This window comes from Hoplias malabaricus, chromosome 4 (genome assembly GCF_029633855.1).
Source record: "Hoplias malabaricus isolate fHopMal1 chromosome 4, fHopMal1.hap1, whole genome shotgun sequence".
In the NCBI taxonomy this organism is placed as follows: Eukaryota; Metazoa; Chordata; class Actinopteri; order Characiformes; family Erythrinidae; genus Hoplias; species Hoplias malabaricus.
The window spans coordinates 10,003,554-10,147,732 of record NC_089803.1 but is presented as its reverse complement, the minus strand read 5'-3'; the positions used below and the strand labels follow the sequence as shown (position 1 = coordinate 10,147,732).

Genomic DNA, 144,179 nt, shown 5'->3' with positions numbered 1-144,179 from the left:
AGTGTATTCTGTTCTTAGTGCTGCACTGACCCAGTGTTACTGTGTAATGAAGTATATTCTGTCACCACGATGCCCTGATCAGACTGCACGATACTTTTGCCTTTCATGACGATCACTATGTCAAATTAGCGCTATAAATTTGTGCCGTGTGGTCAAGAAACAGTCAATCAGTTATTATCAATTGTGCTGTGGGTAAAGAAACTGTCAATCACAGATGTTCTGTGTGTGCTGCTGGTGGTTTTTTGTTAAAAAAAAGAAGAAAAAGAAGAAGACGCGATTGTGGACCCATTCCTGTGTGTTTCAAGGAGGAGTCTCTGCAAATAGAAATTGTGGTAATATGTTAACATGTCAAGAGCATTCCCTCAGTTTCGTTTTCCATTGGTCATTCTCTAGTCCTTCATCAGTGACACAGGACGCTGTCGGCTGGGTGTTTTTGGACGGTGGACTATTCTTAGTTCAACTGTGACTCTGAGGGGTTTAAAAACTCCAGCAGCACTGCTGTGTCTGATCCACTTGCACCAGCACAACACACACTAACACACCACCACCACGTCAGTGTCACTGCAGTGCTGAGAATGGTACACCTGTGCAAGGGTCCTGTGGAGGTCCTGTGGGGGTCCTGACCATTGAAAAACAAGGTAAAAAAAAAGTCTGTAACTGTAGAACTATACAGTGCTCCTGTGTGGTGACTAGAGCTGAGAGAATGGACTTTAAGTGCAGACACATAGAGGTAGTCATAATGTTGTAGTTGATTTTATATTCAAACCGGATTCCAAAAAAGTTGGGACACTAAACAAATTGTGAATAAAAACTGAATGCAATGATGTGGAGACGGCAATTGTCAGTGTTCTTGGTATGGAAAAAGAATGGTGACCTGTGAATTTGCACATATTTGATGGATGGATGCCGGTACCATAAAGAATGGCCATTGGTTTCACCACCAAGGGATGTTCTTGCAGCACTTGGGGGTAACATTTTTCAGCAGCATGGATATCACAACATGCCCCTACATGAATGAAATATACAGTTCCAATTGGTCTTAATAATTACAAATGTTGACCCTTCACTAGCTAAATAACTACAAGTTTGTGTGACCGCGGTCACGCCCTATGCACATTGTGAAAACGCAGTCACACCATCTGCACTAGGACTTCCTGTGCACGTCTACATCTCGGTTTACAGTGGAAAGTGTGAGAGGGAGTGGGGGAACTGCAGACATTGAAAATCCATTAGAGATGGAATTTAAAGCATAATTCCACATAATTCGCTACAGTTAATATTAAAAGAAGGGCCTGATCGGCTAAAAGTCCAGAAAGGTCCATAAAATAGAGTTCAGTTTCCCTGAGATTAATATTAAAAATCAAACTGTTACCAGAAAATTCCACTGTTGTATTGAAAACATGTCCTCAGGTTCATAGGGTATAATATTTATGTTTATTTACTGTGGGAGTTAGGAGTAATAAAGATGAAAAAGCTCAGATATTAAATCCCATACAAGGGTTAAATTAAACTGTTACCAGCCCACTCCACTGCAGCCTTGAAGAACATGTTCTGAGGTACTCAGGGTATAATTTTCATACATTTTAACTACAAACCAGATTCCAAAAAAGTTGGGACACTAAACAAATTGTGAATAAAAACTGAATGCAATGATGTGGAGATGGCAAATGTCAATATTTTATTCGTAATAGAACATAGATGATAGATCAAAAGTTTAATCTGAGTAAATGTAACACTTTAAAGGAAAAATTTGTTGATTCAAAATTTCACAGTGTCAATAAATCCCCAAAAAAGTTGGGACAAGTAGCAATAAGTGGCTGGAAAAAGAAAACTGAGCATATAACGAACAGCTGCAAGACCAATTAACACTAATTAGTTCAATTGACAACATGATTGGGTACAAAAAGAGCTTCTCAGAGTGTCAGTGTCTCTCAAAGCCAAGATGGTAAGAGGATCACCAATTTCACCATTGTTGGGCAGAAAGATAGTGCAGCGATACCAGAATGGTGTTACCCAGCATAAAATAGCAAAGACTTTTAAGTTATCATCATCAGCCGTGCATAACATCATCAAAAGATTCAGAGAATCTGGAACGCTGTGCGTAAGGGTCAAGGCCGTAAAACTCTACTGGATGCTCGTGATCTCCGGGCCCTTAAACATCACTGCACCTCAAACAGGAATGCCACTGTCAAGGAAATATCAGAATGGGCTCAGGAATACTTCCAGAAATCATTGTCAGTGAACACAATCCACCGTGCCATCTGCTGTTGCCAGCTGAAACTCTACAGTACAAGGAGGAAGCCATTTCTAAGCAAACTCCACAAGCTCAGACATTTGCACTGGGCCAGGGGTCTTTTAAAATGGAGTGTGGCAAAATGGAAGACTGTTCTGTGGTCAGATGAGTCACGATTTGAAGTTCTTTATGGAACACTGGGACGCCATGTCATCCGGACCAGAGAGGACAAGGATAACCCAAGTTGTTATCAACGCTCCGTTCAGAAGCCTGCATCACTGATGGTATGGGGTTGCATGAGTGCTTGTGGCATGGGCAGCTTGCATGTCTGGAAAGGCACCATTAATGTAGAGAACTATGTTCAGGTTCTAGAACAACATATGCTCCCATCTAGACGTCATCTCTTTCAGGGAAGACCCTGCATTTTTCAACAAGATAATTCCAGACCACATTCTGCAGCAATCACAACATCATGGCTACGTAGGAGAAGGATCCGGGGACTGAAATGACCAGCCTGCAGTCCAGATCTTTCACCTGTAGAGAACATTTGGCACATCATAAAGAGGAAGGTGCGACAAACGGTGTTCATCTTGAAATATATCTCCAGTATTTCCTCTGGTTTTACTCCATTACTCTGTCCATGGAGATTTTTTGAAGGATACTGAGTTTTTAGGTCCAATTTACTGTACAAAGCTGCACACAGACAGTAAACCCAGTCCCTGTTGAACACCATTTTTCACACATTAATGCACCTCAGAAAGACTAACTTTCTGGAGACACTTCACTACAGTAACATTCACCTGGAGCTGAACCACAACTTTCCAGCTTCTACCAACACCTACCACAGTAACACACCAGAGGGAGTGTTATACTGTGAGAGATGAGTACTGTCACTCGTAGAGTAACTCTGAGCCAATCACATTACAGGGCAGAAATAACATGTAATATACCACACAGTCACTTTACTCTCAGATACAGTACTGTTTATTCTTTTATTTTTCAGACAATGGAGTCTGTAACAGAGTCATTTACAGAGTCAGTAATGGAGTCAGGAACAGAGTCCGTAATGGAGTCAGTAACGGAGACAGTAACCCCACTGTAAATGGTCCTGAGGTAGTCCAGCTGCTGCCCCCTGGTGAAGGTAAAGTGTGTGTCCTACATTTGAGAAAAGGTCAGTGACACTCAGACGTGCAGTTTGTGGGTTTGTTTGTTCCAGTGGTGGTTTAATCAGGAAGAAAACTCTCATCTCTGAGACACTCTTCTATCAGGACAATGCTGTAACATTGGGAACAGTCTTTAGGGAGCAGTGAGGCCCTGGACAAGTTTATGACCAACTTCAGAAACAACAGAGTTCTGTGTTTTTACCCAATTCCTGCAGTTCCTCATTGATCTGGAAATCAGTGTGTGTTTGTTCTGCTGTTTTCCAGGTGACTGTCTGTGAGGAGTGTGGTGTGTTCTCCCTGTGTCTGTGTGTGTTTCCTCTGGGTGACTGTCTGTGAGTGAATGTGTGAGTGTGTGTTGCCCTGTGAAGGACTGGTGCCCCATCCAGTGTGTGTTCCCGCCTTGCGCCCAGTGATTCAGGCCCCGGACCCACTGGTGCCCTGAAGTGGGTAAGGGTTACAGACAATGACTGAGAGAATGAATTGATAAAAATGAAGAGACATTAGTGCTGTGGGGTGCAGTGTCACTTGTCTTTTCTACTCTTTACCCCAGTTTATCTTGAGGGAGATTTGTTTCCTTTAGAAGGTTTCTAGTTTTGAAAATTGTTTGCCTTTTATTTTTGGCCATAAACTGAAATGTGACTGTTTTGTTTGTCAGAATTACAGAAAAGAAACCTAAAAGCTAATTTACAATATGACATTCATTTCCATTAATATTACACTGTTTTCAAGGCCCTATACCTAGGCTTTTATGAAGATATTTATGAAGGATTATAATCACAGAAAGACTTATGCTAATGAGGTCTTTTAACTACATGCAAAGTATTATTACATCTGCACATTAATCAGAGACATGTTCGAACACAATGAAGATGAAGAGGAGCTCTATCAGCTCCAACACAGGTGTGGACCCTCACTGACCAGTGCACTGATCTCTCTTCAGTGTTTTACTGACAGGAGTCTGGACTCTGTTGGAGTTTTCATCCACTCGTCCTCCTGGAGGGTCAGGGTGCTGCTCCAGCTGTACATCCCAGTGTTCTTCTGCAGAAGAACAGAACTCTGACTGAACCCCAAGGTCAGAGGGTTTACACCCACCTTCCAGATCAGCTTCCAGTCTGAGGGGAAACCCTTGTTGGCCAAACACACCAGTGTGGTCTTCCCTTGAGACATCCACAGTTTCATTTCCCTTATTTCTAACACAGCACAGATGACTTCAGTGATGCATTTCACTTGGCGTTCCCAAACAAACATATGTGGATAACTGTTTTTCTAACAGAGCAGAACTGAGTTCAGTGAAGCATTAAAATAACGCTCTAATTATAACCTTAAACCTAACCGCTTCAAATATGAACACATGAAGTTAACAAATGTACTTTGCAATGTGTGAGCTATATTATTATCAGCAGCTTGGGTGAAGGCAGTTCCTTTCTTGATGAGAGATTCAGTGTTGAGCAGAAACACTGGGCTGATTTAGTAACTATACTGTACGTGAAGTGTGCACTGTGGAACAGTATTATCTAGGAAAACATAATATAAGGTTGGGACTCTATGGGCAGATACTCAATATTAAAACACTCAGATCAGGATCAGGACAAAAACACTTGACTGGGACATCACTAATTTCATTTTACACCCTGTCAATGCCACAGGAGTTTTTGGCCTGCTTTTAGTTTTTCTCTAGTTCTTCAGCTGGAATTGGGAAGTCCAATGGTTTGGTGGTGTTTCCAAGATTTGTAGTTTTTCAGACATTTCTAATTGTTATATATTTATCAATGGATTAGTGTAGAATTTGTCCAGTTACAGAATTAATTTAAGTTAACTGACTTCTCCCAGTCATATTTGAATCTTGTATATGTTTGTAATGTGTGTTTATATCCTTTTAGTTTTATAGAGTACTTTGGGCCCAGCTCCTGATTATGTGAGTCTCTATGTTTTTCATTGGATACATTTAGAAGCCCATTTCTCATGTCATCACCGCTGAGAGCTGGTGGTTGGAGGTGGAGGACGCCGCTGAGAGCTGGTGGTTGGAGGTGGAGGACGCTGCGGAGAGCTGGTGGTTGGAGGTGGAGGACGCCGCTGAGAGCTGGTGGTTGGAGTTGGAGGACTCCGCTGAGAGCTGGTGGTTGGAGTTGGAGGACGCCGCTGAGAGCTGGTGGTTGGAGGTGGAGGACGCTGTTGAGAGCTGGTGGTTGGAGATGGAGGGCACTGCTGAGAGCTGGTGGTTGAAGGTGGAGGACGCCGCTGAGAGCTGGTGGTTGGAGGTGGAGGACTCCGCTGAGAGCTGGTGGTTGGAGGTGGAGGACGCCGCTGAGAGCTGGTGGTTGGAGGTGGAGGACGCCGCTGAGAGCTGGTGGTTGGAGGTGGAGGACGCCGCTGAGAGCTGGTGGTTGGAGTTGGAGGACTCCGCTGAGAGCTGGTGGTTGGAGGTGGAGGACGCCGCTGAGAGCTGGTGGTTGGAGTTGGAGGACAATGCTGAGAGCTGGTGGTTGGAGTTGGAAGACACTGCTGCGTGCTGGTTGGGGTTGAAGGTGAGGACTAAAGCTGGAGGGAGTTCTTTCAGCTCTCTGTTGTTAAAGGACTCTGGTGTTAATTAAAGGAGTGTATCTGACCTCTCAGACTCTGTACTGTCTCTGTGTCTCAGCTCCTCTCTCAGTGCAGACATCTCCTTTTGTAGTTGTCTCTGTCCTTCTCCCTGTTCTTCTGTAATTCTCTCACCTGCTCTCAGTGTGGTCAGCTCTTTTTGATAACGCTCCTCGTCCTGTCAGAGAAAGCTGCCTCTGTCCCAAGGACTCACTAACGCTGCTGTTGACCCTACTGATGCACAGGATTATGGGTATTTTAAGGCAGCAAAGGACAAACAAACATCAGCAGGCGGTGGACGGCATTCCACTCGTTTCAGACACAACCTCAGTGTCTTTGGCTGAGTGTATATTAAAGCTGTAACTTGTCCTATGGCCCCACCTTGTGTCCTGAATAAGGAAGAAGCCTCAGTGAAAAGGTAAAGTGTAAAATGATGACATTATCTTTGACTGGGGCTCTAGAAAGTCCAAGTTCACCCGTGTGTAGTAGAGACAGATCTAATATGACTTCAACCCCCTTCATCTCCTTCCACCAGACCCAGACCCACCTCATGTCCTGTCTCCTCTCTAAAACAAGAATATGTTTTTCAAAAAGCACAGACGAGTCCAACCAGACCATGTGTTAAATGTGTTAAAGGGAGTATTCACCTCCTGTGAGTTTGAGCTTCAGAGAAAAAGGTAAAAATAATAAACAATCACTGTCATAAACTCTTTACTGTTCTCTGTTGGTAAAAATGACCTGTTGCTGCTTTAAATCAGTCTGAGTGTCAGCTCTGTCTCCCCCTGGTGGCGGGGGGAGGGCGAGCCGCTCGGCCCCTTACAGTAAGGATGGGTTTGTACAGATTTAGATGTTGTAAACTCTCAGCAGCTGCACTGGTCTCAGATCAGTCAGTCCTACAGTGAAGACAGCAGCTCACTGAGCGTTCACACTGATCCCACAGTCAGAGAAGAGTGTGGTTTGGACGCTGTAGAAAACACCACACACTCTCCCCCCTTCAACTGTATATGATCTGACTGTGGAACCTAGGTCATTATCATCAGGTTACTGTCTCCGTTCTGGTCTCTGTTACCACCTCCATTATGGTTATGTTCCCTTGTCCATCTTCTGAAAAATAAAAGAATAAACAGAGTAAAGTGTCTGAGAGTAAAGTCACTGTGTGGTATTTTACATGTTATTTCTCTGTAATGTGATTGGCTGAGAGTTACTCTACGAGTGACAGTACTCGTCTCTCACAGTATAACACTCCCTCTGGTGTGTTACTGTGGTACGTGTTGGTAGAAGCTGAAAAGGTGTGGTTCAGATCTCCAGATCTACAAAACTAACTCACCTGTAGGAACTGGAGAATATCCCTCAGGGTCATTTCTGATTGGATCTGATCCTCCATCACGTCTCCAGTCTGTTAAACACACACAAGATTAAAGTAAAACACAAGCTCACACTCTGGGTTTCTCTGTTCACTCTGTTACCACCACAACCCTGAAATAAACTAAGAGGAAGAAAGAGGAGACACACTGACCCTGAGAAGAGTTAAAGTGAGACGTCAGATTAATATTCCCCTGATAAAACAGTGCCCTACACAGAGCCAGTGTAAAGTCCTGTAGATTTACAGTGTTTCTCTCAGACCTGTGTTTACACTCATTTATTACAGAGGAGAAACCAGGTCTGACACAATGTAAAAGAGAAATAATATCTACTGAATAATGAATATGAACTGTTAACACTGAACAGAACTCAGTAGAGTTTCCATGGTGATGAAACAGTACTGAGGTGGTTTGATTTCAGCTGAACTTTACACTGTTTAAAATGACACGCTGGATAAATTAAAAACATTATCCATTCAGGCGTCTGTAAGTGAGTAGATTTACATTAAAGTGCTTTAACTCGCCCTGTCCTTATTTCTAAAACTCCTCTCCTACAGCTCCTACATCATACTGTGGCAGTGCTGAGTGTGGGAGGGGCTGTGGGGCTCACAGGGATCTCCCAGCATGCTCGGGGCCTCTGTGATGTTAGTCGAGGGGTGTTTAAGAGGTTGATTTATTGAGTTATTGGTTTTATTGAGTCAGAGAAGGGGCTCTGAGCTGACTTTCTCTACGATTCACAGCCGTTTACGTGAAAACTGCATGTTTTAGTAGATTTTCAGTGTTTACTGTGTGTCTTTGAGCAGAGTCTGTGGATGTGGTCTGTACTCACCAGTCCTCCCTCTTCTCCTAAAAAGAATAAAGACGACTAAACCCAGTAAAACCAGTGAGATCACTCCCACAATCACTCCTCCTCTCTCTCCTGGACTCAGACTATTCCTGCAGTTGGAGCATCTTCCGTCTGTAAACAGAGCAGTGGTGAGAATCAGTCCCATCCCAGCACTAAATGTTTCCTGCACTATGAGTCTGTCTACAGGAGCTGACGACTCTTACTGAGTCACTGACTGACTGACCCCTGATCAGTGTTTAAATGAGCTGGAGTGAGAACATCATGGATCTTACAATAACGTCCTAATAAAGGCTCCAATAACTCAGTGTAGAGAAAATGGATCTGAGCTCAGACTCTAGAACTTCAGTGGTGTTCTTCTTCCTCTCACTCTATAAACAGCCTGGTTTACCTGTTTTTATTGTTCCAGGTGAGGATACAGTCGCCAAGCACAAGAACAACACTGAGACCTGCACCAGAATTAAACTGGAAAACTGCTTCAAGAGTTCATCAAGTGAACATTAACTAGATCTGAACCCATCAGCACGAGTCCTAACAGCCAGGATCAGCTGATTTTACTGCACTATTAACAGCCTTGACTTCAGAAGAGACACTGAAAGGAGTCTAAAACCTTTTGTACACAGTGGAACTGGAACTGTATCAGACAGAACACATGTGTAATGTGGCGTTTTACCAATAATTATAGAAGTTAATACTGATTAAAGTGGAGAAACACAGTGAAGTTTTGATCTCGTCACCCGTTTCCTACAGGAATGAAGGTTATTGTTAGTGTGGTGTGGACACATCTGCCGTTGTGGCAGGGTTTACAGTTACAAACACAGATATATTTACCCCATGGTGTAATTACTGCTTCACTGAAGGAGACGTGAGAAACATAACAGTCGTATCCTGCTGCATCTTCCTCCTGGACGTCCACACTCTTCCTCAGCTGGTAGGTTCCATCACCATTGTGTCTGACTCCTGAGGATGTTAGTAGATGATCAGGGAGTGAAGTGGTGAATATCCTCAGTCTCATCTTCAGGTCTTTGGGGTAGAAGCCCGTGGCCAGGCAGGTCAGGGTCAGTCTGCTGGACTCAGTCTGAGATTTCTTCACAAACACATACACATCTGGAACAGCTGCAGAGAGGAAAAGTGTAGATACACACTTTAACACTCAGACAGAATTCATTTTTAAATCTCATCTTCAGAAAGAAATGTGTTCACTGTTTCAGTGTGTATTTATCTCCTAGTGATACTTTTGTAAAGAGCTGTGTTTTCTAATTTCTAAACAAAAGTGGTTTGTTTGGTGGAAAATGAAATCACAGACTCTGATTACGACAAGTTTCCAGATACTCACTGGGTGTGTGTTGAGGACTGTACTGTAAATAAATCTCCATCCAATTCACACAGTCCTGACAACTCAGAGCAGGATCTGGACCACTTCCAGAATTAAACTTCTCCACCGTCTCCTGGGCCTCCTTCACTGAGACTGACCACTGTCTCGAGGTCCAGTTATAAGACATTAAATCTTCTCCATCGTAGCCGTATTCATTAATGCAGTTTAAAGTTGACACTGAGCCGTCAGGAAGCTTTTCCCCCTCACAGCCGTTTCTCCACTGAAGAACATGACGCTCTGAAACAGGAGAAGACCTGGAATCATCACCACACCCTCAACACTGTACAATCAGCTGCACACAGACACTAAACCCAGGCCCTGTTGAACACCGCACTCATTACCCATTCTTCACACATTAATGCACTCAGGCCTAAGGTAGACTCTGTTATGGTGAGGTTCAGGACCTTCACCATTTCTTTCTCAATTACAGCTTCTTTAAAAAGTAGGATTTACAAACTCTTCTCTTCATGAAGATTATGAAATCATAAATTAAGAGATACATTAATATTCTCACCTGACGCATTGTGTCTGAAGGCCTCCAACTGTAACTGAAGAACCTTGTTCATCTCCTGTCCTTCATACTTCATCTTCTCAGTTCCTGTTCTCCACACACTCTCCTCTATCTCCTTCACCCAGCTCTGTTTAGGAGTCCTGATATCGTCCCGACTGCTGTAGGAGTCCGTCTGTGTGTCGTCCAGCAGAGTCTCTTCACTGAACTGGTAGATGTTGTGTGAGGAGTCTTTAGACTGGACGGTGAAGAGGTAAAACAGAGTGTGTTTATCTGTGGGGAACAGAAAATTAATAGATCATATAATTAATCATTTAAAAATGCTGATTAAATTACCTTCATTTTGTAGAATGTAAAGGAAAACTGTAATTACAGAGATCTACATTGTAAAAAATGTCTGTGAATTTTACAGTGGAAAACTGTAAAATCATGACAGTAAATGACTGTAAACTCTAAAAGGTTGAAAACAGTTTCTGTAACAGTGAAATACCGTAAATACTTTTATCAGCCAAAATTTTTTACAATATTTTTACATCTCTTTACTGTAAAATATACATTATTTCACTGTTAAACACACAAACTCTTAGTGGCGGTTCAAGTGTCCAAGGACTGGGAGGAGCCGAGACTCATTAGGGAGATCCCAGCATGCTTTGCTTCTCCATATTTTCTTTGATTTTCAGAGTTTCTTTGTTTTTTCTGTCTTTGAGACTTACTGATTTTGGGTTGCATCGGGGTGATCACTGTGTGTGTGTTTGTGTTTCTGTGCATATTATGTCAAAACGTGTGTTGGTCAGGAAAGTTTACCATCAGCCTGTGTTCCGCGTGTGGCACCCAGACACCGAATATTTCTTTAGTCCTTTCAGCAATATGTCCTTTTAAGGGCTGAATACAGGATGCAGTTTGGCTTTATCTAAATATGACTATATCTCAGTCTCCTTTCTCTAATTTGTCACACAATTTACACCTTAATTTTATAGCAAAACAATGTTTCTTTGTTATTTTCATGTAAATAAGATGTTTTTTTAAAGTGTATATATGTTTTTTTAACAGAAATGTACTGTAAACAAAACAGTCCTTAAATGTAAAATTTATGAATGCCAAAAACGTGACCGTATATTTTACGGTGAAATTCTGGCAACCACAGCTGCCAGTATTTTACCGTAATTTTTATGGATTTTTTTTTACAGTGTACAATGTAATTCTGAACAGTAAAAGTCCAAGTCACAGATCCATAATGAAATTACAATTAGTAAAATGCTAATTAAATATCTCTCTAATTAAGTTTTGACTAGTAATAATATGAATACAGGACAGGTGCAGTTTCAGAGCTCTGAAATATGTTTACATTTCTACAATTCAGCTTTGTCTAGAAAGACTAATATTACTGATAAATAAGACTAGAGTCGTTACTAATCAGAATTAAATGTTAGAGAGAATATCGAATGATTTCTGAAGAAAACAAACAGACAACAAAAACTCTGACCCAGTGTGTGATGGTGTATCTACTGAGTAATTTACAAACACCACGGATGATTCTTATATTGAAATGTAGACTAATGAATAGAGGCTTGTTAAATGAACACATGTCGTTGTTCTATATTTGTGTTCATAAACAACTTAAAAAGGGCTAAAATCATCAGGATATTGCAAAAAGACCTGAGGGACCATACGTTAAATTCTTTTGACTTCCCACACAAACCATAACGAGGTAGTGTCAGATATGTGCCCAGGGACTCCCCTCCACGCCTCCAGAGGTCACTCTCGCTCCAGTTCTAATTGCTTGTTGTTCTCCTGGCAGCCATTTTTGCCTTTGTCTAGGGCGCTATACAAGGAGCTGTTTGTCTTATGCTCTCTGCTAAGTCTGGTACGTGTTATTCCTGCTACAGTTCTAAACCCTGTATTTGTAGATTGTGAATTCCTCTGAGTCCCAAGTTCAGTACGTGTTTTGACAAGAGTTGAGCTGTAATGAGTAGTGAGAGTTCCAGTCTGACTGGTCATTATTATATAATTAATACATTTAATTTCGTATCTGTGAATGAACTAGAAAAATCTATTAGGCCCTTGATTTCTCATCTCAAAGCCCATTACTACTGATCTGTAAGAGTCCGGATTCAGAGAGTGTGGACTACAGAAACACAATTAGGGACTCACTCAGAGTAAGTGATATATTAAATACTGTGACGTTTTCTGAGAAATGCAGTGTCTTTTGATAAATATAAATAAAGTGAAGAGAAATGTCCAGGATGATTCAGTGGTGGACCACAGTGAGTTCTGTTCATAACCCGACTACACACCTGTTTTATCTGAGCAGACCAAAATATATAATCCAGGTTTGGAGAAGATGCACCTCCCAAAGATTTAGGTTTTAAGAGTGTGGAAAATCTTTACTGAGCTTTTCTATTGTCCCCAAATGTTTCTATTAAATTATTAAATAAACATTTTGTGTGACGTGACATGGAAGATTTAGATGAAATAAATCAGTCCGGTCAGAACACTGATCCTGATCACATTAATCCTACAACAAAAGAGTGAAGGGTAAACCGGATCACTCTCAGATTTATTGACTTGTTTCCAACAGAGGGAAATAGTCGGTCCTATATAAATATCTCAGCTCAGCGGTGAGTGTTGTTCCCAAATATCTCAGACCTGTACTGGTCACGGGAAATGGACTATGTACCTTCATGTGAAATAAACCTTTACCTGGAAGAATTAAGCCTTAAATCAAACAGATACAATTATAACATTTATAAGAGAATTAAAAAGTAGTGCATTTCAGCAGCTCCTCTTTATTAATAACAATAACACTTCATATCTAACTAATGTTGTGTAATTGACCATTTATAACCATTCATAACATAGCAGATGTGTCTGGAGATAATTAAATACAAGTAATTCAATAATGACTAGCACATCTGTCTGAGAGGATCAACATCTTCTAATAAAATGTTCCTACTAGTTAATAATAATCCTAATAATTATTAATAATGCATATATTACATACATGCAATTACTTACATTTGTAATTATTAATAATAATTGAAGATATTTATCCTATTTTTAATAATAATGATTAGCCATTGTACATTCATCTGAAGTTCTGGAATAAAAAGCTACGTCTTTATTTCTCTTTAAGTGTCCGTCAGGAAGGTGAATGTTCTTCACCCAGTGGTTTATGAGAAAAGTTGTCCGTTTTTCAGACTGGACCCAACATTAATAGATTTTAACACTCACACTGTGTTTTATCGGTGAATAGTTAATATAACGCTCGATTCTATAAACAATAATAATTCTCTATCAACAATAAAACTGCAGTTTCATCATCGACACTGCGTCACTTTAATCAGCGCTAGCTGTGATACTGAGAGTCGTTAACACTGTGTAACGTTCACCTCCACAACACCTCGTTATTTACACTGTATTTTATACAAAGTAGATTAGTAAAGTGACACCAGGCCTTCACCTCGAGTCTCACAGACTCTTACAGAACTGAGACTCACCTCCACAACACTTCATTATTTACACTGTATTTTATACACAGTAGATTAGTAAAGTGACACCAGGCCTTCACCTCGAGTCTCACAGACTCTTACAGAACTGAGACTCACCTCCACAACACTACATTATTTACACTGTATTTTATACACAGTAGATTAGTAAAGAGACACCAGGCCTTCACCTCGAGTCTCACAGACTCTTACAGAACTGAGACTCACCTCCACAACACTGCATTATTTACACTGTATTTTATACACAGTAGATTAGTAAAGAGACACCAGGCCTTCACCTCGAGTCTCACAGACTCTTACAGAACTGAGACTCACCTCCACAACACTACATTATTTACACTGTATTTTATACACAGTAGATTAGTAAAGTGACACCAGGCCTTCACCTCGAGTCTCACAGACTCTTACAGAACTGAGACTCACCTCCATGAACGACAAGGTTACAGAGAAGCAGCAGGAATAAAACTAACGCTTTACTGAAAACCATCTTCACTGTGTCAGATTGTGGATGAAAATCAAGTAATATTCCCCTTTGACAAGAAAAACCAACCCGTATTTCCTGAACGTTCAGCCGTTCTTTACACAACAAAAGGACGGCTATCTTAGCTAATGTTAGCAATACTTCCGTTAGTTTCTGGAGCTGAAATTCTAGAATGTGTTCATGACATGGCCCCACCTATCGATACGGATATTGATGTGGACATGAAAAACATGGATGACAGTCTTTTGTGTTGTAATAAATATTAATATTTGGTGGAAAAAATGCAAATGTGCAATTGTTTGTTATTGAACAATGTACAACAAAGCGTTTCTGCATTTAACCCACAGTGAACACACACACACACACACACACACACACACTAGTGTGTGTGTGTGTGTGTGTGTGTGTTCACTGTGGGTTAAATGTAGTTTACTAGGGGGCAGTGAACACACACAGAGTGACATGCAGACATCCCCAGCGTCTGTAAATCATGGCCCCGGCTGCTCGGTAAAATTAGTTGGAGATCAGCGGCTCACGAAGCGGCACAGCTTTTCAAATCAAACACTGTACATCGTGTGAATGGTTTAAAATTTGTCAATGAAATCTTTATTAAATTAACAATATGATGTAACTCCTGGCAGTTAAAAATGCCTTTATTGTGTTTTCAGTAAAAATATTGCCCTGAAGAAGACTGTGGAGGAGGGAGATATGGACTGTGTCCCAAATGACTCCCTATTCACTAATCGCTATGTAGTGCACTATTATAATGAACTGAATTCAGGAGGGGAGTGAATGATGTTAGACACTACAGCTCTGTCTGAAACAGAAGGCAGTGCCTCAGTGCCTTTCTGTCTTCTGTCTCACAAGTCAGTGCCTTTTCAAGGCAGTATTTAGAAATTACAGTGTTTGTAACATTAGAGATTAGACATAGAGACGCATTAGAGACAGACTTTAAAAGCAGAAAAAATTCAGCCCGTTACCAGGACTCTGGTTCACCTTTAGTGAGCACCAAAATAATTACAACTTTGAAGATACTGGACAGAAACAAACAGCAGCTATATAATCATTTATTTCAGACAGGTCTCAGTGCCTTCCTCCCTCAGAATACTGCCTTAGTAGACAGCATCCCGCTCATTTCAGACACAGCCTACGTCAGGGTTTTTACCAAACCGCACTGTGCATTATGGGTATCCATTATCTGCTAACGTCAGCTACTTGTAGTGGTGCATTGTGGGATTGTTCGAGTGCACTCAAAATTGTCCACTATGTTTTCATACACTACTATAAAATGGTGGAACCCCAGAACAGTGGCCTTTAGTGAATAGGGAACAGTTACACACCCGCAGACAGAATGGAGAAAGTTGTCTGTGCCCAAGGTTCAGTTCCACCTTATATGGGTCCGTTTGAGGCTAATGTTGGTGTTAATCACCAGCTTCTCACTCTCTGTTGCACTAGCTTTTGAAACACAGCCCTTATTTTATAGCTCTTATGAAACGCCTTGCTCTCACCTGTTCAGGAGAAAATTATCCATCCCTAGATCCGTCCTGTCGTCCTGCTGCTAAACGGTGTTCATCTTGAAATATATCAGTATTTCCTCTGGTTTTACTCCATTACTCTGTTCATGGAGATTTTTGGAAGAATGCTGAGGTCCAGTGGAGTATAGGTCTGAGCTGTGTGAACTGTACTGTGTTTGAACAGTGGGGGGGATCACAGACCCAAACACCAATAGAGTTCCTCTCCAGAACTGACTTGTGATCACTTTCTTTCAGTGCCAGTCACTAAATAAATTTGTTCAGCAGGATGCATGTGTGTTGCCACACCTTGTGGCCCCCTCCTCCCCTTGCATTAGAATGCAGCTCTATTCAGGACGTCTACAACCACGCCGTCTGCTCCACGACTCTACTCCTGCTGTTATTAATGATAGTGAAATCCCAGACTCTGATTATGTCAAATTTCTAGATACTCACTGGGTGTGTGTTGAGGACTGTACTGTAAATAAATCTCCATTCACCTCCGACAGTCCTGACAACTCAGAGCAGGATCTGGACCTTCTTCAGATTTCAACTCCTCCTCATGTTTGAAGACCTCCAACTGTAACTGAAGAACCTCGTTCACCCACTGTCTTTCATACTTCAGTTTCTCAGTTCCTGTTCTCCACTCACTCTCTTTTATCTCCTTCATCCAGCTCTGTTTAGGAGTCCTGATACCGTCCCGACTGCTGTAGGAGTCCATCTGTGTGTCGTCCAGTAGAGTCTCTACACTGAACTGGTAGATGTTGTGTGAGGAGTCTTCAGACTGGACGGTGAAGAGGTAAAACAGAGAGTGGATACCTGTGGGGAACAGAGAATAAAGGGATTAGATAAAGATGGATTTAATAAATATATTTTACACACTTTACAGTATTTTACACTCAAACCTGAGCCATGTTTCAGCTCCAGACGCTCAAACAGAGATGAACTGATCAAGGTCTGATTTCCTTTCATTCTGATCCTTGTTCTTTAATACTGAGTATCTGCTGAATCAAGCTCTGTTTGTGTTCTCACAGAAAAGTCACATAGTGCACAGTTCAGTATCAGTATCAGTGAGATTATTAACACTGTCACTGATCAAAATCACTACAAAATCCCCCGAGGGTCAGCGCTGAAACACTGGACCCCACTCGGTCACAGTGTGTGATAAATATGCCGTACATGAACAACCTGTCTTGCCAATTGGAGTTAGCCCCGCCCACTGACGGAGGATGGGTGATGTTGACAAATTTAAATATTTCATGGTTCAAGGCACAAGAAATATATATATATATAAACAGTTAATTAATTAATTTAATTTTTTAAATAATAAAATGTATATATTTTAAATGACCATTTAAATTACGATTCAACAAAACACATACAATTATTTAAGCTTTTACATAATTGTAATTTTTTAATGAAACATTGAATTAATTAATTCATTCATTCACTCATTATCTGTAGCCCTTATCCAGTTCAGGGTCACGGTGGGTCCAGAATCTGGAATCATTGGGTGCAAGGCAGGTATACACCCTGGAGGGGGCGCCAGTCCTTCACAGGGCAACACAGGCACACACAGACACACATTCACTCACAGCTACGGACACTTTTGAGACACATTCATTCTCATTTTAATTAATTATTTCTTAATTAATTTTTATATTTTTCATCAGTTTTATATGGAAATTAGACACAGGGTTGTGATGTCATCAAACTGAGTTTAACTTGGTCTAACTACAACGTTAAAGAGTGTGCGTTAAATAACGCCACCACAAACACAACCCCACCTATATATAACACTGGGTGGATATCAGGGGCGGACTGGCAATCTGTGCGTTCTGGAAAAGTCAAATCTCATCTGTTCATACATTTGCAACAGCTTCTAGGATCCTTGTCATGTACACCAACTGTCAGGTTTACCATTTGGTTACTATTACATCATGCCTCATTGCCCAAAGCCCAGACACTCCCAATACTGGCAAATTAAGCCATACATCTTTCTGTTATGAACTGCCCTCTTACTTCTCCCATTGTCAGCATAATATCTTGCAAATAGCTAGGTCAAGTCACCCTTTTGCTCTCAGAGTGTAGTTCAATATATCTATTAAATGTCCCTAAATACATCTAGAGATACTACTTCTCCAATCTAACTGAGTTCATCTCCTTATGCACAGCAAGTTCATTTCTGCATAACTTACTGCAGCACAGGAATTGAAGCTGGAGGAAAAGGAACCACAGACACTGGTGCAACACTTCACAAGGAACCAAAAGTTTGAGGAGGGAGAAATGTTTTCCATTTGAGCACTATTTTCCTTAGTCCTCTCTTTTGTATTTGCGTGGGGGACTATGTGGAACATAGTGTACATGCAAACTTCAGGGTTGTTTGAAGGTTGATTATTATAAAGGTTGATTGGCATCATAATTAATCACATCAAGTCCCACAAGTCCCTCCAGCGGATCGTGAGGACAGCTGAGAAGATTATCGGTGTGTCTCTTCCCTCCATCACAGACATCGCCACCACTCGCAAAGCACTCAGCATTGTGGGAGATCACACACACTCTTCAACCTACTGCCGTCTGGAAAAAGGTATCGAAGCATTCGAGCCCTCACATCCAGACTCCGTAACAGCTTCTTCCCACATGCTATCAGACTCCTTGAGACCACACACACACACACACACACGTCTGTTGGAATGAAAATGAGTGTACTGTTTACACATATCTTGTTTACATCATGGTTACACCCAGTTACAGTTTACAGCACAAATACACTTTGAACTGCAGTGTCTCTCTCCCTCACCAACCCCCCAACCATTGTTAGCAGGTTTTTTAAAAATATAATTTTAAAGTTTAAAAACAGGTTTAAAATCTGGCAATCCAAAAGGAATAACAATAATAGAAAAGGTAATATGTTTTAAAATTTAATGTTTATCAAGCATAGCATTAATGTTCAACTTCATCTTTTCATTTATTTGTTAATTCAGGTTGAAGATAGCAGCAGATGAGTGAAATGTCCACGACCGTTACTCAGTGACTTTAAGGACAGTTGAAATAAACAGATCTCTAACAGCACAAGTCACTCAATATGAAATCATGAAATCATTTCAATATGAAAACTTTAATCTAACTGACTTTCAGCTTTGTATCAATCACATCACCTCAGTGTTTAAAGAAATGTGGAAAAATGTGTACAATCAGTGATAAAGAGCAGCTAGTCAGTGTTGTTCTTCACTTTAACAGCTATAAGACACCAAACAGATCAGATCAGACTCACACAGCAGTTAGACACACGGTGCTCAATGAGAGTAGTTATTTGTGACTGAATAAATACAGCTCCTAATTTGGAACGATTTTAATAACAAACCAAGCAGTACCAATAAAACAAACAACTATTTCCTGTGGTGATAATTACCTTAAAAAATCTTTAAACTCTTAAACAGAACGGAGAAGACGTCTGAACTTACCACATCCTCTCAGCTTCAAACCTGGAGTGAACTGAACTTTAGGAGGCTGCTTTAATAAACATGTAATACTCCTCTGTGACCAGCAGGTGACTGTACAACCACAGGCAATTGTATTCTCTTCTTAACTACTTTTGGTGAATTCTACTAAAATAGATTTGTTCCGTTCTCTTAGTGCAGTACTGTGCACTGCTGCAGTCCTCTGTGTTACACTGTGGTTATTAACTGCTGTCACTCATCTTTTACCTTTCACTGTGTCTCTCTGATGCTCTTCACACTCAGTATATATTTCATCTGTAATATGTGGTGAACTGTTCTGTGTCTGTGTGCTGTACGTATACAGTAGGATATTATTTTGGATTTGTTCTGTGTTTATAGTGTAACTGGCAACAGACTAAAAGTTATAAATGGTCACAAAACTGCTGATAAATTACTGTTCACACAGCATCACAGGCACAGGATGTTTGTTTTACTAAATTTCAGCACAATGTAAAAAGATTAACAGTGAACCAGGGGGGTTTTAATGTAAAAGAGTTCAGAGAGAAAAACTTACAAACAAAAGGAATTCATGGAAAAAATAAAAAAAATATTTAGTTTCAAGCCAGAAATCATGCGTTGTTTTGCTCCCCGTTTTACATTAGACATGGGATAGTTTGTGAGTGTGTACTTTCCTGATTTACAGTCCTTTTTTAGTCTACAATCCTGATTTACACACAAAGAGTGTGTGTTAAATAATGCCACCACAAATATAACACCACCTTACACTGGGAGGAAGTTATGTGTTTGATGACCTCAGTGGGTTTTACAGGATGTTACAGCAGTTTTACACTCGTATCATGTTCTAATTCAGGGTCGCGGTGGGTCCAGAGCCTACCTGGGATCATTGGGCGCAAGGCGGGAATACACCCTGGAGGGGGCGCAAGTCCTTCACAGGGCAACACAGACAGACACACACATTCACTCACACGGACACTTTTGAATCGCCAATCCACCTACCAATGTGTGTTTTTGGACTGTGGGAGGAAACCGGAGCACCCAGAGGAAACCCACGCAGACACAGGGAGAACACACCAACTCCTCACAGACAGTCACCCGGAGTGGGAATCGAACCGACAATCTCCAGGTCCCTAGAGCTGTGTGACTGCGACACTAACCTGCTGCGCCACCGTGCCGCCCTCTACCTAGGACTAATATTTAAAAATAAAAAAAACTAAGGTCTTCACACATAACACTGACTTTCTTTAGTGTATTACAGTTTACTGCACATTGTTGTCATTTTCTTTCAAGTAATATTTCATTCCCTAAAATATTTGCACAGTAGTGTGTGTGTGTGTGTGTGTGTGTGTGTGTATAGTGGTGTGAATAAGTGTTCCCCCTATCATGATTTCTTATTTTTTAGCATGTATGTATCAGTATGTATTTAATATCAGTCAAATACAACACAAGTAAACACTAAATGTAGTTTTGCTTTTGCTGTAACTTACAATGAGTCTTTCACATCGCTGTGGAGGTATTTTGACCCATTGTTGTAATTCAGCCACATTGGAGTGTTTTCGAGCATGAACTACATGCCACAGCATCTCAATAGGATTCAGGTCAGGATTTTCACTAGGCCGCTCCAAAGTCCTCACTTTGTTTTTCTTCAGTCGTTCAGTGGTGGACTTGCTGGTGTGTTTTGGATCATTGCATGATGTTCTTTTTCTGAAATGCGGTGTTACTTAACTGAGGCAAGTGAGGCCTGCAGTTTTTTGGATGTTGTTGTTGGGTCTTTTGTGACTCTTAGATGAGTCGTTGCTGCCCTCTTGGGGTAATTTTGGTCGACCCGCTGCTCCTGGCTGCTCGACAGTTCACCACTGTTCCACGCTTTCTCCATTTGTGGATTATGGCTCTCACTGTGGTTCGCTGGAGTCCCAAATCTTTAGAAATGGCTTTATAACCTTTTCCAGACTGATAGATCCCAATTACTTTCTTTCTCATTTGTTCCTTAATTTATTTGGCTCTTGGCCTGATGTCTAGCTTTTGAGGATCTTTTGGTCGACTTGTCTTTGTCAGGCAGGTGATTTAAGTGATTTCTTGATTGAGAACAGGTGTGGCAGACATCAGGCCTGGGTGGGGTTAGAGGAATTGAACTCAGATGATAAGCCACAGTTAAGTACACTTTTTCACAAAGGGCCATGTAGGTTTGGATTTTTTTCTCCTTAATAATAAAAACCTTAATTTAAAAAAAACTGCATTTTGCGTTTACTTGTGTTGTCTTTGACTAATATTAACATTTGTTTGATGATCTGAAACATTTAAGAGTGACAAACATGCACACTTATTCACACCACTATATATATGACCACCTACTACACTCAACATTGTCCATTGTCTCAGCTCCTCTGACCACACAGGAGCACTTTGTAGTTCTACACTTAAAGACTATCATCCATCTGTTGCTCTGTGTACTTTCTTTTCCCCTCTCACATTGTTTTTTTATGTTCAGGACCACCACAGAGCAGGTGTGATGTGGTGGTGGATCATTCTCAGTCCTGCAGTGACACTGACGTGGTGGGGGTGTGTTAGTGTGTGTCCACTTACTGTCCACTCTGTGAGACACTCCTCCCTCATTGGTCCACCTTGTAGATGTAAATTCAGAGACAGTAGCTCATCTGTCGCTGCACAGTGTGTGTCGGTTGTCCTCTAGTCCTTCATCAGTGACACAGGACGATGTCGGCTGGATGTTTTTGGTCGGTGGACTGTTCTCAGTCCAGACACTGACGGGGTCAAAAACTCCAGCAACACTGCTGTGCCTGATCCACTCGCACCAGCACAACACACACTAACACACTCCCACCACATCATATCTGCTCTGTGGGGACCGTGACCTCACTCCAGAAACTCAGCCCTGTGCAATAGACTGTGTGTTTACATCAATATAAAAATGGTGTAAGAACTCTGTGCTTGTTTCTTGTTACTGCTCATGGCTTGTGGAATTTGAGAGTGTTAGGTGTAGGCCGTTTTCCTTCCATGGGAAGTCACTAAAGACCTCATTATCTGAGTATACATTCTACCAGGAGTTAATGGAAAGCTGGCTATCTGGTCTGTACGAGGAGATAAGTGAACTGCAAAATCCACACCCAGTCTTTAGTGTCACTGGAGATTTCAATGACTCACATCTCACTAAATCCCACCAATAGTCAGTTATAATCAACAAATTAAAAGAAATAAACACTTGAAATATATCAGTCTGTGTGTAATGAATGAATATAACATACAAGTTTCACTTTTTGAATGGAATTACTGAAATAAATCAACTTTTTCATGGTATTCTAATTTTATGACCAGCACCAAGAGGGGTGACCGACCTGGACAATGTTTACACAAATGTTCCTGGAGCATACTGTGCGAAGTCCCATCTCCACCTCTGATACTCAGCTCATATCTCTTTTATGCTACTAACACAAAGACCGCTCTTTTTACATCACTGACCTGTCCAGAAACAGGTGAGAACCTCGCCAGCAGGAGCCTTCTCTTCTCTTCAGGACTGTTCTGAGTGGTGACAGTTTAGAGAAGCTGCAACCTACAGTGACAACACCAACTTGGAGGAATACAGGTCATCAGTCACCAGCTACATCAGCAACTGCACAGATGACATCACTCGCTCCAAGTGTGACAGAAAAGGAATTATTACAAGAATCAATGCCTAACAATAAAAACTGAGCTAATCAGCAGGTGCTACCACTGGCCCTCGTTCATCTCCATCCATCCATCCATTATCTGTAACCGCTTATCCAATTTAGGGTCGCGGGGGGTCCAGAGCCTACCTGGAATCATCGGGCGCAAGGCGGGAATACACCCTGGAGGGGACGCCAGTCCTTCACAGGGCAACACACACACACACATTCACACCTACGGACACTTTCGAGTCGCCAATCCACCTGCAACGTGTGTTTTTGGACTGTGGGAGGAAACCGGAGCATCCGGAGGAAACCCACGCGGACACGGGGAGAACACACCAACTCCTCACAGACAGTCACCCGGAGCTGGAATCAAACCCACAACCTCCAGGCCCCTGGAGCTGTGTGCTTGTTCATCTCAGTAACTCAAAAATCTGATTATAACACTGTCATCAACAAAGCTTATCACTAACTAACACCGCAACAAGTTTTCTTTAAGCCAACAAAGATGAAAAATATCATCTACTTTCTCCAGTATTGTGTCCTTAACAAGTAGTTCTGACATGAAAGACACTTATCAATAGTTAAGCACCTGCAAAACTTGCTTTACATTTTACTATTTACCACAGGTAACAAAAAAAACACTTGATCTCCTGGCTCACATTTGTGCAGCTCAGTCTTAAAGTCAAAACGCTGTTTCACCTTCATCTTGTTTAGTCTTTCCTGCTTTCCTTTGAGCTACTGCCTGGGTTTGATACAGTGTATTACAAAGCCCACTAACATAATCCACCACATATTGTGGAGAAAAAAAAGAGTTTCAGTTATCAACTACCACTGCAATGATCCTCAAACTGTACAAGTAAACTACAGCTCATTCAGACTAAACCCAGTGCTTTCCTACTCCTCTGTTTATAGCACAGGAAACACACAAAGAAAACTCGCTGGTCCTGGTCCTGACTGTGAAAATCAAAATATACATGTTGAACCATAGGGGCAACAGATTAATACCACATTTAAAATCTAGCTAGTTTTCTTAAATTTAAAGTAACTTTAGACACTCGAAATTGGTCTTCAAGTTAGAAGACAAATAAAAATGGTGAAGACGCACTTCCCACAAACCCTCAGATCTACTACTCCCATCAGCACTTGCATTTCTGCAAAGTTTCCTCTAAGAGAGGTAACACACCTTCCATAATGAAACACTGCACAAGACCTGTATCTTTAAGAATACACCCCAGCTCCCTGATTCCCCAGCAGACAAGGCTGCCTTTCCCTGGGTAAAAAACTGTGTAAACACAAGGTTGGAATAATTCCAGATCAGCATGGAGACACTTTTCAAAGTTTTTATCAGATAGATATTGCCTTGAAATCGTAAAGGTTAGACCATAGAATCATTAATTATTAATTAATTAATTTTCTGTAATTGATTCATTCAGTTCAGAGTCGTGGCGGGTCAGGAGCCTACCCGGAATCACTGGGTGCAGCAGATAGAGGTGTCACATAGTTCCTGGAGGTTGTGGGTTCTAGTCCCACTCCGAGTGACTGTGAGGAGTTTGGTGTGTTCTCCCTGTGCTTACGTGGGTTCCTACCACGGTCTAAAAACACAAGTTGGATTTGGATTAACAACTCAAAAATGTCCATAAGAGTCCAAAAGTGCGTGAGTGAACGTGAGTGTGTGTTGCTCTGTGAAGGATTGGTGCTCCCCTCCATGGCACCCAATGATTCTTGGTATGCTCTGGACCCACAGCAACCCTAAACTGAATAAGCTGTTACAGAAGGAAAGCATACTCCTTGATGCTGCAGGGTTGATTAAGCTGTTACACTCATGTCACACTAGGAACCTGTCCTAATGTTACATGCCAGAAAGGCTGTCTGTTTTTTTTCTCTCTACACCCCTTTTTCCTTGCTCTCTTAATCCTGTCCTATTACAGATGATCAACAGCAACCCCTGTATCTGGCCAATGAAAAGAGCTGTTTTCTGGAGTGAAGGTGAGGCTTCTGGTTTAAAGGTGGCCCATGCTGGAAGAAAGGAGATAGAGCTGGGGAGAGGAGGCCATGTTGTTTTGCTTAGGGCTAACTTGCTTGTTTGGGGCTAACTTGCTTGTTTGGGGCTAACTTGCTAACTGCAGACACAGAAGAACCTGAGTAAGTGCATGCTTGTGCATTCTGTATTTATTTACCAACTCAACTGATCTTGTGGACTTCCTGTGCTGTGGCTCCAGTCACCTGACTGCAAGTATCAACTGAAACCCATTCTAAAGGTGTTAAGTAACACTAATGATTCAATTAGGGAAACAATCAGCTCGAGGGAGTTTCAGCTGTGACCACTCCCTCAGGCCTTTTGTTCTTTACCAAACTGTCAGTGGGTGGTCTCAGCTAGGACAATCAATCACCAACACAGGACAGCTGTGTGAGATCTCCATTACAAAAAAGAATGATCCCTCTGAAGCGTCAGCGAAGCATCAGCCTTTGTGTTCAGCCTTTCTGGGGTGAAGACATAACGCGTCTCCCAATCGTGTCCCCCAAGCGAGGCCACCAAACAAACAAACTAAGCCTAATTTTCCTCTTTCCACAATGTGTCCCTACCCCATCTCTCCTCTCTCTGGAACTCGCAGGCGCTTCTACTTCCACAGACGGAAACGAAACCTTGATAACCTTCGCTCTCTATATCACACATCCACACCCATAACCAATTCCTTCTCAATAGGTCTATGGAACTGTCAGTCTGCAGTAAACAAAGCAGACTTCATCTCTGCCTATGCAAACCATCTTTCACTAGACATCCTAGCCCTCACTGAGACTTGGATCAAACCAGAAAACAGCGCTACCCCCACTGCTCTCTCCATCAACTACAAATTCTCCCATACGCCACGGCCTGGTAAACGAGGTGGTGGTACGGGGCTGTTAATTTCCAACACATGGAAATATACCCAGTTCGAATCATCAGTCTCATACAGCTCCTTCGAATTCCATGCCATCCTGATGACTGCACCAGTAAAAATGTATGTAGTGATTGTATACCGTCCCCCAGGGCAACTGGGTGATTTCCTAGAAGAACTAGACACCCTGCTTTCATCCATCCCTGAACATGACTGTCCCATGCTCATTCTCGGTGACATGAACATCCACCTTGACACTCCGGCTGCTGCTGACTTCTCTCTGACCCACTCCTTTGAGCTAAAGCAGGTATGCACCCCCTCAACTCACAAAGCAGGTAATGCACTTGATCTCATTCTCACCAAACACTGCCTAATTAACTCTGTAAATGTTACTCCTCTACATCTCTCTGACCATTACTTTATTCAGCTCAATGCTTGTCTCCCTCAGCAACCCACTGTGTCCGCTGCTGAACAAGTCTCTGCTGAACCTTCCACCTCCACCCCCTGCAACCAACCTCACCGCTGATGCATTTGCTGATGCATTTGACTTCTTCACCAGCAGCCGGTTTTCTGACCCTTATACACAGCCCCTGGCTCCCCCTTCGAATCCTCCTAAACCTACTGCTTCCTTCCCTTCTTTCACTCCTCTCACAGAAGACGAGGTATCAAATCATCTTAGAGGTGGCCGTCCCACATCCTGTCCACTGGATCCCATTCCTACCACCCTACTACAAACCATAGCCCCGTCCATTGTGTCCGCAGCCACTCATGTAATCAATTCTTCACTAACCTCTGAAACATTTCCAAACACCTTCAAGCAAGCTCAAGTAAGACCTCTACTCAAACCTTCTCTTGCTCCTTCTATAGTAGAGAACTACCGACCAGTCTCTCTCCTCCCCTTCCTGTCTAAAATCATTGAAAGAGCTGTCTTTAAACAGGCAACAAAATTCCTCTCCCAACATAACCTTGACTCGAACCAATCCGGACTCAAGATCGGCCACTCAACGGAAACTGCACTTCTGTCAGTAATGGAAGCTCTTAAAGATGCCAAAGCAAAGGTCAGTCCTCAGTTCTCATTCTGCTCGACCTATCAGCAGCATTTGATACGGTCAACCACCACATCTTACTAAACAAACTCACTGACATGGGCTTCAAGAACAATGCACTCTCCTGGTTTGAGTCTTATCTCATTGGACGATCCTTCAGTGTGTCATGGCTTGGACAAACATCAGCGCGACACCACCTCACCACAGGTGTGCCCCAAGGCTCAGTGCTGGGACCCCTCCTCTTTGCCTTGTACCCCACCTCTCTAGGCCCAATCATACATTTGCACGGCTTCTCCTATCACTGCTATGCAGATGACACACAGCTCTATTTATCCTTTCCTCCAGGAGACACTTCAGTGGCAACTCGAATCTCTGACTGTCTCTCTGACATATCTACATGGATGAAGGAACATCACCTCCAATTGAATTTATCCAAAACTGAACTACTGGTCCTCCCAGCCAAGCAAGCTATTCTCCACAACATCAGCATCAAGCTAGAGTCCCTATCAGTGGCTCCCACCAAGGTTGTAAGAAACCTAGGCGTCATGGTTGATGACCAGCTGACCTTCGCAGATCATGTTACCACTGTAGCTCGATCGTGCCGCTTCTCCCTATTCAACATAAGGAAGATTAGGCCATACCTAACTCAACATATAACGCAGCTCCTCGTTCAGACGTTAGTAATCTCCCGTCTAGACTATTGCAATGCCCTCCTGACAGGTCTTCCGGCCTGTGCTGTGAGACCGCTACAGATGATCCAGAATGCTGCAGCACGCCTGGTCATCAACCAACCAAAAAGAGCACATGTCACGCCCCTATTAGTTGAGCTGCATTGGCTACCCTTAGCTGCTCGCATCAAATTAAAATCACTAATGATGGCCTTCAGAGTATTCACTGGTTCTGCTCCCATCTACCTCAATAGACTCTTAAAACCATACGTTAGCACCTGCCCTCTCCGTTCCTCAAAGGAGCGCCAACTAACACGACCAAGTACAGGTCAGTTGAGGCTATTCTCATCTCTGGTACTACGCTGGTGGAATGAGCTTTCAAGCACTATCAGAGCAACAGAAACCCTCTCTGCATTCAAGAAATCATTGAAAATCCAGCTCTTCCGAGAGTATCTTTTGCATGGAATGTCTTTCTTTTAATGCACTTATTACTTCCTGGCATGTTGCACTTAATGTAAGGTATTTTGTATAATTTCTGCTGTAGTTCGAATGTTAGATCCTCTTTTGTAAGTCGCTTTGGATAAAAGCGTCTGCCAAATGCATAAATGTAAATGTTTGGGGCTAACTTGCTTGTTTTCCTTGTGGAGTTAAAGTTGGTATCTAAGTAAATGTGAATATGTGCTAACCTTTAGTTGTTCAATACCTCAGCATGGACAGGCTAGTAAAAACACCCAACCGAATTGATAGTAAATTATTGTATACACTAGGTAAGGGGCGAGTGCCACTCATGTATTTTTTTCTTAGGGAAGTTAGTAGGTTAGGCAGGCAAGTGTTTTTTTTGTTTTGTTTTGTTTTTTGGCACTGTCCATAATTTACCTAAAATACCTGATTTTTACACATCTCATGTTATGTCCTCTCTTACCCCTGGTCATTAAAGCAAGCATAGAGAGAGGACGGTAACATTTGGGGGCTCGTCCGGGATACAAATTTTGAATCTCTTGCTGATATTGAGATGTGTGTGAAATCTGTTGTACAGTGCTGACAGTTTGGCAGTTTGGTTTGTATTGAGCAGCAGTAGAGATGGCTTCCTCTGTTTTCAATTTGGAGGATTTCCTTGCTAGGCCCAGTTGGGATGCATTTATGAGCTGTAGGAAAGAAGATTTATTTACTTTAGCTAGTCACTTTAAGGTCTCGATATCAAGATCTATGCTAAAGGTAGAGGTCCGCAGACTTTTGATGGAGAGGCTAGTGGAGTTGGGTGTGTTAACTGTGCAACCGGTGGTGGATACCACATGTGAAGTGGTGGCTTTGCCTACTATGGAACCAGTACCTGCTCAGGGAGCAGTTGTAACCGGGATATCAGAGGAGAAGGGGGCCAGAGGAGATATGGGCTGTTTTAGTGCAGTGCAAGTTGGTGGGGAAGGCACAAGAGGTTTGTTCTGCCTTATCACTTATTGATAGCTCACAGTACAAGGTTGTAAAGGCTACTATATTGCGAGCATATGAATGTGTGCCAGAGGCATATAGGCAACATTTTAGAGGTCACCGTAAGTCACCTACTCAGACTTATGTAGAATTTCAGAGGGAAATGTCTATCATGTTTGATAAGTGGTGCAGTGCTAGTAAAGCTAATTATTTTGAATCTATCAGAGAACTTATGTTGCTTGAGGAGTTAAAAAACTGTCTTCCTGAGCGTGTCGCTGTATATTTAAATGAGCGAGCGGTTAGTACTGCCTCACAAGCAGCAGTTTGGGCAGATGAGTTTGTTCTCACTCATAAGCAGGTTTTTAGGTCAAATGTAGAGCCTGTGTCTGAAGGCAGGTCTAAATTACAGCATAACCACTCACCTCCACAGTCTCAAGAGGAAAAGGAGTGTTACTATTGTCATCAGCCTGGGCACATTGTAGTGAATTGTTTGGTGCTTAAGAAAAAGCTAGAAAGGCAGACTAATCAAGGTGTAATCTCTAATAAGACACCTTCTAAAGGAGTAGCTCTGGTAGGATCATTGCATTCTGATATGTCCCCAAGAGAGACCAATCTAGACCCGTCGTACCAGCCTTTTGTGTTGGATGGTTTTTTTCGCTTGTCAGATGCTGATGAATTTATATCTGTTAAAATGTTAAGGGATACTGGGGCAGCACAGTCTTTAATTTTAGTGGATGTATTGCCATTTTCGGATAAGTCATATTGTGGTTCACATGCCATCTGTCAGGGGCTTGAAATGGGATACATTAAAGCACCTTTACATCTCATTCAGTTGACCAGTGAATTGCTCTCAGGTGAATTTAAAGTTGCTATTTGTGACAAACTACCGGTCAGTGGGATTCATCTTATTCTGGGTAATGATATTGCAGGTGGAAAGGTGTTGCCTATTTTAGAGGTTTTAGATACCCCTCTTGCTATTGCTGTACCAGATGAGAGTAAAGAGGAACAGTCAGACATTTATCCTACTTGTGTGCTTACACGGGCCCAGTCACAAAAACTGAAAGACGTGATAGATATATCTGATTCCTTCTTATGTGTTGACTCAGACAGGAAGTTGGGGTCTACCACTATTAACATGAGGAAGCAGAGTAAGCTTGATGGAGTTGGGGCCTTGCAATTTGACAGTATAGTGGGACGTGATCAGCTTATAGCAGCACAAAAAGCAGACAGTAGTTTACTTAAGTATTTTTCTATATTAAATGGTAATGGTGCTGTAGCTGATAAACAGGTAACATATTTCCTTGAAGCTGGGGTTTTGATGCGCAAGTGGAGTCCGTTTGTTAATCCAGAGCTGAATACTGCCTATCAAATTGTAGTACCTGCAGCATATCGGCAGCATGTCTTAAGTCTTGCTCATGACAGTCCTTGGTCAGGTCATTTTAGGAGTTACTAAAACCTATCGTCATATTTTAAATCACTTCTTTTGGCCTGCTATGAAGAAAGATATTGCTAATTGTTGTACTTGTCATGTTTGTCAGAGAGCTGGTAAGCCCAACCAGATTGTTCCTCCAGCTCCATTATGTCCTATCCCAGTGACTGGAGAACCTTTTGAGCGAGTGCTGGTGGACTGTATTGGACCACTTCCAAAATCAATGTCAGGGAACCAGTTCTTGCTAACTATTATGTGTGCAGCCACACGATTTCCTGAGGCAATACCTTTACGCAGGATAACAACCCCAAATATAACTCGGGCGTTAGTGAAGTTTTTTCCACATTTGGTTTGCCAAAAGTGATACAAACTGACCAAGGTAGACATTTTTTGTCCAAACTCTTTGCCCAGGTTTTGGAGGGTCTGAACATTAAACATATAGTTTCTAGCCCATATCACCCAGAATCCCAAGGAGCTTTGGAACGTTTCCATCAGTCTTTAAAATCAATGCTTCATAAATTTTGCCTTGAAACAGGGAAAGATTGGGATGAGGGAGTACCTCTTGTTTTGTTCGCGGCCCGAGAAGCTGTTCAGGAATCGTTCTCTTTCAGCCCAGCGGAACTGGTGTTTGGTCATTCAGTACGGGGACCTTTAAAGCTTTTAAAAGAGTCCTTTATGTGCACTAATACTGCACAGAAACGTCAACATATTTTAGACTATGTCAATGCATTTCGTGAGCGATTACACAAGGCATGGGAAATTGCTAGAGAAACTCTAAAGTCAGCACAGACAAATATGAAGGAGATTTTTGATAAGAAGGCAGTGTCTCGTAGATTTACTCCTGGAGATCAGGTTTTAGCTTTATTGCCTGTGCCTGGTTCATCTTTAGCAGCTTGTTTTTCTGGACCTTATGTTGTTGAGAAAAAGCTAAGTGACACTGAATATGTCATCAGAACTCCTGAGCGTAGGAAAAGTTCAGTGTCTGTTATATTAACATGTTAAAACTTTATAATTCCAGGGATGACCCTGTGTTAAGTTCAGTTCCTGTGGGAGTGGTTACAGTTTTACCTGACACACAAAGGTCAGAGGAGGACATGGACGGTTTAAAATTCTGTAGTCAGTCCCTTTCAAATGCCAGACTTCCAAATTCTGAAGCGTTGTTAAATTTATCTTCTCAGCTTAGTCATTTAACGACAAAGCATGAAAAGGATATCATTGACTTGGTTGATAACTTTCGTACACTATTTGGTGATGTTCCCTCTCAGACTAATGTGTTACAGCATGATATTAAAGTTGTGGCTAGTAGTCCAATTAAGCAGCATCCTTATCGCGTTAATGCCACAAAAAGAGGTTTTATGAAACAAGAAGTTATTTACTTGGTGGAACATGGCTTTGCAAAGCCTAGTAAAAGTCCATGGAGTCCCTGCTTGCTAGTTCCCAAACCTGATGATACTTTTAGATTCTGTACTGATTACAGAAAAATTGATACAGTTACTGTTTCTGACTCCTATCCATTGCCATGTCTAGATGATTTTGTAGATAATATTGGTGCAGCTCATTTTGTAAGCAAATTTGATTTATTAAAGGGTATTGATAATGTGGTTGCTGAGCACTATACCGTTCCCATTAAGGATAGAAGTTTTAGCTCCGTAAAATTTAAGGATGTGGGTTATAAATCGCAAAAGAATGTTTGCTCTCTTTTGGACAGGCGTGTTACATGCCAGAAAGGCTGTCTGTTTTTTTTCTCTCTACACCCCTTTTTCCTTGCTCTCTTAATCCTGTCCTATTACAGGTGATCAACAGCAACCCCTGTATCTGGCCAATGAAAAGAGCTGTTTCTGGAGTGAAGGCGGGGCTTCTGGTTTAAAGGTGGCCCATGCTGGAAGAAAAGAGAGAGAGCTGGGGAGAGGAGGCCATGTTGTTTTGTTTGGGGCTAACTTGCTTGTTTGGGGCTAACTTGCTTGTTTGGGGCTAACTTGCTTGTTTGGGGCTAACTTGCTTGTTTGGGGCTAAGCTACTTGTTTTCCTTGTGGAGTTAGTTGGTATCTAAGTAAATGTGAATATGTGCTAACCTTTAGTTGTTCAATACCTCAGTGTGGACAGAGTAGTAAAACACCCAACAGTATTGATAGTAAATTATTGTATACACTAGGTAAGGGGCGAGTGCCACTCATGTATTTTTTTTCTTAGGGAAGTAAGTAGGTTAGGCAGGCAAGTTGTTTTGTTCTTTTCTTTTCTTTGGTACTGTCCATAGTCCACCTGAGTGTGTTGCCTATGTGAATAACTCACCTTTGTATTCTTTTTTGAGAACTCTAAATGTAGTTTCATTTGTTGAGTTATTGTGCTCTCTTTCTTTTTCCATGTTGGTTTTTCTTTGTATTGTTACAGAAGTTAAAATTAAATCTAATTAAGAGCAGCAGTTGTGTGGGTTGTCTTAAACTGTCATCAATAGTACCTGATTTTCACACATCTCATTTTATGTCCTCTCTTACCCCTGGTCATTAAAACAAGCATAGAGAGAGGACGGTAACACCTAATAAAAAAGAGAAAGTAGAAATGTTATGTGCTTGAGTATTTATCTCTTCCATGGCCATTTTAATTATGGAGCTAAATGTCAACTTTGACAAATTTGACTTTGGGCAAAGATCATTCAGTCACATGAGTCCCATGTCCATGGGGTAGTCATCACAAGTGGCTCTGTTTCTCTCTTTCACCTCTACTATGGAACCATAAGACTTCAGTTACTCTTACATTAGTAAAGTCTTGTGGTCTAGTGCAAAAATGAAAACAATCTGTAACAATGCAATCAGTAGCTGGAAGGATAAGGGTTTATTTTGCTCTGCTGCTGCAGGAATAGATTACAGCCTTACTTGACTTCCTTTGATTGTTCTGAGTTCTTTTTTGCTCCGCGTCTCTGTCTCTCTCACTTTCTCTCTCTCTCTCTCTCTCTCTCTCTCTCTCTCTCTCGCCCACACGAGTTTCACCTCAGTGAGTCCCTTCATACATCTCTCCTCTGAAGCGGCCTCCTCTTCTTATTCCCTCACCAGCACTCCTTTCTTTCTCTTTCTGAGATCATCTGAGCAACAGCAAAAATAACAAAGCAGATGTTTAAAACTAGTTGTGAGTCTTGTGGTAGAAGTGTGACCACAAGGTCATAGGTCCAAATCCTTCAACGGCAGACTGTAGCATATCTGATGCTTTGCATACATTATCAACTTTTTACCCTGATCTTCGGCTCTCAGGACCCCCACAGAGCAGGTCTGATGTTGGGGGTGATACGTTCTCAGTGCTGCAGTGACACTGATGTGGTGGTGGTATGTTAGTGTGTATTGTGCTGGTGTGAGTGATACTGTAGATCTACAAGGTGGACCAATGATGTAGGAGTGTCTAACAGAGTGGATACAGGGTTTAAAAACTCCAGCAGCTACTGCTGGGTACACGCGTACTGCGCAACACACCCTAACACACTGACAGTCTGCACTGAGTGAGTGAGTTGTGTAAACCACATCCTGATCCATCTCAAAGTGTCTTTCATTATCTGGAAACGTTATACATGCTTTCATAGCATCCCAGTTAAATTACTGTAACTCACTTCTTAGTTCTTAGTCCTCTCTGAGACATCTACAGCTTGTTCAAAACACAGCTGCTGGAAATCTGACTGGCGCCACAAAAGAGGAAACACATCACCCAAGTCTTAGCCTCCCTCCACTGGCCCCTGTACAGCTCCGGGTTCATTTCAGGGTTTTACTGTTTGTATTTACTCTCTTTCCATTCCAATACAAGAACTCTCAGACCCACACATCAGTTACGTTTAGATGTTCCACATTCACAACTAAAGTAGCTGCGCTAAAACAGTAGAACCATCTAGGTCCACATCCTCCAGGTCAGCTTTTAAATACCAACTTTAAGCCTACTCCTTTTGTTTGAAGGGTCTAAAAGGAACCCTATATTGTAATTTTACATCTTAAAAAAGCTTAAAATTACATCTTTAAAATGACTGTGATGATCCTCAGTCCTTGCAAGAACTTTGTATAGCTCACGAGTGTTTGCCTCACTACAAGAAGGCTCTAGCTTGGTTTTCCCTTGGTATTGACATATTGACATTATGGCAGAGGTGTGAGAGAGAGAGAGAGACAGATGTTTTACAAGGGTTAATGCTGAACACTCAGAGAACACCCAGAGAGCTACAAAAAAGGTACAGTAGAGGTACAGTGTCGGTCACTAAAGGTACAGAAAGTGTAAATGTACTTTTAAAGGTACAACAATGTTTAAAAGTCTAGGTTGAAATGGGGCGTGTGGAATCAACACAATTTTGTCTACAATTATAATACAATAAGGTACAATTATGTTCCCTAATTAAAGGTACAAATCTGTTCCCTTGAGGGTATCACCACAGAGACAGCAAAAGGTACCACCACAGTGACAAAATTTCAGACTTTGTCGGAGAGACACAAGGACACAACACAGATGCCTTCTCCTTGTTGAACCAGTCAGTAATAACATTTTTGCGCGTCATTGATGTGTTGCTGTGTTAGTTATTGATAGGTTTTGTAGTGAAGTTTAATATGGTTTATTCATTTCTAGTAGGAAATGTGACTTTTTCAGACTTAATATGCCGAAAGTTATCTTCTTATGCCGAAAGGCCTCTCTTCACTCTCACTCACTCTTCTTCACACAGCCCAGATCAGAATTTGAGATAATCAAGCAGAGACATTCATAGGGAACTGCAGAATCCAAAGTCCAAAGGTATCCCTGAGTCCCCTTTCCCAGCATCAACACCCCCTAAACCAGCTCCACCACTGGAGGATAACAGAGTCCTCCCAAACACAGGACAGAATTGCACACCACGTAACGCGCTTCTAGCCAAAGCCAGATGGCTCAAACCAAATCTATTCATAGGTTCCCCAGAGCCACGGTAGATGACAGAATCTACCTGATCAGAATGACATCCAGCAGGGAAGTCAGCAGTTTCACTGAACGGCAACCTAACTATGTCAGGAAACAATATGATGTGCTCTGTGATGCTTTGGAGAAGGAGTTTTCCAATCAGCTGTTACAGACAGGACTGGTAAAAGCACTACAAGTTATCCTCCCAGTCACCCAGTTCTGTTGGAGTCCAGAAGGGTAGGAGCTATTCTTGCAGGAAAGAGAAACAAACTCCCTATTTACTCCCTGCATTTTAGAAGACATTCTGACCTCAGACACTTGTCTGTGTGTTGTATGAACAGAAATGTGTGTGCAGTGTAAACAAAGACATCATATGTTTCTCCATAAATTATATTATCATGTACCTAGATGTTTGAGAGTCAGACATGAGCTGTGTCTTCAGCGCTGTGTTCACAGTGGGAGGAGCTTAGAGGATACACTGTATTGTGTAAGTTTAGATGATGATATGAGAAAGTGATTAGTGATATTATGAGTGATATTATGTAACTGAATTGTAAATGTGATTCACTGGTTAATGAGTCATGGGCGGCACGGTGGCGCAGCAGGTAGTGTCGCAGTCACACAGCTCCAGGGACCTGGAGGCTGTGGGTTCAATTCCCGCTCTGCGTGACTGTCTGTGTGGAGTTGGGTGTGTTCTCCCCATGTTCCGGGTGCTCCGGTTTCCTCCCACAGTCCAAAAACACACGTTGGTAGGTGGATTGGCAAGTAAAAAGTGACCGTAGGTGTGTGTGTGTGTGTGTGTTGCCCTGTGAAGGACTGGTGCCCCCTCCAGGGTGTATTCCCGCCTTGCACTCAATGATTCCAGGTAGGCTCTGTACCCACCGTGACCCTGAACTGGATAAGCAGTTACAGATACTGGATAGAGGGATGGATGGTTGACCTCATTACCAAGGTGACTGATGTAATTTTCCTGTGGATTAGCCAAGCATCAAAACACATTTCTAGCCCCTCTCAACAAGATACATTCTGGCTCCCGCTGCTTATGCCAGGAAGCTGGACAGGAAGCTGCTTCAGTCTTGTCTTGACTGTAGACAGCTGCTTGTACTGTAAGTCGTTTGTTTTGATTCATGAATTTAATATGGTTCTGAGTGACTTTAAATTATGTGAGAACCACAGGCTTTATGAGACCATCTGAAAGAGCTTCCTGTCTATAAAATCACTGTCTGCCCTAAATCTGCATCAATTAACCCTCCAGTTTTATGTGAACAAATTAACAGCTCTGCTAGAAAACATGTTTACACTCAATGTAGGAAGTCAAACCTTTGTCCAGTGGGTCAGTGCAGCATTCTTTAGCGTCCACAGATAAGGGGACATATAAACCAGCAGATAATCTTCACTAATGTTTTAATGATCTGTCTGGGGAACATCACAGAACGCTGCTGCTGCTGCTGTTTCTCAGCTGGGTGGCCTTTGGCTGTAGTTCTGTGCAGCAGTCACTCCAACTGCCCGGTCATATTAATAGTCAATCCTATGTGCATTTAATGCGCTGCCTTTTTAAAGTAAGCTACCATGTCAGTTTCACACACTGCTGCTGACTATTGTTCGCTTATTTATTATGATGATTAATGATTGACTATTCTGGATGCGGTCACAGAGCCCAAAAGATATTTTCTTTACTTAACATACCCTGACCTGGAAAGACTTCCTTTACAGGCCCCTAAGATGTATATTTTAATCTACATTAGTCTGCTACATTTAATCTACATTAGTCTCGTGAGCGTCCGGCCCTGTATCGTTGGGATGGGCTTCATCCGAGCCGTCTAGGATCCGTAGTTCTCTTTGAGAACATTGAGGTGGTTCTGCACCAGAACTGACTGGTCATTCCCAGTCACATCAGTCAGGTAGGTGGAATGGATAGCGAGCAGGTAAGTAATATTAAAATTCCTAATGTTCCTCCTGACCATCTCTCTACTGCTAGTATGATGAGTAGCATGTCCATATCACCCACTCTGATTAACGCTAATACATTTTTCAGCATTGAGACTGTGACTGTTCCCCGCAAAGCTTGTTATCACAAACGCCCAAAACGCACAACCTAATTAGAATTAACACCAAGGCACTGCAGCGAACGCACTTCCAGCATTAAATTAGGGCTTTTAAATTTACGATCTCTAACATCCAAAGCACTCACTGTCTGTGATATTATTACTGATAACAAACTCTATGCATTATGTCTCTGCGAAACATGGGCTAAATCCAATGAATACATTGCCCTAAATGAGTCCACTACTAGTCCAGGCTTCAGCTATTACAGTTGCCCACGAACATCTGGTCTTGGTGGTGGTGTAGCCACAATTTATGACCCTACCATTGACACAACACAAAAATCTAGTTATGATACTAAATCCTTTGAAGTACTTACTCTTAAAGTCACTGCATCAAAAAGGAAGCACTCTTTTATGCTCATCACAATCTATCGTCCTCCTGGCCCTTATACAGAATTTCTTTGTGAATTTGCTGATTTTCTCTCAAGTGTAGTTATCGTTTCAGAAAAGGCCTTAATTGTTGGTGATTTCAATATTCACTTTGAGAAGGACCATGATCCACTTAAAATTGCATTTGAATCAATTTTGGATGCGCTAGGGTTCACTCAATGTTACTGGGCCCACTCATCAATGCAAACACACATTGGACCTAGTGTTAACACGGGGCATTGAGATAAAGAATCTATCCAATCTCTCGCTACATGAGACCATCTCTGATCACCATCTAATCACATATGAAATTACGTTAAACTTTGATATTTGTCTACAGCGACGCTTTATTAGAAAGTGCACTATAACATCCTCAACAGTTAGTGATTTTATCAACAACCTTCCAGAACTTACCACCATTTCTTTTCCAACTCACCCAAATGACTTTGAGCTCATTACAAACAACCTACAACATTTATTGTGTACAAACCTAGATAGTGTTGCACCAGTCAAGACCAAACAATTTAGAGAGAAAAGGTTTGCTCCGTGGTACAGTGACAGCACGCGTGCCTTAAAACTGGATGCTAGTAACCCTGAACGTAAATGGAGACACACAAAACTAGAATGTTTCCGAATTGCATGGCAGCACAGCCTCACCGACTACAAACATACCTTATCTAAAGCCAAATCACAGTACATCTCTTCCCTTATAGAAAACAACAAAGACAACCCTAGATTCTTTTTTTAGCACTGTATCAAATCTAATTGGCAACAAAAAGGAAATCAACCCCATTGTCCCAAGTTTTTTTAATGATAAAATTGATTGCATTCGCCTCAAAATCCAAAATCAGTTCAAAGTCACATCGGCTTTTGTTGATGAACCCCCTGCCAGCTCTGAGGTGCACTTAGACTACTTGAATTCTGTCGATGAAAATGACTTGCTTAGTTTACTTAGCTCATCTAAATCAACTTCATGCTTACTGGATCCTGTACCAACACAATTATTTAAACAAATTTTACCTAAAGTCATTAGACCATTGCTCACAATAATAAACTCATCCCTCAACATTGGATACGTACCAAAACCTCTGAAACTAGCGGTAATCAAACCAATTATTAAAAAACCCAATCTTGACCCTCTTGTACTCGCAAACTACAGGCCAATATCAAACCTCCCTTTTATTGCCAAGATTCTAGAAAAAGTCGTGTCACAGTAGTTGTGCTCTTATCTACAAAACAATGACATTCATGACATTTTTCAGTCTGGATTTAGACCAAATCACAGCACAGAAACGGCTCTAACAAGAGTAATTAATGACTTACTCCTTTCACATGATAAGGGCTATATCTCTATTCTGGTGCTGCTTGACCTTAGTGCAGCGTTTGATACCATAGATCATGTGATGCTTCTTGATAAGCTGGAAAATCTGGTAGGAATAAAAGGATCTGCCCTCTCTTGGTTCAGATCTTATTTATCTGATCGTTATCAATTTGTTTATCTGAATAATAAATCCTCTAATCATACTTTAGTTAAATATGGTGTCCCACAAGGATCAGTGCTTGGCCCTGTATTGTTCACACTCTACATACTGCCACTGGGCAGACTAATCCGTAAGCATGGGATTCAATTCCACTGTTATGCTGATGACACACAACTGTATATATCAGCCAAACATAATGATGTTGCTTGTCTACGTAAAATAACAGAATGTCTAACTGAAATTAAAGACTGGATGATGCAAAATTCTCATAAAACTGAAGTCTTTTTACTAGGTACAGATACTCAGATACATTCACTCAGAAATGCTGCTATTATTCTTGATAATTCAATAGTAAAACACAATGCCATCATTAAAAACTTAGGGGTAGCCTTTGATTCGAATCTCACATTTGATACCCACATATCCAATACAGTCAAAACCGCCATCTTCCACTTACGCAATATTGCCAAAATTCGGCATATTTTATCATTAAAAGATGCAGAGAAACTAGTGCATGCTTTTATAACTTCACCTCTAGACTACTGCAATGCGCTCCTGGCAGGGAGCTCGTGCAAAGCATTACACAAGCTTCAGTTAGTTCAAAATGCAGCAGCCAGGGTGCTCACTAGAGCTAGAAAATTCGAACATATCACCCCAGTTCTCTCGTCCCTACACTGGCTACCTGTAAAATTTTGCATTGACTATAAAATACTCCTCTTAGCTTATAAATCTCTAAATGGTTTAGGCCCGCAGTATCTTACTGAACTTCGTTTACAGGATGCCCATCTACTCTTTGTTCCTCGCTTTAAGAAAAACACTGCAGGAGGAAGAGCCTTTTCTCACAGAGGTCCTCAACTCTGGAATAGCGTTCCGTTGGGGGCTCAGACACACTCTCAATTTTTAAATCTAGATTAAAAACCTACCTTTTCAAACAAGCTTTTGGTTAATCACTCACTTTCAGGTTACTCCTTCTCTATTAGTGTTTGAGCTGGTTTTCATATTATCACTGTTCTGTATTAACCCTGTCATATCACCATAGCTACAGCATTTTTAGTTAGCTTTCTAGTAACCGCCAACACACTATCTGTAACTGGGTTCTCTTGCCTGACCCGTGGAAGCTTTTTTCACAGGACAAATTTGCCCATTCTTTACCATGACCCTACTAACCTCTGTATTTTTATTTGTTCCCTTTGTCTGGTTTTCTTTCTCCCATCTCTCTCATGCTTTGAGATGTCCTGCTACTCTCCAGGTGTTGCCCTGATCCAGCCCCTGTGTATCCTGTACAATATCCTGTCCTTGTCTCATCTACACTATCATGCTTGGCCATGCTGTTTTATCTCGGATTAACTCTGCACCTAATTTTAACTCACACAGAATCCCTGATCACCTTCTCCTTCATCAGACTCATACATCACTAATATACTACATTTATATTACTATAACCCCTTCATCTGTCATCATTTCACTTTTAATTTTGTTCTCTGTTGTGTCTCTGGTGTCGACCCGAGGAGGATGGGTTCCCCATATGAGTCTTGGTTCCTTCCAAGGTTTCTTCCTCATGTGCTGAGATAGTTTTTCCTTGGCACTGTTGCCCCTGGCTTGCTCATAGGAGGCTTGGACCCGGATCTCTGTAAAGCTGCTTTGTGACGACTTTTTGTTGTGAAAAGCGCTATATAAATAAAATTTGATTGATTGATTGATTGATTGATTGATTGATTGACTTTCCAAAAGCCTATTTTCACAGGTGCTGATATACAGTGAAAAAACACAGTGAACATTAATGAAGTGTTCTTTAGAGCTCTGAACTCTGGAGACATGGGTGTTATCTACAAACTGGTGTTTAAAGCTTTCTGAGGTTTCATTTAGTTTTTTCTTCCATATTTCTATTAATCTAATCTAACACTGTATTTCTCTATACCTTCCTTCGGTAGAATATACTCATGAACAAGTGTAATGGCGCCGAATGTGCTGCAGAAAAACGAGTCAGATATATTTCACTTACTCATCACAAAATGAAGCTGTTCCTCCTCGGGCAGCTGAAATGCTGACCGTGCCGTTTTGGAGCAGCCCACTTGGTGTGAAAACACAGCCATGTGCATTTATATGACTAAAATGAGCATTTTCACACATCGTAATCCTCCAAAAAGAGCGGCTGGAATATCACGCTATTATCATATGAATGGATGGGCCATCAATATGGAGTCAAAAAAGGGTCAAAAAGATTTTGAGTTTGGAAAACAGTACTCACAAATGTAACAGAATTTGAGCAACTATAAACCCGTAAAATTAAAATCTATGTATTAGAATGTACAAATTAAAAACAACAACAACAATAATATTGTAAAAAAATATTTGTAATGTATAGAATTAAGTTTTAAATGTGTAGAAAAGATTTGCATTTGTAAATCAAATGTCATGAATATGTGAATCAAACGGCTTAAAATGTGCCCAAGCAAACACTTCTGAGGTTCCAAATGTGACCGTGGGAGTTTTTAAACGAGGAGGAAACAATGCATACATTCACCTTCTCTGCTGCTTGTGTGAATCTCTTTGCAGTTGTAGATTTTTGACCCTGTTTTGACAGAAAATTGATGACCAATAGGAACGTTTTAGTTACATTTGTGAGTATTGTTTTACAAACTCAAAATCTTTTTGACCCATTTATGACTCCATACATCAAGGGCCATGGTCTGAGTCTCAGAGAGAGATGTTACTTCAATTCAATTCTAGTTGCATCAAACAATGGACTCAAAAATAATGTCATTATTCTGAACACCGCTGTGAGTGGACAAACGAAGGTGGACATTGAATACACACTATGCAGCACATCACAGACAATGTTCTCTCTTGATGTGCAAAGGGGAAAGACGTGATGACTCCAGCCTTGAAAAGAATCCACACGTATGTTATCACGTGCCATATCCATTGACTGGAAAAGGTTTTCCCAAGGTGTAGGGGGTCACAATATGCCATGACAGTGCCTACTGACACATCACATATTCAAATCACGTATTCTTGGACCACAGTGAAACTCACACTATTCCAAATGACAATGTACACAGGATCCCCCTGCTCAAGTCCAAGAAAAACATTTATTATTATCCACCTCTAACTGCATGTGTATATATATGTATCTGAACGATATTATAACACAGGAAGTGTTGATAATTTACCAAAAATCAAACCTACATGAATTTATAAAGTACATACTGCAACATGAGCTGCACAAACTATTGATTATGTATTTCTTTTAAATTTACTTTGGTTTGATAATGAGTTTGATAAGTTTCAATGTACCTTTAGAGTCACTGAAGTATAGATTAACTTTTAAATACAAAATCATGATAAAAAGTGTACAAATATTATTACACGGATCTGAATAATCACGATACGTTGGATGTGATCTTTATGAAGAAGTGTAAACACAACCTGAAGCCTGATGTGTTTTGGGATCATGCTTGAATACATTTTATTGTGATATTGTCGAACTACCACATTACAGTCTTGCATTTATGCCGTCCATTCTGCTTTTCACTTACTGCCCTCCATCTGGATTTCACACGTCATCAGAATCACACGACTGCAAACCACCTATTACAATTCTTAACATAAGGAGCGGTGTTCTCCCTGTGTTCATGTGGGTTTCCTCCAACAGTTCAAAAAACACACGTTGGTAGGTGGATTGGTGACTCAAACATGTCTGTAGGTGTGAGTGTGTGTCGCCCTGTGAAGGACTGGCGCCCCCTCCAGGGTGTGTTCCTACCTTACGCCCAGTGATTCTGGGTAGGCTCCGTACCCACCATGAACTGGATGAGGGTTACAGACAATGAATAAATTAATGAACATAAGAAGTGGCAGCTGAGAGGTTTTTAAGTACATTTTTAATTACATGTCTCACAGAGTGGATAACAACCAAACTACAGAGACGTACGTGACAGCAGGGAAAGGCACAGCCAATCACACTAGTCATGTGTGTTACAGGGAGGTAGGACTCGAGTAGAGAACATGATTTAACCCTTTCTGTACTTCTAGGTTAAAAAGACCAGATTGGGTATTTTTATTTATTTTTTTATTTTGGAGGGGATCAATGTATTGGTGGGAATAATTCAATAATCACTGGAAATTGGTCGGGACACTGTGATCAGTGGAGCAGAGAGTGAAGAAACAAGGAGGTGGTACATAATGATCTAGTTGATCAGTGTATACACACAGACACGTACACACACACACACTCAGACACAAGATCAAATAACCAAGTGTACATAGCCCACAGGCTGAGAAGCATTTTTGGTTTAATTTTCCTTGCAGTATTCTTTCCTGTTTTTGCCATTTTCTTTTTCCTTGTTTTAAATTAGAAAAGTAATAACGAGTCATTTCCTGTTTAACAGTCTCCCAAATTCAAAGTGAAAATTAAATTATCAAAAAGGTTCATGTCTCCAACTACAGCCTTTATCCACAGGTTTATAGAGAAGTTAGACGTAGGGAAGTGATGTCACCAAACTGAGTTTAACTGGGTCTAACTACAACGTTAAAGAGTGTGTGTTAAATAACGCCACCACAAACACACCACCACCTTACACTGGGAGGAAGTTGTGTGTTTGGTGAGAAATGTCCCCCTCAGTGGGTTTTACAGGACGTTACAGTAGTTTTACACTCGTATCATGTTCTAACAGTGAATATCTGAACAACAATTAATAATCTGTCCTGTACTTTTACACACACTCAACTCACTACAGAATAAATGTATGTTTCCCCAGAAATCTCCGACTGACCCTGACCTGCCTGGACACTGACTTCTACCCCAAAGACCTGAAGATGAGTCTGAAGAGAGTCACACAGGATTAAAACAGACAACACACTAAACACAATAAAGACAGTTCAGTTCAAGTCACATTTATTTACACAGTCATCAAATAAGCTTTTACAGAAACACAAAATTAAAACAGAAACAAAATAATAGCTCCACTGTAAACACCCAAAGAACACACAGAGGACTCTCACTTTGGGGAAAGTACAGAATTATTAAACACTAAATCTTAAATTAATAAAATTAACCTTTTAAGATCAAAGGGCATAAGGGCAATCAAACACACACCAGACTTTTACACATAAATATTTAATGCTCATGTTTCAAATCAAGAACAGAATAAATACCTTTCCATACCTCAGTAGTGTTTATGGTTCAGAGTTTATATCGCTCTGAGAGTCTATGGTGTTGATACTGATCCTAAAACTGATTCAAGTTTATTTAGTACAATTATATTTCCTTTAAGCTTTAGATTTGAACAGGGATCTTATTCATAAATGTCTTTATAAATGTGGAGGCAGTGTGTACACACTCTGAACCTTCAACACCTGCTAAAGAAGTCAAATGATTATATTTCTGCACCCTGACACATGTAAACACTTCTGCTGTTCTCCAAAGCATCACGTTGTGAAAGGGCTTTGACCTACACTTCATTTAAAGGAGCAGTCAGTAACTTTGTGAAAATAGAGTCTAGGATGGAGCTACCTTCTGTTTGTGTGAGTTGGCTTGTGGCAGCCTTGACCTGGAGGTTAGAGAAGTGAGGTTGAGGTTAAGGTTAGAGAAGTGAGGTTGAGGTTAGAGAAGTGAGGTTGAGGTGAGAGAAGTGAGGTTGAGGCCGGTGGGTGATTGGTTCAGTTTCCAGGCCAACAACAACAGAGCTGAGTATTTAAATAAAGTGTAAGTTAAAGCCCTTTTATAAAGTGAGGCTCCTTTGGAGAACAGCAGAAATCTTTACGTGGGGTGTGGCGTTGAAATCTACTTTGACTTCTTTAGCAGGAGCTGAGACTAAAGGTGTGAACACACTTCATACAGATTTTTACCTGAAAACCTACAGGATTCTGCTCAAGCGTTTCATAGATTCTGCTCCATGCTGTTTCAGCCTTAAAATATTTACAGTTCACTTTCAGTTTCATTCAGTTGCAGGAGTACCCTGTGACACACTGCTGAACCCCTTCCTTTACTCCACTCTTCTCCTGTTGTAGTTTACGTTGTACTGGTCTGAAATGACTGCTGTTCCTGTTGCTGACTCCACCTGAAAAACAACACAGTTCCTGTTAGATTTGTTTTAAAAGAAATGTAATTTCAAATTAAAATCAGACAAATGTAAAGGTCTCTGCTGAAATCCATTCCTCTGATTCCTCTGATGTTCCACTGCAGACAATAAAGCTGTAAAATGCAGTGGTCTGCAGAAGTCTCACCCTTCGACCCGGTCCAATGACCTGCTGATGTTCAGTGAGAAACTCGCCCTCTACAGGGAACAATGTTTTAAAGAGACCTGCAGCTTTAGATTTGTAATAATTACAAAGTTTAAAACCAGCGGTGTAAGTGTAGTGGACGTTTATTGGCTACGTAATGGTCATGTGACTACTACACAGAGCAGGTAGAGTTTCTGCAGGGGGCGCTGTATTCAGTGTGCAGAGTTAAGACAGAACAGAGCAGATGTGCTGAGGTTGTCCACTCTCCTTGGTTCCAGCCTCTTCAATATACAGAAGTGTTACCGGAGTATTGCAGCTGAACTCAAAAAGAGAGTGAAGTTCAGGTCACTTTTCTACTGGAACTCAAGGACCAATCATATCAAAGAGAAGCAGCTCAGAGGACTTCAGCTGACTTTGGTCAAACCCCCCACTGCAAAGACTCTGCAAGACTACTCTCTCTCAGCAAGGAATGGCGGATGGTGTTTGACCTTGGAAGGCAGCTACATTTTCCCAGTGAGAGCACTGAAACATTCCTCGACCAGACCTCGTAATGTGGTCCTCCTGGTTGAGCTGATAATCCTGTAGGAGGAGGGCTAGGAAGCTGCAAATGAGTGGAAGCAAACCAAGTACTCCAACCTGGCAGCCGAGTGCAGGGAGGCAGGCTGGAAAGCTCTAGTACGTCCAGTGGAAGTGGGGTGTCGGGACTTTGTTGGTTCCTTAATGGAGGAAGCACAAGATCTGGGGGCCAAAAAACACCTAGGGCACCAAGAGGGGGTGGCAGGGCAACACCAGGATATGTACGGGGGTTACAGGAGCGAAACAATCAATGACTGGTGGTCCCCAGCTAACGACCCGACTAGACCCCCATAGGTGTGCACAATGGATCCCCCTGGGTATCCCTCCAGGGAACACACCTGAAGTAAAGGCACTGTTGGAGGTGAGTCAGGCAGCAATGCCCTGCAGGTTTCCACCATCCTGTACAATGTCTTGTATCATGGATCACACAGAAACAAGACTGTTGTTATTCAGAACAAGGGACACTGCATCTGTAACACTGGGTAAAGCAGCAGGCCAAGAGATAAACCTTATAATGTGCACTGAACACAGCGGGATTGCTCCTGTCTTGGCTGGTGACTGGTCCGAATCTCTCACTAGCCAAAAATGAAACCGAAAATATAATGCACCAGGTTAGTCCATTCAGCCCAAATTCCAGTGCAGCAACTCAGAATGGTACTTAGTAGTTTGAATGGCCTCTATGTGCTTGTATATATGACTGATAATGTCGGGGCATGCTCCTAACAAAACAATCAATGGTGTCCTGGGGGATCTCCTCCCAGATCTGGACCAGGGCAGCACTGGAGCAACCTGGTGGTGTCCGAGAGAAAGAAACAATGTCCCAGAGGTGTTTTCCTGGATGTAAGTCAGTCGAGCAAATGAAGAACAAAACTTGTTTGTAAATTTTAAACATGATACTCTGTTGTCTTTACAGAAATATAGCAGATGTTAAACCAAACTTAAAAAAATCATTCATGTAAAATAATAATTAATAGACTATAATCACTAACTCGTTCACATTTTGAATGGTGTTTTATGGCTGAAGAGCTTATGAGTGAAGCCTGAGAAATTCCCTTTTCTTTGTAATTTAGCTGTATTTCTGCTCCAGTGACATGTTCATTTATTTGTGTTTAACTTTTTATTTTAAAAGTAAACAGAATATTTCTCCAGAAACTGCATGTTTTAGTAGATTTCCAGTGTTTGTTGTGTGTCTTGTGGGCGGCACGGTGGAGCAGCAGGTTAGTGTCGCAGTCACACAGCTCCAGGAGGTTGTGGGTTCAAGTCCCGCTCTGGGCGACTGTGAGGTGTTTGGTGTGTTCTTCCCGTGTCCGCGTGGGTTTCCCCCCGTGGTCCAAAAACACACGTTGGTAGTTGGACTGGTGACTAAAAATGTGTCCGTAGATGTGTGTGTTGCCCTGTTGTGACAGGTAGGACCAGTCGACCCCTGTCTGGTTTCCCGTCTGATTCTTTTTATGGTGGCACCAGTGAGGTAGAGAGTGAAGTGCTCACCTCTAAGGTGACATAATTGATTTGGTCTTGTGTAGTATAGCGGTGGTGGTGTAACGCACTGATTGGTTGGGTAATCATATTTAACCGGTCTTGCGCACTGGTGTTTGTTTGGTATTGTGGACACCAGTTGCATAAGTCGGGCAGCGCGTTGGGATTTCCGTAGTACTCAAGGCAGTGCCTGAGAGCTTCAGAAGTACAGCGTGTGGTTGGTGTGGTGTTGCAGCAAGAGGTATTGTGTGCTGAGGAGCCAAAATAGTGACGTGAGGCTTTCAAGACCGGATTCAGGGATTTTGCATGGGCAGAAGCAGACCAGCCCCACTGAAAACTTTGTAGGTTCACCTCTGAGTGGTTACCTTGTTACCAGTCGCTGTTTTGTTTTACTATTGTTTTGCTATTCTGATCCTCTATGCTTCTCGGTGAGGACAGGTACACGGGAGAAGTGCCTGTCTCCTTGTGTCACTGTAATAACCTTGGATGGTTTTCTTTTTATTATTCCATGTGTTACTGAAAGAGGGCAGAGTAGTGTTTTAAATAGAATAAATAATGGCACGTTTTATATTTTGTGCTTGTTTATATAAATATTGTATTTTTCTGTCCAGGCTGCCGTTGGTAGGAAGCTGTCCAGTGGAGAAGCTGATTGAATTTTGTAGTGTTTGTAGTGGTATTAAATTTCACTGTATTGCCATGGGTCTAGTGAGCTGAAGGTAGTGTGGTGTGAGAGATTTTCATATTGTATAACTTTTTTTATTAGCTCCCACTGGAACCGCGTGACTACCATGGTAACTTGGACCTTTATTATTTTTGTATTTTTTTTTGTTTTGAGCAATTGTGTCCATTGTGATATTTCCTTTATTGTTTCTAATAAATTTTGAGATTTTGCCCTCTACTTCATTGCTGTCTCTGCTCATTTAGTTGAGGCCCCTGTGAGTGGGGAAGGGTACCCAACAAAGTAATTGTGTACAGGTGTGGGGGGGGAGGGGGGTGTTTTCTGTATCACTTAGTGTTTGGGGTAATAGTTTCCGGGCAAACTGACTTACTCTTACCTGTTACACTGTGAAGGACTGGCGCCTCCCCCAGGGTGTGTTCCTGCCTACTGCCCAATGATTCCAGGTAGGCTCTGGACCCACTTCGACCCTGAACTGGATAAGGGTTACAGAAAATGAATGAGTGAACTGTGTGTCTTTGAGTAGAGTCTGTGGGTGTGGTCTGTACTCACCAGTCTTATATTTTTTCCAAAGAAAAATAAAGACGACTGCACCCAGTAAAACCAGTAAGATCACAACTACAATCGCTACAGTCACTCTTCTGTCCCTGCAGTGGGAGCAGCTTCCGTCTGTAAATAGAGCAGTGGTGTGAATCAGTCCCATCCCAGCACTAAATGTTTCCTGCACTATGAGTCTGTCTACAGGAGCTGACGACTCTTACTGAGTCACTGACTGACTGACCCCTGATCAGTGTTTAAATGAGCTGGAGTGAGAACATCATGGATCTTACAATAACATCCTAATAAAGGCTCCAATAACTCAGTGTAGAGAAAATGGATTTACATCAGGCTTTAGGGCATTTCATAGTACAAAGTCTGCTCTTCTAGAAGTCATTACTGACCTTTTACTTATCTCTGATTCTGGACACTGTTCTGTACTGGTCCTGCTGGACTTGAATGCTGCATTTGACAGTGTTGACCATGTTATACTCACTGAGAACCTGGAACAAACTGTTGGAATTAATGGCTTGGCTCTTGATTGGTTCATTTCCTACATTAAAAATAGAACCTTCTCAGTTAATACTGATAAGCACTCCTCTGCTTCGGAGACTATGACCTCTGGAGTGCAACAAGGTCCAGTACTAGGGCTTGTCCTATTCTCCTTCTACATGCTAACCCTTGGTCAAATTATTGGTGGAGTTCTCATTTCACTGTTGCGCTGATGATTTGCCGTTGTGTCTGCCTCTGATTGCAGGTAGTCTTTGCTCTTTAGACAGACTCCTTGAGTGTATCATGGATGTTAAGAATTGGATGGCCCACTGTTTAATTGCTTGGTCCCACCACTTTATCTAAAGCTTCAAGTAAAGAATCTAGGGATCATTTTTGATTCTCATCTAAAATTTGACAAGAAAATAAAATCAGTGTTTGTGTCTTGTTTTTTCCAGCTCAGAATGATCTCCAGACTAAACACATTTCTTAATGCCTCTAATTTGGAAAAGGTCATCCATGGCTTTGTCACGTCTAGGCTGGATTACTGTAATGCACTGTACTTCATGGGATTAATGGAGCATATCTTTCACAACTACAACTAGTTCAGAACAGCGCTGCCAGAACATTGACTGTCAGAAAGAATAGACGTCACATCACCACAGTCTTGGCTTCTTTACAGTGGCTCCCAGTGCATTACAGAATTTATTTAAGGTTTTCAAAGCTTTGAATGGTTGTGCACCTGTTTCACTGTCACTTTTGTCTCGTCACTTGTCACAAGCTTTAAAAGGACTGTGCCTTTGCTGTTTCTGCACCAAACTCTGGAACAAACTCCCAATTGACATTTACTACAAAGCACTTTTCTCTCCTCAAAAGGCATATTCTGTATCATAATCACAACATTGACTACAGTGTTAGTTTACATTTACTCATTACATTGTTAGTTTGCATTTTTCCATCACTGTTTATAGGACATTTAAAGCCAAAGTGCTTTACAAGAAGGAAGACAACTCCTCCAGTCAGCAGTTACACAGCACAATCAGACGTACATTAAAACAGTCACCAACCCTTCAATCCACCTCTTAACAGATGCTGAAAGCCAGGTGAAAGAAATACGTTTTCAGCTTGGATTTAAAAACAGTTAGATTTATGGAAGTCTAACTGAAACGTCAGTGTTTACATCCTGTTTGGGACGAGGCTACTTGACCTGACCCTCTTTTTGCATCTGCACCTGTAACACCGATGCAGTGTTTAGTATTGATTAAAGTGGAGAAACACAGTGAAGTTTTGATCTCGTCACCCGTTTCCTACAGGAATGAAGATTATTGTTAGTGTGGTGTGGACACATCTGCCGTTGTGGCAGGGTTTACAGTTACAAACACAGATATATTTACCCCATGGTGTAATTACTGCTTCACTGAAGGAGACGTGAGAAACAGAACAGTCGTATCCTGCTGTATCTTCCTCCTGGACGTCCACACTCTTCCTCAGCTGGTAGGTTCCATCACCATTGGGTCTGACTCCTGAGGATGTTAGTAGATGATCAGGGAGTGAAGTGGTGAATATCCTCAGTCTCATCTTCAGGTCTTTGGGGTAGAAGCCCGTGGCCAGGCAGGTCAGGTTCAGTCTGCTGGACTCAGTCTGAGATTTCTTCGCAAACACATACACATCTGGAACAGCTGCAGAGAGGAAACAGTACAGATACAACATTTTACATTCAATCAAATGTAGATTTTAAAGGAACGTGTTCTGAAATAAATATATTCACTGTTTAACAGCATTATTAAATGATTCATTAAATGTTTAACAGCGTAAATGTTAGTGGTGACTGGTGTGAAATGCTGTGTTCTAGAGAAACTGATCAGCTCAGCTTTGTTCACTGCGGTGGGGACAGGAAACAATGGGTTTAATGCTTTAAGGTGTTTAATATTTCTCAGAACTGATCTGTGGAGGAACAAAGAGTTAAACTGGACACAGGGCTCCAGACTAATGTCGTCGATAAAAATAGAGCACGGGACCAGACAAAAGCTCTTCTGGGATGCTGTCGGGAGGTGGTGTTGTGTGGTAAAACTTGGTGCTTGTAAAGGACATTACTACGTAAAGGACGTTATTGTGTTTGGTGAAGTGTCAGTCAGTGTGTTACTTTAATGCAGCACTCTCCTTAGTTCCCATGGCAACAGTAAACAGGGAAACTTTGTCACACACTTCTAAAAAATTAAATACAAGATTTTGAGGTAGAAGTTGTAGTGTTTTGAGAAAAATGTCACTGTGGATTACCCAACACCATTTCACTCCCCTGCACTGTGTTTTACTGTGGTAAGTTATAAAACACCCTCTGGGTCTTTACACCTGGGTTTGGGTCTTTACACCTACACTGATGTATGTTTGTTTTTATTATTATTTCCAATAAATTTACAGAAATCATAAACCACATGGTTTTCCTGTGCTCAGACAGTTGTAATGAACTGCGTTGTTCTATATTTTCAGATATGAATAACTGGGTGAAATGAAAGTGGACTGGGAATGATCTGGAGAATCACAGTGAACTTATGCTGTGTCTCCTGTGCATGCTGCACAGGCTCCGCCCCTTAACTCAGGACATTTTCCAGACTTCACACATGAAAACAGCTTTAGAGACTCCTGGGTCTGTCCACAAGTTTCTACAGCCCCTTCACATCTGAACACTCTCACACACTGAACTATGGAGGGCTTTAAAAACTGCTGAAACTGACTTTAATGCTGTGTTTATCTTCACTGTGTGTGTGTGTGAGGACAGAGAACCCAACACACAGCTGTGGTGTGTACAACACTGATATGGACTCTACTGCTCCTGCTGTTATTAATGAGAGTGAAATCACAGACTCTGATTACGACAAGTTTCCAGATACTCACTGGGTGTGTGTTGAGGACTGTACTGTAAATAAATCCCCATCCACTTCACACAGTCCTGACAAACACGAGCAGGATCTGGACCTTCTTCAGATTTAAACTTCTCCACCGTCTCCTGGGCCTCCTTCACTGAGACTGACCACTGTCTCGAGGTCCAGTTATAAGACATTAAATCTTCTCCATCGTAGCCGTATTCATTGATGCAGTTTAAAGTTGACACTGAGCCGTCAGGAAGCTTTTCCCCCTCACAGCTGATTCTCCACTGAAGAACATGACGCTCTGAAACAGGAGAAGACCTGGAATCATCCTCACACCCTCAACACTGTACAATCAGCTGCACACAGACACTAAACCCAGTCCCTGTTGAACACCGCACTCATTACCCATTCTTCACACATTAATGCACTCAGGCCTAAGGTAGACTCTGTTATGGTGAGGTTCAGGACCTTCACCATTTCTTTCTCAATTACAGCTTCTTTAAAAAGTAGGATTTACAAACTCTTCTCTTCATGAAGATTATGAAATCATAAATTAAGAGATACATTAATATTCTCACCTGACGCTTTGTGTTTGAAGGCCTCCAACTGTAACTGAAGAACCTTGTTCACCCACTGTCCTTCATACTTCAGCTTGTCAGTTCCTGTTCTCCACTCACTGTCCTTTATCTCCTTCATCCAGCTCTGTTTAGGAGTCCTGATACCGTCCCGACTGCTGTAGGAGTCCGTCTGTGTGTCGTCCAGCAGAGTCTCTTCACTGAACTGGTAGATGTTGTGTGAGGAGTCTTCAGACTGGACGATGAAGAGGTAAAACATAGTGTGTTTATCTGTGAGGAACAGAGAATAAATAATAATGTAATCAAGGTTAACATTAACATTTTCTTTTTAAGAATTTGATTAAATGTTCTATATTTTGGTGAAAGCTGTTCAGAAACTGCTTTAATAAAAATGTATTGCAGAGATCTACAATAAGAAAAAATAGAAAAAAATAGCAAGTCCAGGTCCAGATATCCATAATGAGATTGTGAGTAGTACACTTCAGATTCTCTAATTTTGTTTTGATAAAAATAGAAATAGAAGATGTGTGTAATTTTAGAGCTCAGATAAATTTAGATATCAACAATTCAATTTTACCTAAAAATAATAATATAATTCATGTCTAAAACTAGAATTGTTTCGAGTCAGAATTATATTTTAAATAAAATAAGGATGTATTATTAAATAAATAAATAAATAAATAAATAAGAGACACAAAGATAACACAAAGTAAAGTGATTCCCCCCTGAATAATTTTACACACAAACATTTTATACTGAAATTAGGGCTGGGTGGAGTGGGCAAAAATGTCATTTTTTCAAATTCCTCATGGTATCAAATACATATAAAAATGTACCTCTTATAATCCCCCTATTATTCCTCTTTTAATCCCATGAGCAGCCGTGGCCTAACGGTCAGAGAAGGAATGTTGCTGGTTCGATCCTCAGGACCGACAGGAACATCCACGACTGAATTGCCCTTGAGCAAGGCACTGAACCCCCAAATGCTCCCCGGGTGCCAGGGATGGCTGCCTGCCGCTCTGGGTGTGTGTTCACAGCCCCTAGTGCACTAGTGTGTCTGAGCCACTCACACACTCTTAACACACCACAGGCTCAGCCCAGCCCTGCAGACCACAGTCCAATGAGAAGGACCACATTATCCAACACAGCAGAGACACATACCAGGAACACTGGGGAACAGAAAGTAAACCCCAGTCTAAACTACAGTGCTGTCAGGCCCTAAACAGAGAGTACGGATCGGCCGAGTATCTCTTCACCGTCAGAGACACACAGCAGAGACGGATCCTGACCCAGCTCCGGCTCAGAGACCACAGTCTGGCCGTAGAGAGGGGCAGGTCTAAGACGTCCTGGCCTCCAGAGACAGAAGACTGTGTGGACACTGTGAGAGCGCAGAGGTGGAGACAGAGCTGCACTTTCTCCTTCACTGAGAAAAATGTAACACAAAACAATCACAAATTCTGAAACTATGAACAAATATAACATTCTTCTTGATGAAGGGAAGTCAGTGTGAAATACATCACTTCCTGAGGGGGTAACGTCCCCTGTCCCCACGCTCCCGTCCCCCAAAGTCAGACCTGCACTATATCAACATCTAGTCAAATACAATTAAATTACATTACTACAGTCATTATTGTTTATGTACAGATATCATCTCTTTTTCTTTTATTAGTATTATTTATTCTTTCTATTCTTACAATTTTGTCTTGTTTAAGACCTGACTTAAGTCTATAATTAAATAATTCTGTGTGTCATTCACAGTTCAGTAAGAATATGACACATGGTCTAATGTTTGTTTGTACAGTCTCTCCTCAGTCCCCGCCCCCCCCCCCATCGTCTGAATCACAGAACTGAAAACCACATTCTGAGAGAGAGAACTGCTCATTTCCTCTTTCTGAGAGCGGCTGGTTAATGACTTCCTCTAATATCATAATCCAGAATCATAACCCAGAGTGTACTAACACTTAAACTCACACTGGGAGACTCTGAAGAGAATAAAGTCTGACCCCGTCTCAGCGTTTAGTAGCTAAATCTCTCACAGACACTTCAATCTCCCCTGCACCACAGCTGTAATTCATTACCACTCCCACCTCCAGCTCCTGTTTACAAGGACAGTTTCAGAGCAGGTGAGGTTTGGGACACAGCAGATCAACCATTTAAGGTGGAGTGGGAAATGAGAATAAAGAGCTGCTAAATAAATAAACATCACAAAAGTAAACAAGGAATGTGTCTCAGCCACAAATAAGTAGAAGTAGTAAATATTAAATAGTAAAAATGAATCTGTTGGATCAGACACCGCCCTCTACAAACCAATCAGAGTTAAACGTGGGGAGACGCGGCTCACGCAGGTGACGACAGGATGCAGATAACTCCTTTAGTCCATTCACTAAACTGCAGTGTGAAACAAAACTTACCAAATTAAATGTACACTATGTAACTAACAGGAATCTTCTGTCTGGATTTTCATGTGTGAAATCTCTCTAACTATTTGAATATTGATGTGTATTTTACTGTTTATAACCATTTAAAACTACACAGAATGTGTCTAGAGGTAAAAAAAAAAGTCATTCAGTAACATCCTGGCACTCAGAGAAAATCGGGATCTGTCTGAGAGGATCAACTTCTAATAAATGTTTGTTGTTTAAAAATAATCCCAATAATTAATAGTAAAATTGATACAAATATGTAACAAAACGGGAGTGCAACCGTCTCACAGAGACGTCCAGGCTGTCCACGGAAGTTAGCACATAAACAGGAGTGTCCTCTGATGAGAAAGGTTGAAGAAAATCACCAGTTTCCTGCTGTTATCTAAATAAGGATAAAGCCAAATCAGGGAGGGTGACTGTTCCCCGTGACACAATACAGACAACACTGCAGAGGAATGGCATTCATGGGTCTCACATACGAAGGAAGCTTCTCCTAAAGCCCACGCTAAAGAAGATGAAGACTCCTGGGTCTCTACACTCTGGAGTGATGAGACAAAGATACATCTTTCTGGAACTGATGGCTTCCAAACTGTATGTTGTTTCAAAGGTGAGGAGTAGGAAGAAAAAAAAAACATGGTCTACAGTGAAACATGGTGGTGGCAGTGTCCTTGTGTGGAGCTGCATTTCATTGATTATATCATCATTTCACAGTTGTACTGCTCTGTATTGAAAGACAGATGATGTCAACATGTTCATTCCATGCCTCGATGACTTTGTGCTGTCCTTAAAAATCATGGAGGTCAAACAAAGCACAAGATGTAGTAGGTTTTGTGGGGTGTTTTCATTTTAGCATCAAATAATTTAAGTTAAGTTAAAGGCAATGTAATAAAGTTATATTATTAACCTTACTTTCGTGTTTATTGGTTAAACAAATGATCTATGAAACTCAGTCTGGTCTTAATTTTGGAAATTATTCTTGCGTTCACTTTTGTAAACTGTATTCATGTTATCGAATAAAATCGTACTTTTTAAAGGGTGTGCACTCATTTCTGCTGAGCACAGTATATCCTGTTTTTATTAGTAAACAGGAGTGTTTAGAAGAAAGTGTCCGTCAGGAAGGGGAATCTTCTCCACCCAGTGGTTTATGAGAAAAGGAACTAGTTTTTCACACTGGGCCAATATTAATAAGTTTTACACTCACACTGTGTTTTATCGGTGAATATTTAATATAACGCTCGATTCTATCAACAATAATAATTCTCTATCAACAATAAAGCCCCAGTTTTATCATCGACACTGCGTCACTTTAATCAGCGCTAGCTGTGATACTGAGAGTCGTTAACACTGTGTAACGTTCACCTCCACAACACCTCATTATTTACACTGTATATTATACACAGTAGATACTTCACCTCGAGTCGAGTCGACATCTTGAGTCAAGACCAGATTACAGAGCAGAATAAATAAAAACATCAGTGTGATTTTGTTGATAAAATAAAAAATATATATCCCATAACTCCTGCTGAACGTTCGGGATACACACAGGAAGTGGGCGGATATGTCGTAGCAGGCACGTAGATGTCAGTAGACGTAGCTAATGTTTTTGTTTTTATTCTGCTCGTCGTCTACGCGACCGAAACCACCTTTAAATATTAAAAAAAATATGCGAGAGTTTTTTTTTTCTTTCTTTTCTTTTTTTTTTGAAAATATGACGTTGAAATGTGCCTCGGCACCATTTGCCAATGTTTAAATCGTGTTAAATATTGATTCGTGTTGCAAATAAAATTAGGCTGGAATCCAGTGCTCGAGGATTTACAGCGTTAACATATTCATAAACTTTTGTAAAATACATGGTCTTTGCTATAGCTACTTTTATTTAACATTCACATTTTAAATTCCCAAACTCCTAATTTAGACCACGGAGTCAGATTTCCTGATCTGTAAATCATACTCGGTCATATCTGCTGTGTAAAATGAGTTGGAGATCAGCGTCTCACCAGGCGTCAGAGCTTTTAAATAACAACACTGACGAGTTTTAAACTACGACGGAGTTTTAGGGCCACGGCGTTGAAAAAAAAACAAGATTCCGAGATTAAAGTCAGAATTCTGAGTATAATCTCGGAATAATTCTGAGAATAATTTTTTTTTCTCGGAATTCTGACTTTAATCTTGGAATCTTGTTTTTTTTTCAAAGCTGTGGCCCTGAAACTCGTATTTAAACCGTTAATTTTCTACAGCCGCTGTTTAAAAGATTCACCACAGACAGCGAGCATATATCGGTCCACTGGCATAAAAACGCTCTCACACCACTGACTGTAGATCACTGCTGGTCCACCATCGGACCACTCAGATTACTGTCCTGTACAGGATAGAACTCATTTATAATCCCCTCAAACAGATTTTACATTCACAGAGATTTTTATTCTGGAAAACACACTAATACAAATATTACCAACAACTCTGAGAGATATAATAATGAGTATAAGACTGATATAAAATGATTAAATGATAAAAATGTTGACACAGTGCTGGATTTAAACTATTTACTAATCTTATTTATAAAGAATAACAAAAAGAACCTAATGAAGGAGAGAAATGTAAATTGGACTGTGAATGGAAAAGTGCTAAAATGTGGCGTTTTGTCTAAAATTCTGTTTAATCAGCAGTGGTCCGCCCAGAAAATGTTGTGTAAAACATTAGTGGACCTCCAACTTTGCCCTCAGTGGAACTACAGTGGTCCACCGTCTCCTTGCTCTCAGGGACGGACACAGTTTTGGGCAAAAAAACTATATATATAAATTAAAATTGACATTAATTGTCTCTATTATACGGCAGCACGATGGCGCAGGAGGTAGTGTCGCAGTCACACAGCTCCAAGGGCCTGTAGGTTGTGGGTTTGATTCCCGCTCCGGGTGACTGTCTATGAGGAGTTGGTGTGTTCTCCCCATGTCCGCGTGGGTTTCCTCCGGGTGCTCCGGTTTCCTCCCATGGTCCAAAAACACATGTTGGTAGGTGGATTGGTGACTCCAAAGTGTCCGTGAATGTGTGTGTGTGTGTGTGTGTTGTCCTGTGAAGGACTGGCGCCCCCTCCAGGGTGTATTCCCCGCCTTGTGCCCAATGATTCCACGTAGGCTCTGGACCCACCGTGACCCTGAATTGAATAAGGGTTACAGATAATGAATGTCTCTATTATATTTCCAATTTGGTGAATAGCGCTCCATCACAACGCCTAGATCTGAGTGAGTGTTGAGTGTTCTCTTATCAAACTAATGCTGCTAATGCTGTGGCTGAATATATTTTATAAAATTGATTTTAATGTATTGTGGCATATGCCACTGTGTGTGTGAGGGGGCTGTGCGGGTACGTCATTACCCAGAAATAGTTGATAATAATTGCTAATGTTTGTTTATGTGTACTGTTTTATTTCATGTCATTATGTGGGTCTTTAGTGTTAATGTAGGTCTTATTCTGTGTAGTTACATGTGTTTATTAGGATGCTTGTGTGTGTTACTGTTTTCATGTTGTGAGGGAGATGTATGGACCCAAGCTGTTCTGTGAGCATTGGAAGGGAAGGTTAAACCAATGCTTGTCTTCTTTTTCACAAAAGAGAGCAATAAACGTTTATAAACGTAAATAAACGTGCAAAGTTTGTTCAGCACTCTTACTCCTGCTTTCTACAGAGGGAGACTGGAAGCTTCAGCATCTGACCCACGCAAGCTTAACCCCCACCCCCACCCTCTTTCCTCACCATGGAGGATTTTGTCACCTTCTTTGAGGAGAAGGTTAATAAAATCTGCCAGTCTTTTCCCTCAGTCCCCCTCCCTCCACTTAATCTCAAGCTGTGAAGTCTTTAACCTGCTTTTCCTCCCTTTCCACAGATGTGGTCCTAAAGCTACTCAAGTCCAGCAAACCAACCACGTGCCCACTGGACGCCATCCCCTCGACACTGCTCCAGTCAAACTCCATGGCCCTGCTGCCCTTCATCACACTCATCATAAACAGCACCTTGTCTTCTGGTCAAGTTCCATCTGCCTTTAAGTCTGCTAGGGTGGTTCCCATCCTGAAGAAGCGCTCCCTGGACTCCTCTGACTTCAGTAACTACAGACTGGTATCACTCCTTCCTTTTCTCTCTAAAATTCTTCAACATGCAGTGTATAATCCACTGTCCCTCTTTCTTACCCACAACCAGCTCCAGGACCCCAACCAGTCTGGCTTCAAACCAGCGCACTCAACCGAAACTGCCCTTGTAGCAGTTACTGAGCAGCTCCAAGTGGGAAGGTTTAAAAATATACTTTAAGGAAATGGGATGTGGCCATTAGAGATAAAGAGTAGCTAGTCAGTGATGTTCTTCACTCTAACAGCCAATAGACACCAAACAGATCAGATCAGATCAGACTCACACAGCAGTCAGACACACGGTGCACAGTAAATGTTCACAAAAAAAACTATTGTTCACACAACATCACAGGAACATGCCACTTATTTTTTCTACATTTCTGCAAAATTAAATGTAAAAAAAAATAAAAACATTGATACAGAGGGGTTTTAATGTGAAAGAGTTAATCAGAGAAAAAAAATGTACTTACAGACTTAAGGAATTCATGGAAAACCACAAGTCTGTTTTCAGTCCAAACAACGAGTCATTTCCTGTTTAACAGTCTCCCAAATTCAAGTGAAAATGAAATGATCAAAAAGGTTCACGTCTCTAACTACAGCCTTTATCCTCAGGGTGGTGACGTCACCAAACTGAGTTTAACTGGGTCTAACTACAACGTTAAAAAATGTGTGCTAAATAACGCAACCACAAACAGCCCCACCTTACACTGGGAGGAAGTTGTGTGTTTGGTGAGAAATGTCCCCCACAGTGGGTTTTACAGGACGTTACAGCAGTTTTACACTTGTATCATATTCTAATGGTGAATATCTGAACAACAATTAATAATCTGTCCTGTACTTTTACACACACTCAACTCACTACAGAATAAAGACAACGCCCAGATCTTACAGACTCTTACAGAACTGAGAACACACCTCCAGACACAGCAGAGCACAGCAGAGCAGAGACTCCACTAACTCTTCACTGAAAAACGTCTCCAGATGTTGGGGCCACTCAGTAACCCTCCTCCAGAAAATCAGCTCCAAACACGTCACTGCCAAAGGATTGTGAACAAAGAAACGTCTTCTACACGCACAAAGAGAGAGAGAGAGAGAATAGCCATTCCTTGTTTTTACATTCACTTTCCATTTTATCAGCTCCACTGACCATACAGCAGGGTGAGAGCCCCTCAGTAACACTTCTCCTCCAGAAAATCAGCTCCTAACACTTCACGGCCACTCTCCAGGTCTTAAGATCAAAGGCATTTCCTCTTCACACACTCCACCTTAGTCTTAAATGAGCTCAGACCCACAGAAGGCAGCAGTGTTTCTGGATCCTGTTTCTGTTTTCTTTTCATTTTTATTTAGATGTGTACAAATGTTTTTAGAAAGGTGTTTACAGGTTGTGTAAAAGGAAAACTTGATGTTTAGAATCAGGACTAGAAATGAAGTAATATTGTTTTCTATAAATTGTAGGGCAGTAGATGGTTATATTGAACACTTTGTAGAATAGCGAGGGGACGTAAATATATTATGGCTAAGAAGTAGCTCATATGAAATAATGTAATGATCAGAGATTGCTGAGGTTTGTGGTAAGATATTAAATTTGTCTATGTTAAGACCTGGTAGCACTGTGGTGCAGCAGGTAGTGTCACAGTCACACAGCTCCTGGGTCCTAGAGGTTGTGGGTTCCAGTCCTGCTCCAGGTCACTGTCTGTGTGGAGTTTGGTGTGTTCTCCCTGTGTGCGTGTGTGTTTCCTTCCATGGTAGGTGGATTGAGGCTCAGTAGTGTGTGTGTTGCCCTGTGAAGGACTGGCGCCCCTCCAGGGTGTGTTCCTGCCTTGCGCCCAATGATGCCAGGTAGGCTCTGGACCCACCGTGACCCTGAACTGTATAAGCAGTTACAGATAATGAATGAATGTTAAGACCTAGTGTCAAAGTAAATGCCTTTTTTAGTGGGGCCTTCTCAAAATGAATATTGAAGTTTTCTACAATTATAACTTTATCATTGCACACAGCTGGGCTTCCAGCGAAGTCACTTAATTCTTTTAAGAATTCTGAGTAGTGCCCTGGAGGTCTGTAAATGTTACACAATAAATATGAATCCTTTTTTGTGACTGGATTTGTAAAGATGTGCAAAGGCATAAATTGCACATGGTCTCTCTCCTCAAATGGTAGCTTCAGCACCTAAGCACTATCCACATGAAAAAATGCTATGGAGAAGATAAGCTATTTTATCAAGCAGAATTCCCAGTATCTGGAAAACAACACAAGTTGTTTTAATAAAAGTTTTAATACTTTTAAAATCACAACCCTGTAGAGACCCGTAGTGGAATGAGGTAGTGAATATAAGTGGCTTGGCACATGACTTCATGATCAATGTACTTTTAAACAACAGTAAAACATGTTTACAGGTAAAATTCAATGTATCAAAACTAGTCATGTTTTAAAACACACACCAGAAAAAAAGATTGTTGAAGCAAAACTGCTGTCAGTGCTGGATTATGAAGATGTGATTAACAGACTTGCATCTGCAGCTACATTGAAGCCATTAGATTCTATATATATTTGTCAGCTTTAAGATTCATTACAGTAAACATCACTTTTAACTACTGTCCGGTCCTGTCAGTTATGGCAATTAGTCTCGCCACCAGAAAGGAAGGCATATTCTGCTCAGATCAGAGGAGAAACCAGATTAATGAAGAAACAGAGCTAACTCTCACTCTAATCTCTAGTTTGTTTGGACAGTCACATCAGTTTATACAGGGCTTTTATAACATACAGTTATTTTGTTACATCTGTTTACTTCCCCAAGTCCTAGACATTCTTGATATGATTCTGATAGCTCATTTCTTTCTTCTCTTTATGTTGCCCTCTTATGCATATGTGAGCTGCCCTAAATCTAACTTAGGCATTTTCTGCACTTCTCCTTTCACAAAAGTACACACAGGGTCAAGCACAGCACGTTCTGTTCGGTACCATAATCATTACATAGATCTTCAAACGTGATTATCAACTTAAGGAAGCTCAGTCTTGTTTTACAGAGTTCTCAGTGACTCCCAGTACTGGAGGCTCTCTTGCAGTGAGTCACGTGCACATCTTTAAAATGTCACTGCTGTATCCGTAGTCAGCAAAACCGGGAATGGGTCCAAACCTCTTTTTTTGTTTGTTTTTTTTTTTCATCTGTAGGCCTTTAGCACCACCCAGCCGTCTGGTTTCAAGGAATTTAACTTTCTCTCCAGTGGTTTGGCTAAAGCTGCTGCTGCCTGTAAGCGATCAGAATGTTAACCCTTATTGTGCTCTCCCTCACATGCACATGTACATTAAAACCAGAGGCAAAGCCTGCACCCAGGTTAGCTCAGTCTCTAAGCAGTATTTTTGTAGTTTGGACTTGATTCTTGCATTTTCTTGCTCTACTGCACCAGCACTCTGCTGGTGATAAATACTATGTAATTTTGTAGTTATGCCCAATTGTCCCTCAAGCTGAGTGAGGGCTGTGCTAATGAAAGCTGGTCCATTATCACTACCAATGCAGCGGGGAATGCCCCAACGTGGGATAATGTAGGATTAAGAGTTTTGCTACAACGTGTACATGTTGCTTGCGGGTGGGGAAACATTCCACCCATTTGGAGAATATATCCACCAGCACCAAACAATACTTCTGTCTGTAAATCTGTAAATGTTCAAAAGGCTCATTGGATGGAGGATGTGTCCCTGGTGTAACTTTAATTCCTCGTGCTGCATTGTTGCAGTTGCACAATAGAACATGAAGAGGGCAGGCATGGTCTACCAACTAAGGCCTGCCATACTTCGTTTTTGAGAACACAGCCAGCTTTACACCAAGCTGTATGCTCTGTATCTGAGAACTGAGCTCAATGAGAGAGACTGGTGGGGGTTCTGGAACACAGTTCCTGTAAGAGAGAAAACAATGAGTAATTTTGAGGTGCCTGCGAGGGTGTTGCCCCTAGCTTGCTTTTAATAAATCAGCCACTAGAATGTGATGAGCAGTGTGCTTTCCTGTTAGAAATTTCCTGTCTGACCAAATGTTTCCAAACTCATGAACACAGGAATAAGCATATTGGGAATCCGTCCAAATGTTTACCGTCTCACCCTCAGCCCACTTACAGGCCTCTGTGAGAGATACCCATCCTGTGGCTTGAGCTGAAAGTGAACCTGACAACCTGCCAGAACACAAACACTCATGAAGAGACACCACAGTGAAACCAACATTGTTCTTTCCATCATTGTCACTGGATGTCGACCCATCCACAAACAAATTAAAATCAGCATTAGGAATAGGAGTGTCTGTTAAATCAGGCCTCTGGGAGCAAAGCTGGGGAGGATGGAGAGCCCCATGATGGTTTGACAGAATCTCTGTGCAGGGAGAAGGGTTGCAGGATTTAGAATTGTGCAACACTGAATAATAACATTCCGTAGTTCAAACAACAAAGGCATGATGTCACAACCAGGGTGCAGCTGACAAGGTTTTTGTTTTAAACAAAATCATTGACACAGCATGTGGACATTTGGGCAATCCTCGTGCCAGAGTCTAATTTACTGGAGAAATATGCCACTGGTCATTTCGACCCCCATATTCCTGGAGCAAAGCAGAAGACATTAACCCCTTTTTCTCATCTACTGCTTGAATAAAGGGTGTGTTTGAATCAAATGATTTCCCTTCTGCTGAAATGTAGAACACACATTGTTTTACAAACTGTAGCTTTTTCTGACTGATCTTGAGGACACGAGAAGCAAGGAAACACAATAACGCAACAGTATCTTCACAACCTGCCTCAACATCAGGTGAACATACCAACAAGTCAGAAGTAAGGTTAACATACCAACAAGTACATACTGAGAAAGGGTACTGCCTTTAGAAAAGAGAAACCCTCCAAATCAGCCTTACACTCTCAGGAAAAAAGGTACACTAGAGGTACATTATTAGTCACTAAAGGTACATGACTTTCTGTTCTCTAGAAGGAGAAGTGAAAATTTGTTTTCATTATAGAACTGTGTCTAATATAAAAACATAATAAAAGTCCTGGAGATGAAATGGGGCGTATGAAATCAACACAATTATGTTCCCTAATTAAAGGTACAAATATGTACGCTTGAGGGTGTACTGACAGCGTAGGGGCTTATTAAATATAGTCTGAGATTCTGCAAAGCCCTGGGGTAAACAGGTCCATGTCCACAATTTAACCTTAAATGAGAAAGTGAACCAGTACTGACTTTCTGGGAGCACTGGAATTCTGAAAAACGCATTCACACCAGAAACGACGAGTGAATCGAACACCAGAGTGATGCCCTCAACAGCCGTAACAGTCGTGCATGATCTAAACAGTGTGGAAAACAGAAACCACAGCTGTGTATAGGACAGTATTGAACACCTCCTCCATGATCCCACCAATCATTCAAGGAGGTGCACAGCCAAGGACCCAGATCTTTTCACTCATCTTCAGGACGATTAGTTAAAGATGTATGAGGCTCAGAACGAGCAAATATGCGTTCCCTCTGAACAAACGGGTTAAACAACTGCTTCTGTGAGGGTGAGAGGACGACCTGAGCTACGGAGCAACCCTCTTCCCAAAAGAGATACACAGTTTTAGTTTTTCACTCAAGACCAACAAGTCCCATTTGGTTTCAAAATCTTTATCAGGCCCTTCACGCCCGTGCACAGTGCAATGAAGGTCCTCAACCACCATAACATCGACCCAGTCTGTTAGGAGGTCAGTGGGGTGCAGTAATTTAGTCTTAGCAGTGGACATTCATCAGCTGACAAAGCAGAACTTGTAAATCTTGAAACTCTAAAAAGTAGATGTGAATTCTCCTGAATCTAGTAAAAAGCTCATTCCTATTCCTGCCTCATCTTTATTCTAGGAATGACATTGTAAGCATCAGTTTGTGTTAATAACATACATTTTTAAGAAATAAAACCTTATCTCCTCATGATCTTGTCCAGATGCTCCACTCCTCTCCGGCTCAGCTAGGGTTTCATTTAGCGCTCTTCCCTTTTCTGCTTTTTGTCGTTTTTTTCTTTTCTACAAGTGTGCAGCCAAAGTCTCCACCCCTTTCAGTACTATACTTCAGATGACTTTCCAACGGTGTCACATCAGCGGTCTCCCAATCCTTGGGCTTGGGTGGAAATTCTCACAGAATTGTTGGAGGTGTTCACAGAACTCCCCCTACCCCCCATCATTGACATCAGGGAGTGAGGCTCTCTTTTGTTTCCTTCACCCATAGGCACTTTCAACACTGATGAACGGCTCCATTGCCCTTTCCAGTCCTGAAACCTCGTCCCCTAAGTCCCCCATCTTTTCTTGGGAATGGAGCTTCATGCTCAATGGAACAGCTTCTTTCTTCTTCAGTTTGGGCTTACCTAACAGGAACCCGTGCGGTCTCCTGTGTCAACGGTTCCTCCAACAAACCCCTCGGCCTCATGTTTCAGCTGTTGGAGCAGCCCTCTTTTCTCCGGAGCACACGGAGAAGTAGAGCAAACACAAGACACACCCATCTCTGAATTTTTACATCCATTACTCATTGTTTTTCCAATTTTTGTTCTATTTCTGAATCCTTTTCTCTGACTCACTTTCCCCCACGTCTCACCAGGCTGCAACACAAGGCTCTGGTAGATTTTTTTTTTCCAACACCCACAACAACTTTGCTGAATTGCATCACACCACTTCCTTATTTCTTTTGAATGTCTGTGACTCTTGAATGTTTCAGATCTTCAAACAAATTTAAACATTTGTCAAAGACAACACAAGAAAACACTGAATGCAGTTTTTAAATGAAGGTTTTTATTATTAAGGGAGAAAAAAGTATCCAGACCTCCATGGCCCTGTGTGAAAAAGTGTTTGCCCCTAAACCTTAACTGGTTTGGCCGCCCTTAGCAGCAACAACTGCAGTCAAGCGTTGGTCTGGGACCCTGAAGTTGATAAGGGTTACAGACAATGAATGAATGAAAGGAATAAACATGTCACTAGAACAGAAACTTTTACCCACAACTAAAGTAAGACAAAGAAAAGGGGGCATTCTCAGGCTTCATCCATAAGCTCTTCATCTTTAAAACACAATCCTAAATGTGGGAGTGAATCATAGTCTTGTTCTTTGAAGTGTAACCCACAGTGTTACTTTGTGTGCAGTGTTTTCCACAGACGTGTCCTTTCAGGTATATTTTTAATTTTCATAATCCACAGTTGTGTTAAAAATCCTCTCCATTTTGGTACGTTTACTTTGTTTTAAATTCTTTGTCAAGGTTTGCTTTGAGATCTTCTACATTTCTATAAACAGTAAAACTACTGCAGACCACTGTATTTTACAGCTTTATTGTCTGCAGTGGATTTGTTTAAACTCACTGTGAACATCAGAGGAATCTGAGTGGATTAATTTTAATTTGTTTGATTTGAAACACTTTATTTTTAAACAAATCGAACAGGAAACGTGTTGTTTTTCAGGTGACGTCAAAAATGGTTAGTGACCAGAGGAACAGCAGCCATTTCTGAGCAGTTTAACTACAACGGTGAGTAAAGGACAGGGTTTGTAATAAAGTGAACAGTGTGTCTGTAAATAACAATGATTTAATCACAGTTTCTGTAAAATATAAACATTTCAGGACTGAAAAACTGGTCCAGGAGAAGGAAAGAGTGCTGAACTTATTCACTCCTGAAAAAACAAGCTGTTACTGAGTGAGGGTCTTGACTGTAGGGGTCTGGGGCAGTGTCTGAGAGCAGTAACTTGTCCAATGGCGCCACCTTGTGTCCTGAATGAGAAACAAGCTTGAGTGAAAGGGATAAAACGATGACATTGTCTTTGACAGGGGCTCCAGACGGTCCAAGTCCACCCCCTGTGTGCAGTAGAGACAGATCTAATATGACTTCAACAGTCCATGGCACAATATCACTGCTCCATTAGGATCCAGTCAGAGGCGGGTTATTACAGTTCGTCACTCAGATATAAAGGAAGTGTAACTGATACTAATAGAGGAGATGTGTGATTAATTTATTTGTTTCATTATAACGAGTGTCTGGTCATGGCCCATATTTTCCATGGCCCCAACAAGAAAAGTGTGGACATCTGTGTTACACTCTTTATCTTTCCATCACTTCAATTTGTACATTGACTGACCCTCTGCTCACCTGGAGAAACAGAGGAGCAGAAAGACCTCTAAACTTTTATCAGTGACCACTCTCCCTCCGCATGTTTACTAAGGGTCAGAGAGAGAGAGAGAGAGAGAGAGAGAGAGAGAGAGAGAGAGAGAGAGAGAGAGAGAGAGAGAGAGAGAGAGAGAGAGAACTCTTTACACTGACATTCCTGGGGTGGGTCTGAGGAAGGGTAGGGGGCAGTTATTCATCCATCCCTGAATAATTAGAGGAAGCCCAGTGAGGGTGTGTTCATTTCCTGCATAGAGCTATAAAACCAATGAAGCAGATAAATGTAATGCTCCACTCTACTTAAAGGACTATATGAAAGATGAGTGCCACATTTATTTAAAAGATAAAGGTAGACTTTTGTTTCTCAAGATGCTGCTATCCTTCTCGACACAGAGCTTTTCCACTGACAAGCCACAACATTAACACCACCTCCTTGAGTGGATGATGGCGGCTATAACGATTTAGAGGTGTTTCTGCTCCTCTGTTTTCATCTCCCTGTTTCTCCAGGTGAGTCTCCCCCCCCCCTCTCTCTCTCTTCCCAGGGTCATGCTGTTGCTCACTAGCTCCAGTACACAGTTAGCATGTGTCAGGCTAAGCACACACTTCTCATCGTTTGGTCGCGTTACCGCGGTACTTGCTGCTGAGGGTCTTTTGAGGACGTTTTACCGGAAAAACGGGTGTCACTGTCTCCGCCGATTCACCACGTTGCTAGCCGTTAGCGGCAGCTTTGATTTGGAACAGTGCATATAAAGCGGTTCGTTGGTGAGTACGATTGGTTGGACGGTAGACATTAGGAGCTACCGCCACCGATTTTAACGAATTTGATCAACTACATAGAATGGAAATTAACAGATAATGTTGTATTTGGGTGTATGTTGACGTGCCTGAGAACGGGTGGGTTGGCAAGCTGCATCAAGGTATGAATTCCATTCTTTTAGTTGGACATCTGGTGTATGTTTAGTTATAGTTTTATGGTTAAAATGTTTCTTTTATTAGGTGCTTTGGGGTGTTGCCATTGGAGGTGGCCCAGGTGGTGTGGAGCAGAGCATCTCCTAGTCCCCTGTTTTACCTTTGGGGATACGTTGAGGGGTTGAACCATTTTTATATTGTTTTTACCCTGTTTCTTTTATTTTGATTATTCGTGTTTTTTCTTGTTCTTTTTTTCTTTGTATTTTGAATGGTTATTATTTTGGCTTGTGTTTGGGCTACGGTCTGGGGGTATTACGGTCCTCTCAGTCGTATGATCTGCTGGTTATACATTAATTGTGTATTTTACCTGTTCTTGCAGAGCAACCTGGTGCATGAGTGTCCTTTTGGGTTGACTGGTTATCCTCTTGGGAGATTTCTTTCTTCTTCTTGGGCACTTGATCTGCTGTGTGTGGAGGAACTACCCTATGAGGTTTCTTTTTTGGTAACCTCTGTGTGTGGGTTGTATAGCCTCTAGTATTGGAACTCCAATCATCTTGTTGGGTTTATTTGTAGGTGTGAATGGGTAAAACCCCACTTTTTTTAAAGTCATCAATAAAGCTGTGTTATTTTAATGTTTATATGGCAACTGATATTAAGTAAAAGACTTTGTATGCTGAACTCCATTTCGTGTCTCTGCCCCTTTTCTGAACGTACCTGTGTGCTTTTTGAGAAGTACTTAGGGTTATTTCCTAGGGTGAAACTCCCTAGGTGGCTGAGTCGAGCTCAAACTTATCTAAACACTAACCAAGGTCACAAAAGCAGTGATTATCTTTGATGGATTTAAACTTTACTGCTTTTGACCAAATCACCACCAGCTTTAATCACAGTGAAATCTTCCTCTGTGCGCTGTACAGTGACAGTAAAAGTGTTTTAGTTTTATTACATTATTGCTGTAAAAAGGTGATGGAGTGTAGGTGATGAGTCTGGGGTGTAATGTTTATGACATGTCTGGGTCTCAGTGGGTAACTGGAGGACCCTGGGGATATTTACACAGCAGTTAGTAAAATACCAAGAACCTGAGAATACCTTCAACACTCCTGTCAAATGTACATACGTGTATATACACACACAGCCATAACACTAAGACCACCTCCTTGTTTATACACTCTGCTCATTTTATCAGCCCCACTGACCACACAGCAGAACTTTGTAGTTCTGCAATTACAGACTGTAGTGCATTTGTTGCTCTGCATACTTTGTTAGCCCCATTTGACCCTGTTCTGCAATTGTCAGAACCCCCACTGCAGGATGGATATGTTTGTTGACTACAGTCAGTAATTGTGGAGCTGAGAGAATGCACAGTAAATGTAGAAACAAGGAGGTGGATTTAATATTATGGCTACATACAATAGACATACCTTCAGATATTCAGTCTCCCAGAAAAACATTGGTCAATGCAATGGGACTCTGGAGCAGCACATGAGTCTGCTGTCAACATGCTAAATATAAAACACTGGCTAGATAGATATAAATCTTCTCGACCCCGCAGACAAAGGAAGCAAAAACGAGGCTGCAGGGCTGGCCCCGCTAGCGCGGCTAAAGAAGCAGCCTTTTAAAACGCCAATTCCCAGCATTTTCCTCTCCAATGCCAAAGAATTGATTGTAGACTTCAGAAGGAAGAAGTCCAACCTGCAATCAATCTGCATCGATGGACAGGATGTGGAGAGGGTGTCCAGCTTCAAGTTCTTGATGGTGTATATGGACACAGATCTCCAATGGGGTTCTAACACTTCAGCGGTGGTGAAGAAGGCTCAGCAACATCTTTATTTCCTGAGGATTCTTAAGAGGCTGAATCTGGATAAGAAATTGCTAACTGTCTTCTACCGCTGCTCTGTGGAGAGCATTCTGACATACTGCATCTCTGCATGGTTCTCCAGCTGTACCACAGCACATAAAAAGACCTTACAGAGGGTCATCAACACGACACAGAAAATCATTGGACACTCTCTCCCCTCCCTGGAGGACCTCTACAGCACTTGTTGCCTCAGGGCTTACACTATTATCAAGGACTGTACACACCCAGGACACCAGATGTTTGAACTGCTGCCCTCAGGCAGTTTTTTACAACAGGTCCATATCTTTGCTAAGCAAATACCAAATGGTTCATTTATAAACAGATCTGGTTTTGTATAAACGGGTTTAGTGCAATAACTGATGCTGCTAAAAGTTACATTGTGCAATAAGCGATGCTGCAGTTGTGGATTGTGTACATGGGATAACTTATACTTAACTATTTATGTTATGCTCTTAAATCTGTTTACTGCTTCCTTAAATAATGTTCTTTTAATTCTTTATTGTTTTAACTAATTTATTCTATTAATTGAACCAAGGGGGGGCTGTAACCCAGTTTCGTTGTATAAGGAAAATGTACAATGACAAAGGTTTCATCATCATCATCATCATCTTTGGGCTGTGGAACAGAGTTCCCCGATCCAGAACAGATAAACCAACCTTAATAAACATTACTTACACATATGTAGGCCTTATTTTTTTGTTAGCCTTATTGTAATTTGTCAAGTGTATAATATTTGTAATTGTAACAACACTTAACTTATAAATCTCTAAGGGTCTTAAGTAAGCTTTACTTTATCATATTTAACCAATAACATACTACACAATCATCACTGAAGATTTTAAAACACTGCTCCTTAAAGAGACAGTACATGGTCAAACATGCCGCCTGCCTCACCATCTTCTTTTGAAAGCTTCACAATAGTAATCGTGTAACCAATCCTGAATGTATTATTGACATTTTGCTTACCACCTTGTTGTAATGGTAGGTAGCCACCATTGGATATGCTCCAATTTAGCATTTAAAATTACAAAGCAATTAAAATCTAAACTAAAATGAAAATGGAATAAGTTTATCTTGTTGATTTGTGTCATAGTTCAGTGGAATAAATTGGGACATTTAAATTAAAATACAATACATTATCTCTTATTCTCTTCCCTGATATCAAGGAGATGGCGGACAACTGTTGTCCCACTGAGGACAAAGTTGGAGGTCCACTAGTGTTTTACACAGCGTTTTCTAGGTGGCCTGCTGGTGATTAAACAGACTTTTAGAAAAATTAACACATTTTAGCACTTTTCCATTCACAGTCCAATTTACATTTTTTCCTTCATTAGGTTCTTTTTGTTATTCTTTATAAATAAAATTAGTAAATAATTTAAATCCAGCACAGTGCCAGCATTTTTATCATTTAATCATTTTATATCAGTCTTATACTCATTATTATATCTCTCATAGGTGTTGGTAATATTTGTATTAGTGTGTTTTCCAGAATAAAAGTCTCTGTGAATGTAAAATCTGTGTGAGGAGATTATAAATGAGTTATATCCTGTACAGGACAGTAATCTGAGTGGTCCGATGGTGGACCAGCAGTGGTCTACAGTCAGTGGTGTGCCAGCCTTTTTATGCCAGTTTACCAATATATGCTCACTGTCTGGGTGGTAGTTAGCCACCAAATATTTGTGCCCAGTGTGTAGATTTTGATGGGATTGGCCTGTGTGTTGTGGTTACCTGTGTTTGCTTTCACTCCATTCAGTCTACATTCACATTCATTTAAGGATTTATTAGTATAATTTTTTTTAATGTTTAGTAAACATTGTTTTCTTCAGCACTGCAACCCTGAAATGGACAAGCAGAATAGATGATGAATGAATAAATAAATGTTTACTTCAGGGTGTATTGACCCGTTCTTGCCCAGTAGAGGGCAGTCTTCTCAATGTAGGTTGTGGTCTATTTCTGAATATTGTTATTTGTATTCCTTTTTTATTAAATACAGAATGCGTGTTGCTCTTGTGTGTAAATGTATATCTAACAATAATACTGATGTTTTTATAGGACAGCTGTTTTTATCTGGTCCACTTTATAAATGAGTAGATCTCAGATCATTTGATGTGGTTGCTTTAGAGAAATTCATCCACAAGATTGTGTAAACACTACTGTTTGACAGTGAAAATGAGCTGCTTTGCATATATTTCAATTATTTGAATCTCAGTTATGGGCAAACTAGTGCTGCAGGGAGATGTATACTTTTGTGTGTGTGTGTGTGTGTGTAATTGTATATATTACATATTGTGTTGATAAGTGCTGAAACGTTCTGCATCAATAAAGTCTTATCTTATAATATTCTTGTGTATTTTCCCCTCACTGTTATAATTCAGAAGGTATTTTTACCACTCTCTTAAACTACAGCCTGTTTGGCGGCAGAGACACTGAGCGCATGACTCTGAACTGAAGCACCAACCTTTATCTGTGCGATCTGCCTAGCAACACGTGAGAGAAGAATAATCACGATTTTTTATTGGTTACATTAAGCTTCTGAAAGCGTTTGTGCTGCCAGTGTATCTGCGTGGCCCTGCCCTTCCCACATCCAATTCTCTACAAACATCCAGACTAAAACCAGGGTGTCTGTAGATGTAAACAAATTATCGATTTAAGAGTTTTTACAATCTTTTTACTAAATAAACTCTTTCTGAGTAAACACACTGATGACATTTAGGACTGAACTGTAAGGTAAAATGAGAGGTGGCTAATTTATGTACACTGAATATGCTGAATGTGAACAGGAAACGTAAATGTATACGTGTCCTATATTAATTATTATTTTATTCTCAGTTCAAGCACCCCTAAAAATAAGAGTAATAGGTTGAGGACCTATTTCGTGTGGTTTTTTAACATAAGTTTTAGTCTCTGAGAAGCTGAAAACTAGTTAAAACCACAACAGGACGTGCTTAACATACTTTATCTGCAAAACACAGCCGTCTTCCAAAGGTATGATTCACTTTTTCTGTCCTATCCTAAAAGAAGCTGCTGATATCCTCTCTCTCTCTCACACACACACACACACTGAGGAAAATAATATACTCGCTCTTCAGACGGTACAGTCACGTTCGCTTTCCATTATATCTTAAATAATGCGGCAGGTCCATGTCATCTATACCAGTGGTTCCCAAAGTGGGGGCGCCCTATAGCGCGGAGCTATTGCGGCGGGGAGGAAGGCAAATAAGCTATTCCAGAAGCTTCCAGGGTGAATGTGTGTGTGTGGTGGGGGGTGGCATGGCACTGTAACATGATTACAGTAAATAAATCTTATCTTATGCCCCTGTGTATTTTGCGATTACTGTTGTTCAGGCTGTAATTCAGAAGGTATTTCCACCACTCTGTTAAACTGCAGCCTGTTGTTTGGGGGCAGACACTGAGCATTTGACTCTGAACTAAAGTACCAACCTTAGACACTGCTGTCTGCCTATCAACAGGTGAGAGAAGAATAATCACGATTTTCTATTGGTTACATTAAGCTTCTGAAAGCGTTTGTGTTCCCTGTGTTTGTGCGTGTCCCTGCCCTTCCCACATCCAATTCTCTACAAACATCCAGACTAAAACCAGGGTGTCTGTAGATGTAAACAAGTTATCAATTTAAGCGTTTTTACCAGCTTTTTACTAAATAAACTCTTTCTGAGTAAACACATAGATGACATTTAGGACTAAACCGAGAGGTGGCTAATTTCTGAATATGCTGAATGTGAACAGAAAATGCTAATGTATACTCCGTGTCCTATATTAATTATTACTTTATTCTCAGCCCAAGCACCCCTACAAATAAGAGTAATGAGTTGGGGACCTATTTTCCTGGAGGTTTGTCTCTGAAAAGCAGAAAAAAAAATTCAGAACATAGAAAGGACAAGTTTCACATATTTTATCTGCAAAAACAGTTTCCTATTGACACTTCCCACCCTTAAGTTACTGCTGACATCCCACCCTCTTCCTCTCATACACACAAACACACAGTCTCCACAGAACTGAGCAAAATAAAATACTCCTCAGACCACACAGTCACGTTAGCTTTACATTCTATCTTATACACTGGCAGGTCAATGTCATCCGCTACTCCACCATTTACGATGGAATGGCACTGTAACTGGAATTTAAGACAATCTAAAATGTGAGACTACATCTGACAAAATGTGTTTTGTTGCTCTTTACATTTAGCAACAAGGCCTTCAAACAATATACGTGTCATTTACTTTAACGATTCTCTGTGGCTATGTATGTACTGGTTCTTCCAATATCAAAAGATAATTCTTGCTGTTGTAATAAAGTGCCCGTAAATTCCAGATATGGACATCCCCTGGGGTAAAAACATTTGTAATGCAAGCACAGCTGTGGAGAAAGTGTTTGTTATTTCCCCAAGCCACCCTCCAGTATTGGAAGATTAAAAGGCATTCCCATATTGCATGTAACATTGCTCAGTATCTCTTAGCTCCTTTTCCTCTAGCTTCTTTTCAGTTTTACAGCTGCATAATAAAATCAGTGCATTATTTCATAATTTGTAAATTTGCCCAGTGCATCTCTAAGAGACCATCCCACATTGGACACTCATTTTATCCATTTAGCCTCCACAATATCCAAATACAAATGTTTTTTTTTTCCCAAAAAGTTCTTAATGATCACTTTTACCATTCATGTAGCCTTAATTCTGAAGAACATTGAAGCCGAATGTTTGGATCCAGGTAAATGAAAATAACATTTTTGTTTTGTTCTAAATAGATAAAAATACATGTTAATACTGAGAAATAAACATTGTTTATGCACTTTGGCCCAGACCTACTTTTAATGTAGTAATGGATTATTAATTTTTCATTTCTTCATTTGTGATACCACCTCGATTGGCTTTAAAGGTGCAGTATGCTCTTGCTCTGTAAGTGTTGTAGGAAAAAACAGACACTCATGAGATTGTTATAAATGTCCCAATTTCAATAAAATCAACTAGATACAAAAATGAAAAGGTTTTCAAAAAGTGTTGTCCCTTCCAAATGAATGTTAATTCTGTTCTTAAGTCTTGACACACACTTAAAGACACGCTTAAAAGCCATGGACCAGTAAAAAGTAAATATTCCATTTACACAAATCAAATATCTTTTCCCCCAGCTTCACGTGTCCAGCAGCATGAGGACAGGCAAGTGCTGGAATGGATTGCATCACATTTTTAAAGGAACAGCAACCAGATCATAGGCTTTAGTCATTTACAAAATGAGCACACCCCAGTCTTTTTGAACATTTTGTAAACATTTGGACATATGAGCTTCTTTTGAACAGTTCTGAGAGATGGAGCTTATAAAACTAAAGAAATTACTTATAAACAGAAGTTCTAATATGTTATGAACAAAAATGTACATTTCATGTGAGGACAAAGTTAGAACATCCCCACATTTATTACTATTTAAAATTTCTGCACCACATCAGCTGCAAATGATTAGACCATCCTTAAAGAGGACAATGTAGGAGTATCTTATTTCAACCTCAGACAGTAGTTTGATTTGCTTTTGGTTGTTTAAAGTGAGAGGTATTGTGATAAAGCTCACCCCTTAACCATCGCAAAGTGTAATGGTGGGCGGTGTTCTCTATGGGTAGAGTCGGGCGAGAGGCCTGAGATGATGTGGGGTCGACTTGAAATAACACGGAGGGGTTCGATTTTTGGTTCCCTTCCACCTTTATTTACACACCAGACTTTACACCACTATTTAAAATATATACATGCATGCTCCATGAGAACAAAAAATTAACAAAACAAAACTCTATTAGCAGAGACAAAACAAGATATAATGACGACAAAGTCAAATGAGTCTTATTATATACACTTAAAGTTATGTTCTCTCGCTACAGTCTAGCAGAGTGTTCTCCATCTTTTGCCCTTGTAAAGGTATCACCATGCTGAGATCTAAAGGGCTCTCTGAGGCCCCCAGAAAGAAGGTTATATATGTATATGAGTCTGGGTATGGATGTAAAAAGATCTCAAAACAATTAGAAATCAGCCATTCCACTGTCCAGGAAATAATTTACCAGTGGAGAACTTTTAAACCAACTTCCAATAAGGCCAGGTCAGGCCATCCTAAGAAATCCAAGAGCAGACCACATGATACATGAAAAAGTCTCCATCAATCCTAAAATGTCATAACGGGACCTACAAGTAGCTCTTTCCACAGTTGATGTCAAGGTACATAGATCTACCATCAGGAAAAGACTGCACAAGTTTGCTTTTCATAGGAGGTGTACAAGGAAGAAACCCATGCTGTCAAAAGAACATCAGGGTAAGACTAATGTTTGCCAGAGAGCACCTCAAAAAAGACCAGGACTTCTGGAACAATGTGCTTTTGACAGATTAATTCAATGCTGAATTATTACTATGTTCATGTGTTTAAATGTCTTCAAAAATATCTTCATGGGGTGTCGTAACTTTTTCATATGAATATGTGTGTGTGTGTTTGTATTAACAAATAAATAAATATAGATAGATAGGGTGGCGCAGAAGGTAGTGTCAGTCACACAGCTCCAGGGACCTGGAGGTTGTGGGTTTGAGTCCCGCTCCGGGTGACTGTCTGTGAGAAGTGTGTTCTCCCCGTATCCACGTGGGTTTCCTCCGGGTGACTTTCTGTGAGGAGTGTGTTCTCCCAGTGTCTGCGTGGGTTTTCTCTGGGTGCTCCGGTTTTCTCCCACAGTCCAAAAGCACCTGTTGGCAGGTGGATTTGCGAATTAAACTTGTCCATAGGTGTGAGGGAGTGTGTGAGTGCAGCGTTCAGGATGTGTTGCTACCTTGCGTCCAGTGTTTCTGGGTAGGTCCTGGTCCAACCCTGTATTGAACCCTGAACTGCATAAGCACTTAAATACGATGAATAAACATTGTATTGAAACAGATTTTCAGTGCGAGTCAAAGTCAGCAGAACGGTTCTGAAGGAACGTGGAGGACTGCTTTCTGATTCGTAATCGTGATCGCACATGGCTGCTTATTTGCATAGAGTTGAGCCGAACTTCATCGCATTGGTCACCTTTGCGTCACTCAAGTGGTCCTGACTCTCACTGACAGTGAATGACTTCTGGTTGCCGTGTTGCATTTGTCACTTTCGATGTGCACACAAGGATTCAAGGAGATTTTGTTGTCATTTGCAACGAAATTGTCATTTGGAACGAAACTGAGAACCCAAGTTCCCAGTTTCCCCCAAACAACACTCAATGTTGAAAAAATGCATTAAGAATAAATAATAAAATATAGAAGAGAAATAAAATATAGAAGCTAAGGAAATACAATAAACTGTCAGGATCGTGGAGGGTGGACTGACGGAGGCAGACACAACAAACTTTATTTACAAAAAGAATAACAAAACAGACACATGGAGCTAACAGAGACTAAACTAGAATACGGGGAGCTACACAGGGCAAACAGGACAGACAGACTAGAGGGAAAGCCAAACTATGGAGCGAAACAACAACAGAGAAAACAAAACGACAACATGAAACGACGGAGACAGACAGACCGGACTGAGCGACATGACAATGGAAGCAAAACAACATGACTTGGGGAAATGAAACGAATGACCGACAAGAGGAAGTGAGACAAGGGGACTTAAATAGCTGACACAGACAAGACACACCTGGAACAGATAACAAGGGGGACAGATCACCAACGAGACTGATGAGGACGAGGGCGGAGACACGAAGAATAACAAACAGAGCCATGTGCTAAGAGAGCACATGGCGGGGAAAACACAGGACCGGACAAGGGCATGACATAAACAAAAACGATAAATAAGATAAAAGCAGCAACAATAATCACGGGTGTAGGTAGGTGTATATTAATATGGGTAGCAGCAACATGCATAAAATGACCAAGCGCAGGTAAAAGGTCAAGTGGGGGTTTTACACGTGATACTCCACAATCTCCTGCCTGAGGGGAGCAGGACAAAAAAGTGTACGTGCTGGGTGAGTGGGGTCCTTCATAATGCAGGTGGTCCTCTTCCTGCATCTGGAGCTGCAGTTGTTTGTGGTGATGGGGAGGCTGATGCACCCGCTGTGCAGCCTTCACCACCTTCTGCAGAGCTTGCCTCTCTGCAGCAGAGCAGTTTCTGTGCCACATGTTAATGCTGGAGCACAGAACACTCTGCACCACACATCTATAAAAGGAAGTGAGGACTGAACTCTCCACAATCCACAATCATCACCTTCGTTTTTGCAGATTGTTCTTTCTGCACGAACCCTCCAGGTGTTCCACCTTCATCCTATAGATGGACTCATCACTGTTTGTGATGCATCCTACCACTGCAGTGTCATCTGCGAACTTTACAATATTGACAACCTGAATGTTTAGATGAGCAGTGTGAACAGGAGGGGGCTCAGCAAACAGTGCTGATAATTATTGTGGAGGAGGAGACATTGTGGATCCTCACAGATTGCGGCCTGTTGGTCAGGAAGTCCAGGACCCAGTTGCAGATGGAGGAGCTCAGTCCAAGTGAAGAGAGTTAATTTGCCAGGGTCTGGGGAATCATGGTGTTGAAGGCAGATTTGAGGTCCACAAACAGCATATGGATGTAGGAATCCTTCCGCTCCAGATGGGTGAGGACAGTAAGGATGACAGAGGAGGTGTTGTGCTCCGCAGATCGGTTCTTCTGGTATGCATACTGATGTGAATCTCTAGTGATGTAGATGGTGGCTTTGATGTGGGTCATGATCCGTCTTTCAAAGCATTTTGTGACTATCGGCATGAGAGCGACTGGCTGGTAATCATTCAGACTCGTCACTGTGGAGCTCTTTGGGATTGGAATGATGGTGGCCGGTCTGGTGGGGACAGCTGCCTGGATGAGGGAGGAGTTAAAAATGTCTGCCAGCACCTTGCAGAGCTGTTCAGCAGAGTCCCTCAGCACCCGCCCGGGGATGTGGGGGTCCTCCTAACTCCTGCTAGGGTCAAGATGACAGGCTTAAGATGGGTGGGTGGGGGGTTGGGGGTGGGGTGTTAGGCTCCTCAAAGCAGGCATAGAACCTGTTGGGAGCCTCGGGCAGAAGGGTACCCAGGGCAGTGTTATAATCTGTGATGCACTTAATGCCCCTCCACATGCTCTTTGGATCCTGGGAGAGGAAAGGTCCCTGGATCTTCGGAGCATATGTGGCTTTGGCCATCTTAACGCCTGCCATCAGCTCTCTTCTAACTCTCCTGAGTTCCTGTGAATTGCCAGACCTGAAAACAGCATCCCTGGCTTTCACCAGAGAATGAACCTCTGCATTCAGTCAAGGTTTCTGGTTTGGGTAACACATCACAGTCCTGGTGGTGGTGACATCCTACACACTTGCTGATATAGCCGAGAACAGCTGATTCAGCACCCCCTCATATACAGCAACCTCCCTGAAGACCTGCCAGTCTGTGCGTTTGTGATGGTTTGTGATTGTGACAGTGATGGTCTTCTGTGTGGGTCTGAAGTGTCTCAGTGGGAGATGATAGACAGGGACCAGCATGATTGAGACATGGGCAGAGAGGCCGAGGTGGGGGGAGGGAATGTGTCTGTATGTGTTTCGTATATTGGTGTAAACATGGTCCAGTGTGTTATTTCCCCCGTGTAGGTATGGCGACATGCTGATAAAAACTCGGCAAAGTGTCAGGTTTACAGATGCTTGTTCTGAAATGAGCTGATGTTGTCGTGCGTTGTTAGCATATAGTGCTATGTAAACAGCAATGAGAAACACCTCTGTGAACTCACGATGTTGGCCAGGAACAGGGATGGAATTGGCAGTTTGATAGCATTAGCCTTTAGTCACTCTAGCACGCTGCCCCGCTTCTGCCCCTGCGCACACTGCTTCCTCTTGCCCTTTGTCCACTGTACTCTACTCCACCACTCCAGTGTCCATAGTAGCTGCAGTCTGCCTAGTGTAGCTCTGAGATTGTGATCCATGGTGGCTGTTTCTGTAGCCAAACCATCCTTAGCCTGAGGGAGCATAAAGTCAGGTTCAGAACTGATGTAAGAAACATTAAAAACTGGCCTCTCCGGGAGAGTGTGAAGCCGCTGCACTTTTGTGTGCCGCCATCTTGTTATATTAACTTGTTATACCATGGTAACTGGGATTTTGAGACAGAAAGAGTATTTTATTTTTGTATTTAGTCAGCAGTTAATTGGAGTGAGCCCACAAAGGGGTCAACATCATTTGCAATGACATTTTCTTTATATACAACAAGCTGTTCAGTGAATGTGACCACAAATTAGAACTATGAGCATTAATAGTATTTAGCGTCCTAAATGACGGGTCTAAATCCCATTAGAAAGTGACATTTACTTCAGCAGTTTCATTTCCCCTACAACCAAAATTGAAATTAATGCTTAATGCTACTCGCAGATAAATTGTGTAAGCTTTTATGTGGTCTTTTATTACATGACATTATATACATTAATAAATGAAGAGTGTATTTTTCGAAAAGACATGTCTGTAAACATCAAATCACTTCAGTCAGATCAGTGAAAATAAGCTGATTGAAATGAAACAATGCATTTCCTTCTTTCATGGCTTGATGTGTGCAGCTTTTGTCCTAGTCTCTCACTATTAGAAGCTCAAGGGAGTGTCTGAAACTTTTGCAACTTAATGCAGCCAAGAACCACCTACAACCACTGGAAAAAATTTAAACGACTGCCATGCATAAGAAAATAGTCAGCTAAGTGTGCTATTTTGGCATGACCTGTAGAAAGGGGCAGATAACCAGCAACTGGCAGAATACCAGATTGACAAAACCGAAAGTCTCAGACTGACCGTCATATTGTGGGCAGAGAACTTTTGGCTGAGACTGCTACAATCCAGCTTCAGGAACACAGCATAGGCAGGGAGCTCTGGAGGGAGAGAGAATCAACTTTAAACACAACAAGACCACTTTACACTCAGGTAAATATATATACAACTTAGTTTTATGTTGCTGTTTATTGTAGTGTACAAAACAGATAGCTTTGAATTTGCCATCTTTTTTCTTTGGAACTTTATGTTCCATTGTAAAAGGTTCATTTACGTTGTTTATCTTTTCAGAACGAGAAGAAAAATGCATTCACAGTGCAGTGAGAAGCATGAAGGAGGGTAAACACTTCAACAAAAACTTATAAGGAACTTAAAAAATAGTATTTGATTTTTAAATTGTAGTCTTCGCTTTGCTTTTTTACCCTTTCATTCTTTTCATTTTTCCTTTTCTAATCTATTTCTGATCTGGCTGACTTCTCAGACTTTCCTTTTTTTTTCTTCTGCGTATAGGTATGTTCAAGCTACTAACCCTCATCTGAAGTCCATGAAAGAAGACTTTCTTTATCATTTCAATCTGGGAACAGCCACTCATGATCTGCCAGCTATGTTTGGGGATGTCAAAGTAAGATTTACAGTATATACTTTATTCTCAATTTATGTGTGGACAGTTTGAGTGATGTGTCCTAGCTTTTCTCAGCTTAGCAGCTTCATGTGATTTGGGGAAATGACCGGGCAGAAATACTAAATATGATAATTTATCTCCAATATAGCTTTGGAAAGTCATTTATTTTAGATACACAGATAATTTAAGCTATGAACTGCTTAGAATGGACTTTGAGCATCTTTGCCCTGCAGCCACAATTTTCAGAAGTGTTGCAAGGCACTGGCACAGTTTTCAAAAGTGTTGCAATGCACTGTCACTGTTTTCAAAAGTGTTGCAATGCACTTGTCATTGGTCCCTTAATCATAAACTGTGTGTATTCCTAAATTGTGTTTCAGTTTGTGTGTGTTGGGGGAAGTCCAGCGAGGATGGAAGAGTTTATTAAGTACATTGCTGGAGAGCTGGGCTTAGCCAGTCCTGACGGAGAATACCCGAACCTCTGTGAGGGAACTGATCGATACGCCATGTACAAAATAGGACCAGTGCTGTCTGTCAGTGTAAGTCCATAACATCAATATTAAACCAGTGAAACAAACGAGGACAGGCAATATGATGATGGATTTTAAACAATATGAAGTTCTCGATATAATTCACCCACTGCCAGATGTCCTGGCATTTAGTGATTTTTTCTTAGGTCTAGTGCAGGCAAGACTATAAAATACAAACAAAAATGTTTTTGAACCCATTTTGGTCCATTTATAGTTTTAACAAATAAAAATAAAAATTTTAACAAATGACACCTGAAAAACCACAGGGGATAAAATGGTGGGCTTTGACAGTGACAAGATTTGCATATGAAGAAAAATTGCTTCTGCAATAAAGTGGTGCAGCAGGTAGTCACACAGCTCCAGGGACCTGGAGGTTATGGGTTCAAGTCCGCTCCGGGTGACTGTCTGTGAGGAGTTTGATGTGTTCTCCCCGTGTCCGCGGGGGCTCTGATTTCCTCCCGATGCTCATGCAAAAACACACGCTAGTAGGTGGATTGGTGACTTAAGTGTCCATAGGTGTGAGTGTGTGTCACCCTGTGTGGGACTGGCACCCCCTCCAGGGTGTGATTCCTCCTTAGGCCCAATGATTCCGGGTAGCCTCCGGACCCACAGCGACCCTGAACTGGATAAGCGCTTAAAAACAATGAATGAATGACTATATATCAGTATACAGTGCATTTTAGTAGCTCCTTAATAACAATGTTTAATTCCTTATAATGACCTATTTAATAACCACCAGATGTGGTGTTTCCAATGCCTCTGTGTGTGTGTGTGTGTGTGTGTGTGTTTTAGCATGGTATTGGTGTACCCTCTACATCTGTAATGATGCACGAACTTATCAAACTGCTGCACCACGCTCACTGCTCCGACGTCATTGTGGTGCGCCTCGGGACTTCTGGGGGAATAGGTATGTCTCTTATTGCTTTTAAACCTTATTTATGCAACTTCTAAAACTTTTAAAATATATGTTTTGCACATAGTTCCTTCATGAGCCGTGCAAGCAAACTTCTTCTGAAAACCTCTTACAGTTTCAGAAGTATTTTGTTTAAATGGTTTATGAAGGAACTCAGGCATCTACATTACAGTTTAGCTACCTCTGTACAATAGGGCTGTCAAATGATTGAAGTGATTAATTGCAATTGATAACAGCAGTTACAGCCATTAATCATGATAAAATTCCAATTATATTATTCGTTAATATTTGATGCTTAAATTTCCTTTGTCCTAGGTTTGAAGCCAGGAACGGTGGTGGTGACCAAGCAAGCTGTAGATGCTACATTTCGCCCCCAATTTGAGCAATGGATTCTAGGTAAACCTGTGGTGAGGGGCACTGAACTCGATGCAGAGTTAGCAAAGGAGCTGCTCCAGTGTGGAAAGGAACTTGCTGAATTCGAGACCGTCTTTGGGAACACCATGTGCTCGATGGACTTCTATGAGGGTATTATTATTGTTATTATTATTATTACATTCAGGACAAAAACAGGCCACAGAAACCCATAAAACAAGGGTGATAATTGAAATGCTGGAATATAATCATGGAATATATGATTCAGAACAGGTGTGTGTGGAACCCAATGTTTCCAAGTGAGCTCAAGACATACTGTAACCTTGAAAAGGAAGAAGCAGTTAAAGGAAACGAATAAATGAAAATACTATCTGTATTTTTTCATATTATCTGTTGCAGGCCAGGCTCGTTTGGACGGAGCATTCTGTTCCTACACCGAAGAAGATAAACAAAAATATTTGGACAGTGCCTACGCTGCTGGAGTCCGTAACTTCGAGATGGAGTCTACTCTTATTGCCGCGATGTGTAAACTCAGTAATATACGAGGTAGATTCTCATTTCCTAATTTAAAGTACTATAATCTTAATGGGGAATTCATGGTTTGGTTGTTATTCGAAGTTATAATATCATTATCTACATGTTAGCTTTAAATTTAAGCTGAATGCTAAGATAATGTCACATTGATAATGTCTAATATCAAGAGCAAAGCCCTCTCAGAATAATACAGCTCTATTCTGTAGCAAAGAGGAACAAACTTACGATTAATACCCTACGCTTCAGAAGAAAAATGTTGGATAAGCTCTTGTCCACAAACATTTGACCATAAAAGCTGACCAAGCTTTTACCACACCATAAAAGCTTACCAAGCTTTTAACACACCAAGTCCTGTGTTTTTCCAGCTGCCGTGTTGTGTGTGACTCTTCTGGACCGTCTGAAAGGAGATCAGGTCACAAGCCCACATGAAGTTCTCAAAAGATTTGAGCAACACCCACAGATTCTGATGGGTCACTACATCAAAAAGAAGCTCAAATCCTACCAGAAAAAGTAAATGTCCACTCTTCATTTCATATTTACACTCTAATCTCTGCAGCTCAAATAATACTACTTACACAAGCACTAAAATGTAGTTTGTTTATTGTTTCTTGCACTACTTCTTTGTATTACAGTTTTACAATCATTTATACGCTGCCAAATTTGTATTATTATTATTTTCATTTAAGGAATGTGGCATGCAGTTCTCACAGCTTTATATATACATTTCAAGTTAACCTGGTCTTATAATGATTCTAATTTTTGCTGCTTAAGTATTACTGCTTACACAAGCATTTCAATGTAGTTTATTGATTCTTTATACATTTCTAAATATGTATTATTATTTCTACTTTTAAATGTTATTTTTTCTTTGTATTATTTTTGTGTCAAAGGCAATTGAGCTTAGTTACATAGAGTTGACTCCTAATTGACTTACAGATTTGACATAATTATCTTGTGGCCGACTTGCACTTTATAGAAACCCTAATGTATTTTGGTTAGGATACTTCTTCCAGATTATTCTTGTTTCTTTAAAACAAGTTGCACAGACCTAACCCAAAGGCATAGAGGCTTGATCAGTATTCAGATTTATACAAAATCTTGAGTTATAATTTTGTTTTTAAGTTGACTTGTCAAAGTCAAATTACTATTCTTTGAAATTTTATTATTGTCTTTTCTTCTTCTAGTATGTAAAATGATACTCCAGGTACAGTTTGAGCTAGTACCACAAAACTTCACAGGATCTTAGATCATTGCTTGTGCTTTTTGGAGCAATCTGACTTACAGATTTCATAATACAATCTTTCAAAAGAGGAATTTTTCCCATAGGAATGCATTGTGCCAAATTTCAAACTGCTCCAACTCTGTCAATTTTCATGCTACAACAACCAGATTTCATATGGTTATACCTAGACCCACTCCGACTCGCCATGTCACATTTTGGATCAATCCAGGTGACAGGTTTTGTACAATTATTGTACGAATCTCCCCATAGAAATGCATTATGGAATGTTCAGATGATGATGTCACAGTGGGTACCTTTCACACTCCAGGGAGAGAATGCACACAGCCATCTTTTAAAGGTGGTCATTTATTAAAGGTACAAGTTTCTTTAAGGTCAGGGTCTAAATTAAATGACTGTAAATGTAATGGTGTAATTTAATTAACGTTATTGTGTTTTGAGGTGAGACTTTAAGATGGAAGTCTAAAAATATATTAGCACTTTAAAAGTTTTAAGGATTATTTGATGTGGTCCTGTATTTAATGTGGAAGTCTAAATAGTAGTTTAAATGTAGATTTTTTTTAAAAAGTGGCATTAAAAATATATTGGCAGTTTTTTTTTTTTACTGTTTTGAGATTTATTTTAAGTGGTCATTTATTTAATATAGAAGTCTAAATAAAATTGTCAGTTTTTAAGTTAGAATTTTTATTAAAGTGGCCGTCCAGATATATTGGTATATCTTTTTCAAGCTTGTCTATTTTAAGGATAGCATTGGATTGATTGTTCTACAAATTAAGCATTAAATAATATTGCAAATATGTTAGTAATATGTATCAAACATAATTAAACTTTTTTTTTATCACTTATTATTTCCTTAACTTTTCAGGCTTCTCACATGTTTTACTTAAACATCTGTATCTCCTGCATATTTTACTCAAATGGGCTCATATTTTGAATTATACTTTAGGAGATGATTTTCAGGTAGCACGTCAATGTTGGCATGAAAATTCAATTAGGGGGCGCTGTAATAGATAGAAATTCGTATCTCAGCATCCCCAAGTCCGAATCAGGCTGAAACCTGATGCTGCTTCTGAGGACAAGGCTACAAATGGAAAATGAAGGGCAGCCAATCAGTATTCAGCAGCTGTTTGACTACCTTAACAATCATCATGAAACTTGAATGGTATGTCTATGGGGACACTTCCTAACTACATTAAAGATTTTGTAACCATAGATACGAGAAGGTGCAGTTTACAGTTTTGAAATGCAAGTATAAAATAGCTCAGCAAAAATGAAGTATACCAACAAGCAATTCTGTTTACAGTGTCTTAAAACTTTGCAATTGCGTGTACTGTCAAAAAAATGCATAGTGTTTTCTCATTGGTCAGAGCTTTGTGAACTTGTCCCTGGATTTTGAACCAGTCGACAAATCACTGGTCTTGATGCAAACTGCAGAGCCTGTAGGTAAATAATTACCACATTATTTGACATTTTTACACGCTCTATCTGCAAGATCAAAGTAGGTGGAGCTTTATATGTACTTTCAGCTGTAACTCAAACAAATTTAGTAGACTTAATTGGGGCCTTGCTGTGAAGATGCATGTCCAAACTACACCTTCAGGGGCGCTACAACTGGACAGTAACTGGTTGCATGAGTTTGTGTTATAGCACTATTTGTATCACTAGACCCCACACTGAACAAGTGTGTGAAGTTTTATTTTATTTGAGGAAAGCATTTCTGAGTTACATATACATTACTGTTAAATACATTTATAACCTGGATGACAAATATTCACCAGTGCATGAAATAATATTTAATGATATAGATCCATCTTGTGGTTGAATAAATAAATAGAAAAGTAATATGTTTGTTCTGATCAGTGGAGGATTTATACAGTTAACAGCAAATGGAAAACAATATCTCTGACTCTGTACATTCATGTTGTCTGCAATAAATTTTACATTTAATAAATGGCTGCTGATTAAAGTGTACTCTTTTATAAATTATATTTTAAGGTAGTTAATAAAATTCTCATGATAAGGTCTAGTTGGGAAATTGTGTTCATAATTTAAAATGTATTTGGGATATATATATATATATATATATATATATAATTAATTTATTATTCCACAAATCTTGTTCATCCATCCATTATCTGTAAGCTCTTATCCAATTCAGGGTCGCGGTGGGTCCAGAGCCTACCTGGAATCATTGGGCGCAAGGCGGGAATACACCCTGGAGGGGGCGCCAGTCCTTCACAGGGCAACACACAGTCACACATTCACTCACACCTACGGACGCCAATCCACCTACCAACGTGTGTTTTTGGACTGTGGGAGGAGACCGGAGCACCTGGAGGAAACCCACGCGGACACGAGGAGAACACACCAACTCCTCACTGACAGTCACCCGGAGCGGGAATCGAATCCACAACCTCCAGGTCCCTGGAGCTGTGTGACTGTGACACTACCTGCTGCACCACCGTGCCGCCCCCCAAATATAGTTCATTCATTCATTCATTCATTCATTCATCCGGTGGGTCCAGAGCCTACCTGGAATCATTGGACGCATGGCGGGAATACACCCTGGAGGGGGCGCCAGTCCTTCACAGGGCAACACAGACACACAGACACATTCACACCTACGGACACTTTTGAGTCACCAATCCACCTACCAACATGTGTTTTTGGACTGTGGGAGGAAACCGGAGCACCCGGAGGAAACCCACGCGGACACGGGGAGAACACACCAACTCCTCACAGACAGACATTAATTGGATGTTAGATTCAAAAGTCATTTAAGCAATACAAACAAAGTTAAGAATAGTTCAAATGAACAGAGCTTGGCTGGGGAACATGAAAAAGGAACATGAAAAACATGAACATCTGTCCTGGTATCTTTCTGAATCCAGAAACTGGATCTGTGTCAGTATTGTTCTGTGTCGGTATTGTTCTGGACACCGGTCCAGATCTGTTTTTACTTATATGGGAATAAATGCTTACACGTCAAAGAAAGTGCTTATATGCCAGAGCAAACAATTACACCCCATTGTAAATGCTTACTCACCTGAGTAAAGGCTTTTTATACACCAAACTAAATGCTTATACTCCACAGTAAACTCTTATACACCAAATGCTTATACTCAGGAGTAAACCTTTATAAAGCAGAGTATACCCTCATGGCTCCTGACTCAAACATGATGGTAACCCGATGATGTTCAGAACGCCCATGTTGTTCACAATTCTTCTGGCTCTGATGGACGCTAGATGGAAGGACATGAGGGTTATGTGAATGTGTTGAATAGGACCTTTGTTACAAGAGGTAACTTTAGTTTTGTTTGGCTCTTCGGAGTGAAGGATCCAGTTGTTGTCTTTGTGGCCTTCAGTCTGTGAGAAAGTCCACAGAATAGAGTAGCGATCACTTGTCCTTGCGCCTGCAGTTCAAATAGGGGAGGGTGCAGCCAGATTTCTATAGCAACCGTTCCTCTGGGAGAGTTTGACTATCTGCAACTCAAAGCTGCTGGTAGCCGGGGCAGCCAAAACGGATGAATTCAGTTGTTGAGATCAGAGACCTGAAGATAATTTGAGCCAATAATCCCTCTGATTCAAAGTTCGATTTTTGCTCTGGTCTCCCAAACATTCTGCCCATCCCATCAATTATTTTGGTCAGTTTTCTTGGACTGTTTACAACCGGCCCAACTCTTTTAATTTCCAGAGAAACCAGGGTACCGCCTAAACCAATCAGCAGAAAGCCCTCAATCGTAAGTCCAAATAGGTATACATCTTCAATGTCCTCGATGGAAAGAGGTGCCAGACACACCACGCGCCACTTCTCCTATCCATCCATGACATATCCAGCCGGCGTTGTTCCATCAGGGCAGGCGGGCTCCCCTGAGCCCAAGATTCTCCTTGAGAAGATGGTGTCAATAGCGTTGAAAGACCAGTTGATCAATTCCATTTCTAATTTTAATTCGAAGAACGGTGCTAAAAGAGTCTTTGAGGGTAGACAAGACAAGACCAGGAGAAGCCAAGCAAGAAAGATGAGTGGAGAGGAAGAAAATGTGACCGCCTCCCACGAGAACAAGAGAGACTGTTTCATAAGCTCTGGCATTAAAGCTAATTTATTGTATTCTTTCATTCATTCATTGTCTGTAAACATTATTATCCAGTTGAAGGTCATGGTGCATCTGGAGCCCACCCAGAATCACTGGGCGCAAGGGAGGGACAGGGTGCCAGTGCATAACAGGGCTTTGAGTAGACAATCACCTACCAACATGTGTTCGGACAGTGGGAGGAAACCGAAGCACACATAGCAACACACCCCAGTCCTCACACACATAACCAAGGACCCAGAAGCTGTATAACAGCGACATTGCCTGTTACTTCAACATGTGTCCAGTTGGGACTTCTAAATCACCAAAAATGTCTTGGATTTTGTGTTTCACATCTGCAGCTGCCAGTGTAATTTTCAAAAAAATTACTTTATTTTATTAGTTTTTTTAAAAAACTGATGTCACAAAGAAGTTTCACAGAATTCCAGTAAAGACAAAGATTTAACATGAAATGTAAAACCTAAAGGAGAGCAAGGCCAGGGGCAACAGTGGCAAGGAAAACTTCCTCAGAGCTGAGGAAGAAACCTTTGGAGGAACCAAGGCTCAGGGGGGGATGAGGACCAGAATTATCAAGACTGCACTAAGTGATGGGAGGGGATGTTTCTGTTTTCTCCTCTGTCAGTTCTGCCATTTGTTGGACCTCAATTTTTGTATCTCCTGTATTTTACACAGTTAATAAATAAATAGACCACACTTCCACATCCAAAGATCCATATATTCCGTTCACACATAGTCCCTTCATTGTCATGCCACTTCCTTTGTGGCACACATGCTCATGATGATGTTTGATTAGCAACGCTGACACAAGACATTTTCTGAATAATTGCAGGATACTTTATTTCATGGTGCAAGGCTGATAAGGATATATGTCCTTCCACCCTAGGGACATTGTTTTGCTCCACATAGGCATTCACCTCAAATGACATGTTATGCTTGTTCAAAGGGTCAGTTTTCCGGAGCTTGGTTTTCTGGATGTCCTCAGTAAAAGCTTTGGCTCACAACAGCCACTACTTTTTTTAAAGCTGGCTCCTTTGTTTATTTTTGGCAAAGTCTCCTGAATTCATTAACAAACCTCCTGAGCCTAGCAACAATTCTAATTTAGACCAGTCCAAAAATCTGTTGAAGTGGTTCACCATTGAATGCAATTTATAAATGGGGCAGTTGTTTCTACCTATCCTGCCAACTCGTTTTAACACTGAAGACTCTGTTGCCAGAAAACACTGGGGTCTTTTTTTCAGTTGAACTGCACTCAGTTCCCTTTAGACATAGTTATTTTGGTTGTTCAGGATGTGTCCTTGATCATATACGTTAGATTCAGACATGTGAAACCTCTTGGCATCATTGCTCACATAAGCCAGAGACCTCCTTTGAGCGAGTCCTGTCATAATCTTGTAGGTTTTCAATGTTGAGTTCCAATTTAACAATGTCTGTGTCAGGGACTTGCGGAGGGCGGACTGCCGGAGGTAGATGCATACGCTAAAACACAGATAAACTTTATTTACAAAAAAAAAGGAATAACGTAAGAGAGACTGGGACTGGGGCAAATACCAAAACGAGGGAAAGTAGAAACAGACAGACGTGAGACTCAATGATGACAGGGAAACAAAACAATGACAGGAAACACAGGAGGCACGGACGAGACAAAACGAGGAACAGACAAGCTGACAGGAGCGATACGACTTAGAAATGAAACAACTGGATACGAGACACAACCAAGTTGAAATTTCCGACAAGGGGAAGTTAAAGAAGGGGACTTAAATACAAAACACAGACGAGATGCACCTGAGACAGATAACGAGGGGGCAGGGTAACAAATGAGACACAGAAGAGGAGGCGGAACAAAGGCGGGACTAGGGCAACAACAAACAGAGCCATGTGCTGAGAGCGAGCACATGGCGGGGAAAATATGATGTTTGCTAACTAGTATGAAAGGGGGCCGCAAACCCTAGTGGATCATAGACAGACGTGACAGTAGACAGAACTCCTCTCCTTGTCCCAGTGGATGTTTTTTGACTATGACCATAAATTGAAATTCATCTTCTTCAACACACCACTGAACTTCAAGTGTTCTCTCGATGTGAAGTTTTGATAAAAAGACATGTCTAACTCACTTAGCACCTTCTTCAAGAGGGATTTCATTGTCATTGGATATGAACGTGTGCAAATTAAGGTTCAGATGTATGGCTTCAGCAGGTGACCTTTTTAAACCAGCATCAATGTAGAAGCCTTTCTGAATAAACTTGATTGACTCTTTCCTAAACTTTCCATGAACCTGCAGTGTCAGATGCTTGATTCCTATGTTGGAGCAGCCAGGGATGAAGCTGCATCAAACAGGTGCACCTTAATTCTGTCCACAGAGGGTTTGGAGTCCCGATCAGTCTTGGTGTTCCTTCCATCCTTTTAAAGTCACACATTATGTCTATTAGATCTTTCAAAATTTGTGTAGCACTCCAACTGATTTGATAGTCAGGTCTGGCCCTTGGCCAACACCACTCAGCTCTACATTAATGAAATAGGTAAAGCATTTCATTTTAAGGTATTAGAGGCTATAGGGGACATATACAATTGTGTTATTGTAAGCAGCCTTTGCCTAGGATTTATGCTGGTAGATCTTTCATTTGTTCAGATTTTAAAAGGTGTTCATTTATTCATTGTTTATAACACTTATCCAGTTCAGGGTGGTGGTGGGTCCAGAGCCTACCCAGAATCACTGAGTGCTAGGCAGGAACACACCCTGGAGGGTTGGCCAATTATTCACAGGTGACACACACTCACACCTATGCACACTTTTGAGTCACCAATCCACTGCCCAATGTGTGTTTTTGGAGCATGGGAGGAAACCGGGGCACCCAGAGGAAACCCACACGGACACAGGGAGAACACACCACACTCCTCACAGACAGTCACATGGAGGAAACCCATGTAGACACAGGGAGAACACACCACACTCCTCACAGACAGTCACCCGGAGGAAACCCACACAGACACAGGGAGAACACACCACACTCCTCACAGACAGTCACCCGGAGGAAACCCACACAGACACAGGGAGAACACACCACACTCCTCACAGACAGTCACCCGGAGGAAACCCACACAGATACAGGGAGAATACTCCACACTCCTCACAGACAGTCACCCGGAGCGGGATTAGCAACCACAACCTTCAGGTCCCTGGAGCTGCGTGACTGTGACACTACCTGCTGCTGCCCTTCAAAAGATGTTTCAAAATCGTATATGTAAAAGGTTAGTGACTCTGCCTGTATAAAAGCATATAGTATATGACTTCTTGATCAGACTTTTTTTATGGATTAGACCCAGACACAGACCTACAAAGTGGGTGAGTGTGTGGTGTTTTATAAAGCGTCCAAACCACACTCTTCTCTGACTGTGGGGTCAGTGTGAACGCTCAGTGAGTTGCTGTCTTCACTGTAGAACTGACTGATCTGAGACCAGTGCAGCTGCTGAGAGGTTACAACACCTAAATCTGTACAAACCCATCCTTACTGTAAGGGGCCGAGCGGCTCGCCCTCCCCCCAGGGAGACACCGCCACCAGGGGGAGACAGAGCTGACACTCAGGGTGATTTAAAGCAGCAACAGGTCATTTTTTCCAGCAATGCAACACTGGGAATGCTGTTTAAGTTTAAAGTAAAGGGAAACCCAAGTTGTCAGGGGCCATCTTAATACTCACAGAGCAAAACAAACAACAAGCAAGAATTAGCTTCATTAAAAAGGGTGGGAAAAGGGACAATGACTGACATGGAGGAGCAACTCAAAAGAAGTCAGAGAGCTTGAAGAAAGATTCTATTAGCCTTTAGTTCATTGTTTTGTTATGTTTTACTTATTGATGGATTTCTATTTATTTATTATTACATTTTCTATTATTTTATAATTACTTTTTTTTGAAAATGAGAATATAATTTAAGACAAGCCACAAAAGAGGAGCCAGAGGAGAATGTAGGTCAAATGCAGATAAAATCCCCAGAGAAATAGCTTTACCAACTTACTGACCAGACTCGCGTGGCACTCTGTAAAATCAGAAGCCCAAGACTGAGCACAGAAGTGAGCGTTGACTCTGCTTAAATAGGAGGAGAACAGGTGCCCCAGTCAAGATTTGGTGGTTCTCAGTCTCCCTCTGGTGGCTGTCCTCAGTCTGTGCCCTTGCATTGTGACCTATTTAAACCATTTCTCACTTTTGTTCACATTACATTTCTGAATATGTCTGCATTCTCTCACCTTCTCCACACACTTTCCTGTAAAGATGAGAAGGTATTGTTGCACACATTCATTACACCTAGAGTAGACTACTATTATTCTCATCTCTATGGCTTACTGCCATAGGATTTTAGGATTATACAAAAAACACAACACTTCAAAATGAGTTCCCAGGGGCATTAAGAGGTCTGCCCATATTAACCCCACCCCTTCATTCACTTCATTCCCTCTAATACTTTAATACTACTACTAATCATAATCATTATTATCATACATTATGCTTCATGCCAGACGTCATCTGCTCTAGAGTTTTGGGTGTGCTTTGTCATATTTTTCCTTTCATTTTATATATATATATATATATATATATATATATATATATATATATATGTCTATATTTTTAGTAGGTGTCATGTGCTAAATATATTTTGTCATTGTCTTGGTAAAGTATGTAAGGCCCTGACAATACTGTCAGCATGTGCTTGTTGCTCCGAAACCTGTATATTTTGTTCAGCAGTGAGACAAACTGAGAGAGATTAAAGATCTGATCCATCCATTCCATCCATTATCCACCGCTTATCCGGATCCGGGTCGCGGGGGAAGCAGTCGGAGCAAAGAAACCCAGACCTCCCTCTCCCCAGCCACCGACTCTAGCTCCTCCGGGGGTATAGCGAGGCGTTCCCAGGCCAGTCGAGACATATAGTCTCTCCAGCGTGTTCTTGGTCTGCCCCGGGGCCTCCTCACCGTTGGACATGCCCGGAACACCTCTCCAGGAAGGCGTCCAGGAGGCATCCGAACCAGATGCCCGAACCACCTCAACTGGCTCCTCTCGACGTGGAGGAGCAGCGGTTCCACTCCGAGTCTCTCCCGGATGTCCGAGCTCCTAACCCTGTCTCTAAGGGAGAGTCCAGACATCCTGCGGAGAAAACTCAATTCAGTCGCTTGTACCTGCGATCTTGTTCTTTCGGTCACTACCCAAAGCTCGTGACCATAGGTGAGGGTTGGGACGTAGATTGAACGGTAAATTGAGAGCTTTGCTTTTCTGCTCAGCTCTCTCTTCACCACAACGGAGCCCGCATTACTGCTGACGCTGCACCGATCCGCCTGTCAATCTCACGCTCCATCTTTCCCTCACACGTGAACAAGACCCCGAGGTATTTAAACTCCTCCACTTGAGGCAGGATCTCACTTCCAACCTGGAGAGAGCACTTCACCCTTTTCCGGCTGAGTACCATGGACTCGGACTTGGAGGTGCTGATCCTCATCCCTACACACTCGGCTGCAAACTGGTCCAGCTGGAGGTCCCGGCTCGATGAAGCCAACAAGACCACATCATGTGCAAAAAGCAGACATGGAATCCTGAGACCACCAAACCGGATACCCTCCGCCACTTGGCTACGCCGAGAAATTCTGTCCATAAAAATTGTGACCAGAACCGGTGACAACGGGCAGCCCTGACAGAGTCCAACTCCGACTGGAAACCAGCCGGACTTACTGCCTGCCATACGAACCAGACTCCTGCTCTGTTTGTACAGGGACTGGAGTTTCCCTACCACCTTGGCCACTTCAGCCCCAGTGATAGACGAGCCCCGCCCCGGGGTCCCCAAGCTCTGCTTCCTCTGCGGAAGACGTGCTGGTGGGATTGAGAAGATCCTCTAAGTATTCCTTCCACCGTCTGGTGACGTCCCCAGTCGAGGTCAACAGTTCCCCACCCCAACCATATACAGTGTTGGTAGAAAACTGCTTTCCCCTCCTGAGTCGCCTGACGGTTTGCCAGAAACTTCTCGGAGCCGACCAAAAGTCGTTTTCCATGTTCTCACCGAACTCCTCCCACACCCGTGTTTTTGCCTCAGCGACTGCCGAGGCCGCAAGCCGCTTGGCTCCTCGGTACCTGTCGGCTTGCACACATTCTGATAAAGAATGATTCTCATAAAGATCTGATGTAAAAAATAAATCTATAATTTAGTATGTATAAAAATTTTACTGTTGTAAGAATGTGCAACCAACGTCTGAGTCCTGGACCACTGTAGACAGCTTCTCCTCTTTATCTTTCTGATCATGTGGCACACTGAACATAAAGAGGATGGACATTTGAGATAAAACACAGCTGACTGACCTTAAATTTATAATGAATGTAAAGTGTATCTCTGTGGAACTTCTGCTCCTCTTGTGCACTCTTGGGCCAGTGACCACAAACCTACTGCCACATGCTGCATTTACGGTATCTACGGATCCCACTTTACCTGGGAATCTTCTTCTTCTTTCGGCTGTTCCTGTCTGTGGTCGCCACAGTGTACAACATTATCAATTTGGCACAGTTTCATGCCAGATGCCCTTCCTGACACAACTCTCCCTATTTTTCCTGGCTTTGGGACCGGTGCTACAACACGATACATTCCAGTGGTTAGTTACTGTGAATATATCTTATATGTTTATCATTTCTAATATTACGCAGTGCTGCCCCTCTCATACCTTTCTCTACACTGCTGCTGAGATGGACAGGTGCCCAGTTCAGGGTGTGATCCTTGCTTGTGTCCAGTGAATACAGCTAGACACCTGACCCATAGTGAATGGGATCAGGATAAAGTGCTTATAGAAGATGAATGATTCGATGGCTGAACAGTCAGTGTTTGATACTGAATTGTTGAAATATAATTCATCTCACATTGTCTACATTTTTTATATTAAACGAACTAGAGGCACCTGCAAAATGTTGAAAAAAAGGGTCTGGTTTGCAAAAGCAGGTTTCACATAATATGCAAAAAAAAAAAAAGTGGTGAAACTGAATGGTGCAAATTTCAAGCTTGGATTAACTGAGGAATCTTCTAAAAAGGAATATTGTTTTTAAACTTTACTGTTTAGAGAATAGAGCTTCAAACATGTTGACCTGTGATGAGAACAGACAATTCATCAGATCATGTCTGTTATATTTCTGATGCACACTCCTTGATTTGTACATTTGATAAACATTCACAGAGGTCTTAGAGCTCTATTGCAGTTCAAAGTTTCGCAATCAATATTTAGACATAACTTCATGACTTTGCCTTTTCACAGAGCTCAGTCGCAAGTTGTTTGTGGTTCAGAACATCAGACACTCACTTTAAAATGTGTCCTAGTTTTCAGATAACACTAAGAAGAATATATTTGTGAGTTCAAAAAAATAATCTAACTAATAACATTAAGAAACATTAATTTACACTGACACTTTGGACTTTTTCCCTGATATGTCCTCATTTTAGTTACTACAAATGTGTCTGGTCAGGAATTCTTCTCTCTGGGATTGTTCAAGAGCTCTGAGACACTGTTTTTTTTGTCTGTGTCTATCACTACTGCTCTAACACCATTCATGACTGTGTTCAGCTCCACTCAACACTACAATGTTTTACTAGTCTCCATCAGCTGTGTCCATCACGACTGCTCTAACACCGTTCACCACCGTGTTCAGCTCCACTCAACACTACAGTGTTTTACTAGAGTCTCCTTCAGCTGTGTCCATCACTACTGCTCTAACACCGTTCACCACCGTGTTCAGCTCCACTCAACACTACAGTGTTTTACTAGAGTCTTCTTCAGCTGTGTCCATCACTACTGCTCTAACACCGTTCACCACCTTGTTCAGCTCCACTCAACACTACAGTGTTTTAGTAGTCTCCATCAGCTGTGTCCATCATTACTGCTCTAACACCGTTCACCACCTTGTTCAGCCCCACTCAACACTACAGTGTTTTAGTAGTCTCCATCAGCTGTGTCCATCACTACTGCTCTAACACCGTTCACCACCATGTACAGCTCCACTCAACACTACAGTGATTTAGTAGTCTCCATCAGCTGTGTCCATCACTACTGCTCTAACACCGTTCACCACCATGTTCAGCTCCACTCAACACTACAGTGTTTTAGTAGTCTCCATCAGCTGTGTCCATCACCACTGCTGTAACACCTTTCACCACTGTGTTCAGCTCCACTCAACGCTAGTGTTTTACTAGAGTCTCCTTCAACTGTGTCCATCACTACTGCTCTAACACCGTTCACCACCGTGTTCAGCTCCACTCAACACTACAGTGTTTTACTAGAGTCTCCTTCAGCTGTGTCCATCACTACTGCTCTAACACCATACACCATCATGTTCAGCTCCACTCGACACTAGAGTGTTTTTCTAGAGTCTCCTTCAGCAGTGTCCATCACTACTGCTCTAACACCGTTCACCACCGTGTTCAGCTCCACTCACCACTAAAGTGTTTTACTAGAGTCTCCTTCAGCAGTGTCCATCACTACTGCTCTAACACCGTTCACCACCGTGTTCAGCTCCACTCAACACTACAGTGTTTTACTAGAGTCTCCTTCAGCTGTGTCCATCACTACTGCTCTAACACCGTTCACCACCATGTACAGCTCCACTCAACACTACAGTGTTTTAGTAGTCTCCATCAGCTGTGTCCATCACTACTGCTCTAACACCGTTCACCACCATGTTCAGCTCCACTCAACACTACAGTGTTTTAGTAGTCTCCATCAGCTGTGTCCATCACTACTGCTCTAACACCGTTCACCACCATGTTCAGCTTCATTCAACACTAGTGTTTTACTAGAGTCTCTTTCAGCTGTGTCCATCACTACTGCTGTAACACCGTTCACCACCGTGTTCAGCTCCACTCAACACTACACTGTTTTACTAGTCTCCATCAGCTGTGTCCATCACCACTGCTGTAACACCTTTCACCACTGTGTTCAGCTCCACTCAACGCTAGTGTTTTACTAGAGTCTCCTTCAACTGTGTCCATCATTACTGCTGTAACACCGTTCACCACCTTGTTCAGCTCCACTCAACACTACAGTGTTTTAGTAGTCTCCATCAGCTGTGTCCATCACTACTGCTCTAACACCGTTCACCACCATGTTCAGCTCCACTCAACACTACAGTGTTTTAGTAGTCTCCATCAGCTGTGTCCATCACTACTGCTCTAACACCGTTCACCATCATGTTCAGCTCCACTCAACACTACAGTGTTTTAGTAGTCTCCATCAGCTGTGTCCATCACTACTGCTCTAACACTGTTCACCACCATGTTCAGCTCCATTCAACACTAGTGTTTTACTAGAGTCTCCTTCAACTGTGTCCATCACTACTGCTGTAACACCGTTCACCACCGTGTTCAGCTCCACTCAACACTACAGTGTTTTACTAGTCTCCATCAGCTGTGTCCATCACCACTGCTGTAACACCTTTCACCACTGTGTTCAGCTCCACTCAACGCTAGTGTTTTACTAGAGTCTCCTTCAACTGTGTCCATCACTACTGCTCTAACACCGTTCACCACCGTGTTCAGCTCCACTCAACACTACAGTGTTTTACTAGAGTCTCCTTCAGCTGTGTCCATCACTACTGCTCTAACACTATACACCATCATGTTCAGCTCCACTCAACACTACAGTGTTTTAGTAGTCTCCATCAGCTGTGTCCATCACTACTGCTCTAACACTGTTCACCACCATGTTCAGCTCCATTCAACACTAGTGTTTTACTAGAGTCTCCTTCAACTGTGTCCATCACTACTGCTGTAACACCGTTCACCACCGTGTTCAGCTCCACTCAACACTACAGTGTTTTACTAGTCTCCATCAGCTGTGTCCATCACCACTGCTGTAACACCTTTCACCACTGTGTTCAGCTCCACTCAACGCTAGTGTTTTACTAGAGTCTCCTTCAACTGTGTCCATCACTACTGCTCTAACACCGTTCACCACCGTGTTCAGCTCCACTCAACACTACAGTGTTTTACTAGAGTCTCCTTCAGCTGTGTCCATCACTACTGCTCTAACACCATACACCATCATGTTCAGCTCCACTCAACACTAGAGTGTTTTTCTAGAGTCTCCTTCAGCAGTGTCCATCACTACTGCTCTAACACCGTTCACCACCGTGTTCAGCTCCACTCACCACTAAAGTGTTTTACTAGAGTCTCCTTCAGCAGTGTCCATCACTACTGCTCTAACACCGTTCACCACCGTGTTCAGCTCCACTCAACACTACAGTGTTTTACTAGAGTCTCCTTCAGCTGTGTCCATCACTACTGCTCTAACACCGTTCACCACCATGTACAGCTCCACTCAACACTACAGTGTTTTAGTAGTCTCCATCAGCTGTGTCCATCACTACTGCTCTAACACCGTTCACCACCATGTTCAGCTCCACTCAACACTACAGTGTTTTAGTAGTCTCCATCAGCTGTGTCCATCACTACTGCTCTAACACCGTTCACCACCATGTTCAGCTTCATTCAACACTAGTGTTTTACTAGAGTCTCTTTCAGCTGTGTCCATCACTACTGCTGTAACACCGTTCACCACCGTGTTCAGCTCCACTCAACACTACAGTGTTTTACTAGTCTCCATCAGCTGTGTCCATCACCACTGCTGTAACACCTTTCACCACTGTGTTCAGCTCCACTCAACGCTAGTGTTTTACTAGAGTCTCCTTCAACTGTGTCCATCATTACTGCTGTAACACCGTTCACCACCTTGTTCAGCTCCACTCAACACTACAGTGTTTTAGTAGTCTCCATCAGCTGTGTCCATCACTACTGCTCTAACACCGTTCACCACCATGTTCAGCTCCACTCAACACTACAGTGTTTTAGTAGTCTCCATCAGCTGTGTCCATCACTACTGCTCTAACACCGTTCACCATCATGTTCAGCTCCACTCAACACTACAGTGTTTTAGTAGTCTCCATCAGCTGTGTCCATCACTACTGCTCTAACACTGTTCACCACCATGTTCAGCTCCATTCAACACTAGTGTTTTACTAGAGTCTCCTTCAACTGTGTCCATCACTACTGCTGTAACACCGTTCACCACCGTGTTCAGCTCCACTCAACACTACAGTGTTTTACTAGTCTCCATCAGCTGTGTCCATCACCACTGCTGTAACACCTTTCACCACTGTGTTCAGCTCCACTCAACGCTAGTGTTTTACTAGAGTCTCCTTCAACTGTGTCCATCACTACTGCTCTAACACCGTTCACCACCGTGTTCAGCTCCACTCAACACTACAGTGTTTTACTAGAGTCTCCTTCAGCTGTGTCCATCACTACTGCTCTAACACTATACACCATCATGTTCAGCTCCACTCAACACTAGAGTGTTTTTCTAGAGTCTCCTTCAGCAGTGTCCATCACTACTGCTCTAACACCGTTCACCACCGTGTTCAGCTCCACTCACCACTAAAGTGTTTTACTAGAGTCTCCTTCAGCAGTGTCCATCACTACTGCTCTAACACCGTTCACCACCGTGTTCAGCTCCACTCAACACTACAGTGTTTTACTAGAGTCTCCTTCAGCTGTGTCCATCACTACTGCTCTAACACCGTTCACCACCATGTACAGCTCCACTCAACACTACAGTGTTTTAGTAGTCTCCATCAGCTGTGTCCATCACTACTGCTCTAACACCGTTCACCACCATGTTCAGCTCCACTCAACACTACAGTGTTTTAGTAGTCTCCATCAGCTGTGTCCATCACTACTGCTCTAACACCGTTCACCACCATGTTCAGCTTCATTCAACACTAGTGTTTTACTAGAGTCTCTTTCAGCTGTGTCCATCACTACTGCTGTAACACCGTTCACCACCGTGTTCAGCTCCACTCAACACTACAGTGTTTTACTAGTCTCCATCAGCTGTGTCCATCACCACTGCTGTAACACCTTTCACCACTGTGTTCAGCTCCACTCAACGCTAGTGTTTTACTAGAGTCTCCTTCAACTGTGTCCATCATTACTGCTGTAACACCGTTCACCACCTTGTTCAGCTCCACTCAACACTACAGTGTTTTAGTAGTCTCCATCAGCTGTGTCCATCACTACTGCTCTAACACCGTTCACCACCATGTTCAGCTCCACTCAACACTACAGTGTTTTAGTAGTCTCCATCAGCTGTGTCCATCACTACTGCTCTAACACCGTTCACCATCATGTTCAGCTCCACTCAACACTACAGTGTTTTAGTAGTCTCCATCAGCTGTGTCCATCACTACTGCTCTAACACTGTTCACCACCATGTTCAGCTCCATTCAACACTAGTGTTTTACTAGAGTCTCCTTCAACTGTGTCCATCACTACTGCTCTAACACCGTTCACCACCATGTACAGCTCCACTCAACACTACAGTGTTTTAGTAGTCTCCATCAGCTGTGTCCATCACTACTGCTCTAACACCGTTCACCACCATGTTCAGCTCCACTCAACACTACAGTGTTTTAGTAGTCTCCATCAGCTGTGTCCATCACTACTGCTCTAACACCGTTCACCACCATGTTCAGCTTCATTCAACACTAGTGTTTTACTAGAGTCTCTTTCAGCTGTGTCCATCACTACTGCTGTAACACCGTTCACCACCGTGTTCAGCTCCACTCAACACTACAGTGTTTTACTAGTCTCCATCAGCTGTGTCCATCACCACTGCTGTAACACCTTTCACCACTGTGTTCAGCTCCACTCAACGCTAGTGTTTTACTAGAGTCTCCTTCAACTGTGTCCATCATTACTGCTGTAACACCGTTCACCACCTTGTTCAGCTCCACTCAACACTACAGTGTTTTAGTAGTCTCCATCAGCTGTGTCCATCACTACTGCTCTAACACCGTTCACCACCATGTTCAGCTCCACTCAACACTACAGTGTTTTAGTAGTCTCCATCAGCTGTGTCCATCACTACTGCTCTAACACCGTTCACCATCATGTTCAGCTCCACTCAACACTACAGTGTTTTAGTAGTCTCCATCAGCTGTGTCCATCACTACTGCTCTAACACCGTTCACCACCATGTTCAGCTCCACTCAACACTACAGTGTTTTAGTAGTCTCCATCAGCTGTGTCCATCACTACTGCTCTAACACCGTTCACCACCATGTTCAGCTCCACTCAACACTACAGTGTTTTAGTAGTCTCCATCAGCTGTGTCCATCACTACTGCTCTAACACCGTTCACCACCATGTTCAGCTTCATTCAACACTAGTGTTTTACTAGAGTCTCTTTCAGCTGTGTCCATCACTACTGCTGTAACACCGTTCACCACCGTGTTCAGCTCCACTCAACACTACACTGTTTTACTAGTCTCCATCAGATGTGTCCATCACCACTGCTGTAACACCTTTCACCACTGTGTTCAGCTCCACTCAACACTACAGTGTTTTAGTAGTCTCCATCAGCTGTGTCCATCACTACTGCTCTAACACCGTTCACCATCATGTTCAGCTCCACTCAACACTACAGTGTTTTAGTAGTCTCCATCAGCTGTGTCCATCACTACTGCTCTAACACCGTTCACCATCATGTTCAGCTCCACTCAACACTACAGTGTTTTAGTAGTCTCCATCAGCTGTGTCCATCACTAATGCTCTAACACTGTTCACCACCATGTTCAGCTCCATTCAACACTAGTGTTTTACTAGAGTCTCCTTCAACTGTGTCCATCACTACTGCTGTAACACCGTTCACCACCGTGTTCAGCTCCACTCAACACTACAGTGTTTTACTAGTCTCCATCAGCTGTGTCCATCACCACTGCTGTAACACCTTTCACCACTGTGTTCAGCTCCACTCAACGCTAGTGTTTTACTAGAGTCTCCTTCAACTGTGTCCATCACTACTGCTCTAACACCGTTCACCACCGTGTTCAGCTCCACTCAACACTACAGTGTTTTACTAGAGTCTCCTTCAGCTGTGTCCATCACTACTGCTCTAACACTATACACCATCATGTTCAGCTCCACTCAACACTACAGTGTTTTAGTAGTCTCCATCAGCTGTGTCCATCACTACTGCTCTAACACTGTTCACCACCATGTTCAGCTCCATTCAACACTAGTGTTTTACTAGAGTCTCCTTCAACTGTGTCCATCACTACTGCTCTAACACCGTTCACCACCATGTTCAGCTCCACTCAACACTACAGTGTTTTAGTAGTCTCCATCAGCTGTGTCCATCACTACTGCTCTAACACCGTTCACCATCATGTTCAGCTCCACTCAACACTACAGTGTTTTAGTAGTCTCCATCAGCTGTGTCCATCACTACTGCTCTAACACCGTTCACCACCATGTTCAGCTCCACTCAACACTACAGTGTTTTAGTAGTCTCCATCAGCTGTGTCCATCACTACTGCTCTAACACCGTTCACCACCATGTTCAGCTTCATTCAACACTAGTGTTTTACTAGAGTCTCTTTCAGCTGTGTCCATCACTACTGCTGTAACACCGTTCACCACCGTGTTCAGCTCCACTCAACACTACACTGTTTTACTAGTCTCCATCAGCTGTGTCCATCACCACTGCTGTAACACCTTTCACCACTGTGTTCAGCTCCACTCAACGCTAGTGTTTTACTAGAGTCTCCTTCAACTGTGTCCATCATTACTGCTGTAACACCGTTCACCACCTTGTTCAGCTCCACTCAACACTACAGTGTTTTAGTAGTCTCCATCAGCTGTGTCCATCACTACTGCTCTAACACCGTTCACCACCATGTTCAGCTCCACTCAACACTACAGTGTTTTAGTAGTCTCCATCAGCTGTGTCCATCACTACTGCTCTAACACCGTTCACCATCATGTTCAGCTCCACTCAACACTACAGTGTTTTAGTAGTCTCCATCAGCTGTGTCCATCACTACTGCTCTAACACTGTTCACCACCATGTTCAGCTCCATTCAACACTAGTGTTTTACTAGAGTCTCCTTCAACTGTGTCCATCACTACTGCTGTAACACCGTTCACCACCGTGTTCAGCTCCACTCAACACTACAGTGTTTTACTAGTCTCCATCAGCTGTGTCCATCACCACTGCTGTAACACCTTTCACCACTGTGTTCAGCTCCACTCAACGCTAGTGTTTTACTAGAGTCTCCTTCAACTGTGTCCATCACTACTGCTCTAACACCGTTCACCACCGTGTTCAGCTCCACTCAACACTACAGTGTTTTACTAGAGTCTCCTTCAGCTGTGTCCATCACTACTGCTCTAACACTATACACCATCATGTTCAGCTCCACTCAACACTACAGTGTTTTAGTAGTCTCCATCAGCTGTGTCCATCACTACTGCTCTAACACTGTTCACCACCATGTTCAGCTCCATTCAACACTAGTGTTTTACTAGAGTCTCCTTCAACTGTGTCCATCACTACTGCTGTAACACCCTTCACCACCGTGTTCAGCTCCACTCAACACTACAGTGTTTTACTAGTCTCCATCAGCTGTGTCCATCACCACTGCTGTAACACATTTCACCACTGTGTTCAGCTCCACTCAACGCTAGTGTTTTACTAGAGTCTCCTTCAACTGTGTCCATCACTACTGCTCTAACACCGTTCACCACCGTGTTCAGCTCCACTCAACACTACAGTGTTTTACTAGAGTCTCCTTCAGCTGTGTCCATCACTACTGCTCTAACACCATACACCATCAAGTTCAGCTCCACTCAACACTAGAGTGTTTTTCTAGAGTCTCCTTCAGCAGTGTCCATCACTACTGCTCTAACACCGTTCACCACCGTGTTCAGCTCCACTCACCACTAAAGTGTTTTACTAGAGTCTCCTTCAGCAGTGTCCATCACTACTGCTCTAACACCGTTCACCACCGTGTTCAGCTCCACTCAACACTACAGTGTTTTACTAGAGTCTCCTTCAGCTGTGTCCATCACTACTGCTCTAACACCGTTCACCACCATGTACAGCTCCACTCAACACTACAGTGTTTTAGTAGTCTCCATCAGCTGTGTCCATCACTACTGCTCTAACACCGTTCACCACCATGTTCAGCTCCACTCAACACTACAGTGTTTTAGTAGTCTCCATCAGCTGTGTCCATCACTACTGCTCTAACACCGTTCACCACCATGTTCAGCTTCATTCAACACTAGTGTTTTACTAGAGTCTCTTTCAGCTGTGTCCATCACTACTGCTGTAACACCGTTCACCACCGTGTTCAGCTCCACTCAACACTACAGTGTTTTACTAGTCTCCATCAGCTGTGTCCATCACCACTGCTGTAACACCTTTCACCACTGTGTTCAGCTCCACTCAACGCTAGTGTTTTACTAGAGTCTCCTTCAACTGTGTCCATCATTACTGCTGTAACACCGTTCACCACCTTGTTCAGCTCCACTCAACACTACAGTGTTTTAGTAGTCTCCATCAGCTGTGTCCATCACTACTGCTCTAACACCGTTCACCACCATGTTCAGCTCCACTCAACACTACAGTGTTTTAGTAGTCTCCATCAGCTGTGTCCATCACTACTGCTCTAACACCGTTCACCATCATGTTCAGCTCCACTCAACACTACAGTGTTTTAGTAGTCTCCATCAGCTGTGTCCATCACTACTGCTCTAACACTGTTCACCACCATGTTCAGCTCCATTCAACACTAGTGTTTTACTAGAGTCTCCTTCAACTGTGTCCATCACTACTGCTGTAACACCGTTCACCACCGTGTTCAGCTCCACTCAACACTACAGTGTTTTACTAGTCTCCATCAGCTGTGTCCATCACCACTGCTGTAACACCTTTCACCACTGTGTTCAGCTCCACTCAACGCTAGTGTTTTACTAGAGTCTCCTTCAACTGTGTCCATCACTACTGCTCTAACACCGTTCACCACCGTGTTCAGCTCCACTCAACACTACAGTGTTTTACTAGAGTCTCCTTCAGCTGTGTCCATCACTACTGCTCTAACACTATACACCATCATGTTCAGCTCCACTCAACACTAGAGTGTTTTTCTAGAGTCTCCTTCAGCAGTGTCCATCACTACTGCTCTAACACCGTTCACCACCGTGTTCAGCTCCACTCACCACTAAAGTGTTTTACTAGAGTCTCCTTCAGCAGTGTCCATCACTACTGCTCTAACACCGTTCACCACCGTGTTCAGCTCCACTCAACACTACAGTGTTTTACTAGAGTCTCCTTCAGCTGTGTCCATCACTACTGCTCTAACACCGTTCACCACCATGTACAGCTCCACTCAACACTACAGTGTTTTAGTAGTCTCCATCAGCTGTGTCCATCACTACTGCTCTAACACCGTTCACCACCATGTTCAGCTCCACTCAACACTACAGTGTTTTAGTAGTCTCCATCAGCTGTGTCCATCACTACTGCTCTAACACCGTTCACCACCATGTTCAGCTTCATTCAACACTAGTGTTTTACTAGAGTCTCTTTCAGCTGTGTCCATCACTACTGCTGTAACACCGTTCACCACCGTGTTCAGCTCCACTCAACACTACAGTGTTTTACTAGTCTCCATCAGCTGTGTCCATCACCACTGCTGTAACACCTTTCACCACTGTGTTCAGCTCCACTCAACGCTAGTGTTTTACTAGAGTCTCCTTCAACTGTGTCCATCATTACTGCTGTAACACCGTTCACCACCTTGTTCAGCTCCACTCAACACTACAGTGTTTTAGTAGTCTCCATCAGCTGTGTCCATCACTACTGCTCTAACACCGTTCACCACCATGTTCAGCTCCACTCAACACTACAGTGTTTTAGTAGTCTCCATCAGCTGTGTCCATCACTACTGCTCTAACACCGTTCACCATCATGTTCAGCTCCACTCAACACTACAGTGTTTTAGTAGTCTCCATCAGCTGTGTCCATCACTACTGCTCTAACACTGTTCACCACCATGTTCAGCTCCATTCAACACTAGTGTTTTACTAGAGTCTCCTTCAACTGTGTCCATCACTACTGCTGTAACACCGTTCACCACCGTGTTCAGCTCCACTCAACACTACAGTGTTTTACTAGTCTCCATCAGCTGTGTCCATCACCACTGCTGTAACACCTTTCACCACTGTGTTCAGCTCCACTCAACGCTAGTGTTTTACTAGAGTCTCCTTCAACTGTGTCCATCACTACTGCTCTAACACCGTTCACCACCGTGTTCAGCTCCACTCAACACTACAGTGTTTTACTAGAGTCTCCTTCAGCTGTGTCCATCACTACTGCTCTAACACCATACACCATCATGTTCAGCTCCACTCAACACTAGAGTGTTTTTCTAGAGTCTCCTTCAGCAGTGTCCATCACTACTGCTCTAACACCGTTCACCACCGTGTTCAGCTCCACTCACCACTAAAGTGTTTTACTAGAGTCTCCTTCAGCAGTGTCCATCACTACTGCTCTAACACCGTTCACCATCGTGTTCAGCTCCACTCAACACTACAGTGTTTTACTAGTCTCCTTCAGCTGTGTCCATCACTACTGCTCTAAGACTGTTCAACACCGTGTTCAGCTCCACTCACCACTACAATGTCTTACTAGAGTCTCCTTCAGCTATGTCCATCACTACTGCTCTAACACCCTTCACCACCATGTTCAGCTCCACTCAACACTACAGTGTTTTACTAGAGTCTCCTTCAGCTGTGTCCATCACTACTGCTCTAACACCGTTCACCACCGTGTTCAGCTCCACTCAACACTACAGTGTTTTACTAGAGTCACCATCAGCTGTGTCCATCACTACTGCTCTAACACTGTTCACCACCGTGTTCAGCTCCACTCAACACTAGTGTTTTACTAGAGTCTGCTTCAACTGTGTGTATCACTACTGCTCTAACACCGTTCACAACCGTGTTCAGTTCCACTCAACACTAGTGTTTTACCAGAGTCTCCTTCAACTGTGTCCATCACTACTGCTCTAACACCGTTCACCACCGTGTTCAGCTCCACTCAACACTACAGTGTTTTACTAGAGTCTCCTTCAGCTGTGTCCATCACTACTGCTCTAACACCATTCACCATCATGTTCAGCTCCACTCAACACTAGAGTGTTTTACTAGAGTCTCCTTCAGCAGTGTCCATCACTACTGCTCTAACACCGTTCACCACCATGTTCAGCTCCACTCACCACTACAGTGTTTTACTAGAGTCTCCTTCAGCAGTGTCCATCAATACTGCTTTAACACCGTTGAGCGCCGTGTTCAGCTCCACTCAACACTACAGTGTTTTAGTAGTCTCCATCAGCTGTGTCCATCACTACTGCTCTAACACAGTTCACCACCATGTTCAGCTCCATTCAACACTAGTGTTTTACTAGAGTCTCCTTCAACTGTGTCCATCACTACTGCTCTAACACCATACACCACCGTGTTCAGCTCCACTCAACACTACAGTGTTTTACTAGAGTCTCCTTCAGCTGTGTCCATCACTACTGCTCTAACACCGTTCACCACCGTGTTCAGCTCCACTCAACACTACAGTGTTTTACTAGAGTCTCCTTCAGCTGTGTCCATCACTACTGCTCTAACACCATACACCATCATGTTCAGCTCCACTCACCACTACAGTGTTTTACTAGAGTCTCCTTCAGCAGTGTCCATCACTACTGCTCTAACACCGTTCACCACCGTGTTCAGCTCCACTCAACACTACAGTGTTTTACTAGAGTCTCCATCAGCTGTGTCCATCACTACTGCTCTAACACAGTTCACCACCATGTTCAGCTCCATTCAACACTAGTGTTTTACTAGAGTCTCCATCAGCTGTGTCCATCACTACTGCTCTAACACCGTTCACCACCGTGTTCAGCTCCACTCAACACTAGTGTTTTACTAGAGTCTGCTTCAACTGTGTGTATCACTACTGCTCTAATACCGTTCACAACCGTGTTCAGTTCCACTCAACACTAGTGTTTTACCAGAGTCTCCTTCAACTGTGTCCATCACTACTGCTCTAACACCGTTCACCACCGTGTTCAGCTCCACTCAACACTACAGTGTTTTACTAGAGTCTCCTTCAGCTGTGTCCATCACTACTGCTCTAACACCATTCACCATCATGTTCAGCTCCACTCAACACTAGAGTGTATTACTAGAGTCTCCTTCAGCAGTGTCCATCACTACTGCTCTAACACCGTTCACCACCATGTTCAGCTCCACTCACCACTACAGTGTTTTACTAGAGTCTCCTTCAGCAGTGTCCATCAATACTGCTTTAACACCGTTGAGCGCCGTGTTCAGCTCCACTCAACACTACAGTGTTTTACTAGAGTCTCCTTCAGCTGTGTCCATCACTACTGCTCTAACACCATTCACCACCTTGTTCAGCTCCACTCAACACTACAGTGTTTTAGTAGTCTCCATCAGCTGTGTCCATCACTACTGCTCTAACACAGTTCACCACCATGTTCAGCTCCATTCAACACTAGTGTTTTACTAGAGTCTCCTTCAACTGTGTCCATCACTACTGCTCTAACACCATACACCACCGTGTTCAGCTCCACTCAACACTACAGTGTTTTACTAGAGTCTCCTTCAGCTGTGTCCATCACTACTGCTCTAACACCGTTCACCACCGTGTTCAGCTCCACTCAACACTACAGTGTTTTACTAGAGTCTCCTTCAGCTGTGTCCATCACTACTGCTCTAACACCATACACCATCATGTTCAGCTCCACTCACCACTACAGTGTTTTACTAGAGTCTCATTCAGCAGTGTCCATCACTACTGCTCTAACACCGTTCACCACCGTGTTCAGCTCCACTCAACACTACAGTGTTTTACTAGAGTCTCCATCAGCTGTGTCCATCACTACTGCTCTAACACAGTTCACCACCATGTTCAGCTCCATTCAACACTAGTGTTTTACTAGAGTCTCCTTCAACTGTGTCCATCACTACTGCTCTAACACCATACACCACCGTGTTCAGCTCCACTCAACACTACAGTGTTTTACTAGAGTCTCCTTCAGCTGTGTCCATCACTACTGCTCTAACACCGTTCACCACCGTGTTCAGCTCCACTCAACACTACAGTGTTTTACTAGAGTCTCCTTCAGCTGTGTCCATCACTACTGCTCTAAGACTGTTCAACACCGTGTTCAGCTCCACTCACCACTACAATGTCTTACTAGAGTCTCCTTCAGCTATGTCCATCACTACTGCTCTAACACCGTTCACCACCATGTTCAGCTCCACTCAACACTACAGTGTTTTACTAGAGTCTCCTTCAGCTGTGTCCATCACTACTCCTCTAACACCGTTCAACACCGTGTTCAGCTCCACTCAACACTACAGTGTTTTACTAGAGTCTCCTTCAACTGTGTCCATCACTACTGCTCTAACACCGTTCACCATCATGTTCAGCTCCACTCAACACTACAGTGTTTTAGTAGTCTCCATCAGCTGTGTCCATCACTACTGCTCTAACACTGTTCACCACCATGTTCAGCTCCATTCAACACTAGTGTTTTACTAGAGTCTCCTTCAACTGTGTCCATCACTACTGCTGTAACACCGTTCACCACCGTGTTCAGCTCCACTCAACACTACAGTGTTTTACTAGTCTCCATCAGCTGTGTCCATCACCACTGCTGTAACACCTTTCACCACTGTGTTCAGCTCCACTCAACGCTAGTGTTTTACTAGTCTCCTTCAACTGTGTCCATCACTACTGCTCTAACACCGTTCACCACCGTGTTCAGCTCCACTCAACACTACAGTGTTTTACTAGAGTCTCCTTCAGCTGTGTCCATCACTACTGCTCTAACACCATACACCATCATGTTCAGCTCCACTCAACACTAGAGTGTTTTTCTAGAGTCTCCTTCAGCAGTGTCCATCACTACTGCTTTAACACCGTTCACCACCGTGTTCAGCTCCACTCACCACTACAGTGTTTTACTAGAGTCTCCTTCAGCAGTGTCCATCACTACTGCTCTAACACCGTTCACCACCGTGTTCAGCTCCACTCAACACTACAGTATTTTACTAGAGTCTCCTTCAGCTGTGTCCATCACTACTGCTCTAACACCGTTCACCACCATGTACAGCTCCACTCAACACTACAGTGTTTTAGTAGTCTCCATCAGCTGTGTCCATCACTACTGCTCTAACACCGTTCACCACCATGTTCAGCTCCACTCAACACTACAGTGTTTTAGTAGTCTCCATCAGCTGTGTCCATCACTACTGCTCTAACACCGTTCACCACCATGTTCAGCTTCATTCAACACTAGTGTTTTACTAGAGTCTCTTTCAGCTGTGTCCATCACTACTGCTGTAACACCGTTCACCACCGTGTTCAGCTCCACTCAACACTACAGTGTTTTACTAGTCTCCATCAGCTGTGTCCATCACCACTGCTGTAACACCTTTCACCACTGTGTTCAGCTCCACTCAACGCTAGTGTTTTACTAGAGTCTCCTTCAACTGTGTCCATCATTACTGCTGTAACACCGTTCACCACCATGTTCAGCTCCACTCAACACTACAGTGTTTTAGTAGTTTCCATCAGCTGTGTCCATCACTACTGCTCTAACACCGTTCACCATCATGTTCAGCTCCACTCAACACTACAGTGTTTTAGTAGTCTCCATCAGCTGTGTCCATCACTACTGCTCTAACACCGTTCACCACCATGTTCAGCTTCATTCAACACTAGTGTTTTACTAGAGTCTCTTTCAGCTGTGTCCATCACTACTGCTGTAACACCGTTCACCACCGTGTTCAGCTCCACTCAACACTACACTGTTTTACTAGTCTCCATCAGATGTGTCCATCACCACTGCTGTAACACCTTTCACCACTGTGTTCAGCTCCACTCAACACTAGTGTTTTACTAGAGTCTCCTTCAACTGTGTCCATCACTACTGCTCTAACACCGTTCACCACCGTGTTCAGCTCCACTCAACACTACAGTGTTTTACTAGAGTCTCCTTCAGCTGTGTCCATCACTACTGCTCTAACACCATACACCATCATGTTCAGCTCCACTCAACACTAGAGTAACACTAAACACTCAACACTGGGGAATCGTCACAGGTACGTCACTTCCGGCTGACTACTCGCGTGCTTGATTTGAAATTGTTTGCTGTTTGTCGCTGTTTTAGTCCTCTAGACGTTTATTTACAATCTCTATTGCATATTCTTTGGCATTGCTTATCCTAGTGTGCTGTCTTCATCATTCCTAACCCACCGTGCTTCTTAACTTCATTTTTTTCGTACATATTATTTCTCATTGTTTATTTTTCTCTCTTCATGGCGCCTGCCGAGGAACGAGCCCTTTCTGAGCTCGGCGCGGAGCTCGAGCAGCTCGGTCGCCGGATTCAGCGTCTCTTGGAGAAGCAGACGGAGCTCCAGCGGGAGAAGACGAGACTCGAGGCAGCCCGCGACGCCTCCTACGTGGCCGTCGCCTCTCCGGCTCCTCTGCCGCGGCGGTTTGCGGGGGTACCCATCTACACGCCTGCACCGGGATGGGAGCGCCAGCGTGGGCGTGGGAAGCCGAGGCCGTCCCCCCCTCCACCGCAGCCAGTCTTCACTTCTGCCAACCGGTTTGAGGTGCTCAGCTCCTGGCCTTCACCTGCTCCAGCGCCGAAGACTAAACAGGACGGTGTTCTTATTATTGGTGATTCAATAGTTAGACATTTAAAAGTGCCGGGGATAAAGAGTAATGCAACCGTGTCTTGTCTCCCAGGCGCACGTGTCCTGGACGTTGCCAGGCGTCTTCCGTCGGCGCTTCGGCAGCGCGAGGACTTCGGCACCGTCGTTCTCCACGTGGGAACGAACGACATCTCCGCCCGCCGCAGCGAGGTCCTGAAGGAGCACTACCGTTCGCTTCTGGATACCGCTCGGAAGAAGACGGATGCTAGGATCATCGTCTCTGGCCCCCTGCCCACCTACCGTCGAGGATGCGAGGCGTTTAGCAGGCTCTTCGGGCTCCACTCCTGGCTCCTGGATTGGTGCGGCACTGTCGGCGTGGACTACGTCGACAACTGGGAGTGCTTTCGTGAGCGTCCGGCCCTGTATCGTTGGGATGGGCTTCATCCGAGCCGTCTAGGATCCGCAGTTCTCTCTGAGAACATTGAGGTGGTTCTGCGCCGGAACTGACTGGTCATTCCCAGTCACATCAGTCAGGTAGGTGGAATGGATAGCGAGCAGGTAAGTAATATTAAAATTCCTAATGTTCCTCCTGACCATCTCTCTACTGCTAGTATGATGAGTAGCATGTCCATGTCACCCACTCTGATTAACGCTAATAAATTTTTCAGCATTGAGACTGTGTCGGTTCCCCGCAAAGCTTGTTATCACAAACGCCCAAAAATCAGTTTTAACAACCTAATTAGAATTAACACCAAGGCACTGCAGCGAACGCAATATTTCAGCACTTCCAGCATTAAATTAGGGCTTTTAAATATACGATCTCTAACATCCAAAGCACTCACTGTCTGTGATATTATTACTGATAACAAACTCTATGCATTATGTCTCTGCGAAACATGGGCTAAAGCCAATGAATACATTGCCCTAAATGAGTCCACTCCCCCTGGCTTCAGCTATTACAGTTGCCCACGAACATCTGGTCGTGGTGGTGGTGTAGCCACAATTTATGACCCTACCATTGACACAACACAAAAATCTAGTTATGATACTAAATCCTTTGAAGTACTTACTCTTAAAGTCACTGCATCAAAAAGGCAGCACTCGTTTATGCTCATCACAATCTATCGTCCTCCTGGCCCTTATACAGAATTTCTTTGTGAATTTGCTGATTTCCTCTCAAGTGTAGTTATCGTATCAGAAAAGGCCTTAATTGTTGGTGATTTCAATATTCACTTTGAGAAGGACCATGATCCACTTAAAATTGCATTTGAATCAATTTTGGATGCGCTAGGGTTCACTCAGAATGTTACTGGGCCCACTCATCAATGCAAACACACATTGGACCTAGTGTTAACACGGGGCATTGAGATAAAGAATCTATCCAATCTCTCGCTACATGAGACCATCTCTGATCACCATCTAATCACATATGAAATTGCGTTAAACTTTGATATTTGTCCACAACCACGCTATATTAGAAAGCGCACTATAACATCCTCAACAGTTAGTGATTTTATCAACAACCTTCCAGACCTTACCACCATTTCTTTTCCAACTCACCCAAATGACCTGGAGCTCATTACAAACAACCTACACCACTTATTGTGTACAAACCTAGATAGTGTTGCACCAGTCAAGACCAAACAATTTAGAGAGAAAAGGCTTGCTCCATGGTACAGTGACAGCACGCGTGCATTAAAACTGGCTGCTCGTAACCATGAACGTAAATGGAGACACACAAAACTAGAATGTTTCCGAATTGCATGGCAGCACAGCCTCACCGACTACAAACATGCCTTATCTAAAGCCAAATCACAGTACATCTCTTCCCTTATAGAAAACAACAAAGACAACCCTAGATTCCTTTTTAGCACTGTATCAAATCTAATTGGAAACAAAAAGGAAATCAACCCCATTGTTCCCTCTGATTTCTGTAGCAATGACTTTATGAGGTTTTTTAATGATAAAATTGCTTGCATTCGCCTCAAAATCCAAAATCAGTCCAAAGTCACATCGGCTCTCGTAGATGAACCCCCTGCCAGCTCTGAGGTGCACTTAGACTACTTGAATTCTGTCGATGAAAATGACTTGCTTAGTTTAATTAGCTCATCTAAATCAACTACATGCTTACTGGATCCTGTTCCAACACAATTATTTAAACAAATTTTACCTAAAGTCATTAGACCATTGCTCACAATAATAAACTCATCCCTCAACATTGGATATGTACCAAAACCTCTGAAACTAGCGGTAATCAAACCAATTATTAAAAAACCCAATCTTGACCCTCTTGTACTCGCAAACTACAGGCCAATATCAAACCTCCCTTTTATTGCTAAGATTCTAGAAAAAGTCGTGTCACAGCAGTTGTGCTCTTACCTACAAAACAATGACATTCATGACATTTTTCAATCTGGATTTAGACCAAATCACAGCACAGAAACGGCTCTAACAAGAGTAACTAATGACTTACTCCTTTCACATGATAAGGGCTATATCTCTATTCTGGTGCTGCTTGACCTTAGTGCAGCATTTGATACCATAGATCATGTGATGCTTCTTGATAGGCTGGAAAATCTGGTAGGAATAAAAGGATCTGCCCTCTCTTGGTTCAGATCTTATTTATCCGATCGTTACCAATTTGTTTATCTGAATAATAAATCCTCTAATCATACTTTAGTTAAATATGGTGTCCCACAAGGATCAGTGCTTGGCCCTGTATTGTTCACACTCTACATGCTGCCACTGGGTAGACTAATCCGTAAGCATGGGATTCAATTCCACTGTTATGCTGATGACACACAACTGTATATATCAGCCAAACCCAATGATGTTGCTTGTCTACGTAAAATAACAGAATGTCTAACTGAAATTAAAGACTGGATGATGCAAAACTTTCTCATGTTAAATTCTGATAAAACTGAGGTCTTGTTACTAGGTACAGATACTCAGATACATTCACTCAGAAATGCTGCTATTAATCTTGATAATTCAACAGTAAAACACAATGCCATCATTAAAAACTTAGGTGTAGCCTTTGATTCGACTCTCACATTTGATACCCACATATCCAATACAGTCAAAACCGCCTTCTTCCACCTACGCAATATTGCCAAAATTCGGCATATTTTATCATTAAAAGATGCAGAGAAACTAGTGCATGCTTTTATAACTTCACGTCTAGACTACTGCAATGCGCTCCTGGCAGGGAGCTCGTGCAAAGCGTTACACAAGCTTCAGTTAGTTCAAAATGCAGCAGCCAGGGTGCTCACTAGAGCTAGAAAATTTGAACATATCACCCCAGTTCTCTCGTCCCTACACTGGCTACCTGTAAAATTTCGCATTGACTATAAAATACTCCTCTTAGCTTATAAATCTCTAAACAGTTTAGGCCCGCAGTATCTTACTGAACTTCTCATACCTTATCGCCCGTCACGTACACTTCGTTCACAGGATGCCCATCTACTCTTTGTTCCTCGCATTAAGAAAAACACAGCAGGAGGAAGAGCCTTTTCTCACAAAGCTCCTCAACTCTGGAATAGCCTTCCGGTTACTGTTCGGGGCTCAGACACACTCTCAATCTTTAAATCTAGATTAAAAACCTACCTTTTCAAACAAGCTTTTGGTTAATCACTCACCTTCAGGTTACTCCTTCTCTATTGGTGTTCGGGCTGGTTTTCATATTATCACTGTTCTGTATTAATCCTGTCATATCACCATAGCTACAGCATTCTTAGTTAGCTTTGTAGTACCTGCCAACAACGCTGTCTGTCGCTGGGTTCTCTTGCCTGACCAGTGGAAGCTTTTTTCGCAGGACAAATTTCCCCGTTCTTTACCATGACCCTACTAACCTTTTGTATTTTTATTTGTTCCCTTTGTCTGGCTTTCTTTCTCCTGTCTCTCTCTCATGCTTTGAGATGTCCTGCTGCTCTCCAGGTTTTGCCCTGATCCAGCCCGTGTCCTGTACAAGATCCTGGCCTTGCTAAGACTCATACATCACTAATATCATCATCCTCACCATTTTCATTTCTACTTCTCCATCATCACTAATATACTACATTTATATTACTATAACCCCTTCACTTTTACTTCTGTTCTCTATTGTGTCTCCGGTGTCGACCCGAGGAGGATGGGTTCCCCGTATGAGTCTTGGTTCCTTCCAAGGTTTCTTCCTCGTGTGCTGAGGGAGTTTTTCCTTGCCACTGTTGCCCCTGGCTTGCTCATAGGAGGCTTGGACCCGGATCTCTGTAAAGCTGCTTTGTGACGACTTTTTGTTGTGAAAAGCGCTATATAAATAAAATCTGATTGATTGATTGATAGAGTGTTTTTCTAGAGTCTCCTTCAGCAGTGTCCATCACTACTGCTCTAACACCGTTCACCACCGTGTTCAGCTCCACTCACCACTAAAGTGTTTTACTAGAGTCTCCTTCAGCAGTGTCCATCACTACTGCTCTAACACCGTTCACCATCGTGTTCAGCTCCACTCAACACTACAGTGTTTTACTAGAGTCTCCTTCAGCTGTGTCCATCACTACTGCTCTAAGACTGTTCAACACCGTGTTCAGCTCCACTCACCACTACAATGTCTTACTAGAGTCTCCTTCAGCTATGTCCATCACTACTGCTCTAACACCCTTCACCACCATGTTCAGCTCCACTCAACACTACAGTGTTTTACTAGAGTCTCCTTCAGCTGTGTCCATCACTACTGCTCTAACACCGTTCACCACCGTGTTCAGCTCCACTCAACACTACAGTGTTTTACTAGAGTCTCCATCAGCTGTGTCCATCACTACTGCTCTAACACCGTTCACCACCGTGTTCAGCTCCACTCAACACTAGTGTTTTACTAGAGTCTGCTTCAACTGTGTGTATCACTACTGCTCTAACACCGTTCACAACCGTGTTCAGTTCCACTCAACACTAGTGTTTTACCAGAGTCTCCTTCAACTGTGTCCATCACTACTGCTCTAACACCGTTCACCACCGTGTTCAGCTCCACTCAACACTACAGTGTTTTACTAGAGTCTCCTTCAGCTGTGTCCATCACTACTGCTCTAACACCATTCACCATCATGTTCAGCTCCACTCAACACTAGAGTGTTTTACTAGAGTCTCCTTCAGCAGTGTCCATCACTACTGCTCTAACACCGTTCACCACCATGTTCAGCTCCACTCACCACTACAGTGTTTTACTAGAGTCTCCTTCAGCAGTGTCCATCAATACTGCTTTTACACCGTTGAGCGCCGTGTTCAGCTCCACTCAACACTACAGTGTTTTACTAGAGTCTCCTTCAGCTGTGTCCATCACTACTGCTCTAACACCATTCACCACCTTGTTCAGCTCCACTCAACACTACAGTGTTTTAGTAGTCTCCATCAGCTGTGTCCATCACTACTGCTCTAACACAGTTCACCACCATGTTCAGCTCCATTCAACACTAGTGTTTTACTAGAGTCTCCTTCAACTGTGTCCATCACTACTGCTCTAACACCATACACCACCGTGTTCAGCTCCACTCAACACTACAGTGTTTTACTAGAGTCTCCTTCAGCTGTGTCCATCACTACTGCTCTAACACCGTTCACCACCGTGTTCAGCTCCACTCAACACTACAGTGTTTTACTAGAGTCTCCTTCAGCTGTGTCCATCACTACTGCTCTAACACCATACACCATCATGTTCAGCTCCACTCACCACTACAGTGTTTTACTAGAGTCTCCTTCAGCAGTGTCCATCACTACTGCTCTAACACCGTTCACCACCGTGTTCAGCTCCACTCAACACTACAGTGTTTTACTAGAGTCTCCATCAGCTGTGTCCATCACTACTGCTCTAACACAGTTCACCACCATGTTCAGCTCCATTCAACACTAGTGTTTTACTAGAGTCTCCTTCAACTGTGTCCATCACTACTGCTCTAACACCATACACCACCGTGTTCAGCTCCACTCAACAGTACAGTGTTTTACTAGAGTCTCCTTCAGCTGTGTCCATCACTACTGCTCTAACACCGTTCACCACCGTGTTCAGCTCCACTCAACACTACAGTGTTTTAAAAGAGTCTCCTTCAGCTGTGTCCATCACTACTGCTCTAACACCATACACCATCATGTTCAGCTCCACTCACCACTACAGTGTTTTACTAGAGTCTCCTTCAGCAGTGTCCATCACTACTGCTCTAACACCGTTCACCACCGTGTTCAGCTCCACTCAACACTACAGTGTTTTACTAGAGTCTCCTTCAGCTGTGTCCATCACTACTGCTCTAAGACTGTTCAACACCGTGTTCAGCTCCACTCACCACTACAATGTCTTACTAGAGTCTCCTTCAGCTATGTCCATCACTACTGCTCTAACACCGTTCACCACCATGTTCAGCTCCACTCAACACTACAGTGTTTTACTAGAGTCTCCTTCAGCTGTGTCCATCACTACTCCTCTAACACCGTTCACCACCGTGTTCAGCTCCACTCAACACTACAGTGTTTTACTAGAGTCTCCTTCAACTGTGTCCATCACTACTGCTCTAACACCGTTCACCACTGTGTTCAGCTCCACTCAACACTACAGTGTTTTACTAGTCTCCATCAGCCGTGTCCATCACTACTGCTCTAACACCGTTCACCACCGTGTTCAGCTCCACTCAACACTACAGAGTTTTACTAGTCTTCATCAGCTGTGTCCATCACTGATGAGGAATGTCACAGGTACGTCACTTCCGGCTGACTACTCGCGTGCTTGATTTGAAATTGTTTGCCGTTTGTCGCTGTTTTAGTCCTCTAGACGTTTATTTACAATCTCTATTGCATATTCTTTGGCATTGCTTATCCTAGTGTGCTGTCTTCATCATTCCTAACCCACCGTGCTTCTTAACTTCATTTTTTTTCGTACATATTATTTCTCATTGTTTATTTTTTTCTCTTCATGGCGCCTGCCGAGGAACGAGCACTTTCTGAGCTCGGCGCGGAGCTCGAGCAGCTCGGTCGCCGGATTCAGCGTCTCTTGGAGAAGCAGACGGAGCTCCAGCGGGAGAAGACGAGACTCGAGGCAGCCCGCGACGCCTCCTACGTGGCCGTCGCCTCTCCGGCTCCTCTGCCGCGGCGGTTTGCGGGGGTACCCATCTACACGCCTGCACCGGGATGGGAGCGCCAGCGTGGGCGTGGGAAGCCGAGGCCGTCCCCCCCTCCACCGCAGCCAGTCTTCACTTCTGCCAACCGGTTTGAGGTGCTCAGCTCCTGGCCTTCACCTGCTCCAGCGCCGAAGACTAAACAGGACGGTGTTCTTATTATTGGTGACTCAATAGTTAGACATTTAAAAGTGCCGGGGATAAAGAGTAATGCAACCGTGTCTTGTCTCCCAGGCGCACGTGTCCTGGACGTCGCCAGGCGGCTTCCGTCGGCGCTTCGGCAGCGCGAGGACTTCGGCACCGTCGTTCTCCACGTGGGAACGAACGACATCTCCGCCCGCCGCAGCGAGGTCCTGAAGGAGCACTACCGTTCGCTTCTGGATACCGTTCGGAAGAAGACGGATGCTAGGATCATCGTCTCTGGCCCCCTGCCCACCTACCGTCGAGGATGCGAGGCGTTTAGCAGGCTCTTCGGGCTCGACTCCTGGCTCCTGGATTGGTGCGGCACTGTCGGCGTGGACTACGTCGACAACTGGGAGTGCTTTCGTGAGCGTCCGGCCCTGTATCGTTGGGATGGGCTTCATCCAATCCGTCTAGGATCCGCAGTTCTCTCTGAGAACATTGAGGTGGTTCTGCGCCGGAACTGACTGGTCATTCCCAGTCACATCAGTCAGGTAGGTGGAATGGATAGCGAGCAGGTAAGTAATATTAAAATTCCTAATGTTCCTCCTGACCATCTCTCTACTGCTAGTATGATGAGTAGCATGTCCATATCACCCACTCTAATTAATGCTAATAAATTTTTCAGCATTGAGACTGTGTCTGTTCCCCGCAAACCTTGTTATCACAAACGCCCAAAAATCAGTTTTAACAACCTAATTAGAATTAACACCAAGGCACTGCAGCGAACGCAATATTTCAGCACTTCCAGCATTAAATTAGGGCTTTTAAATATACGATCTCTAACATCCAAAGCACTCACTGTCTGTGATATTATTACTGATAACAAACTCTATGCATTATGTCTCTGCGAAACATGGGCTAAACCCAATGAATACATTGACCTAAATGAGTCCACTCCCCCTGGCTTCAGCTATTACAGTTGCCCACGAACATCTGGTCGTGGTGGTGGTGTAGCCACAATCTATGACCCTACCATTGACACAATACAAAAATCTAGTTATGATACTAAATCCTTTGAAGTACTTACTCTTAAAGTCACTGCATCAAAAAGGCAGCACTCATTTATGCTCATCACAATCTATCGTCCTCCTGGCCCTTATACAGAATTTCTTTGTGAATTTGCTGATTTTCTCTCAAGTGTAGTTATCGTATCAGAAAAGGCCTTAATTGTTGGTGATTTCAATATTCACTTTGAGAAGGACCATGATCCACTTAAAATTGCATTTGAATCAATTTTGGATGCGCTAGGGTTCACTCAGAATGTTACTGGGCCCACTCATCAATGCAAACACACATTGGACCTAGTGTTAACACGGGGCATTGAGATAAAGAATCTATCCAATCTCTCGCTACATGAGACCATCTCTGATCACCATCTAATCACATATGAAACAGCGTTAAACTTTGATATTTGTCCACAACCACACTATATTAGAAAGCGCACTATAACATCCTCAACAGTTAGTGATTTTATCAACAACCTTCCAGACCTTACCACCATTTCTTCTCCAACTCACCCAAATGACCTTGAGCTCATTACAAACAACCTACAACACTTATTGTGTACAAACCTAGATAGTGTTGCACCAGTCAAGACCAAACAATTTAGAGAGAAAAGGCTTGCTCCATGGTACAGTGACAGCACGCGTGCATTAAAACTGGCTGCCCGTAACCATGAACGTAAATGGAGACACACAAAACTAGAATGTTTCCGAATTGCATGGCAGCACAGCCTCACCGACTATAAACATGCCTTATCTAAAGCCAAATCACAGTACATCTCTTCCCTTATAGAAAACAACAAAGACAACCCTAGATTCCTTTTTAGCACTGTATCAAATCTAATTGGAAACAAAAAGGAAATCAACCCCATTGTTCCCTCTGATTTCTGTAGCAATGACTTTATGATGTTTTTTAATGATAAAATTGATTGCATTCGCCTCAAAATCCAAAATCAGTCCAAAGTCACATCGGCTCTCGTAGATGAACCACCCGCCAGCTCTGAGGTGCACTTAGACTACTTGAATTCTGTCGATGAAAATGACTTGCTTAGTTTAATTAGCTCATCTAAATCAACTACATGCTTACTGGATCCTGTACCAACACAATTATTTAAACAAATTTTACCTAAAGTCATTAGACCATTGCTCACAATAATAAACTCATCCCTCAACATTGGATATGTACCAAAACCTCTGAAACTAGCGGTAATCAAACCAATTATTAAAAAACCCAATCTTGACCCTCTCGTACTCGCAAACTACAGGCCAATTTCAAACCTCCCTTTTATTGCTAAGATTCTAGAAAAAGTCGTGTCACAGCAGTTGTGCTCTTATCTACAAAACAATGACATTCATGACATTTTTCAGTCTGGATTTAGACCAAATCACAGCACAGAAACGGCTCTAACAAGAGTAACTAATGACTTACTCCTTTCACATGATAAGGGCTATATATCTATTCTGGTGCTGCTTGACCTTAGTGCAGCATTTGATACCATAGATCATGTGATGCTTCTTGATAGGCTGGAAAATCTGGTAGGAATAAAAGGATCTGCCCTCTCTTGGTTCAGATCTTATTTATCCGATCGTTACCAATTTGTTTATCTGAATAATAAATCCTCTAATCATACTTTAGTTAAATATGGTGTTCCACAAGGATCAGTGCTCGGCCCTGTATTGTTCACACTCTACATGCTGCCACTGGGTCGACTAATCCGTAAGCATGGGATTCAATTCCACTGTTATGCTGATGACACACAACTGTATATATCAGCCAAACCCAATGATGTTGCTTGTCTACGTAAAATAACAGAATGTCTAACTGAAATTAAAGACTGGATGATGCAAAACTTTCTCATGTTAAATTCTGATAAAACTGAGGTCTTGTTACTAGGTAAAGATACTCAGATACATTCACTCAGAAATGCTGCTATTGATAATTCAACAGTAAAACACAATGCCATCATTAAAAACTTAGGGGTAGCCTTTGATTCGACTCTCACATTTGATACCCACATATCCAATACAGTCAAAACCGCCTTCTTCCACCTACGCAATATTGCCAAAATTCGGCATATTTTATCATTAAAAGATGCAGAGAAACTAGTGCATGCTTTTATAACTTCACGTCTAGACTATTGCAATGCGCTCCTGGCAGGGAGCTCGTGCAAAGCGTTACACAAGCTTCAGTTAGTTCAAAATGCATCAGCCAGGGTGCTCACTAGAGCTAGAAAATTCGAACATATCACCCCAGTTCTCTCGTCCCTACACTGGCTACCTGTAAAATTTCGCATTGACTATAAAATACTCCTCTTAGCTTATAAATCTCTAAATGGTTTAGGCCCGCAGTATCTTACTGAACTTCTCATACCTTATCGCCCGTCACGTACACTTCGTTCACAGGATGCCCATCTACTCTTTGTTCCTCGCATTAAGAAAAACACAGCAGGAGGAAGAGCCTTTTCTCACAAAGCTCCTCAACTCTGGAATAGCCTTCCGGTTACTGTTCGGGGCTCAGACACACTCTCAATCTTTAAATCTAGATTAAAAACCTACCTTTTTAAACAAGCTTTTGGTTAATCACTCACCTTCAGGTTACTCCTTCTATATTGGTGTTCGGGCTGGTTTTCATATTATCACTGTTCTGTGTTAACCCTGTCATATCACCATAGCTACAGCATTCTTAGTTAGCTGTGTAGTAACCGCCAACATGCTGTCTGTCGCTGGGTTCTCTTGCCTGACCAGTGGAAGCTTTTTTCGCAGGACAAATTTCCCCGTTCTTTACCATGACCCTACTAACCTCTGTGTTTTTATTTGTTCCCTTTGTCTGGCTTTCTTTCTCCTGTCTCTCTCTCATGCTTTGAGATGTCCTGCTGCTCTCCAGGTGTTGCCCTGATCCAGCCCCTGTGTCCTGTACAAGATCCTGTCCTTGTCTCATCTACACTATCATGCTTGGCCATGCTGTTTTATTTCAGATTAACTCTGCACCTAATTTTAACTCACACTGAATCCCTGATCACCTCCTCCTTCATCAGACTCATACATCACTAATATCATCATCCTCACCATTTTCATTTCTGCTTCTCCATCATCACCAATATACTACATTTATATTACTATAACCCCTTCATCGGTCATTTCACTTTTACTTCTGTTCTCTGTTGTGTCTCCGGTGTCGACCCGAGGAGGATGGGTTCCCCGTATGAGTCTTGGTTCCTTCCAAGGTTTCTTCCTCGTGTGCTGAGGGAGTTTTTCCTTGCCACTGTTGCCCCTGGCTTGCTCATAGGAGGCTTGGACCCGGATCTCTGTAAAGCTGCTTTGTGACGACTTTTTGTTGTGAAAAGCGCTATATAAATAAAATTTGATTGATTGATTGATTGATCACTACTGCTCTAACACCGTTCACCAACGTGTTCAGCTCCACTCAACACTACAGTGTTTTACTAGAGTCTCCGTCAGCTTTGCCCATCACTACTGCTCTATTACCGTTCACCACCGTGTTCAGCTCCACTCAACACTAGTGTTTTACTAGAGTCTGCTTCAGCTGTGTCCATCACTACTGCTGTAACACCATTCACCGCCATGTTCAGCTCCACTCAACACTACAGTGTTTTAAATCAAATCAAATCAAATCAAATTTATTTATATAGCGCTTTTCACAACTGATGTTGTCACAAAGCAGCTTCACAGAATTTTACTAGAGTCTCCTTCAGCTGTGTCCATCACTACTGCTCTAACACCATACACCATCACGTTCAGCTCCACTCAACACTAGAGTGTTTTACTAGAGTCTCCTTCAGCTGTGTCCATCACTATTGCTCTAACACCGTTCACCACCGTGTTCAGCTCCACTCAACACTACAGTGTTTTACTAGAGTCTCCGTCAGGTTTGTCCATCACTACTGCTCTAACACCGTTCACCACCGTGTTCAGCTCCACTCAACACTACAGTGTTTTACTAGAGTCTCCTTCAGCTGTGTCCATCACTACTGCTCTAAGACTGTTCACACCGTGTTCAGCTCCACTCAACACTACAGTGTTATACTAGAGTCTCCTTCAGCTGTGTCCATCACTACTGTTGTAAGTTTTATTATGAATAAGAACAAAATTTCCAGTATGGTTTCAGCATGATTGGACCCCTAGTTATGCACTGTGTCTAGATTAGTTTAAACCCTTGGTCTTTCCTGGGTGAGTTTGAACCAGTGATAATCTCCAGTTGATGGTAAAAGGCAGGATAAAGGTAAGCTCATGTTTGCTGAAAACTTCTTTAACTTCTGAGCAACTATCAATCTGCACATCTTGCACAGTTTTGATGATTCTTCTGCACATTAAACAGCTTCAAGGCTTCTACTCTTATCTGATTGTTTCACATGGAATGATTCAGAAGAAATGGATGAGTAAGCGTCCAAATGGTTTAGATAGTAAAAGGCCTGAGACTTTATACATTTATTAATTTGTTAACAGTATTGATCCCAGAGGGACATTTTTAAATGTGTTACCAGTGTGTTGTTATATAATTATATAATGTGTTAGTAAGATATTTTAAATGAGTTAACTCTTTATTGACTGGTGTTATAAATATTTAACCAGTGTAATATGCCAGTAACAAGCCAACCGGAAATGTCTTTAAATCACATGATGACAAAGACTTAATGTGGTAGTTATCTCTAGTGAACTCTCACAGGTCTGGACCACAGTGACAGTAATACGCTCAGCTCTGTGGAGTGAGGTTCCAGACGAAGAGCAAGGAGAAAAATGCATGTCTCATGCTGGCCTTGCAAAACTAAATATCCCATTTAAGAAGGGCTTCTTGTTTGCAGGGTCTCCTGCACTGTGAAATGACCAGCATCCCAAAAGCACTCTTCCTTACCACATAAATTGTTTGTATTTAAGGGAAATAATGAAAAGTTTCGAATGAATGAATTTATTCCAATTTGATGAACTCCACACAGAACAGTGACTGATAAAGTTAAGAAACACCAACTTAGCACAGAGGATTGGTCATTGGTCATTTACTCATCATTGAAGAGGTTTTATGAACCCCGTTTTTGGAAAGTGTATTCACGAAACACCCTCATAAAATATAATTTGGCCTCTCCCTATTTTTCCTGGCTTTGGGACCGTCGCTACAACACGATGCATTCCAGTGGCTAGGTACCCACTTTACCTGTGAATACATCTTATATGTTTATTATTTCTAATATTACGCAGTGCTGCCCCTCTCATACCTTTCTCTACACTGCTGCTGAGATGGACAGGTGCCCAGTTCAGGGTGTGTTCCTTGCTTGTGCCCAGTGAATACAGCTAGACTCCTGACCCATAGTGAATGGGATCAGGATAAAGTGCTTATAGAAGATGAATGATTCGATGGCTGAACAGTCAGTGTTTGATACTGAATTGCTGAAATATATTTCATATCACATTGTCTACATTTTTATATTAAATGAACTAGAGGCACCTGCAAAATGTTGAAAAAAGGGTCTGGTTTGCAAAAGCAGGTTTCACATAATATGCAAAAAAAAAAAGTGGTGAAACTAAATGGTGCAAATTTTAAGCTTGGATTAACTGAGGAATCTTCTAAAAAAGGAATATTGTTTTTAAACTTTACTGTTTAAAGACTAGAGCTTCAAACATGTTGACCTGTGATGAGAACAGACAAATCATCAGATCATGTCTGTTATATTTCTGATGCACACTCCTTGATTTGTACATTTGATAAACATTCACAGAGGTCTTAGAGCTCTATTGCAGTTCAAAGTTTTGCAATCAATATTTAGACATAACTTCATGACTTTGCCTTTTCACAGAGCTCAGTCGCAAGTTGTTTGTGGTTCAGAACATCAGACACTCACTTTAAAATGTGTCCTAGTTTTCAGATAACACTAAGAAGAATATATTTGTGAGTTCAAAAAAATAATCTAACTAATAACATTAAGAAACATTAATTTACACTGACACTTTGGACTTTTTCCCTGATATGTCCTCATTTTAGTTACTACAAATGTGTCTGGTCAGGAATTCTTCTCTCTGGGATTGTTCAAGAGCTCTGAGACACTGTTTTTTTTGTCTGTGTCCATCACTACTGCTCTAACACCGTTCACCACTGTGTTCAGCTCCACTCAACACTACAGTGTTTTACTAGAGTCTCCTTCAGCCGTGTCCATCACTACTGCTCTAACACCGTTCACCACCATGTTCAGCTCCACTCAACACTACAATGTTTTACTAGAGTCTCCTTCAGCCGTGTCCATCACTACTGCTCTAACACTGTTCACCACCGTGTTCAGCTCCACTCAACACTACAGTGTTTTACTAGAGTTTCCTTCAGCTGTGTCCATCACTACTGCTCTAACAACGTTCACCACTGTGTTCAGCTCCACTCAACACTACAGTGTTTTACTAGAGTTTCCTTCAGCTGTGTCCATCACTACTGCTCTAACACCGTTCACCACTGTGCTCAGCTCCACTCAACACTACAGTGTTTTACTAGAGTCTCCTTCAGCTGTGTCCATCACTACTGCTCTAACACCGTTCACCACTGTGCTCAGCTCCACTCAACACTACAGTGTTTTACTAGAGTTTCCTTCAGCTGTGTCCATCGCCACTGTTGAAAGCTTTATTATGAATAAGAACAACACTTCCCGTATGGTTTCATCATGATTGGACCCCTAGTTATGCACTGTGTCTAGAGTAGTTTAAACCCTTGGTCTTTCCTGGGTGAGTTTGAACCAGTGATAATCTCCAATGGATGGTAAAAGGCAGGATAAAGGTAAGCTCATGTTTGATGCACATTTTTGCTGATTCTCCTGCACATTAAACAGCTTCAAGGCTTCTACTCTTATCTGATTGTTTCACATGGAATGATTCAGAAGAAATGGATGAGTAAGCGTCCAAATGGTTTAGATAGTAAAAGGCCTGAGACTTTATACATTTATTAATTTGTTAACAGTATTGATCCCAGAGGGACATTTTTAAATGTGTTACCAGTGTGTTGTTATATAATTATATAATGTGTTAGTAAGATATTTTAAATGAGTTAACTCTTTATTGACTGGTGTTATAAATATTTAACCAGTGTAATATGCCAGTAACAAGCCAACCTGAAATGTCTTTAAATCACATGATGAGAAAGACTTAATGTGGTAGTTATCTCTAGTGAACTCTCACAGGTCTGAAGCACAGTGAGAGTAATAAGCTCAGCTCTGTGGAGTGAGGTTCCGGACGAAGAGCAAGGAGAAAAATGCATGTCTCACACTGGCCTTGCAAAACTAAATATCCCATATAAGAAGGGCTTCTTGTTTGCAGGGTCTCCTGCACTGTGAAATGCCCAGCATCCCAAAAGCACATACATTCCTTACCACATACATATTTTGTATTTAAGGGAAATAATGAAAAGTTTCGAATGAATGAAGTTATTCCAATTTGATGAACTCCACACAGAACAGTGACTGATAAAGTTAAGAAACACCAACTTAGCACAGAGGATTGGTCATTGGTCATTTACTCATCATTGAACAGGTTTTATGAACCCCGTTTCTGGAAAATGTATTCACGAAACACCCTCATAAAAGATAATATGGCCCAGGAATTTAACAGACCATCTTAAAATTGGCAATTGGCTCTTTTAACCTTTGGAGCACCATCTCTAGCAAGCTCTCCTCTTCAGATTTAACCTAAACCACCTAATCATCCAAATAGGAAAGGAAAAGTCTGCAGATTGTTAGCAGCATATGCAAAGGCCCTGAGGTAACTGATTATACTTATCAAGACCAAATGGAACTGTATATTTCTTGTCTTCTTCATGTAGGGGCATGTTGTGATATTTATGGTGCTGAAAAATCTAATCTGTGCAAATTCATAGGTCACTATTCTTTTTCCATACCAAGAACATTGGTAAAGCATACTCCCTACTGGATTTGTGGATTATTTCCTTTTCGTCCATTACATCTAGAGTCTTCTTAAGTTTATGCTAGTCAGCAGTGGGGCAGTCTTCTGTAGGGAAACCAAAAAGGGCCTTTGTCAGTCGATCTAATACGATGGTAGAATCCTTGTGCCTCACCAATGTCAAAACTGTGTCTCAAGAAGAGGTACTCATTTGTTAATGAGATCAACAAGAATTCCCTCCCAGTATGAAGGCACTTGTCTATTGCCAGTGATAAATTCTTCCAGACCCAGGCTGATTAACTGCTGTTCCTGTTCCTGACTGTAAAGGAGTCACATGAGGTGGAGCTTCTGAATCCTCTGCTATCCAGAATAGTTATCATCAAAATCCTCTTGCACCACACATGAAAAAACATCAGCTATGTTAGTGTTTCTGTGTAAGGTTCTTTCAGTGTTTGTGAGATTAAAAGTTTCTACTGGAAGCCACTCATCGCCCCACAGAGGTTTAATTTGCCAACTTTTTCATGTATAGTGTCCCTTTCTCTCTGTTGCTCAAAGGTGAAGAAATTGGCTGCTACCCTCCTCTGGCACATGGGGGGATGTCTTATCTCTGTGATTTTCAAATAATTGAAGAAAACCCACACAGATGAACTATATATTGTTGTTTATTCAAGAACTCAAGAACACCTAAACCACACGCACCTCCTAAAGTGTGAAACCCTAACCCAGAAATACGTGCATGGACATTGTTTTTATTTTACTAGTTTCAGTCACTTTGGTGCTTGCATTTTAAAGTACAATAGCCGTAATGATGCAGTTACTGATTTCCAAATTACATTTCTCCATCACATCTGCAAGAATATATGCAAAACATTGGTCAGTGGTTGCTTCACATTTAACCACCACTAAGCCTTTCCTGCACTGTGTCTCTGACATACCTCAGAATTATAAAGAACTGTTCTTGGGATGTAATGTTTTGTGTTGTATCAATCTGCACAGAAAACATCACAGCCACAGTAACTTCTTTTGAAATTACTTCCTGAATTAAGTGCTACAGTGCTGAGATGACCATAGTAACTTTTGTTTTTGACAAAAATGTCACAGCAGAACCTCAATCTTTGGTGTCTCGTGTATCTTCTTACTCTTTTCTATGCACTCTGAGAGATGAGAGATGTTCTTTCATGCATACATCATATTTCCCAAGAAGAATGAGGAGCTCTAAAAAGAGATATACATCCAGGGTATAAGCTGCCTCTGTGTTCCTCTGTAGCAAGGTCCTCTTTTGCCAATTACCTTAACTATGTCAACAAGGCATTCCAACATCTGTCGTCTCTTCCATATTTGATCTCTGTGGGCCACTAATCGGGGACTGTGTAGTAGATAGGTAATATCGTCTTTTGATGCTCTTAGTAAATAAACTTCAGTGCAATCCGCCCTAATTTAATAATCGATTTCTCTCAGTGCAATAATCCCGTTCAGTCAGACAGGACAGAGGCTTAGTTAGATGAGGGCTCTGACTCCTGACCTACCCTCTGTGTTTGTTCACCCATTTGTTCCACTCTCCAGTTCATGTGTTTTGTCTGTCACTGTTTCATCTTGGTGGGAATTACCAAGACGCCTATGTGAACTGCTAGTGAGTTGTGTTGTGTGCTCTGTTATTTTTCTGTAACTTCAACTATGAGTTAGTTTTGGCCCCTTTTGGTTACTGATGACAAGTTGTTTGTTGTAAACTTTTGTAAATACGTACACTGTGTACTGTGTTTATATTTCACTAGAGTAGGGTCGGCTGCTGTTTGTTTTGGAAGTGGGTTTTGTGTGTGTTTCTGTTTATACATAGGGAGTGAGGTAAGACGTCTTTGGTTTCCTTTTATTTTCCACTTAGGTAAGTTAGAGCTGTCTGTGGGTCAGTTAGGTGGGGTGTTTGTTTGTTATTTTTTGTCGGCATAAGGTCATCCTGAAGTTCACTGGTGTTTGTGTCATTCTAAATGTCACATCTACAATATATATTCAATTCATTATCCATTCTGTGTTTTCGTTTGTGTACATTTCATTCACACACTTTTGTCCAGATTCTCATCTCTGTTACAGTTGATTTTCCCACACATCAGTCACAACACACACCTCATTCTGTTACGGCTCAACCCTAGACTGGGTCGTAACATGATGAAGGTAAAGTGAGCTGCTGAAAAAGCCAGTTCAAATGTTCCTGAATTAAACGCTGCAGTATTTAGGGGCAGACTGAACTGATGTTTATGTTCTTTCCTGACGTTATGATCTGTGTATTTTACAGATATCTTCACAACTCAGTTTTGTTGTTCTACCTGTAGATGGATATCCAAATTTAATTTGCTTTGGAAATGCAGCAGCTCCTTGTGGCTTTGCTTAATCTGTACCTCATCAAGGAATTTGCTGCTACAAGGCAATTACCCCAGACCCTCTGGTTAAAGCTTAACCTCTAATCATTAATCTCTAGTGACAGACCTGGTAGAGACTCAAACATGTTGAACTGTAATTACTCCAATGACTTTAAAGATCTATGTACCTATACCTCTCCTGGAACATATACTGGAAATTATGGTGGGATTCATGAGTTCTCATTAAGCAATGCTAAGCCAAATCTATGTAAGATTGAGCAAGTCAGTATCAATCAGAAGAAAGCCACTAAAGCAGCAATCCTGTCATCAGCAGATAACAATGTCACCTGTGGTCACTGCCTCCTGAAACTGGTGGCTACAACAACAATGAATAAGACAGCCCTTTTTTATCTATGTGTCCTGTTCTGTTCACATACCCAGAGGTACAGAGAACAACACGTAGAACACGGAGCTGGGCCAGTAACATGTTTACACTGAGACACAGCCCTGTTCGCTCGCTCGTTCGTTTTCTCTCTCTCTCTCTCTCTCTCTCTCTCTCTCTCTCTCTCTTTCTACTCACTTATAAACTGACAGCTTTTTTTTAATAATAAAGGAAGCATTCACATGTATTTATGTGTGTGTAGAGAGTGAGAGAGAGTGAGTGAGAGAAAGAGAGAGAGAGTGAGAGAGAAGCCTTCTCTACAGTAAACACATCCTGCGGTCTAAGCACAGTCTGTCTGTAATTGTGCTGTTAGATGTAGTGGAAAAAGAGGATTTACTCACACTGGGAGCTGCGTTTCTTATCTCTAAACCCTACAAATTCTCTAGTTCTGGATCACAAACACCACTACAGTTTTATTTTCATCCCAGAATTATTCTGTACACAATCACAGTCCACACATTTAACAGTAGCATAGTCAAGGGTGTGTATATTGTAAGAATTTAAGTTGTGCAGATGTGATACATATCGTTCTTTAATAGTTATGCATTATTTTACTGGCAGTTGTCTGGTTCACATGATAATAATTAGTCAAGTAGTTGAGGAAATAGACCTGTCAGTCAGCTTACTTTCCACCAATCATGGAGGTTGAGCCACACACTCACACCTTGGACACCTATGGAGTTGCCAATCCACCTACCGATGTGTTTTTGGACCATGGGAGGAAACCCACGTGGAAAACACATGAAACTCCTCACAGACAGTCACCCGGCTCGGGACTCGAACTTCCAGGTCCCTAATTTAATAACCCGTTCCCTCAGTGTAATAATCTTGTTCAGTCAGACAGGACAGAGGCTTAGTCAGGACAGGCATTTGATCTCGTGTTTATTATTTATTCACACCTTACAACTACAATTTTAAGACTAAAACATAGATGCCCAGGAGAGTGAGTTTGGAGCGGTGGACATTCATCTAGAGGTGGGAGAGTTGGCCCCTGTTGTGTGTGCACAGAGCTGTGGCAAATATCACATGACAATAGTAGCTTAATTATAATTTATTCAATGAGAACTTGAGAATAAAATGTCAACCTCTAGCTGAATGCACGCCGTACCAAAACAAATGGAGTCCTGTCAGATTCAAAATGATGCCTATATTCACTCACTCATCTACCTGGACATCTATATTTTACTCTATAAAAACGAGGTTGTATTTGTCAAATAAGTAATTAACACGTAATCACACACCTATCATAACTCATAGCCTCTGTCCTGTCTGACTGAAAAGGATTATTAAAATGGAGGGAACAAATTGCTAAATTGAGGGAAAGAATTACTAAATTCAGGAAATAAATTAAGTCTAAATAAATAAATAATATTTTTTCACCATAAGACTTTAGGGCCTCCGTAAGAAGGCTTTAGCCTCGATGCCTTATTGTCTTTGCTCTCTCGCAAGGTGGTACCAGAAAACTGGATTTGAAATGAATGTTTTTACCTAAGCTGCATTAGAAACAGCATGTGGGAAACGCAGCAAATTCTCTGGGACATCAGCAGCTGTGTTCAGAGCTGACTCTGACTTTACTCAGAGCTTCTAGTAAGGATCTAGGAGAAATTAGCTCACATAAAAACAGGTGTTAAAATTTAGTGAGTGTGTAGTTGGAGGTTAGGTGTGCTACATTCTTTTTTGTCCACAGGTAGTACCAATCCCACTCAGCAGTGGTTCGGTTTATTCTGTATTCTCTGTTATTGTTTTAATGATGGGCTGCGCAGTGGAACAGCAGGTACTGTAGCTGTTTATGGGTTGGATAAATCAGGTACAGCAGAATGAGGTTTAAATGATTTTATTCAATATTTGGATTGTAAAAACAAACAAACAGAATATATCAACTTTTTAAAACACCCAGAATAAAAAGAAATATGCTGCGTAAAATAAAAGAGAGGGGCTGGTGCTCCCAAATTTTAACATAAAAGCATTGTAAAACTAAAAATCTGTTTACTGTATGGTTAACTCTGAAGGAGTCTACCATTGGGTACACTTTTATTTGGAATATCCTTCTTTCTTAAGGGCCTGCCACAAGCAGTGAAAAGCCTTATGTCTGATCAATGATGGATTAGGCTTTGCTCTTTAGTCTAAAAGGATGTGGTCACATTGTATGGTCTTTAGATTGATATATATGGTCTTTTATATCGCTGCATCCTTTGAAAAGTAAATACAGAAATATAATATTCCTAGATGACATTTTTACAGGTAATTGCAGCTTCAGAACTATGTAGCTTTGAATTAAGATTTTCTTCCCCTTTTTGCTTTTCTGTTAGATACTATTTTTTGCTGTAAAACAGTTAAAAAACATAATATATACTTAATGCATAGTATTCCACTCCTTTAGATCTCTTTAAAAGGAAATGGGAAACCGACTTATATGAATTAAAATCAGAAGAAACATGGCATGAAATAATTAGTAAAGTCAGTGTTAATGAGTTAAAGGAATATGATCTGGAAAATTTAACGTGTTCAATTTTGTTTTAATGCAAACCACATTTGCACAAATCATCCTCCCTTAATTCAATCATTCTACAGACCCTAGTGACACATGTTTTTGTTAGATGATGTGAACACAGCATTGCTACTTTTGACTTCAGTGAGTAGATTACATTATTTTTATAATAAAATATGGATTAAATTTTGGTACTTTTATTTTCTTGTGTCTCACTTAATTCATTTTATCTCTTATAAAGCTGTGGAAGCTGAATATGGAGGTGTTTTTTGTTCAAAGTGTGAGCAGCTTGAGCCACGTTTGAGTTTCATTTGTTTAAAGTTAACTCTCTCCCTGAAAAATGTACTCAAAAAATGGATAGATTCTAATTGAAATATCATAATAAGAGACTGAAATGTTATAATAAAGTAAAAAAATAAAGGTTCCCTCTTACCAGTTTGTCATGCATACAACTACATGTTTGGTCTTCTTACCAAAAAATAAACAAGGAAATACTAGCAATATAACTTGTGATTAATCGCAGAATATTGTTGTGATTAACTTGATTATTTTCTTTTCCAACTGACCATAGAAGCACTGCCATATGTCTAAGGCACACTGTGATTCTGTTTATGTTTGTACATTAGTTGCAATTATCTATTTTAGTTGCAATTATCGGTGAGACTTTCTAACTCTCATTAATCCAATAAGTTAAGATTTATTAGTAACCTATAGCTTGACTATGGCAGTAAGCAAGATGACAGTGAAATTGTACATTTTTATGGAACTCTGAAATTGCGTGGGTGTTTCTATGATGTCATTATGTCTTTTTTTGGGATGTTTTTGGTTCTGTAAATAAATGTGGTTTATATAATAAAAAGACCCTGAACAATAAATGTAAAAAAAATAGATACCTGGAAAAAAAAACCCTAACCATAAATGATTAAATGCAGAATATTATAGTAAAATATAACCTGTATATATATTCTAGAATCTCCAATAGACTAGCTATGAAGACCTGTGTGTATGGAAGAACAAAATCCCAAAATGTATAAAGTAAATTAAACGTTTGGTTAGCCCTGTGGAGGACTGGCGCCCCCTCCAGGGTGTATTCCCCGCCTTGCGCCCAATGATTCCAGGTAGGCTCTGGACCCACCGTGACCCTGAATTGGATAAGCGGTTACAGATAATGAATGAATGAATGAAGCGTTTGTTCAACAAAACAGTGCAATGCATTTTAAAACCTGCCAAGTGTGTAGTCAGATAGCCACACTGTTAGGGATTTTCTCTGGGCACAGGTAGCAGTACTGCATGCGCTTTCCCTCGTTGCGATTCTTGATGGATTTAGACACCTCAGAGAGCTCTTTACGGAATGTCTCCTGAGCCACCCTCACTGGTTTTTCAACGAAGTGCTCATCAGGATACATGCCTAAGAACAGCTGTTAAAAAAATAAATAAAACATCAGGACAACTGTATAGGACCCTAGATAATGTAGCAACTCTAGAGAATCCACAATGTACTTAATCAATCACATAACAGGACTGCATTTTCATTGTACGGAATCATTTCTAAGGGTTGCTGAGCTCACCTCATTTTCCTGGAACTGACTGAGGGTCCAAACTGTTGCCAGAATCAGGCAGGAGCGGCCACGGTCAGGCAGACACTCCATTATGAAATTCATATCCACCTTGCCCTTCTTGGTGGGAGGGGGTTTTCTCATGGTGCATGGAGCATTTGGGATCCAGGAATACCAGTCGAACTAGGAGGAATTTGAAGAGAATTACATTTTTGTGATTCATTTTGGACATTCACTTGTATGGGAGAAAAATACATTTTAAGTCATCTATAGAACCAGTCTATTAAAGAGCATACATCAGTGTCACAGTGAGGAAGTAGGAAAACTGATCAAACAGGACTCTCAGGGGAACTATATTTAAAGGTTTGCTTTGGTGTATGATTATAATTTTGGGAAGAGGGTCCAATGTGATTGAATGTTTATGCAGAAGTGATGACAAACCGATCCCTATTTTTGTTTTTACTATCATTAGATTAGTTTAATCAGTTACTTTAATTTGCTTAATGAATATTTGCTTATAATGTCAGTAATACCTGTTCTGAATGATTGTCTATATCATAATTCATTTTAACAATCTGGATGTTTTGTTTGAAATAATGAATATAAGCCAACATGTTCTTCACTCTAAGTTTTTTAACACTGTGTCAACACTGTGCTCTGTTGGTCATCCTCTAGTTCTTTACTAGTTGTCACTGGATGATGCCCACAAGATGCTGTTGGCTTGATATTTACTGTTGGTAGACTATTCTCATACCAGCAGTGACTCTGACTGCTGTATCTGATCCACTCATATCAGCACAACACACAATAACACACCCCCACATCAGTGTCACTGCAGCGCTGAGAATAATCCACCCAAGCCATCCCTGCTCTGTGGTGGTAATGTAGAGGTCCTGACCACTGATCAACAAGATGAAAGAGAGCAAACAATGTATGCAGAGCAACAAATGGACTATAGTCTGTAATTGTATAACTATAAAGTGCTGGTCAGTGAAGGTGAGAGAATGGACAGTGAGTGTAGAAAAAAGTAGGTGGTTCATAATTTATTAATTAATTGGTGCATATCAATTTGGGATGAGTTTGAAAAAGAAACAAGAATGGGGAGAGAATGGGACTCTACCTGTCCAAAGTTGATGGCAGCATGTTGTGCAGAAGCAGTGAAGATGACAACAGTCAGATAATCAATCAGCTGCTCTCGGGTCTGCAGTGATTTTGGAAACTCTGTGAAAAATGACCGTGTGCTTTCACTGAATGTGCTCAGACTTGTGTGTCTTAAGGAACATTTTGAGGAAAACACATTGAGGAAGCTATTGCACTGTAAATGTCAGGTGATTAGAAACACCTTTCAAAGGTTCTCTGACAGCTTTGAGTTTTCTTAGCTTTGTTACTCTCCTGTTGAGAAATGATAGGGCATTTAAATATATTAAATCATGTGACTGAACCTACATTAAATATATCAGCAATTCAATTAATTTATATTTAAAACATCTTCACAATAAGACACCTTAAATTAATGGGAAAATCTAAATGTTGAAATTACACATTTAAACTAATATTCTTCTTAACTTATAAACATATAGTTAAACAAGTGCCATTATTCATTATAATGCTGTTTAAATGGATATGACCTGTGCATAATGATAATGCACCTATAATACAGATTAAAGATTTTAAACACATTATAAATATTTAAATGCCTTCACAGACTGCTTCAAGTAATTCCTTATTTTAATTTATAACAAATTATTATATAATCTGTCAATAACTTGAAGCACCCAGTGCATTTTAAACATCTATTTATAATTGTTAATACATATTATAGGCATTTTATAACTATGAACAGGTCATTATCCATTTAAAAGTAGTTGTATCATGCAAATAAGGGTAATCTTTATAGTAATCTTAATTATATTTATTAATTAATTCATTCATCAATTGCCCGTAACTGCTTATTCAGTTCAGGGTTGCGGTGTAAATTAGATTTATATTGTATATAAATCTATAAATATAGAGTGATCATTTATGTCAGTGATTGTGTACATGGAAAAGGCTACATTAGAAATCACTCTTTATCTATCTTACTAATATCTTTCTGAGGTGAACAGAGCTCAACAGCATTCTCCTACAAACAATATTTCAGTTCTTACAAAGTTCTGTGTTAGCTTCAGTCACTGTGTATTTACTTCAGACCTGTGTCATTCAGCACCACGGGAGATAAGTGTTCATTCTTACATAAACACTGCAGTTTAAACGAATGCCAACAAAGGAAAGGTTTGAATTTTAATGTGTATCATTAATTATCTGATGTGGCAGCACAGTGGCGCAGCAGGTAGTGTCGCACAGGGACCTGGAGTTTGTGGGTTCAAGTCCCGCTCCAGGTAACTGTCCCATGGCTTTAAAGCTCTGTGTCTGTGCGTGTGTGTGTGTTTCACTACAGTACTGTAAACATGGATTACACTCAACAACAGGTAGGGGAACCCAGGAGACAAAAGTGCTAATTCTTATTGTCTGAGCACTTTAAGGACTGGATAAATGAAGTGTTCAGATGACAAAAAGATTTTTATATGATCAAATGTGAGTTTTTAAAATTGGAAAAGTTTAGGGAGCTTGGGAGCTCATAAAATTACACCATGGTTTTTGAAGAGGTTCAAAAGGTCCTTGGATTTGTGGCCAAAGAAAAACTCCATTTGCAACATCACTGGCTACATTTTGGTGGAGAACTGTACTAGTAGAAAAGTGACCATGGAACAGTGAGTTGAGCAGCACTGAGACATGCTGAGGTAATACCATAAAGTGGAAACCTCCATAAGTAAGCTCACAGTGCACAAATGTTGCCAAAAATACAAACACTGGCATTTTTTTTATTTCTCTAACTCACTGACTTAACTATGCTTCACTCCAAATCTCCATCCAACAAATTATTCATATTTGGCATCCCTGAAAATATTGTCGGGTAAATAATAATCCCAAAAGAGTACCTGACAGCTTATAAGTTATTTACGTTTGCCATCACATGCTTAAAGGAATGTTCAAAATTTAATTAATATAATGCCGTCCCAGAAGAGTAAAAATTACTGTAGAAATGGGGAACAAGTCTCTATAAATAGCCATACACCAATGATTTAGTTTATTCTTGGGCAAATTACTAATACTACTAATTAAACTAATTTTACTCTTTATCTTCCAACATATCAATCTTCAAGAAATTAAAATATTGTTTACAGAGATAATGTCCTGAATCATCATTGTATACATTTCTTTTATTGCCCACCCCAACTGAAATATAAAAAAAAAATGTGATAACTTTGTCCTCACCACAGTAGTCAAAATCCTGCATTCCAGAGCTGCAGACATCTTTAACGAATGCCTGTATCTCCTCATCTTTCTGCACGGTCTTATCACTGGTGTAGTAGATACCCACTACTTTTGACACAAATCTATAAAGAGGGACAAAGCAGAGTTTCATATGTCAAATAATATCACTCAGATTCTCTAATAGAACACACACTATAATATTCAGATTCTCTAATAGAACAGACACAGTAATCAGATTCTCTAATAGAACACACACAGTAATCAGATTCTCTAATAGAACACACACTATAATATTCAGATTCTCTAATAGAACACACACAATAATCAGATTCTCTCGTAGTCATAGCCCATTCCACCTGTTAGCCAGGACACCCCCATCAAGCATTTGATTCCACTAATATGGGATAGTAAAATAAGTAAACTATCTTGTGCTTTGAGACTTATCCAGTAAGCCAATGCTTCTTATCAAACTGCACAACATGCCTGGCTTATCATGTTTTAGGAGAACAATATGCTATGACCAGTCATTTATGTCCATGTTGGTGAATGTGGGGGCATTCAACTGTGCTCTCTTTAATTACCAGCATCCAATGTCTCAGGTATCATTGAGAATTATACCAAGAACCAAGACCTAGACTGCTGTAGTACTCAGGAGCGCATACTTTCCACTGTAACAGATTTTGGAGGTATTATTTTATATTTAAGACATCTATGATTAGCTTCTTCATTCGCCCTGTTCAAGGTGTGCCCTTGTCTCATGCCCAATGATGCCAGGGTGGCTCCAGAACCACCACAAGCCTGATCAGGATGAAGCAGTTAGAAATCAATGCCTACCTTTTGACAACGTCCCAAACTCGGTTTCCGTCATCTCTGTAGAAGTAGTTCGGCAGCTCCTCCATGCCTCGAGCCTTTATGGACTCTGGGAAGAACAGGGACTTGTAGGTAAATTTCTTCATGGCCTTCTGGATAAGCTGTACATGGCCACCTCCACCTGAGCTCAAAGCCTAGGTGCACACACACACACACACACACACACACACACACATCCTTCAGTCATAACAAAACATCATTACTCTTATTTGAGCTGACATCAGTTAAATAGGGTTTCACACATCAGGGAAACAGGAAATGATCAAAGATATCTATGGTGATACAGGAATCCAGGAGAAATAAAGAAGTTAAATACAAAGACCACACCCTCCCTATATCAATGTGTTTGAAAGAACACAATATTCTTAATAAAAAAAATTTTGTAGGAATGTTTTTTCATGTATTTGAATTCCACAAAATCTAATACAGGAACATTTTATTAATTATGTTAAATAGGTTTTTTATTGTTATTTTCTTTCCCCAGTTTCCTGAGAGGTTCAGATCGTTCTGGAGGTCACTGTATATGTCACATATATATGAAGTTCATTCATTCATTCATTCTCTGTAACAGCTTATCCAGGTTAGGGTTAAGGTGGGTCCAGATCCTACCCAGAATCACTGGATACAAGGCAGGAACACACCCTGGAGGGGGCGCCAGTCCTTCACAGGGCGACACACACTCACACCTGGAGAACCCTGAGGAAACCCATGCAGACACAGGGAGAACACACCACAATCCTCACAGACAGTCACCTGGAGCAGGACTTGAACCCACAACCTCCAGGACCCTGGAGCTGTGTGACTGTGACACTACCTGCTGCAGCATTGTGCCACACTCTCATAAAAATGTTCAAACATTATTAAATAGTAGATATATTTCTGTCTTTACATAAGATGTGCAATTGTAGTCTATCTGTAAAATACATGATAATTCATTACATTGTTGTTGCACATAATGTTAATGTGTAATTGCAAATCAGAAACATTTAATATAAAGTGGTACCATTATTTATCGCAGGAGCTTACTGTAAAGTATTTATAAACTGCTCCAGGAATTTAGAGCAAAATAAACATACTGTAATTATAAAGCAGTGTGTTAACACAAAACTGTGGTGTACTTGGTAGTAATATTGCAGCAGGTGTTAATAGTGTCCAGTGTGAGTGAGCACTGATCACTGAAGTCTCACCTTATCAAAGATTCCTTCCTCAGAGATGAGTTTATCTCGAGCTTTGGCGTTTATGGCGACTGTGAAACGAACATGTGGCAGAAGCAACTGAAAGATCAAAGCACACATCATTGAACAGTGAGCAGTATATAAAACTACTTAGCACTATTTAATGTGTTGTTGAGTATGTGTGAATCGGTTGTGTTTAAGTCACACATACGTTTCAAAGTGAAGGTTTCAAACCTTGGAGATAGGATGAGCTGCAGACAGCTGTCTGTACATGGCAATCCCAAAAACCTCTGATATCAGGTGAGTCCTGAGGAAGTGTGAGATCGTCTCATGCACTTGAAAGTCAGAAGATTTGACCCACATCTTAGCCAGCAGCCAGTCATTAGTGTCATCACTGGGGAGGAAAATGGGGCTCTGTTCTCCTGGAGTTTGACTCAGCTTTTACAACATACAGGATATTCATGTTACAACTGTGTCAACCCAAGTGGTTCATCAAATGTATAACAGGCTAATATCCCTTTGAAGTAAACATTTCTATATTAAATATGACATTATAAATTATGCTCTTCTTTGCATAACATTGCTGTCTGATAGATTTGTTTTATTTTTTTATGATGAATGGTCCAATAGCTGTATGCAAAAATATTTAGGTCCAGGTTGAGATTACACAACAAAATATAAGCTCTAGTAAAGCAATCTTACAGCTCAAACTGTCACATATGGAATACAGAAATGTATGTCAATTTTAGAGCATTATTAAGTCAAATAGCATTCTTGGAATTTTTTTTTAAGAACAATTTGTTTTCAGGGAACATCCATAGGTTACATGCTGCTGCAAATCTTCTTGTACAGTCACTGATTATTTGCTGAATATAAAATGTTTGAGGAAAATCAAGCATTAATTAGGAAACATGCTGAAAGAAGCAAACTTTTCAGAAAATAGTTACATACTATTACAGAAAAAACAACAAAATGGAGAAACATCTGGGTCTGTCCACAGTAGAGGATGTTTTATCTTACTCAAAATTAGAGAATCAACAAACCATCCTGTAAGAATCAAAAAACAAAAACGCTGTCATCCCTCTGATTTCGCCAAGACCAAAGAAAGATCAAAAGTGACTTCAGCTTGTGTCTGCTGCTGCTCAGAAATATCTGAAAAATAACCCAAGAAACTCAACTGTGTCTCTTCACGTTTGCCTAAATAATAACTCTAACGTTCATCTGCAGCTGAACTAGAGATAGGAACTCAGGCATTCTTCTTCCAGCGCTAAGAATATGTTGTAGGAAAAATAATATAAATTTTTTCTGGGCCTACTGAAGTCAACAAGTGATTTGGAGATTACAACAAAGGTTGCCCAAACATTTGCATAAAAATGTAAAATGTACCTGGATGGCAATGGGCAAAATTTTGTTCTTGCTGTTCTTGTAGAACAGACACATTGGTGCAGCCAGATAATGCACTGTGTCTGGGTATTTGTCATTTGGAGGTATACCGTCCAGTATCTCATAATCTGCTAAGTATATGTTTCCTGCCTGCAATCCAAAAAAGAAAATAGATAATTAAACACTGACAAGATTAAAGTAATAATCAGGACTATCACAGTGAGTTTAGCTTCTGTTTCACAGCTTACTTTCAGCTCCTCTTCCAGTGTGAGGTCTCTCTCCAGGCACACAGCCACCATCTCATGTGTGACAGGAAACTTTTCTGGAATTTGGGCACACTTCTGGATAATGATAGGATTGCACCCATTTAAGAACTGGTATCCAAAATTGAGGTCTTCCTTCCAGTTCTGCATCAACTTTTCTGGTCATACAGGAAAAATACCATGGCTATAAGATTATATCGGTCAGATACATAAACACATTTCAATGATGTGCAGATCTTTTAATCACTATGTTTAATTGAGAATAATACAAGGACAGCATTTTAAATGTTGAAACTTGTGTCATGTTTAAGTCACGTAAAGTTCTTTTACGGCTTTGCAGACATTAAAAATGAAAACAAAAACAAAATGAATAACATCAAGTATGAATAAATTAATAAAAACTCCCTCAGGAAGAAAGCCTGGGTGGGGGAAAGAAGACTTACAAAGGTGTCTCATACTCTTCCTGGTCAAACAAAACTAACACACACACATTCACTCACACACTCGCACCTATGGACACTTTCTGAGTTGTCAATCCACCTACCAACATAATGTCCTACCAGATGGAACTATTCAAGTGCAAATATTCAAATATTTAAGTCAGTCTCAACCTGATGATGGATTATTGATCGTCACAAAGATCTGTTCAAAATCAGACAAGCTGCTCCATGATGACTGGAACATGTTCATGAACTGGTTTATGCCGAGGTTTACTGTCCTGGAAAATGAAGAAAAACCTAGTAAGTATTAACTCATGTATGAACATTTCCATCAGTGCAAAAAAACACAGCTCTCTGGCCCTCAGAAGTCTTGGCTTATTTTGGCCATTTTTGTAGACTTCTGATTTTGCCTTTATATGCCACATTAATCAATGTTTACCATGTCAGAGTTTCTGTTCCCTTTTCTCCCCTCTCACTTTCACCTAGTTAACCCCTTTCACACCCACTTACTGTCTTCAGCTTTTGGTTAAGAGTCAGTAGATTCCAAAACATTTCCTGTTTCTTTATAAAATATTAAAATGAGTGTGCCTGTCCCTTACTGCTTTTGTGCACTTTTACTCACATGTGTCACAGGTGTTCCTTTCTGCTGCTGTTACATCCCTATCATTTAATTTCTGTCTCTTTCTTTCCATAGTGTTTTGGCCTCTTCATGTGGTTTGTGTATGTTTACCTATCCATATGTCTGTTTCATCATCTATTACCACTCCTGTCACGTGTTCCTCATTATTATCTCCCAGGTGTTTGTCTTCAGCTGTATATTTATTAAGTGTGTGTTTCTAAGACCAGTTTGTCTGTATATGATCCTTGCACTCACCCTGACAACATGGACGCATGATTTTAATCCCATTTAAATTTAGATATCTAGGTTTTACACTTTGTTTTATACTATCTTCATTAAAAACAAATAATAATTTTGCACAAAGCCTATAATTTAATCCGAAATTGGAAAGCCAAGTAATTACACCAGTGTTGGGCTTGCATGGAACTACTCATAGACAAACACATGACAACAGTGCTTGTACAAAGCTGTACTGAAATACACTGACAATACAATGACTCTCCTCTCTGAAAAAAACCTGGAACACCTGAGACCAGTTGCTTCTTGGAGGATATTTACTTCAAACCATCACAGTAAATACCCATCTCAGTCATTACAAAGTTACTGGATACT

General features: G+C 41.7%; 5 protein-coding genes across 11 annotated transcripts in view; 1 reads left to right on the top strand and 4 right to left on the bottom strand.

The window, feature by feature from the left end:
- Positions 1 to 5,356: 5,356 nt before the first annotated feature.
- Positions 5,357 to 6,525, bottom strand: LOC136694905 (sericin-2-like). The gene is made up of 3 exons (XM_066668733.1): positions 6,521 to 6,525; positions 6,109 to 6,204; positions 5,357 to 5,957 (listed from the first exon to the last, which is right to left on the bottom strand). Exons 1-3 carry the CDS (start codon positions 6,523 to 6,525, stop codon positions 5,357 to 5,359), a joined length of 702 nt encoding a protein of 233 aa, XP_066524830.1.
- Positions 6,526 to 6,633: 108 nt separating this feature from the next.
- Positions 6,634 to 19,040, bottom strand: LOC136694904 (H-2 class I histocompatibility antigen, alpha chain-like). The gene is made up of 8 exons (XM_066668732.1): positions 19,024 to 19,040; positions 16,016 to 16,378; positions 10,068 to 10,334; positions 9,515 to 9,790; positions 9,010 to 9,294; positions 8,164 to 8,292; positions 7,301 to 7,369; positions 6,634 to 7,077 (listed from the first exon to the last, which is right to left on the bottom strand). Exons 2-8 carry the CDS (start codon positions 16,053 to 16,055, stop codon positions 7,010 to 7,012), a joined length of 1,134 nt encoding a protein of 377 aa, XP_066524829.1. The 5' UTR covers positions 16,056 to 16,378; positions 19,024 to 19,040; the 3' UTR covers positions 6,634 to 7,009.
- A 24,699-nt stretch (positions 19,041 to 43,739) lies between these two features.
- LOC136695611 (H-2 class I histocompatibility antigen, alpha chain-like) lies at positions 43,740 to 59,907 on the bottom strand. 3 transcript variants are annotated; one of them, XM_066669774.1, is made up of 7 exons: positions 59,841 to 59,907; positions 52,390 to 52,656; positions 51,837 to 52,112; positions 50,339 to 50,623; positions 48,471 to 48,587; positions 48,298 to 48,393; positions 43,740 to 45,027 (listed from the first exon to the last, which is right to left on the bottom strand). In XM_066669774.1, exons 2-7 carry the CDS (start codon positions 52,643 to 52,645, stop codon positions 44,909 to 44,911), a joined length of 1,149 nt encoding a protein of 382 aa, XP_066525871.1. In that variant the 5' UTR covers positions 52,646 to 52,656; positions 59,841 to 59,907; the 3' UTR covers positions 43,740 to 44,908. The 3 variants fall into 3 exon arrangements, with proteins under 3 accessions (XP_066525871.1, XP_066525870.1, XP_066525872.1); XM_066669773.1 differs by lacking the exon at positions 59,841 to 59,907 and adding an exon at positions 56,222 to 56,352; XM_066669775.1 differs by lacking the exons at positions 48,298 to 48,393; positions 48,471 to 48,587; positions 59,841 to 59,907 and adding an exon at positions 56,222 to 56,352.
- Positions 59,908 to 67,417: 7,510 nt separating this feature from the next.
- On the top strand, positions 67,418 to 86,167 carry LOC136694063 (uridine phosphorylase 1-like). 2 transcript variants are annotated; one of them, XM_066667415.1, is made up of 9 exons: positions 67,418 to 67,564; positions 80,530 to 80,723; positions 80,862 to 80,909; positions 81,081 to 81,192; positions 81,570 to 81,728; positions 82,512 to 82,626; positions 82,948 to 83,157; positions 83,404 to 83,550; positions 83,904 to 86,167. In XM_066667415.1, exons 3-9 carry the CDS (start codon positions 80,875 to 80,877, stop codon positions 84,050 to 84,052), a joined length of 927 nt encoding a protein of 308 aa, XP_066523512.1. In that variant the 5' UTR covers positions 67,418 to 67,564; positions 80,530 to 80,723; positions 80,862 to 80,874; the 3' UTR covers positions 84,053 to 86,167. The 2 variants fall into 2 exon arrangements, with proteins under 2 accessions (XP_066523512.1, XP_066523511.1); XM_066667414.1 differs by lacking the exon at positions 67,418 to 67,564 and having other exon boundaries at positions 80,406 to 80,723.
- A 48,351-nt stretch (positions 86,168 to 134,518) lies between these two features.
- LOC136694487 (polyunsaturated fatty acid 5-lipoxygenase-like) overlaps positions 134,519 to 144,179 on the bottom strand; it is a 15,984-nt gene continuing 6,323 nt past the window's right edge. The window contains exons 5-14 of one of the 4 annotated variants that reach the window (XM_066668099.1): positions 143,120 to 143,226; positions 142,494 to 142,666; positions 142,249 to 142,395; positions 141,097 to 141,300; positions 140,875 to 140,961; positions 139,652 to 139,821; positions 138,818 to 138,939; positions 136,623 to 136,723; positions 135,515 to 135,685; positions 134,519 to 135,364 (exon numbers count right to left, since the gene is read on the bottom strand). In XM_066668099.1, the coding sequence (XP_066524196.1) occupies positions 135,185 to 135,364; positions 135,515 to 135,685; positions 136,623 to 136,723; positions 138,818 to 138,939; positions 139,652 to 139,821; positions 140,875 to 140,961; positions 141,097 to 141,300; positions 142,249 to 142,395; positions 142,494 to 142,666; positions 143,120 to 143,226 (1,462 nt within the window). In that variant the 3' untranslated portion in view covers positions 134,519 to 135,184. The remainder of the gene's footprint in view (positions 135,365 to 135,514; positions 135,686 to 136,622; positions 136,724 to 138,817; positions 138,940 to 139,651; positions 139,822 to 140,874; positions 140,962 to 141,096; positions 141,301 to 142,248; positions 142,396 to 142,493; positions 142,667 to 143,119; positions 143,227 to 144,179) is intronic. The other 3 variants (XM_066668100.1, XM_066668101.1, XM_066668102.1) reach the window with 3 other exon arrangements.

Bases quoted from the DNA above. Each gene is read 5' to 3' on its own strand.
- LOC136694905 (XM_066668733.1), bottom strand. The intron at 5,958-6,108 runs GTGAGAGAATTA...CTTTAACAACAG, and splicing joins GCTGACCACACTGAGAGCAG to AGAGCTGAAAGAACTCCCTC.
- LOC136694904 (XM_066668732.1), bottom strand. From the start codon at position 16,055: ATGGAGATTTATTTACAGTACAGTCCTCAACACACACCCA. The intron at 9,295-9,514 runs GTGAGTATCTGG...TCCTCTCTGCAG, and splicing joins CAGTCCTCAACACACACCCA to CTGTTCCAGATGTGTATGTG. The intron at 8,293-9,009 runs GTAAATATATCT...CTCTGTTTACAG, and splicing joins AGCAGTAATTACACCATGGG to ACGGAAGATGCTCCAACTGC.
- LOC136695611 (XM_066669773.1), bottom strand. From the start codon at position 56,282: ATGTTTTTATTTATTCTGCTCTGTAATCTGGTCTTGACTCAAGATGTC. The intron at 52,657-56,221 runs GTGAAGTATCTA...TGTTCCTCACAG, and splicing joins AGATGTCGACTCGACTCGAG to ATAAACACACTATGTTTTAC. The intron at 45,028-48,297 runs GTAAGAGTAAGT...GTTGTTTTTCAG, and splicing joins AGTCCTTCACAGTGTAACAG to GTGGAGTCAGCAACAGGAAC.
- LOC136694063 (XM_066667415.1), top strand. From the start codon at position 80,875: ATGCATTCACAGTGCAGTGAGAAGCATGAAGGAGG. The intron at 80,910-81,080 runs GTAAACACTTCA...TTCTGCGTATAG, and splicing joins AGTGAGAAGCATGAAGGAGG to GTATGTTCAAGCTACTAACC. The intron at 81,729-82,511 runs GTAAGTCCATAA...TGTGTGTTTTAG, and splicing joins GACCAGTGCTGTCTGTCAGT to CATGGTATTGGTGTACCCTC.